General features: G+C 40.1%; 1 protein-coding gene across 2 annotated transcripts; it reads left to right on the forward strand.

Moving 5' to 3' along the window:
• Positions 1-38,156: 38,156 nt before the first annotated feature.
• CD36 (CD36 molecule) lies at positions 38,157-104,979 on the forward strand. Of its 2 annotated transcripts, none has more exons than XM_012928773.2 (15): positions 38,157-38,298; positions 76,992-77,072; positions 77,537-77,742; positions 86,153-86,313; positions 90,533-90,680; positions 91,396-91,575; positions 92,661-92,752; positions 94,337-94,383; positions 96,331-96,400; positions 98,308-98,495; positions 99,267-99,385; positions 100,703-100,776; positions 101,279-101,333; positions 101,755-101,919; positions 104,640-104,979. In XM_012928773.2, exons 3-14 carry the CDS (start codon positions 77,623-77,625, stop codon positions 101,917-101,919), a joined length of 1,419 nt encoding a protein of 472 aa, XP_012784227.2. In that variant the 5' UTR covers positions 38,157-38,298; positions 76,992-77,072; positions 77,537-77,622; the 3' UTR covers positions 104,640-104,979. The 2 variants fall into 2 exon arrangements, with proteins under 2 accessions (XP_012784227.2, XP_004591495.2); XM_004591438.3 differs by lacking the exon at positions 38,157-38,298 and adding an exon at positions 68,269-68,426.
• The last annotated feature ends 16,917 nt before the right edge of the window (positions 104,980-121,896 follow it).

Here is a 121,896-nt window from a genome sequence, read left to right on the forward strand (position 1 = left end):
TAAGCCCTGGGCTTCATTTTTCCTGGTAAAGGCTGAGACAATGCGTATGCAGTCAGGAGGGCCCCAAGGTTTTTACATACTGTATTAAGTGGTACTCATCATCCCCTGCCTTCCATTGCCTTTCTATTAAACTCATAGCCACCAGTGCCATGGCAGGCATGGTTTCCACTTTTTCCTCACTTTTGAGAAAATCTGAAATGTGCCCCACCTGTAACATTGCCTCTCACATTAAATATTTCAAAGAACCCTAACTACAAGCCAGGAGATTACTAAGAAATCCAAATGGTACAGTTGACTAGAGGATGCCAGTGGGAAATCTAGTCTCAATAGCTCATTTTAGAGTTGGCTTCCTAGCACTATTTTCTGGTACTAACTTTAAAACTAGGTTTCCTGGAAAGAATCTGAAGCAGGGTTTGCATGAAGAGAAAGAAGGGGGAGTACCCTCGGTGGTCAGACCTGAGGAACAGGCAAGGTTGTAAGACGGTGTCAGTGTAAAACAGGCCTGGGTAACCCTATAGGGAGTCTACAACTGGAGTGAGCTTCAGAGCCATAGCAGAGAACAAAAATTTAGCCTCCAGAATTATCCAGGTCATTGTTGACTGCCCTTAGGAGAAGGTCATAACCTTGGCCACTGAAGCTCCTTAAAGTGAAGAACAATTCCTGGAGAGGGACTCGGATGCTGGTGTGGATGGGATAACAGAATGTCTATTCCTTAACCTTTGTGAGTGACGTCAGAAAGGCAAGGAAATGAGCAACACAGGAAAATATAGTTGCAAAGGATATAAACTGCTGAGTGTGCCAGAACTGCAAAGACACAGTAGAGCGAAGATGGTGTGTGTATGTGGGGAGAGTAGCGCAATGGAAAAGTTGGTGCATGTGGGAGTGGATCATCTGATTGCTAAAGGCCTTTTATAGTAGATTAGGACATTGACTTTTACTCCTAAGAAATTGGAAAATAGCAGAGTATTGAGCAGTGTCACCACCGGGAACATCATAGGAGCTAGAGCACTCTGGGCACCATGCTAAAAATACGCAGAAGATGCTAAAAATACGCAGAAGAGTTTGGGGCAAGAAGGAGTGGAGCTCATTCAGGAGATTGTTCTCAATAATCCAAGTGAAGACAGCATGGTTTTAGAGAAAATATCAAACGTGCTAACAAATGATGTGAGGCAGTGTCCGTTTCTTACAGACAGAACTGACAAGATTTGCTGAAGGATCTGGCCTGGGATCCAAGAGAAGGAGGAGTTAAAGAACCACCTGAAAAGGAGTATTTCCTTTAAAAGAGATAGAAGGGGGCTGAGCGTCAGCAAGGTGGCAGGGAAGGGGCTGGTCAACACTCACCTATCCCTCCCCTCACCCCGGAAATGTTCGCCTGTAACAAAAAATGCCTTCAGGAATACTAAGGAACCCAGAGTAGAGATTGCAGCACACGAGAGTAGCAGAGAAATGAGATATTGAGGAAAGTAAAAAGTAAAATAGAACCCTTCTGTTAGCACCAGGTAGCACAGTATGGCCACACTACAAACTTCTGCACAGTGGAAGGAGAGACGGGAGTGAGCATCAGTCATTGCCTTGGACTCTAGTGTAATCCAGGAGCAAGAAGATCCCCTAGGGAGAGACTTTGACTTTAACCAAAAGCTGAATCACGAGCAGTCATGCCCTGGATGAGTCTAGCATGTGACTAATGCGTGATATGGTGTCACTGGATGTTGATGACCCTTAAAACTACAGCAGTGGATAAGTGCATCAAGAGAATGCAGAGCCACAGAAAAGAGGGGGCCCAAGAATTGTGTCCAACACCACACCGAGGAATCTGAAAAGATTGTTTTCCAACATCCCTAAGAATCAAAAACTGGTTAGCTATGTTGTTCTCCTGGAAACCAACGAACTTTTTTAAGCAGAGGGAGTGATTCCTTCTGCCAAATGCTGCTGGTTGGCCAAAAGAGAAATACATTGAGAATTAATCATTCTAACTTGTATTTTACAGCTGGGATATCATGTACAACACGCATGCACTTTGCTATTCATCAAGCTAACACATTGTTCATTAGATAGAGTTCCTTTCACTTACAAACAAACGACTTTATAATTCCCTGGGAGGTTGTGCTCAAATACGGCCCACTTGGATTCTTTGAGTTCTTCACAAAAATGCAAAAACCTTCAATCACCCTCTCCCATCTCCTCTGGGAGTCACTGTCAAAAGCAGTGAGTGAGTTGGGGAAGTTGTGGCTTTTTTTTTTTTTTTTTTTTTTGCGGATATATAGAGAGAAAGAGAGACAGAGAAAGATCTTTTATCCACTGGTTTACTCCCCAGGTGTCCACAATGGTTAGAGCAGAGCCAATCCGAAGCCAGGAATTTCTTCCAGATTTCCCACACAGGTACAAGGTCCCAAAGCTTTGGGTCATTCTCCATTGCTTCCCCAGGCTGTAAGCAGAGAGCAGGATAGGAAGAGCAGCAGCCAGGGCATGAATTGGTACCTATGTGGATGTTAGTGCTTGGAGCTGGAGGATTGGCCAATTGAGCCATCATGAATTCCCCTCACTCTTTGGCCTTTAAGCCATTGCTTGGCTTTTCTGGGTCTCCAGCATGTGGACAATAGATCCTGGAAGTTCTCAGTTATCCGATGCCTTATCAAACATCTTTTTTTATGGATTTATTGTAACTTAGCTAAATGATGTTGATGTGTATATGTAGTTTATCACTTCTACTAAATGATAAACTGCAGACTTTGAAACAGGGGAATCTGAATTATCAACTTAGATCAGTAATTTCTGTGACTCAGTGAAGAGACACATTACACTACATCTTGTCTCTGAAATCTAAGTTTCACCAAGATGATAACAATGGTTAGATCCTAAGGATCCTCCCTTATCACAGAGGTTGATAAAGGATGCAGTCTTTCCCCTTATGGGAACATGACATTCCTCCTTCCCAGAGGATGAGCCCTTACCAGGCAACCAACCATGCCTGCTGAGGTTTTGATTTTGGACTTTCCATACCCCAGGGAGGTTAGAATATCAAGTTGTGGTTTATAAACTATTCTGACTCAGGCATTTTGTTATAGTAGCACAAATGAGCTAATATACACACAGAGCTGTTTGTGCTTTACCCAAGGTGGAAAGAACATCATGCTGAGAGACCCAGGTGAAGTTCTATTCTCCTGGCTTTGGCCAGTTGCGGCCATTCAGGGAGTAAACCAGCAGATGGAATACCCCTCCATGTCTCTTCCTCTCTGTATAACCCTAAGTTTCAAATAAACCAATAAACCTTAGAATTTTTTAAAAAGTAAAAAAATTTATTTTTAAAAATAAAATAATTCTATCTGTACTTTGGCAGCACAGATAGAGAAACAGAAACCCAGAAGATCAGCATGTCCCCTAGTCACACTAACATGCACATGCCGAACTGTTCGAAATGTTTCTACCATAGTCAATGACCTCAGTAATTTCTTCTGAATGCTAACCCGAATGTCCTGGCCCTCCTGGGCCCTCCTGTCTTGGGGAGGTTAGGAGAAGCTCAAGGACACATTGGAAAAGGACAGGAGCTTACAACCCAATGCCAGAGAGGGCAAGAGGCAGACGGAAACGGAGGAGGCTGCAAGAAGTCCCACTCCTCCAACCTGGTCAACATCCCACATCCTTTAGCAATGTGCTTAGATGGTTGTGCAGATGATGAAGCAAAGCTAGGACTGAACCTGAAGATGCACTCAAGCTACAGGCCACAGTGCAGAATGAAGCAGGGAACTACCTGTGAAAGAACATTCCAGAATGGTTTCAGGCAGATTTAAGCACAACCACTGCCCCTGAAGAAGACGTGTCAGGTTGTCAGTGTCTGTGGTGAGAGAGCCATAGTTTACTAGGTGTAAAAGGGATGAAAACGTGTCAGGGGATTTGGGGTCAAGTAGCACATTGCAGTAGAAAGTTGAAGATATTAAAAAGGAGATAGAAGAGCAAGGAAAGAAAATCTGAGGCTTGGGAGAGCGATGTGAAATCAAGAAGTGATGGGAAAACTCAAAGGAGAAATTGGTTGTTAAAGTGAAGGGAAAAAGCAGGAAAATAAAAAAACTCTTTTAAAAGTTGTTGGGCAGCTTACAAGGCAGAAGACTCAAGGCACCAGGTGAGAAAACATTTTAAATGGCTGATAGAATGTAATGGTTAATGCGCGGACTGTGTCGCAATACATTAAAAAAAAACCTAAATATGTACATTTAAATTTTGGATTTCAAAATATTTCTCTCCATAATGCTTTAAACACAACAACCAATCTTTTAAGTTATTAAAATGATAGGAGAGGTCTCTTGATGTTGTGTAACATTCAAATATTTTATGGTTTAAAGTCATGGATAAGATACAAAACAGGTTGAGTACATGTGTTCAGAAATACGTAGATGGCTTCTAGGAAGAATTTGCATATGCCTATTTATTGGCACACATTGCCATAGTGAAAGCCAGTCTGATGTGGATATTGGGCTCATCAGGCAGAGGGTGGTCTTCCATAATACACAGGGCCCTGTGTGACTCAGCGCTTACCAAATTGCCATCCTTGCTTGCTGTCAGTATACTGTACTGTTGGATTGGTCGTTCCCTCCGTCTTGAATTCCCTTACTACTTTAAGCACTTCCAATTCGGGCAGCACTTTAGAGTTAAAATGATATTCAAAAAGAAAAACTAGTCTATGACTCTACAATGGACCAAATATTCTCCCTTGTTATCCCTTTTAATTTTGGGCCGATCTTGCTAGTAATATTGGCCAGTTAGAGAAACTGCATGATCTCATTTTTAACTTTTGAAATTCAAGATTCACAATAACAATAGAAGACACTGTTATTTTCCATGGTGGTCTTGTATCTTGACATGCCCTTATTCAAAATTGGTTTAAAGAATGAATTACTGTTGTGTTGAGATTAATATTATTTCTATGCTTAAGGTTTTTTTTTCGAATTTATTTTATTTTATTTGAAAAGCAGAGTGACAGACAGACTATCCCCCTGCTAATCTACTCCCCATTTGGCTACCATGGCTATGTCTGGGCTAGGGCAAAGCCAAGAGCTTGTTGTGCCATAAGAATTTCCCAGATGGATGGTAGAGATCCAAGTATCTGAAAAATCTTTAGCCTTTCCCAGTCACTTGGGAGGAAACCTGACAGGAAGAAGAACAAATTAGTCTCAAACTAGTACACAGACATGGGATGCTAGAGTTGCCAGAGTCATATTAATAGCCTTTGTGGAGGATTTGTTCACTTATTTGAAAATTAGAGTTACAGAAAGCTTGAAGGGAAACAGACAGACAGGCAGGCAGGCACACCCATACCCCCCACCACACACACACACACACACACACACAGAAAGAAATCTATCCATCCACCGATTCACCCTCAGATGGTCACAAGAGTAGGGTTGGGCAGCCCCAAATCAGGAGGCAGTATTCTCTGTGTCTCCCATTTTAGTGGTAGGGACCTAAACACTCAAGCCATCTTCTACTACTTTCCACAGGTCATTATCAGCGAATTGCTTCAGAAGTAGAGCAACCAGGACAAAAACCAGCATCCAGATGGGATATTGGCGTCACAGGTGGTGGTTTTACCCAGCGTGCCACAACACTAGGCCTGCAGACAATTGCTTTATCCCTTGTATCAAGAAGCCGATCTTCATGTTTTGATTCAAAATTATTATATATCACTTTATTTGAAAGAAATCACATAGTGAGAGCGAGAAAGAGAATGATTTAAAAAAGAGAGAGATAGAGATCCCTTATTGTAGTTCACTCCTTACATGGGCTACAATAGCCAGCACTTTTTGGGCCAGGCTGAAGCCAGGAGCCTGATCCACCCAGGTCTTCCCCACAGTGCTAGGAGCCTAAGTACTTATGCCATCATTGACTATCTCCCAGGATGCACATTAGCTAGAAGCAGAACACAGGAGTGTGTTCAGAACTTGAATACAGACATTCCAACATGTGATACTGGCATCCCAAAAAGTATGTTGAGCACTGCACCCAGAAATGAGCATTCTTTTAGCTAACTTGATATAATCAAAGTATTGTTTTGAGTGTATAATTCTCAAGTATGACAAGATTTGTTTTTAAAACTTTTAATCTCTTCAAACAAAAAAAATTGTTGAATGATCTATCAACCAAATTAGAAGTCATACTGCACCGACAAATAATGCCTAGCTCCCAGGGATGTGAAACAATAGTGATTTTGTTCTTAGCTCCACCATGGGCTCTTTGTTGTGCCTGAAAAATAAGTGTTGATAACTAATCCCAAATATGAAGGATTTGGGGGGCAGGGCCTTGAGAGGCTTTGAGATGCCAAGGACAGAATCCTTTCTTATATAAAAGGCCAAGGAGAGAGTTGTTTTCCCTACTTTCTACCAAGGGAGGATACCGTGAGAAGACCCTGACCATGAGGAAGTGACCTCACTTTGGCCTTGGATTCCCCAGCATTCAAAAATGTCAGAACACATACACACACACGAATGTCATCATTTCCAACAGTTTCTGACCCACTGATATACATTTAGGTGTACCTTGGTGAACAAAAACTACTTTGATAATTAAACGTTTGACAACATTTAGATATCTAGGCAACTGTTATTAATTAATCACATATCCCAATGGAAGTGAACAATTTGTGTTTTGCGTTAGGAGGCTATTTCCTGTTAAACAGCTACTAGTTCCTTCTTTTAGCTTCCAGGAATATTCCAGAATCATCACATGCAAAAGGGTGTTTTGTATTTAGGTTCCTGAATTAGGAAAATGGAAAACTTTCTCCTAGCAGCCTCAATGAATGTTTGCAAATGTTTTTCATTTTATTTATTCCTTTGTATTTTTGATTAGCCCTAATGAAATTCTAATAATTTATTGAGTTATGGTTTTCTATGAAATACTTAATTTATTCACCGTCAATAAAAATTGAAGTCCATACAACGTAATGAGCCCATATAAATGCTTGAAAGAAACATTCTGTTCTCTTTTTTTCCTCACCTTTGTGATTTGAAAAGAAAAAGCCCAATGAGAACACAATGTGGTCAGGTCAAGATGTTTCTCTGAGAACAGAAATTTTCTCGTTTTTGTCCATCTTTCCTTAAGAGGCTCACAAGAGTCATCCTAACAGAGATGGGACTGACAAGTGAGCCGTATTTACCTTCAATTTCTTACCAATTCAATATTTCCTGTGCATTACAAAAAAGGAAAACAGTGCCACATGGAAGTGTGGAATTCTATGGTTGCGTGATACTGAAAATTTATGTCTAAGTTGATTCCAAAAGCTGTTGTGCCAGGCATTATAAACCTGGATTATTTTCTAGAATAAATCAACCCAGGCTTCCCTATTTTAAGTCTAGTTAAGGTCCTTTAAAAAGACCCTTCATAGGATTAAAGATTTATTTGTTTATATTTGAAAGTAAGATTTACAAAGAGAAGAGGCAGAGAGAAAGATCTTCCGTCCATTGATTCACTCCCCACGTGGCCACAACAGCTGGAAGCTGAGCCGATCCAAAAACTGGAGCCAGGAGCTAATTTCCATGTCTCCCACGTGGGTGCAGGATCTCAAGGCTCTGACTCATTCTCTACCACTTCCCCATTCCGCAAGCAGGGAGCTGAATGGTGTGTGCAAGGCAAGGAATCTATCCACTAGGCTACCTCACCAGACCCCCCTTCATGGAATTAACAGAAGCTGTACAAAGAGTTCACCTTCATTTTGGTATCTGGAACAAGAGCTGATCATATGGAGAAGTGAAGTGAAATGTGTGTGAGTCACACTAAAGTACTGAAGACTTGGATTCATGCAGGCCTACTATGTGTGATAAAGTTCCCACATTGAACAACAAAGGACCAGGCTATAAATGCTTTGTCATATCGGTTGTTACTTTGAATACATACAAGCTTTCAGTAATTAGATGGAAACAAATGCAACTATTGATATTTGAACTTTTTTTTTTTTGTCCTATGAAAACAACAGCTTCATGAATTAATGTGAATATCACTGCCAGGCAGCCGCCATTTACCATGTTGAGTAAGGGGAGAGCGTTGCACGTTAGATTGCCTGGATTTCAAGCACCTACCCTGAATCAGGGACTACAGCTTCTCACAGCTACAGGCTCCGGTCAGCCGCAAGGAAGGCGCAGCTCACCCAGGTCCAGTCACCAGTGTGGGAGGCCTAGGTAGAGTCCTTGGTTCCTGGGCTCAGCCCTGCTCCAGTCCCAGCATCTGGCAGGACAGTAATGGAAAACAAGTCTATCTCTCTACTATCTATCTATCTATCTACCTATCTATGTATCTATCTATTTATCTTTCTATCTCTTTCACTCTTCCTTTTCCTCTGCCTCCCAATGAAATCAGCAGACATAATTTTTTTAAAATACCAATACAGCTTTAATCGTGAATCATTCTAATACAGAAGCATGAGCTCTGATAATGGTGGGAAGATTATCTTTCCTGATTAGACTGGAAGGTTCGACATAAATCTCCTTCTGGGAGCTTGGGAAAATGCAGGTTTCTGAATCTCTAACAACCACGATCATGACCTCGTCAAACAGACAAAATGCTGAGCTGCTCAGCCTGGTATTGGAGCTTGACAGGATGAGGTCAGGGCTTTCCTGTGCGGTACCAGCGCTGGTCAGCAGCCTTCTGATTCCTCCATGCCTGATCATGTCTCACATCCTTAAATTTCTTTTGCTTTTGCTCTTACGGCTAGCTGAACTTCTACACCACTCTCTGCTCATATATTCATCTAATTTTATGTTTATTACCCATTTCTCCCCACTGGTTGGTAAAATTGCCTTTGACGGGATCAAGTTCTGGTACGTTTTCCTAGAGAATGGAATATGATTAAGAGAACTGTGATATCCATAATTAAATGACACAGGTACACTTTGTCAAGAACGGGATAGAAATCATCTTTATATGTATTTCTAACCTTTATTTACCCATTTCTTACTCTACTGTTAAGATTTCCTTATTGTTGGGCCCAGCGGCGTGGCCTAGCGGCTAAGGTCCTCACCTTGAAAGCCCCGGGATCCCATATGGGCGCCGGTTCTAATCCCGGCAGCTCCACTTCCCATCCAGCTCCCTGCTTGTGGCCTGGGAAAGCAGTTGAGGATGGCCCAAAGCTTTGGGACACTGCACCCGCGTGGGAGACCCGGAAAGAAGTTCCTGGATCCCAGCTTCAGATGGGTGCAGCACCGACCGTTGCGACCACTTGGGGAGTGAATCATTGGATGGAAGATCTTCTTCTCTGTCTCTCTTTCTCTCTGTATATCTGACTTTGTAACAAAATAAAATAAATCTTTAAAAAAAATGTCCTTATTGTCATTGCAAACGCAGATTTACACAGAGAGCGAGAAACAGAGACAAAGATCTTGGATTTGCTGGTTCACCCCAATTGGCTACAATGGCTAGAGCTGAGCCCAGACAAAGCCAGGAACCTCCTCTCCATCTTTGCCATTGGGTGCAGGGACTTGGCGCATCCTCCACTACTTTCCTAGGCCAAAGGCAGGGTGCTTGACAGGAACTGGAGCAACCACAAAATAAAGCAGCTCCTAAATGAGATGCTGGAGGAAGAGTTAGCCATTGAGTCATCACGTCAGCCCCCTTTACCAATTTCTTTATTACAGATACTTTTCTTAGTTCTCCTTAATCCTCTCTCAGTGTTGGTACTCAATGTGACAATTATCTTGTGGAGGAGTTCCAGAACCTTCAACCTACAATTTAAGACATCTACTTAATGTCACAAAAGAAAATAAATGAACTTGAACATACACATTTTTTTTTTCACATCCCCAGGGACTTTCCCTATTCACATTTAATTTTAGATGGTTTCAATTCCAGCTATTGGGCGTGTTGGGAGCTGCTGGGTCACACTGTGGCTCAAGTTTATAGCAGAAGGCAGGGAGCTCATAAGGGAACAAGATCTGGTTTTCCTGTTGCACATTTTAACCTTTCCCTTTACAAATTAATCAGTATGGGAGGAAGTAAACACTTTTTGTCTTGACCATGCTACAATGGGAGTGTTATCCTTTCTGATTTTCCCAGTGATAACCAGTTGCCAGAGAGCTGCTGCAGGCTGTAACATTGAAACCGATGATGAACGCCTCAGACCCACTTGGCAAGTGTTTTTCTCCAACACAGGACAACTTATTCCAGGATAGAGTAAGTGGGTCAAATGCTACTCTAACACAGTTCACAGCACCCAGCATTCAACTCTGGAGTCGAATCACTGGCGTCAAGGAACTATTTCACATTTCACCTATATTTCAACACAGAAGGGGAGACACTGTACGAGGGAACATTTATGGGGCTTATTGGAGTTATCAGAAACTAGGATTTGTACATTGGAAAATCTTCTGAAGGATTAGGAAGATGCAAATTTAGAAAGCCAAAAAAAAAAAAAAAATTACAAAAAGGGCACTGTGTTTCAAATAGTTTCTTCTATTTCCCAGCAGGAATAGAAGAGAAATACTTTGGAAAAAATCCTTGGATCTGATGGATTTGAACACTTTTTAAAGGACAACATATTTTATCATGTTTGCATGGACATTTTATAGTTCACAACATGACTAAAATGTGTGGGAATGAGACAGGTGTCTTGTGATTTGCTGAATCCCCAAATCCTGTCTCAATTTTTGTTTGTAACTTTAAGGATGGTTAGGAATCCCTGCGATGACTCTCAGAAAATGAACATAGTCTCTTTTGAAGCTCTCTGTGAATTTATATGGAAGACATGAAACACGAATGTTTGCCTTTTTAAAATTCAGTGCTCAGATCGGAATCACACATGGCCGTGCTAAGCAGCAAGTTCCTCTCTTAGCAGAATGGGTAGTGGAGTGCTTTCTCTTACTTACTGGAACATGATAAGAACTTGGGAAAGACAGGCACCAGGCCCTGAGTTTTAGACAAGAAGCCACCAATCGGGGAGAAATTGCAGCGAGAGTCTTGTTTAAGCATCAGGTTTTTGTTTTGTTTTAGATAGGATAGGCTTACCCTATTACCTGAGTCAAAAGAACCCTCTGTCTCTTTAATAGGCAATTGGAGAAGAAGTCATTACTGACAGAGGAATCAAGAGGAAAAGTCACTGTGTTCCTTCCTGTCTTTCAATCAGGGACACACACAGAGCAGCTGCTTCTCTTCCTGCTCTCACCACACTGACCCTCATCCCACTGGGTCAGGGATTAACTTCCCAAACTGATTTCCCTCAACAAGGACACATCATTAACAATTTCTCCAACAGAGACCAAGGGCCCATGAACACTGGGGCTACTGTTACTGCTTCGCTGTAAACTAGGAAAAGTTCAATGCTGAAGTGTGTTAAGAACTCTCCCAGGAGCTATAACTAATACGCAGAATGCATGAGGAATGTGGAAATCAATGCAATTTTGTTTTCTGGGTTGCAGTGGAACTCTGGTCCACCCTTTCCTGAATAAAACAGTGAGGTCACACTGACCTAGCTGAAGTTTTCAAAGGAATCTGAGGCCATGAGACCGAAAGCCGTAGTTTAAGGAAAATGATAATTACCTTAGATCTCTCTCAATGTGAATAAGCTTATTAGAACCATGATTATGTTGGAGTTAGTTGGAATTAGATGTCATTTAGCTTTTATTTTTTTTTATTTTTTAAAGATTTATTCATTTTATTACAGCCAGATATACACAGAGGAGGAGAGACAGAGAGGAAGATCTTCTGTCCGATGATTCACTCCCCAAGTGAGCCGCAACGGGCCGGTGCGCGCCGATCCGAAGCTGGGAAACTGGAACCTGGAACCTCTTCCGGGTCTCCCACGCAGGTGCAGTGTCCCAATGCATTGGGCCGTCCTTGACTGCTTTCCCAGGCCACAAGCAGGGAGCTGGATGGGAAGTGGAGCTGCCGGGATTAGAACCGGCGTCCATATGGGATCCCGGGGCGTTCAAGGCGAGGACTTTAGCCGCTAGGCCACGCCGCCGGGCCCGTCATTTAGCTTTTAAATCTCACCTATGCCACGAACTCTCTATGAAAATAATCCTTAATTTGAAAATCAACCTGTAAAAATATTAATGTCATCTGTTTTAAAAATTATGATGTCGTTGAAGGTGTTCTTTAGTAAATTCTAAACGAATCTCAGTTTTCACTGATAAACAATATTTGACATCTGAATTAGGATGCATTGGTTGGAATTTCTTGTAATTCCAAAACAAATGTAACCCAAGTGTTATTCAAAAACCATACAAGGATATTGTGGTCATCAGAATTAGCAGTTATTGCCAAATATGACTTTATGTTACTTTGTAATGAGAGTTTTCATGAAAATATTCAGTAGAGAAGTTCACGTTTAATGAAGTGAGATAGACATTTGTACTAAGTCCCTGAGAATTGACAGCTATTGTACTGGTAGAATGAAAGAAGAACGAACATGTGATCTTTGGCCACCTGAACCCCAGTGGACTGCTCATATTTATAATACAGAGCCATGCTAAACCGTAGACACCTTGAGCCATAGGGCCTCACATCGTAATTGGTCAGATTTTAACCATCAAGTGCACTAATAAATGAAGAAACAGAATAAGTAGAATACCATCCATTAGGAGGGAAAATTCCTGGAATCACTAATGAGTTTGATGTGGAGAATCTTCTTTGTCTATCAATTGACCATATTTGATTTCCAAGAAAATTGGGCAAATTTAGGAGTCATGCATTGTTTCATAATAAACTATGCAGCATCTCTTTTGACCTAAGGGACTTTGGCTGATTCCAATCTACTTCCCAGAAGAACTAATAAGTGTGTAACGTACGTAAGATCGCTGGTGAAAAATAGCTTACATTGTATCAAGTTTGGAGAAAGTGTGATGTGTCTACAGTTGAGAAAGAATAAAATAGCAAGTAAAAAAAGGGAAATGTGTTGTTAAAATACAGCAGGCATGCTTAATGCCAAGGTATGTAGATTAGATCTTTATTACAAGGGTGTAATTAAAGCTTGGCATTGGATCTAATTCTAATTGAGGGAGTATTTATTTTCTTTTTTTTCTTTCTTAAGATTTATATATTTTTATTGGAAAGTCAGATATACAGAGAGGAGAGACAGAAAGAAAGGTCTTGCAATTGCTGGCTCACTCCCCAAGGGCCAACAATGGCCTGAGCTTAGCTGAGCTGAGCTGAAGCCAGGAACCTAGAGTCTCTTCCAGGTCTCTCATATGGATACAAGGTTCCAAGGCTTCAGGCTGTCCTTGACTGCTTTCCCAGGCCACAAGTAAGGAGCTGGCTGGGAAGTGGAGCAGCTCAGACACAAAATGACACTCTTATAGGAACTTGTTGCTTCAAAATGGAGGTTTAACCAATTGAGTCTTGCTCCAGGCCCCAGAAATTTCAATTCTAATCACAGGAATGGTCCCCCTGGGAGAAAACTCCTTCCTCTGGCTACCCAAGAGCTCTCCTGAAGTTTCTTTATTCATGAAAACTCAGTGTGTTCATGGATGTGTGTGTGTGTGTGTGTGTGCATATGTGTGTGTTTGTATTATAAATAAAGGAAATGACTGGCTCTGTTTTTGTAACTCTTGTCATTCCGGAAATCCCATGCATTTTAGGAGCATTGTATCAGGAATGGGACAAAGACCAAACACTTTTTATTGCTGTCTAATAAAGCAGCGTAATGTTTAACTTGGCTATCCCAGAATGTTAGTGCTTATACTCAACTGATTCAACTGGTATCATACCATGTCGTCTCTCCTTATAGAACCTGAAATTATCATAATTTTATTATGACAGAAAGAGAGAAAGCAATTTAACATTCTTCTGAACCATGGTCAAAAATGTTTAATTCAATGCTACCCTTCCCATGTAAAGATATTTTTTAACTGTCTTTATTTATGGGGATTCAAAAGACTAGATTTGCCTAATAACAATAGCAAGTGACGGATGATGTGTTGCTGTGCCCAAAACACAACCACACTGAACTGCAATTGAAAGTACTATAGCCTTTATAAGGAAAGGTCATGATTTTTTAGTACTTGTTCTGATATATATTGGAGTGGTTTTTTTTTCTGAATTCTGTGTTTAAAAATTGAATTTCAGATAGATAAAGATACAAATGTTACTCAGGGTTTGAGCTCTACTGACTGCCTGTGACTGTAAAGATATGGCTAGTTAAGCCTGGCCTTTTCATTCTATGGATACTTTTAAATATCATAAGTGGTAGTATGAGAATGGTTTGAAATTTGAATGTATGAGTCTATTCATATGTGGATAATGGTATATAGAAGAGGTTTACATATAAAGATTTAAGATTTAGGGCCCAGCGCAATGGCCTAGTAGATAAAGTCCTCTCCTTGCACGCTCCAAGATTCCATATGGGCGCTGGTTCTAATCCTGGCAGCTCTACTTCCCATTCAGCTCCCTGCTTGTGGCCTGGGAAAGCAGTTGAGGACGGCCCAATCCCCTGCTGCCTCCTTGGACACGATGAAGGAAGCTGGCTTAGAAGAAGAAGGACTGGGCCTGGATGAAGGCTCAGTGTCTAAATCCTCATCTTGGTCCAGTGCTTGAGCCACTGCCATACTTCAGGGGAGAGTTGGCTCATGATCTGGGCCTCTGACTTCGGGCTGGCTGGTTAAAGACATTTGGGGAGTGAATTTTAAAATGGAAAATCTCTTTGTGTACCACTCAACCTTTTAAATGCATAGATCATTATTTTTAAAATAATGATTTTATGATTCTACAGTATATATTATTGTTATACTTAACATACAGTATGTATAGAAATAAACATATACATACAATATATATTTGTACTTTTTATTGTATATATGTATGCATATGTGATCCTAGAGTATATTATTGAAGACTTTGCTTGGCTCAGTATCATTCGATATGTTCAAATATTTTCTAGTTGTAAAAATAAGGTAGCAGGATATAAAGATTAAAAACTAGACAGCCTGCAGCTTCCAAGAGGAAAGGTACAGTGTGTCCCATTTTGGAGTACTCCATAGTCCTACTTCACTGAAAAGAAAAACTTTGAAATATTTAAGATTGTAATTTTTAGTGTAGTTTTACAATGATATGTTCAGTTAACATAATATGACAGCCACCAGTGTAAATATGGAACTAAACTGTTGGATTTATATTTGGGTTTCAACATTTATAAGCTTGGTCACCTTGAACTTAACCTTCCATGTCTTCTTTGACTCTTCAGGGCAGCAGGGATGAAGGCAACGACTTTACACATTCTAATATATTGGAATCGTTTTGAATGTTGTTTGTAATGTGGCATAAAGACAGGTGTCTAAAATGACAGCCATTTCACTCTTTTCTGAGTCATCAATGTGGAAAAGTTTCCATCCGTGCCTGCCTACAACTGTGAAAGTATCTCTGTATGTTTCACACCCTGGTATCCCTGTTTCTACTTTTCTAGTTTTCTATCACTTTGCTTTTTAAGAAATATGTTGCCATCACCCATGAACTGATAGTACACCGTTTGTTCCTTGTGTTGGGATCATAGATCTATTATGTTTTTGCTTCCATCAGATTAGAATTTTACAGATGAAGTAAATGCCACATTGAAACACTTATTAGTGGGCCCAGTGCAGTGGCCTAGAGGCTTAATTCTTTGCCTCACATGCGTCAGAATCCCATATAGACATCGATTCTAATCCCAGTGGCTCCACTTCCTATCCAGCTCCCTGCTTGTGGCCTGGGAAAGCAGCTGAGGACAGCCAAAAGACTTGGACCCTGCACCGGCATGGGAGACCCAGAGAAGCTCCAGGCTCCTGGCTTCGGGTCAGTGCAACTCTGGCTGTTGTGGCCACCTGGGGAGTGAATCATCCATAATGATCTTCCTCTCTGTCTTTCTTCCTCTGTCTATATATCTGACTTTGCGATAAAAATAAATAAATCTTTTAAAGAAAATACTAACTAGCATATACAGTTTACAAACCAGAACTATTTTCTTAATACAATAAGATAGAAGAAGGAGGAGAATCACTTCTGTGTGAATAGGGAAAGTGAAAGAAACTTATGCAAAAATTACTTGACATACAAAGATTGCTTATCTTCCTATATATAAAATAAAGGGGATAAACAAGCTGTCTTCTCTGATCCTTGCAACTGGAGCATTCTGCTGGCTTCACTTTCCCTGCCAATCTCTCTACCTTCCTTCCACTGCACTGGCCTTATTGGTTTCACTAAGGCACACTCTACACTCGCTTCTCTTCATCTCCTTGTTTATCTTCATGTCTGGACACTAGATTTAAAAGAGAGCATAACTTCTCACACCGGTACCCTAGTCCTCTTAATGCTCCTTCATGCCTCTGCGTTATTGTACCTTGAAATAGTTGCCCAAGATACACCGATGAAGATCACCACTCTTACCAAGGTCTAGAAATCCTTTCTAATCTGTTCCAGTCCTCTCCTCAAGCTTCCATCAGTCCCCACACTCCTGACTTCTTCACCGTACAGTCATGTTTACCATGTCTCTAATGTGCTATGCGAATCCCTTTGTATTTGTGGCATCCTTGTCCAGAATGGCCTCTGGTATTTACTGTTTGTTTTCATTCACAAGTCATAGCTCACCACTCCATCCCCAAGGCAGGTCATAGGAGCAAAGAATTTCTCTTTCTCAAGGTGGGCCATAGTAGCAGTAACTTCAAAATTTCAGACATCCCTTATCTGATTGTAAAAAATAAAAATCCTCAAGCCAGAAAGGGTCCAGCCCCATCGCCCAGAGGAAAGAATGTTGAAGAATCTGAACAAACAGGACTTGCTGGACATTCCCTAGCTCTCTTTACTCCATCTATCCAATCACATTGTGAGACCAGCATCTATACTTCAATCATGCCTTGGCGATGCAGTACCTATAAAAGCCCTAACAGACCAGCGTCAGAGAGATTCCAGACAGCTGAACATGTGGAGAGCTTGGGAAGATGGTGCCTGCAGAGGGTATGAAAGCTTTGGACCCCATCTCCTTCTCTGTGTATCGCTACCTTTGTGTCCTTTAAAATCCTTCCTTAAAAACATGCAGACAGAAGTGCTGTGTTTGCCTGGGTTCTGTGAGCAAAGGAATAGAATTGGAGAAGCCCTGGGAAATCTGACGTATAGCCGCTTGGTTAGGAGCACAGAGGAGATAACTCCGGGGCCTGAGATTGGCACCTGAAGGTGGGAAAGGGTTGGAAAGGTGGTGTTGGGGACTGAGCCCCAACCTGGGAAATCGTATGCCACCTAGAGAAATGGTGGCAATGTTTTTGATTGAGGAGACACTCAGCAGGTGTCTGCTGTCAGATGGCTCACTGGCTTTGATGGCTTTGATCGCTTGCTCGCTGTTGTCAGAAGTGATGTGTGTAGTAACAGCACAGCAAGAAAAGTTGATTTTCCCATAATATTCCCAGTCTCCTATTCTTTCAATTAGCCCATTGGAGCAAGATGACTTATTTCTTAAGTATGAAGGCAGATGATCTACTTTAGATTAAGACATAATGTCAAGAAAATTCTAAAAATAAAAACCATGTTTAGTGCTTTATAGAATTTTTGGTTCATGTTTACAGCTATAACAAATCTGCTTTTTTTGATAAATAAATCATAAAAACGATGATCAGTCAACCTGACCCTATTATTTACCACATGGACAAGCTCTTTGTTTCAATTATGTTTACATTTTGAAAAAAAATCACTCATTTATTTGAATGTCAGAGTGGGCGAGAGAGAGATATCTTGTATCTCCTGGTTTACTCCCCAGATATCCACAGATGTCAGGGCTTAGCTAGCCCAAAGCGTGGAACAAAGCGTTTCCCCCAAGATCTCCCATGTGGGGACTGGGGTTCAAGATCTTTGCAAATCTTCCGCTGCCTTCCAGGGAGCTGGGCTACGATAATAGTCAAGACGGGAATGAGTTTAAGCTGCCATGCCACAATCCTAACCACTGCAATTATTACATTTCTCTGAATACCATTTCTGCTACTCAGTTAGGGGACTGGTTTTTTCAGAACTACTATTTTCATTTTCGAACTACTCTATATTCTTCAAATTCTATTTTTATCTGTTTTTATCAAATTCTGTTCTCTCCATTTAATTTTTCTACGGCACACTTTCAGATAGTATCTTATCAGAATGAATATAATGAATAGTGTACATGGAGGTGCTCCTTCAAAGCCATTTATTTTTTCTCAGTGATACGTCAATATCACGTTAAAGCTTTTATAATTGCAAATCATTGATGATAAATATTCAGTTTGGGCTTCCTCTGGAGCTTATTAGTAGCAGAAATCAGAGCAATAGGTCAATTAATGTGATTAAGGAGATGTGCTTTTCATGAAAATGGAAGATAATAACAATATGCTGTATTCTTCAAAAAATAGGTGATATGTTCTTACTACAAAATACTAACAATATGAAGTGATATACACAGTTGTTACCTAGGGAGTGAATCAGCAGATCCAAATTCTCTCTCTCCTTCTCACTGCATATCTGCCTGTCCAATAAACAAATGAATAAACAAAAAACCACTAAATCCACTGTGGGTATTTATAGCTGTAGGTGTTAACTGCTTGGTGCCCAATTTGTGACAGCCACTAAGCTATGCTACAGCCAACGACAAGGCCACAGGATGTCAGCAGGGAAAGTGTTCTGGTTTCCACTGAGCAGTAGGAAGACTCAGACCCAGAGAACCTGCCCATGTGACTTGCTTCCAGTTTTTGGAGATGTTCTTGGTCAAACAGCCTCCAAATGAAACACCGTTCTTGGTGAGAGGATAGATGAACTGGGAGGGTGTTGTGTTCAGTGAAGCAAGTTAGGCTCAGAAAGACAGCTCATGATTTGGGTTGCGTGCAGAATGTAAAAATGTCGCAGACTTGAGAAGAGTCAATGCTAATTGCCAAGGTGCTGAGCAAACCACTGGTTAAAGACTATGGGTTAGTGATTCGCTGGGGAGATGGATTATAGGACATGGTGACTATAGGTAATGATAATGTTTTGCATCCTTGAAAATTGCTGTAAGAGTAGAATTTCATAATCTTCAACTGAGTAAATTGGTAAATTTGTGAACTGATGGATGTGTTTATCAGCTTGAGCTAATCCGTTGAGAATGTATACAGATATCAGAACATCACAATGTACCCTCTATATTCATCACATAGTCAAAACAAACACCTCACCACATGCAAATATGTGTTAATAAAATGCTGGTCTGACATTTTTCTTTTGAATAAGGTAATTACCATTTAAGCTTTAGAAGTATGGTTCTAGTGCTTGGCACAATAATCTAGTGGCTAAATCCTCATCTTGAATGCGCTGGGATCCCATATGAGCGCAGGTTCTAGTCCTGGCTGCCCCGCTTCCCATCCAGCCCCCTGCTTGTGGCCTGGGAAAGCAGCAGAGGATGGCCCTAACTCTTGGGACCCTGTACCTATGTGGGAGACCTGAAAGAGGCTCCGGGATCCTGGCTACTGGCTTCAGATCGGCTCAGCTACAGCCTTTGTGGCCACCTGGGGAGTAAACCAGTTTTCTTTCTCTCTGCTTCTACTTCTCTCTATAGATCTGCCTTCCCAATTAGAAATTAAATCATTTTTAAGTGTGAGCACTATTTTGTTATTTCCCATCCTGTACCCATTTCTTCTTGACTTCATTGTAAATATAGTCCCATTTTTCTCAGTCCTTTCTTCCAATTTCCAAGTACATTTTGCAGTTGGCCTTTGATGTGGTATATATTTCTTGGTCAGTTCAAATAGACACCATTGGATTAACATGATAATCTCCACCCTGAGCATGCTGGCCAAGGTGCCAGGAGAGCAGGAGGGGTGCCAGCACATTGCATAAGAGTTTCAGCTGTGTAATCAGACACTGTGGTAAGAGACGGCCAAAGATGGAGGAGGGGGAGGAAACCACAGGACGGCTACCACATTGCGTGACAAGCACAATGGGCTGCCTGGTTCTGCTCCTGTTTGCTGATAGTAAGAGCTTTAAATAAAGCTCCTTATGCAATCATGTGAGAGGCTATTAGGCCACTTGAACCAAGAACATGGGCCAGAAGCAGACATGCTTCTGAGTGTATGGTTTTAGGATAGGCCCAGGAGGAACCAGAATACTGTTTGTCCTTCATGTGTCCCCAACAAAAATTTCAATGCAGATTTTATACCAGTTGATTAAGGGAGAACTGGGGAGTCTTAGAATGTCATTCCATACTGTTTCTGAAATGTTACTTGTTTTAGAAAGTGGAAAGGTTCTGCCCTTCAAGTTGGATTTTTCCAATTTTGGGCAATATCATCTTCCGTTTGCCTTAGACACCATTTTTGATCCCTTTTGCATAGTTGACAAAATCCTGAGTGATGAGTGCACTTTGAGTTTATAGACACTATGTGATGGATGTCATAAGGGTTTCTTGGGAAAGGCAGTTCCCTTGGGAAGAAGCCTGAAGATGAGGACTTCTAAATAATCTTATTATTTGAGCTCTAATGTTAGAAATTTTCACAGTACAGATTTTGTGAGCAGAATCTGTATTATAAAATGAAGCCTACTGAGATTGGACCATACGCAGGTTATCTGGCTGCTGAAGATAGTAGGTCTTTTACTTAGAGCTAGATTTCTCCAGGAAGGGAATCCCTTTTCATCTCCAGGATCTCCCAGGTTGGAAGCAGTTGTGCTTAAATCTTACTGCTCATCCTTTCAACCAAGTTCTCTTAGACTGTAGGCTTTTTCCAGGATGTGCCTTGCGTATGTGTTTTGGGAAGAGAAGATACAAGGAGAAATAAACCAGGCAACGTCTATGATGATAACGATTTAAAATGTAGTTTTCCGATTTTGACTGCAAACCAAGGTCATTTTGCTCCGTAGTTTTTACTTTAGTGGATAATGATGATTGTCATTCATATCCAAGTGAGTGTTACTGACAGTAACTTCCCTATGAATTCATTGGAACAAGCATCTTACGAATGGGGGTTCATGAAGTTTTCATGATTGGAGACAATACTTAGTTTAGCTGCCAAGGACATTTAATGCATAATTCATGTAGAAATCACTGGCATTTATATGGAATTTCTTATGGCCCTATTTTTTTTTTTTTTTGCTGTAAGCCATTTGATCATTATTTCCATTTTATAACATGCATGGGAGCAACACCAAGCAGAAGTGAGCATACTAGCATTGTTTTCTGTGGAGATGAATATTTCATTCATACTTACAGAAAAAAAGTTTTGAAAACCATGCTGAAAAATTGCTGACAGTGTCTATAAACTACCTGTAAAGATTTTGAAATGTTCATGAAAAGGAAAACTTTCAGAATCAAAAAAAAAAAAAAAAAAACCCAAACAGAAAACATCAATTCTGTTGAGAAAATCAAAATCAAAGGTATAAGCAGCACCAAGATATTTGATGTAACAAAAAGGAAGTTGGCTTTGACAATATGACTTGATTTAATATCTTAGACTGCAGTTGTATAAATACATTCTCATATTTTATTAGTATTTGCTTTTCATTCCCTCTTGAAGGAAGCAGTGTTGGAGAAACATACGTGGCATGTTGCTTGTCCAGCAGTTACATGAAGAACTTAAAGTTTGTGAATTTATGAAATTATCCACTGAAAGTTAGTTGATTGCATCAGTTCCATGAAATCAAAGACATACGCTGAGATACATCACATAATGCAATAATGTAAATATCTTCTCCTTTCTACAAGTTTATTTTTATTAGAAAGAACAGATTTACACAAAGGAGGAGAGACAGAGTGAAAGATCCTCCATCTGCTAGTTCTATCCCCAAATATGCATAACAGCCTGAGCTGAGCTGAGCTGATCCAAAGCCAGGAGCCAGGAAAATCCTCCAGGTCTCCCATTTGGTTGCAGGGTCCCAAGACTTTCGGCTATCCTCGAATGCTTTCCCAGTCCACAAAAAAAAGGGAGTTGGACGGGAATTAGAACAGCCAGGATGTGAACTGGTGCCCATATGGGATGTTAACATGTACAAGTTGAAGATTTAGCCATTGAACCATCGTGTTGAACCCTACTTCTAGATTTTTTTAAATTGATTTGAAGTATGGAGTGAGGGATGGAAGATAGACACAAATCTCCTTGCTTCTGCTATACCCTCTCTAAAGGCTTCTTTTTGGAGGACTCATTTCTTTCCAAAGGGTACCTACACATGCTCTAAATGTTGTTCAATGACTTGCAACGAGTGAGATACAGAGAATATATTTTCCAGGATTTGCTTAAGTCCTCTATGTTCATTGCCACACCAGTTGCTTACTTAAAGTTTGTTCCTGTGAAGGAAGAAGTGAGATTCTTGGTGTGATGGAAAGGAGTCAGGGATGAGGCAGTCCGGTCTTGAAAACTGATTCTCCACTGTGGGGAAATGAAGTTGGGTCTGGATATAGACTGGGGAGAGCGGAGAGTCACAAGCTTCACTCACCCATTATCGTTCCTCTTTGACATTCACTTTTTTTTTAAAGGTAAGATTGGCTTGCAGCGATGAAATAGTCAGTTTTTATGACTTTAATACTCCCAGAGAAACTTTTTGAAAATGAAAACATTCATCTTGGCTTGTAGTTTGGGGGTCCACAGTTTAGGATGAGTTATCCACATGACATTATTACAAATGATGGATGCTGATAGTGGTGAAAATGCATGTTTGAGGAATGATTAGGCAAGGAGGTGGGAAACAGAGGGAGAGATGGAGGAAGAGAGAGAGAAGAGAAAGAGCGAAGGAAAGAAGGAGAGAGGGAGAGAAGAGGAGGAAAAGAGGGAGAGAGAGAGAGAGGAACTTGACCAAACTTGGCTTAAATATCCCAGCTGTTTGGAAGAATGTCCTTCTGATGTATGCTCTTGGTGGTCTTGTAAAGACTTCTCCACCCTAATCTCTCAGCCACTCACACTGCTCCATGCAGTGTTAAAATTTGGGGATTAACAAATCTGCTTGAGTCTAGGGAGCTAAATCCTGCTCAAGCTGTAACAAGTGGATAAAGGAAACTAGATCTGTCTTGGGTCCGGTGCTGACAAAGCTGAGCCATTCTAAGTGGATGGCATTCATCCTTACAGCTTTACCATCTTCTCTCGTAAACCTTGATGATAAAAGTTGCATCTCATCCTTCTCTCTTTTTAAATGTTTCTTTGTTTGAAAGATAGACAGGGAATTGTAGGGAGAGAGAGAAAAAGAGAGTTTCCATCTGCTGGCTCACTCCTCAGCTGTTCACAAAAATCAATGCTGTCCCAGGCCAAAGTCAGGAGCCAGGGATTCCATTCTAGTCTCCCACTGAGGTTCTGTAGACCAGACAATTTGTCCTTGTTCTGCTGCCTCCCCAGAGGCATAAGCAGGAAACCGAATCAGAAGTAGAATAGCCGACCTGAGCCTAGTTCACAATCAGTGACTTAACTTGCTCTGCCACATTCCTGCCCGCCCCAACACACCTGTTTCTGACACTGGAAAACCTGTTTTCATAGATTTTCTCATCTAAATGCTCTATCCGGTCTATTTCATGCAAAGTCTCCAACTTGACAGGCCCTGTGGTGAGTAACGGTCAAACATAACTCACATTGATTTGCTGCCGTACTTGGGATAAAGCTACTGTTTTTGGACATTAACAATGGACTCAACATTCTCCAAGTCTTAATCAAGAAAGGTAGAGTTGAGCCTTCAGACTCAGTCTATTATATTGTTTTCTTAAGTCCATAGACGGTGTAGCAGCAAAAATAGCATATGCCAGCCTAATAAATACAATCGATTCCTTCTGGGTTGAAACAATATTTCAAGAAACGAAGTTTCAAGAAAGAAAATTTAGACCTTTTTTTTCCTTTTATTTATTTACATGAGAGATAGAAAGGGGGATCAGAATATGTATGTATTATATACGTATATTTAAATAGAAATACATGCATGTTACAGGAGTATGTATTTACATATGTTAATTAAATATTAGATATGCATATACGGAGACAATGATAGAGAGACTAAGAGTTCAAATTGACTGGTTCATCCCTAAATGCCTGAATGGACCAGAGCTAGAGCAGAATTCAGTTTTCTTATATGGGTAGCAGTAACCCAATTACTTAAAACATCCCTGGTGCTTCCCAGGCTCTGATTTTTGCAGGAGACTGGCTTCAGGTGCTAGAACCTGAAGCAACATCAGTTATTCTGAAGTGAGACACAGGCCAAATGCTTCCTTCAAATAAAGCTTCCTTAGTGCTTCTGAGTCTTGCAAATCTCATTTAAACCCTAATTCAGCCTCCAGCTTCCACTACTGAAGACTCTACTCACTTAGCATGTGCCATCCATGTTTCCATAACTATTCCGTAAGATATTTTCAGTGGGACTAAACATCTAAAATGACTTGGAGTCCAAAGAGCAAAATGCTGATCAAAATGGAGCTAAGGGGATGATTGTACCATTATCTTCACAATTGAAAATATCCATAATACAAAGTCAACAGATGATGAAAACCATGAAAAAAAAATCTTCAGACACTGTCTTTGCGAACTAGGTAACTGTGACATTGATTTTTAAATTTACAGGAAGACTGAACAAACCTAATTGCCTATTTTTATCCATTACAAACACAGGGAAATTCCACCTTAAGAATTTTGCGTGCCACTATGCCTTTACGTGAGAGACCATCAGTTTCCCAAGGATTCTAAGCTTCCTGAGTTAGACAACATCAAGTAAAGATTAGGGGTTGGACCTTGAAACTTTACTATGCAATGCACCCAGTTCCATATTATGGCCATTGTTAACTTAAACTTCAAATTCCACATGCCTGTAGTATTTTAGTACATCACTTATCCCAGGGACCAGATGTTTCCTTTAGAGCAGATTGTGACTTTTTATTTGCTTCCTTTTTTTTCTCTTATAATGCGTATTTACCAATATCTCCGGTGCAGTTGCATGAGAGATGTTAGAGATTGCTTGAGCTGGGGTAGAGTAGTGTTCTTGGAATAAGGAAGGAGGTGTGAGTAAAAAAAAAAAGATATACAAGGAAATAAGGAAACAAACACAATGGATAGCTATATCAGATGAGGCTGAGAAGAAAAACAAATAACCCCTTGTATCTTCATTGTGTCTTTAGTGTAGAACAGAATGTTTTATGCAAGAAATGTTCCATTTACATGCATTAGAGTTTACTTGAATATTCAACCAACTTTAATAATTCTCTTTGAGAATATGGCCTTATCCATGGTTTATTATTTTCCTTGTAAAATCATTTTTTTCTGCCATGTATCATTTATGGAAAAAAAAAAAGCAAAACCATTATGTTATTTGTTGTGTTTCTTTTGAAGTAAGACTCATTGCATTTGAGTGAATAGAGCCTATATACTAAACAGAGACATTTAGAATCACATAATACTCTAAGGAGTTCAGGACCTGTTAACTTATTATGCCTCTACATTTTAGAATCAACTAAAATAAAAAATAAAAAAAGAAAGATGAAAAAGTCTGTGATCATGCAATGCCTAAGTGGAACAGTCTGTACCCAGCCCAAATTTTTTAAGTCCAAGATAGTTACTTTCAAATGTTCCCCCTACATGGGGGGCAGTGTTGTGACAATAGAACATGGAGCTGTTGAAGACATACTTTCTTTTCGTTCTTCAAAACATATATGATAGCTTGTTACTTAACTCCATGATGCTATAATTTTTTTTAAAATTTTATTCCTGTCATTGATTTTGCTTTGTGGCTTCTCATGCAAAAGAATGTGCAGTAACTGTGTAATAGAGACCATCATATCGAGATCTCAAGGTACTGTGCAATATGCATCTCTGCTTCCAAATCAAAGATGGACTTCCAATGAGACTGTTAGATGTATCTCTTTTTTATTCATTGATTACATTGTATCATGTGATACAGTTTCAAAGCTACTGGGATTCTCCCCACCCCTCCCCGCACCCTCCCCCCATGTGTTAAATGTTTCTTGACAATAGAATGCTGGACTGTCTGCCATTGTCTTTACCGGCAATGTCAGGACACACTTAAATAACAGCATCATGGACTTAGTACTGCTCATAAAGGACTATACTGTTGTAATAATATGGGGGAAATCAGTTTGGGGAAGGAAAGTTGAGGAGGGGGTAAGGGAAATCCCAGAGCCTATGGAATTGCATGATAAAATTAAAAATAAAATAGAAGCAAAAATAAAAACAATAGTAAAACAAAGAAGATGTGATAAACCATTTTTAATTTAAAAAATAATTTTAATACATCGATTTTTAAAAATAATTTTTATTATTTATTTGAATATCAGAGTTACAAAGAGAGGTAGAAATACCTGGGGCCGAGCCAGCTTGAGGTCGGAAGCTTGACTCAGGTGTTGCACACGGATGGTAGGGGCCTAGCATCTTCCACTGCTTTGCCCAGATCATTAGCATTGAGTGGGACTTGAAGTGGAGCAACTGGGATTTGAACCTGTGTCTATGTGGAAAACTAGGCAGTGTGTTCACCTACTGTGCAACAATACCAGCCTCTAATTGTATTATTGTTAAAAAATGATTTATTCATTTGAATGATGAAGCTATAGAGTAGGATACACACACACACACACACAGAGAGAGAGAGAGAGAGAGAGAGAGAGAGAGAGAATATCTTCCATCTGCTGGTTTAATTCCCAGATGGTTGTAGCAGCCAGGAAAAGGCCAGGTCTAACCCAAGAGCCGGAAAGTCCTTGCAGGTCTCCCATGTGAGTAGCAAATGCCCACACACTTGGCTCATCTTTTACTCTCTTCCCACGTGATTAGCAGCAACCTGAATCAGAAACAGAGCAGCCAGAGCTTGCAGCAGCACTCCACCTGCGGGGTTAGCAATCGCAGCAGCAGCCTAACCTGCCAATGCCCAACACTAGATCGTATAAATGCATTCTTGAGATACTTACACACACTGAAATAATTCTTGGGAAAAGCATGTTCGAATAGGCTGCAAGTGAACTCAAGAAGCCCAAGTAGATATTTTCTCTGTAAGTCCCAAGCAATTGAACATAACGCTCGTCATTTGGGTACTATCTGATTGATCAGTGAAGGAAGATTGATTTTTCTAAGATCCCAGCCAGCTGGCAAAACTGCCCTTGCAAGTATTCCAAGTGCTAATCTCAGAGCCCTAAGAAAGAGCGGATAAACTGAGGGCAAGAGTCCAGCCCGAGGACTTGGGAACACCTTGTGCATTGAGCAGGCTTGAAGTTCTACACGGAGGAATGTTCTGAATGCATTGAGAAAGAGTCGGGAACATGATGAACAAGACAGATTACAGGTGAGCCAGCAGGTGAGACCGGCTCATGGTGGTCGATGTCACTTGAGTTCTGCGTGAAGGCGTAAGTCAAGGAATTAACAAAATCAACACGACTTGGAAAGGTCCTCTCTCCATTCTACTGGATATTCTTCAAGAATCACCTCTGTTCAGTGCGGGCCTCCTACACTGCACACACACGCGCACACACACACAGCATTTGAACGAGAGAAGAAAGGAGAGCGAGGGCATGCGTGTGTGTTCTTCCATCACTGAAAAATGCATGGAGGATCCCCTACATAGGATACTGTCACTGTTGGCAGCTATAGAAATATTTCGAAAACTGTTGAAGAAAATTTTATCTTCAAGTTCCACCATGATGATGTGCCTGAGAATTAAAGGTTGCCTAACAAGAGGATGTGACGCTGCAGGGTTGACACCATCCTAGTGTGATGGTCAGGTGTCCTGAGGAATGATTGGTCCTACACGAATACCTGATCAGGAACCATGATGCTAGCCTTTCGTGTACTGGCTTTCGTAAAACCTGGCTGCATATGGCGAACTGATCGAGAACAAACCTATAGGTGTTCCTTAAAATTTTCCCTTTACACCTGTGCATTTTTTAATAACGTAAGACTAAGACAGCATCCGTAATGACCTCACATTGTCTCTGAGTGCAGGTGCATTTAGCTTCTGAGATTATGCAATGGTGACCCCTTATGTGAAGGTATTTTGCAGATTCTGAGTGGATTAGGTGGAGTTTTTTTTTAAATTTATTTATCTTTATTGGAAAGTCAGACATACAGAGAGGAGGAGAGTCAGGAAGATCTTTCACCCGATGATTCACTCCCAAGTGGCTACAATGGCGAGAACTGAGCTGATCCAAGGCCAGGAGCTAGGAGCCTGTTCTGGGTATCCCCCGTGGGTGCAGGGTTCCAAGGTTTGGGCCATTCTCAACTGCTTTCCTAGGCCACAAACAGGGAGTGCTAGGACATGGGATGCTGGTATGTGCAAGGTGAGGGCTTTAGCCGCTAGGCTACTGCGACATGCCCTAGATGGATGGTTTCATCAAGGTGGTAAAGTTTTCATGTCTCTGAGATTCCTCAAGTAGGAAGGCCTTCTAGTTAGGATCTCAAAGGCAGACAGGCTCCGGCAGGCCAAGCCTGGCTAACAGTCAGCCAGCAGGAGGGACCTTTGTCCCACAAAGGCAAGGGACTCTTGCAGCCTACAATCACATGAGCTAAAACGATCCCAGCCTCACATGAAATTTCATCTCCTCCCCAGCTCTGATTTCTGCCCTGTGAGATTTGGAAGAGACATCAGCTGCTGCATGTCTACATTTCTGACTCAAAGAATTGTGAATTAATAAGGAGGTGTTGCTTCAAGCCACTGAGTTTGTACTAACAGTGCAGCATGGAAAACAAACATAGTCGGGTCTGCTCTTAGTAACCATTGGTTACTATCCTTGTCACTTTCTGTAGCAAGACAAATCTGCTGGCTGCTTATCTGCTGGATACGTTAGATTTTTCATTCACTACAAATTTTGTTTTAAAAAATGAAGGTATTACATAAAATTCTAAGCAGTTTCTAGCCCATAAAAACTTCCGACATGCTTTCAGTGTGCCAAATACCTGTCTACAGACTGTGAACAAGCTAGATAAAGTTTTCCTGGACCTCAAGGAGCTTGCATTATTATAGGAAAGGTGTACATGAAAGAGCTAAATAATAGGAAATAGTTAAGTGGAAAAATCAGCAGGTATGACAAAAGTAACTGGAAAGAGATCATGAAGAGTCCCTGAGATGTGGCTCCTAAAAACTGCTAATGTCTGAACCGACACAGAGACCCTGAAGGAAGAGGAGAGAGGGTTCTTAGTAGGATGACGCACTGGTACAGATCTGGAAGAAGAATGCGCTGGTTACATTCCAAAGGAGGCTGTGTCATTTGGCAGGGTCCATGGGATGGAGCGCATGGGCCCTGATAAAGATGGAAAGCTAGACAGAGGTCAAGCTAGGTGAAGTCTGGTTGAGTTGATTTCTGAAGATGATCTGTACTTCTAACCAGATCACAGCACGCTGAAGACAAGTTCCGTGTTTAATATTTATCTGCTGCATTTTTTGAGGAAGCTTAAGCTCTGTTAGATGGGGTGCATGAAGAAACTTGATGTCCCAAGAAAGACTATCAAGTTTGCTGTGAGCTTTGTAGCATGAGTTAGTTCCCTTGTCATCTTGCCTGGTAGCAGACAGCAAACTTGGGCTTGTGGGGACTGTCCTCAGCTACGCAATGGCGCAAATCCATTTCATTTCTTCATGACCATGTCTTTATAATGTGCCCTATTGGTTTCACATCGTTTGTTATTGTAAATACTTTTTTGAAATATGCACGCTAAAAAGGGTTAAGAGTGCCACATTTGCCAACCTGGAATCTTTCTAAAAATATGATTTGTATAAAAGCAATCTATCAAACACTTATACTTTAGACTTCACGTTACAGTTCCTGAATTAAATGAGTAAACCCTCACTTTTGCCAATGAGGTAATTAATAAGCCTGAGTAAGTAAGACTTGTATTGACAGTTAAAATAAGATGAAACAAACACCAATACAGAAAAAGCTTTTGCTGGGGAGTTGAAGACAGCATCTCATGCAGAACATACCTTCAGTGAATCCTGAAATAAGACCTGGGTGCACAGCTGGGAACAGTAATGCTTGCCATGCAGCACACCCGCTAAAGACTGCCATTCATTTTGTGTATGTGTTAATACCTGTGAACAGGCTGTACTCTATGTATGGCAAACTAAAAATACAGAGCACTCATAGAAAATGTGCCTATCTTATAGTGGTTTTCTTGCTGTGTCAAGTGGCTTGAAAAAGTGACCTTTGTATTTACACAAAGCTATAGGCAGTGGTAGCACTAATAATAATTTTAAACACAGAAACCCAGAAACACTCAGTAATTCAGATTCAGTTAGTTTAGAATAGATACTTGGCATGCTGTGTTTCAAAAATTTTCAAGTATGTACACCTAACTAAGAAATCAGAATTTGGGGTGTAACCAATGCAGGACTGGCACAGCCTCTATTGAGGAAACATTAGAAGAAGCAGAGAGAGAGAGAGAGAGAGAGAGAGAGAGAGAGAGAGAGAGAGAGAGGACTGTTTCACTGAAGAGCAGAGGATATAGGAATACAGCTTATAGTTGAGGACCTTCGAGATTGAAGTGAAAAGTTAAAATCTGCAGTGGGGGCAATGAGAATTTTAAATACATAAATTGTAACAATGATTGCAATAATTGTAAGAATCTGACCAACTCTGGGACAGCAAATCCGTGTACGAGGGAACTTACTATGCTTCCATGGTAGAAGTGAATAATGAGCAATGATTTAGGAGGAAGCAATGAAAATGGGACACAGCAAACCAAGGAAAAAATACATTGTAATCTCTATGACCAAAACCTGCCCCTGGGGATGGAGGCCTAGGCCTGGCAGTGAGCAGCATTGTGACAGACAGTTCCTTAACTGATCCGAACATCCATTTCAATCTGTAAAGTGACGAAGGTTAGTATTATCTCAAGGCAATCACAGTCACTTTTATATAGAAAAGCTTTTCAAATGCCAACTAATTTTACTAGATAATACAAAGTTTAAAAGTCAAAACTGTATTTTAGAATGAACTTGGAAGAAGAGCCAACTTTAGCCCATGGAGAGGTCACCAAGGAAGAAGAGCTACAGGAAGACAGAGTGAAGCCCAGTTCAGACATGGACAGAAGCCTGTCACTGGAATGCATGCGAAGCAAGGTGAACATTAGATGCAGTTGTAATGTTGCCACTTGGCGTACCTATACAAGAGAGCCGGAGTCCTAGCTTGGCTTCTAATCCAACTTCCTGCTAGTGCGGAGGGACTTCCTGCACGGTGGGAGGCACCAGATGACGGCTCAGGTCGCCAAGTCCCTGACAACCACATGGGATAAGATTGAATTCCAGGCTTAAAAAAAAAGTCAAAAGGAAAATCAGTCTCACTCACCCTCCCATCTTTCAAATGCAAACTTTTTTTTTAAAGTAGAATGCAGACAGGTTAAATGGAACTCAGAAAGTGGAGAGCTTAACTATAGAAAGGATAGACAAAGTCTCTGATGTCTTACAAGAAAGAAATACCCAAGCACAGAGAGAGTATAGGTGAAATGTGACCTAAAGGCTGGGCTTAATTAGAACACAGCATGCAGGCTTGTTTGTGACTCTTAGAGAAAAGAGGGTGGAGCTCACTGGATGCTACTTTGTACAGTTGCTTACGTAAGCGTCGTTTGATTATTGTTGGCAATTACCTGATAACATGAACTCAAAGTTTCCTACAGCGTGGAAGTCATAATTAGGACAAAGCAAAGCTCTGTGTCTGATTTAAAAACCAGTGGGACATTTGCTTGGCTTCTTCTGTAATTGGCCACCAGCCTGTTGTTTTGCTGTGCTGGAAGAGGGACTTTATGTCCTGTGGATATTATTTGCTCTTGGTCCAGGGGGACCCACGTTTCTGTTAGATTGCAAACTCTATTCGCACAGCCAGATGTGTGTGCAAAACTCTTGCACAATTTCTCCAAGGCATGCTTGACATTTTGCCCTTGATACTGTTGTGTGTTTGTTTGTTTAGGTTTCCTTTGTTTCCTTTCTCTGTTAGAATGGAGAGTCTTCAAGGTTCCAGTTCCAAAGTGGTCCCTTATGTGGTAGCTTTTGCTGTCACAGACCTGTTAAAGCTGTTGCTGATGGCCAAATTAACCAGATGTGCTCTCATCCGTTGGTATCCCACAGGGAATGTGTTTCAGGACTTTGTACAGATACCACAATCCACAAGGTGTTCAAGACTCTACTGGTGTAATATTTGCATATGACTAAAGTGCGTACTCCTGTAGGTATTAAACATCTCTAAATTACTTAGAAGAATGCAGAATCCATATAAATAACCATTGCATCATGTTAGATTGTGTACAGAATAACAAGAAAATAAAGTCTTGTGTAGTCACCGTTGACACTAATGATTTAAGCATACACTTTCCATTGTGTTGGTGGAATTTGTGGAGGTTGAGTCAGGGATGCTAGAACTTACTCTGTTGTTGTCAATATAATTTCTTCAAGTATTCACATTGTATTTAGTTGCACTTGCTCAATCATCCATTTATTCACTTTCGATTCAGGAAATATTATTTAGCACCTGCTATGTACCAATTACTTAGGTAATATGTTATTTTCAAACGAGAATATTCACAATGGGGTTAAAGAATGAGTCTCAGAATGGGTTCAATTTAAACATTTCACTAATGAATCTCATTCTTTCTTCACCACCATCCTTCCCCCATAGCAGGCCTATTGAATTTACATGCTGAGTTTTTTTTTTTTTAATGGACAAGCCTGAACTTTTAATAAGGCTAGCATGATGATTAAACAAATAATTAGTTCAGGAAGCTGAATTCTTCCCTCTCCTTGGCCAATCAGTGGTTAAATAGGAAGAAATGAGAAAAAGGGGGTATTTATGATGGGAAAATAATGCCTGTTTGCTTCTCTGTGTTCTATTTTCTATTTTTATTTTTAATGATTTTATTTTTCCTTAGCCTCAGGGATTTCCCCTTTCACCCCCCCACCCCACCCCTCATGACTATTTCTTTAATCCACACTTTCCTCTCCATTTCCCTGCATCCATTTCAGGCCAAATTACCACTACAATCAGCAAAATATGTCCCCCATTGTTCTTCCTTTTTCTGGTACATTAACCACACCACTGGTGCGGCTTCTAGTGTAATTTAGACCCAATCATGTGTTTCTCAAGATGATAATACTTCAACGGCTTCTCATTGTTCCCAAGAAAAGGCCTTAATAATACCCATGGTGTACACCCATCCCTAACCCTCCTGCGCGTTCATCACTCCTCTCTATTCTTTGTTATTCAACCACATGAGTCTCCCACACTTTAGCTTCTAGCTCATTATATTGTCCGGCTTTCTTCCTATCCATGACAAGCTCCTTTGCACTCTCTTATCTTTGAATACTTTCCTAATACTTGTCAGTAAAGCCTACTCATTTTACGTATAAACCCATTTAGTTCAACTACATGTATACACACACTTCCTGATCTGCATATTCAAAGAAAATATACACAAAAATTTATATACATATGTAACACAGATCCATATTTGTTAATGCACCTGTCAACCTATCCATAAGTCTATGCGTACACATAGATGTGTATGTTTTAAAATCCGTGCATAATTTTTTCTAATACACACTTTTCCATGAACTTTTTTGCATGTTGCTCATATTCAGGGGTTTCAAGATGCCCTCCCAACAACACAAATTGCCTCTTAATTCCATTTTGCATGAACTTTTTCAAGTCCTCTGACTGTCCAGCTTTGCTTATTCCCATGTAACAATCTATGCCTCCTTTTGCTAAACAATACAAATCTGGGACCATAGACTTTGGCTGTTAATTAATACATTTTCCCCTCACAAGAGTAGCACAATGCATACACATAAACAGAATCTTAATATATCTTCCTGCTGAATGAATACATGATTAAACGACTGCACATTTATTCAACGGAAAAAATGTGTTCTCTGGCTGCAGCATGTGGTGAAAATTGTTGATAAGACTTTTACTATCAAAGGAACAAAAGAACATGGACACTGAAAGGGAAAAAAAATAAAGATACGAAATTCAGCAATAATTTTATCGTTCAAAGACTTAAGAACCCCGTTTCATCAAATGCCTTTAAACTCTCTCCAGTCCTCATTATTTTTGACTAGCATGCATATATTAAGCATACGCCCGCTACAGTCGTGATTTTTCAAACATACAAGTTGCTATTTTATAATGCCAAACAAAACCGTGTGCATTGATCACAGACAACACGATGTTTTGAAGCACACCTAAGCATTGTGGAATGAGTGTGTAGTTTGTTAACACAATCGTGACCTCCTCTGGTTTTCATCTGTGTTGGTTAGAACACTCCACGTCCGCTCTCACTGTTGTTCAAGAAAGCAACAGATATGAAACTCAGGTTCTTTCAGGTGATTTTATGTATAGGAGGTCAACAAGTTCCATATATGTCATAGATACAGATATAACAGTATAATATTTCAATACTACTCTCCCTCCTGCCCATGCTCACATTCTGATTCTCCCTTCTTCTAAAAAATTTTTTTTTGCAATGACACAATTTCATATTATTTTATGATGCCTAGGGAAATAAGCCAATCCTCAAAAGACAAATAGTATGTGTTTTTCCCTGATTTGTGGTAGCTAATATACAAAATATTTTTTAAAAATCCTGTAAAATATATGAGTGAAACTGTCACTTGGCGGTTACAGTCTTCTGACAATCCATGTCTATACTCTTGAGGAACACTGATTCTTCTACATGTTACTTACTAAAATCTGTATTGAGTGCAGAGTCAAGGTCATGATTATAGAATAAAGCAAAGTCAGTTTTGAGAGACCATGCCATAAATGCTACATTTGAAGGGGATGTGTTGGTGTAAGTATGTTTCACATAGGATCCATTTGAGGGCAGACGGTTGTTCAGGTTTGAATCACTAGACTAAACGCCTGCCGCGGTATCATTAATGCTACATGAAGAACACTGGAAGATGTTGTTACAAGAAGGAAACATGATGGCAGGAAAGGATCAGCGAGGTATCAAAAAAAGCAGACTTAGGGAGAGAAGGGCAGTAGATAACACATGACTGGCACTGCTACTGTGCCCAGGGCGGTTTGCACACATACTGATGAATTACTTGATTACTTGATTACTTGATCTTGAGAAAAGAGTTCCTTGCAGAAATGAGAAATCCCTAGGTAGTGTCTTGCGAGGGACATCCTGTCAACAGCTGGAAGCAGCTGTTACTAGCAACAGGAGTGTTCCATCAACTTTCATGCCCTGAATTGATGCGGTCCTTTGCCTACATGTTCTTGAGAAGCTTAAGTTCACACACAACTCAAAGGAAGCCAGTTGGGTAAAAAAAAAAGGCTCTACATTTCATTCAAATGTTCGTTTTTGAGAATGGTTGGTGCAGAAATTTCCTGCTGCGTCCCTGGATAGAGTGGCTAGCGGTCTTGTCGCAGGTTGTGCCCAGGGTCATTGTCTTTGTTCACTCAGTACCCCTCAACTGCTTGAACTACCACCCCTCCTACTCCCCCGTTAGCACCCTCAAAAGCTGAAGCCTAACTGAGTGTGAATGACAGGATGGCAGGACATACCTCATCCATGGAAAGCAAAGCCAGGAGTTACCGCTATTTTTTAACAAAGCACAATTCATATTCAGCCATGATAGTGCTTAGAGCTTGAAAGGCAGTCTGTGATAGAAAATACTAGAACAGTTTAAAAGGCCTATGGAACAACAAAAAAAATCAATGTAAAGTTAATTGTAAAGTAAAAAATGACATTCATGCAGCTTTTTTCATTACATGCATTTTCCATGAACTTTTTGAAGACCCTTCATCTACATGGATTTGATACACTTTTTCACTCCCAAGTAAATATATCTTTTCATTTCAATTTTCAAACCATTTGTCCCTCTTTGTTCTGTCTGATTTCAATGAATTTTTTAAAGGGTTCAGCTATCTGAAAGAGTTGCACAAAGAGAGAGAGAAAAGAGAGAGAGAGAGAGAGAGAGAGAGAGAGAGAGAGAGAGAGAGAGAAAGATTTCTATTGTTAATTCATTCCAAATAGCTGTAATGGCCAGGACTGGGGATTGGCTGAAGGCTGAATCCAGGAGCTCAAATCTTGTCCAGGTCTACCATACAGGTGGCTGGGGACCAGATACTTAGGCAGTCTTCATACACTTTCCCAGGCGCATCAACAGGAAGTCAGATCAGTAGCAGAAACACTGGAGCACTACTCGTGTTCCCACATGGCATTCTGGCATTGTAAACTCTTTTATCACAAGCCAGGCCCTGAACTTGTACAATTTGGGTTTTTTTTTTCACTTCTTTGGTAAAAAAAATAATTTGTTTAACAAGTTCCTAGCTCAATTCAAAGTAATATTACACAGAGATAAAGTGCTTTGCTTTCTACAAAGAAGACTGTCACATTTTATGATCCTTGTTTCCCTGGCATTAGCCTGCTGTCCGGACCTGTGGACTTTTCTCCATCTGGTTATCCCTGCCCCATATCACATATCAGTCTGACTGCCAGAGAGGTGGACATCATGTCTGGCCCTCCAGGCTCTGATTGAGCAAATTCTGCTTACCCCATGGGGCAAGGAGAACCTGGCAGTTGCAAAGTGAAGAGATGAGAAGTATCCCTGGCTGGTGTTGTAGCTTTTGGACCCCTCATCCTTTCTCTGTGCTGAGGACATCATACTTCTGGGAATTTTCTGGCATCTTCTTTCTCTTCTTTCCCTAACGTGACTCAAACATAAAATTAAATTAGCATGAAAACCCTTGGAATTCCTCATAGGCAGGATTAGAGAATACATATACATATAGTGTGAAGGAAATTCATTGTCCAGCTCTTACTATGTTGTAGAAGAAAACTTGCTGATGAGTCAGAATTATGTGGGTTAGGTTCTCAAATGAACCATTGTACCGATGGGCCTATTGTCAACACTTTGAGGTTCAGTTTTCTTTTTGCTGAAATTAGCCCTGAACATACTCACTTGATTTGGAATGCTGTTTTGGAATTGGGAAGTAAGAATGCTATCCTGAAATATCCAGTAAAGTGACAGGATATGAGCAGTGCTTTAAATGAAGGACTTGGCATAAAAATATTATGCAAGTATGGGTTTGGGTAACTAGAGAAAACATCCATTTATTCTTTTCTTGGATGTTGGGTGCTACTGGTTACAGAACGATTGTGTTTGAAATGTGGCTCACTTCTAGCAGGTGTTTGGCATGGTGGGTGTGATGCCCTTTGACACACCTGTAGCTGTATCAGAGTGTCTGGGTTTTGAGAGCTAGCCATACTCTTTCATTCCAGCTCCCCAACGATGGGGACCCTGGGAGGCAGCAGGCAACAACTCAGCTAGTTGGGTCCGTGTTACCCACTTGGGAGATCTGGAATGAGTTCCTGGCTCTGGCCTTATCCAGCATAGCTGTGGAGGTAGCGATAATTTGGGGAGTGAACCAGTGAGTCAGAGGCTTCCTCCTCTTTGCTTCTCCTTCCCTCTGAAATGCCTGGGCCTCTCACATATATATTTTTTTAATATGGGAACTTCAAATTCTACTCTTTCTTTAATGCTATTTTTATATAAGAAATGATCGTTGAAAATTATTTAATACAACATACTATCAGACCACTATGACTTCTATCTCATTTCTCTGTTAACTTTGAGATTTAAAATTTCTTCATGTATGAATCTCAGAAAGTTATTCATGGTTAGTTTGTCATCATGTATTCAGAGTTATAATTTGGTAAAACTTCAATCATACTATGCGTTCAGGCTAAGGTAGAGCCTTATTCATGTGTATACCAGTAAGACTAAGTAAAACTTACACTAAATCCACTACAGTATTAACCGTTCTAAGTGATTAAAGACCAATCATAATTATAAGCAAAGTGTCTTGGCAATGTCCAGTAGTTTCTGGCTCACTAAATGAGGCAAACTAAGCATGAGCAAATTGTTGCTGATAACCTATCACGGTGAAATTATGAAGAAATACACATTCATCCTTAAGAGGCTCACCTGCTTGTGGACAGAGTCATAACAGGTAATATTTTGCTGTTTGAAAATCAAGAATGAACACTTACCTTCACATGTCCCCATCAGAGAAAGAGGTGTCCATGACAAGCAGCAACCTGATTACTAATGATTTTGAATTTCTCTTTCAAGCACCAACCACTACCTCGGGTTTTAGCAGGAAAAGGATTAAAGGTTTCATTTTCCTCTACTGAAGCCCAAAATGAGTGAGAATGTTCAAGTTCAGTTTCACTCCATTGGGTTCAGGTGCCAGCATCTATATTTATCTTGTGTTAGGCCTGCGTCCCATGTGCTGGAAGCCTCAGCACGTCCATGGCTGTCAGGCTAACCTTGAACACAGCGAAGTGCCGGAGACCCGTGCCTGCTCTCTGAATTCTCAGCCACTGTGCTGTGGAAGGCATGTGTTTGCTCTCTGTGTCTCCTGCTACAAGAGGCGGTGTCACGTCGCTCTTCAGATCCTCCATCTGGGCAGGAGAAAGTCTCTGAATGTTGGTGAGCAGAGTTCTCTTTGTTTAGGAGTTTGATTGTAAATGTCTTTATTTTTGAGTGATCTACCACTAGCTGGTATAATAACTGCATTCAGTCTGGTTGTCAAAGATATTAATACTCTTTTAACATGATGGGTAAAGAAATGTGACCTTTAATCCTGAAATATTGCATTTCCTTACAACTGTACATTCATCATGTGAATTTCTCATTTGCACATTACTTGCCTTTTACTTACAGAGTGTTGGAAAGTTTTAACTTCTCATGATTTCTAAAGTAGAAGTATAGTTGGAGTGTTTATTGTTTAAATTCCTTACACTGGGCTGGTATGTGCTACTTTCAGTTCTTATTTCAATTTCTACTCTTTTTAGAATGCTAATCGTTTAAAAATAATACTCAAGATCTGTGACTAATTAAATATTTCTGTTCCAAGTTGAAACAAAAACTTTTTAAAAATCAGACCAGAAGTGAGATGACCTTTGCTCATGTGGTACCTTGCTTTTGATTTTTTTTGTTGTTTTGTCCTTTTTGGAAAATTTGTGAGGAAACTAAAGCAAAAAAAAAAAAAAAAAAAAAAAAAAAATCTCTTAACAACTTAACTGCTAGAGGGAAAACTCTCATTCTGGGAAAATCTTTCCAGAATAGAAAACCTTCTGATCATTACTGATCATAGGAATTTTATTAATGGTAGACACCAATATCTTATTGACTAGAGGGGCAGTTTGTTTATGTAGCAAATTTTTGTTTCATTGTGAATTTCACATATGACTGTAAATGACCAAAGTACCATGAAGTAGTGGCTTACATAGAAAGACAACTTAAAAATGTACTTATTTAGAAACAAAACCAAATGCTGATAAATCAAATGGCAGTCATTTCTGTTTGTCCCCATATCATTCTATTTTACAAAGCCTGGGAATGAAGGGTTGATCTCTTGAAGGCAGGCCACTTTGTTTGATTCTTTGGACAATGGTTGCTTGGCGATGCGTTAAGTTCCTGGGAAAGCATCTGATGGGTGCTTGCAGGAAGTGTAAAGCTGTTCCTTCCCATGAGGGAAAACAACACTCAGGTGAAATGTGGGTCAGATGAAGAACTGGAGACTGCCCACTTGTTCTCAGATAAATATGACTCCGTAAGAAAAGTGGATTTGTGGGGCAGTGTTTAAAACTCCTGTAATCTGGGGGCGAGGCAAGGAGAACTATTTTCAAAGGATGCCCTACGCACACACACTTATTATTTGGAATCAGATCCCTTTGCGGAGGACAATGACAATTTTGTAATTCATGATTCAGAGAGTTTCAGAAGGAAAGCGAACACCTGAGCGTGACAGAGTGTTCACCTGCTGAACTCCGAAAAATCTGCAGGAAAAATTAATTACTTCCTTAGTTAAAGAAATAAAATGCTACAAGGTGATGTAGTGGCTTGACTGTGTGAAAAAGTAGAGCCAGACAATTCAGTGGAAGAGAATGTTTCTTTTAGGTCCATAATTACAAAACAAAAGTGGGGACAATATGAGCAGAACTGATTTTGCTCCTGGCACAAATGTGTGTTAAGACAACTACTAGAAGTGTATTCTAGTCCAAGTAATTATATACTAACTAAAAAAAAAAAAAGGAAATTCTGTGGGAGAAAAAAAAAATTCAGGGAATGTTGAAACTGAGAAGACATGCTATGAGATGAATAAGAAGACAATTTCTTTTAAAAACAAATTGTATGTGTGAGAAAATCGAAGCATGTGTCACAACTTGATGGCAACGATCAGGAGTGGTCCATAATGAGGAATAGGAATGGTGCTGTTTCTGAATTTAACGCCCTGAATTCTACATGACATCCAACCCAAAGAGATTGAATCACAATGAACAGCTCATCAGGAAAGTAGAAAAACTGAAAATGGAATGACTGTACGGGGCCAAGAGAAAGAGTGCACTTGAGTACATAATTTGTTTGACTTTTGTTTGCCCTTGCACAAGTACAGAAACTGGCTAAGACACCCGAAACTCCTTTGACAAAATGATATTTAGTATGCTGTTGGTTCCACAATAAGCTTTCTAGCCAACTCTTTATAAAGAAGGCAACGATGAACTCTGTCTTGTATGTTCTGACAAATCAAGCCACGTGGAGAATCGGTCATACTTTCACGTGGTTGCTTGTAGTAGCCTCTAAACCAGAGAGGATGTTTTGCAATTCCACCAGGGACCTTTGTCACACAAACATGAAGGGAGGAAATGACAGAAGATTGGCAAGTGCTACAGAGGGGACACAGGAAACAACTTGGCAACATTCACCAAGGACAGCACCATGTGTTCAAATGGAAGAGTCTGTTTGCCCTTCACTGTTCGTAATGTTTCAAAGCAGAATAACACGTTTTCTATATGTATACATATATTGTGAATGCTGTCTCCTAATTAAGGTTGTTTCTTATTAAGTCTATCAAATACAATCTTATAATTTAATTTTTAATGTTTAGGAAATCACAAAAGATATCAGTGACCAGATCATATTTTTAACAGGTGCTTTAATCAGAACACTTAGGTCATTTCAAGTTCATTTTGTTTCACTCTGGAATGTCATCCTTACTCTATTTGTAAGGTACCAAAAACTTTTCTAAAGTGTATGTATATATATATGGTCGTTTTCCATTTTGTTCATATGAAACAAAATCTTCAGAAGTTGATAAAACAGAAGCACTTTACTTCGTATATGATGAGGCACAGGTTACATTTTGCGGACACTCTCTTTAGGACCTTAAACTGCAGAACGAGGCTGAGTCCTCCACGTGCTGGAAAGACCTGGGCCAAAGAGAGGCTAGTGATATTTACAGAAGGAACAAAAAGAAGACCCCAGGCACAGTCATTCCCCAGCCTGCTGTAAAGTCTACATCCTTGTGTTCTCAGATCTATGATTAGCACTCTCCCTCCCTCTCTCTCTCTCTTTCTCTCTCTCAAACTCTGTTTTTCAAATAAAAGAAATGAATCTTTAAAAAAGAAATGCTAGGTCACCTCTGCTCAGTGTTGAAATGTGGGATCCCAGCTGCTCTGCTTTTGGACCAGGTACCTACGAATGCACCTGGGAAGCTGGTGGAACGTGGACTGAGTGCTTGGGCCCTGCTCCCAAGGGGCAGACCAGGTGTAGCCCAGGCTTCTGACTTTAGGCATGCTCTGCCCTGGGTGTTTGCCAGAGTAGTCATTTAGAGAGTGAAACAGTGTATTGATAAGCATTCAAGAAATAGTTCTGTTCATTTATTAAGAAATCGTCATGTTCGAAATATTTAAACCCAAATGTTCACCTTCCATTGGGAATCGTGACACAAATCTTAATCGTTGAGATACTTGGATGCAGTTTAATATTTCATGTATATTTGAACTATTTGCATCACTGGACATGTCTTCCGTCTCATGTTTCATACTCATTTCAAAAATATCCAGTGGGAATGACATTACGGCACACGGCTTGCAGAGCCAGCATCCTGCATTGTGGTGCCGCGTAAAGTTGCCAGCTGTTCCACTTCTGACTCAGCTACCTGCTAATGCTTTGGGGGAAGCAATGGATGATATGTCAATCGTTTGTACCTCTGCTACTCATGTGGGAGCCGCGGATGGAGATTCGGCACAAGACTTTGGCTAAGCCTAGACGTTACTGCTGTGAGTATTTCTGGAGAGAGCCAGTGATGAAATCTTTCTCTCTGTTATTCTATCTTTCCCTGTCCCATTCACATTGTTTTCGAATGAGTAGAACTTGACCAAAATATCAACAGTCACATATGACAGGTATTTAAGCACAAAATAATTCAAGTGTCAGTAGTACGTTGTGATTTTAATTTTGTCTGTAAAATCCCCAGGAAGATAACTTTGTGGAATGGCCGTAACACACACTCTTGTCAGCAAATGAGTTTGTTGTTATTGTTGTTCAGTTGGTAGCTCTTTTTCTCCTGTCTTAGCTTTTGCAGTCTGCAAACAGAGCTGCTCATAAAACCAACGATCCTACTTAATAGACAAATGCTCTGTAATTTCCCTGATGCCGAGCGTGCGTGCAGACTCCCAGCGGGGGAGAGTTTGTCGAGGAATTGGTCCACAAAGCTCTGCAGCTCACCCCACAGCATGTGCAGAGGTCCTCCTGGACTCCAAGCCTCTGTAAATATCAGGCATGCCTGCTCCTTTGGTCAGCGTCTTAGGAGAACTCATGGCATCTACTGAGTTGTGGATGGAGCCCTAGAGAAACTCTCAGATCCATCAGTTTCTCTTTATAACAGAACTCTCCATAGGAAACCACAACTTGCATAGTCACTGTCCCTTGCCAGCACAGTCATACCCCCAGATTCCTCCCCGTCTTGTTCTCTGCATCCTTCAAATCTTGTAGCAAACCTCTTCAAAGTTCTCTTTCCCCCAATTTTCCAAACTTTTGTCTATGGCACACTCATACTGCAGTCTTATCATATAACAATACAACAAAAGCATATGTTTTGCCTGATGATGTTAGGAAAGACAGGATAAAACAAAGGGAAAGGCAAATCAGCCCAACAGCAAGCAAACTGGCTACAATCATCGCTATTATCTACTCTACCCCATTACTATTCCTGCGGAGTATTTATGAGAGATGCCGTTTTGTTCTCTCCAATCCCCCATGCAGAACTTTGTACATAGTAACAGCAAACACGTTTCTGAAGCTGAAATCCTGCGGAATCAATAAAAAGCAACTGAAACCATCTGAACGGCCTTTTGTAAGAAAGAAAAGGCTTAATGATTATGTACCATGGCAAAGCCACCGCTATGAGACTTGGCTCTTTCTAAAGCTCCAGGTTTGAAGGTCTATTTTCAGCTTCCCTGTCCGTGTACGCGTCTTTTTCAACCAGCACAGGCTGCAAATGTGATAAATGGAATGGTTCATCACACACTCTTGAGCCAAGATCCTCTGAGCTTCGCAAAGAGGGGACCAAGGTTCAGATAAGTTAAGCAAGCTGGGATAGCTTTGCTTACACTGGAATCACTACTTCCAGTTCCCATTTTTGCTCCTTTTCTGGGACCTATCTGCCAGCAGACCTGCTTTGTTTTCAGGGCTTCATCTGTATAATTAAGTGACCTAAGTCAGTACTGTGTGTCCTGAATTGCTTTCCCGAACGCCAGACCTGCAATTCTGTATCATGGGCAAGTCCTTGATGGGCATACCACACCTTGGGTTGTAGGGTGTTTTTTTTTTTTTTTTGTACCTACTACTTATTGAATTATTTTTTGTTTTTAGATTTGCTTTTATGTGAAAGGCACATTTACAGAGAGAGAGAGAGATTTTCCATATGCAGATTCACACAACAATAGCTGTAGCAGCTGGAACTGAGTCAGTCCAAACCCAGGAGCATCTCCAAGGACTCCCATATGACTGCAGGAGCCATCCTCCTCTGCTTTCCCAGGCCATAAGCAGAGAGTTGCACTATAAGTGGAGCATCTGGGACTACAACTTGTATCCGTATGGGATGCTGGTGTTACAGTGGAAGCCCGCTGGACCGCAGTGCCGTCCCCACTTGCTGAATTTTTTTATGTGGTGCAGGTTAACCCTGTGGTTATAAACCAACTGAAAAGATGTCATTACTAAAAAGAAAACTGAGAAAGGAAGGAGGAGGGAAGGTAGAAGCAAGGGAGGGAAGAGTTGCCTGGATAGAATCGCTAGTTCTTTTTGTAAAATTTTAAGTTGTTCCCATCATGTAGTTCCTTATAAATGTGTATTTGGGCGGAAGGGTGTTTGGATGGCCTATACCCTTTCCTACTCACTTTACTTGGGCCAACCTGTTGTTATAAAATGTATTTAATTTATTTGAAAAAGCAGAGGGGATCCAATCTGGGATGCCAACACTGTAGGCAGCGGCTTAAGCTATGGTGCCGCTGTGCTGCCCACAACCTGGGCTTGTATGCTTAAGTGAGACATCGCTTTCTTCAACTACCCTTAAAGCTATTCTAGCACCCAGTGTTCACTCACAATACCTGAGCACAGACATCACCACCTGCAATATTTGCCTATTATGAATCAGCCGTCCGTGTTCTGCTGCAGCCTTCTGGGGAGAGGGATTGGGGTTTTTTGTTTGTTTGTTTGTTTGTTTAGAGGATTCTCACATTTTATCCAATGAAGAGTTCAGATGCAGAATACTTGCAGGATTTATTTTGATATTCACAAAGGCTGTAGATGAATCAAACATTTGCCAATATCACTAGGGAAATGGAAGCAAACACAAATAACAAAGCTAACGGTTCCAACTGTGATAGCAAGATGATTTCGAACGTAATCTGTATTTTTTCAACACGAAAGAATTTGATGGGGTGGGGATAACAACAAAAAAAAAGCCTGCTTCTGAGTGTGACTGTCTCCTTGGTGTTAAGCTGCCAGTGAAGAGAGCCGGATCCAAATTTGGTTCAGGTTTCAGGCATGACTGCCTAGCAGGTGCATGCTATGTAGGCAAAGGGTTGAGGGCAACATTAGATGAGCAAAGGACATGTACTCTGAAGACTGCACCAGGTTTATGCTCTTACCTAGTTCTAAATCTTTCCTCTGTGAGTAAAACAAAAACTGATAAGAGTGAGGACTGGGATTTAGAGAGTGCCTCGCATTATCCTGAAACACGCAGTTTAGATTTAACAGCCGGCTAAGTCAGCCTAAGTTTAACACACCTGCTCTCCCAAATTAGTAGGAGCCGGAAGCAGCAGAAATGCAGAACTCGGTACATACAACGCTTGCCTTGAAGAAACTCATGATCATTGTAATCATCACCATTTTTACTGATCTACGTTTGTACTCTGCACTTTGTGCTTCACTGCCTGACATTTTAATCCCTTCTCAATACAGAGCGCCTTAATCTCTTGTGTGTCAATTTCAACAATTCACCTATAATCTTGACAGCCATTTACTGGAAAGATCCTTAGTTTCCAAATCATATTGTGCTATTTGGATGCCTGCTTTGCAGAGACAAGATGGATATACCTTCAGTGTAGCAGATGAGACTTCTGAAAGAAATTCCAATGATACTGACTTATCTTGTTCCTCTCTCTCTCTCTCTCTCTCTCTTTCTCTGTCTCTGTCTCTCTCTTACTCTGTTCAACAGAGTTCACTCTATCTGCTGGCTCCCTCTTCCAATGTTTGCAACAGTCAGGATTAGGATGGAGCCACAGCCAGGAGCTAAAAACTCAATCATCTAGGATCTGCCACTTTAGATTCTAGGGACCCAACTGAATTATCACATGTTGCTTCCCAAGGTGTACCTAAGTAGGAAGTTGTAGTTAAGGACCAGTACTGGAATCGGGACCCAGGCACTCAGATGTGGAAACTTAACTTCTCGGCTAAACACCCAGTCCTTTCTTCTTTTGAATGAGAATTATAATAAAGCTCTTAGATGCGTCTTGGCCTGGTTCATGTCAGCTCATCTTTCCATATTATTACAGGAATATAGTCCTTCAGCAACAATTGATACAAAAATCTTCTCACTATTTCTTGGTAAGTCTCTGTTTTAATGACGTACATAGGCAGGGTCACGGGTTCTCTTTATCTTGGATTTTTTTAAAAAATATATTTATTTTATTTTTATTGGAAAGGCAGATTTACAGAGAGAAGGAGAGACAGAGAAAAAGATCTTCCATCCACTGATTCACTCCCCATATGGCCACAATAGCCAGAAATGAGCTGATCCGAAGCCAAGAGCCAAGAGTCTCCTTAGGGTCTCCCACATGGGTACAGGGTGCCAAAGTTTTGGGTCATCCTCCACTGCTTTCCCAGGACACAAGAAGAGAGCTGGATCAGAAGTAGAACAGGCAGGACACGAACTGGCATCCTCATGGCATCCTGACACGTGCAAGTTGAGGATTTAACCACTAAACCATCTCATCAGGCCCTTCATCTTAGATCTTTCGACTCTTGTGATACAATTGAATTTTAGACAGCCCATGGGCACCAAGATGATTGATGAATGTTTCGCAGTAGGTGGAATTATATAATCATGCTCTATCTTACATGACGTGACTTCCTCATGAGCCTTTTTTTTTTTTTTTTTAACTGAGTGTAGTTGCTCTTAAACTATGCACATAGAGTTAGCAGGTTCTCATCCTTATTGGCCTGTGGCCTGATCATGACAGCCTGTCTCTTGACCTTTGCTCTCTGGTTTTTATTCTGTACATCTTTTTCTCTCCATCACCGCAGCAGGACACTGAAATACTGCCACGTCCTGTACTGTCTTAGAAACTAAGCCAGGAGCATAGCCCCAACACCGGGGATAACAACCAGTGTCCTGAAGGGTATGAGAAATGGCAAATTAGGACACTGAGTATCTGCTGAACATCTTTGGTGTTCTTGCTACCTGCTCTGCAACTTGCTGGTTGCATTTCAACCAAAGCCACTATACATGAACTGCGTATATCTTCAGTGACGTGGAAAGTAAAGTGATATACCGAGAAGACAACTTTCCAAGCAAATTGTTAAGAGACTAAAGAAGACATCAAAAAAAAGCTGCTATAATGAAGGTAGAAATCATAATAGAAAAAAGTAAAAGATTGCCGAATAGCTATTAATCACAGCTCAATTCAAATATAATTTAATTTTAAAATATACTTAATTATCTAGTGAATATTTGCTACTGGAAAAAAGAGGACAAGTTAAGAAGTGATATGACTGCTCTTTTTTTCCCCCAACCTTCTCATTCACCAAATTCTAGAAGAAAAAAAAAGGTTTGAACTGTTTCTAGGCACCATACTATTTTTTGATTTGATTAAAAAATTCTTTCAAGATTAGTCTTTAATTTCTTATGTAGAAAAGAGGGAACTAGCTATTAGATTACCACATGCAGCACCATTCCGCGTGCAACCACCACCTCCACAAATAATACTTTTCTTTTACCAGCTCAAGTATTGCAGTTCATTTTTAACACTTTGGATTGTTTTCATAATTACTATAATTTTTCTTTATAGCGGAGCCAAGAAGTACATAATGACGACTTTCTTTCTGGTACACTTCTTCTTTTTCTTTCTTTTTTTTTTTCCTAGCTATAAGAATCACCTCTTTAAACTCCCACATCTCGGACTGAACACTGCTTCCTCCCACCGCCACTCAAGCCTATTGCGTAATGCCCACCCAGAGACTTCCTGTCCGTTTCTTCCTAGAAATTCTCTTTGTCTCTCAGTTGACACATGGGTTATTTCCTCAAGCTCCTGTCTTCCGATTTCCCCTTTGGAAGAATTTATGTCCTTGAGTGTTGCATCTATTAAAATAGTCTTGAAAACTTGAATGCAGCATCACAGTTGGAAATCACTTTTCTTCTGATTGTTAGAGAAATTGCTCATTCCACTTCAAATTCTCTGTATTATTATATTAATGTGCAATTTCCTTCTAGTAGGCATGTGGGCTTTGTCTCAACTCCAGCCACTAGAGGTTTTACTGACTTTGTTTAGTTTTGACACTCTAATGTTCTGAAGACAGACAGGTGGCCAGGTCATTACATGTGAACTTTTAACCCATTATGCAACAGATGGATGGTTGGTTTGCTTTGCAATCTCGGGTCCTTCAATTTTTGAAAACACTGTAATTTTATCCCAGGGTTTCATTCTATTCGTGTTTTTGTTTTGCTTCACACACACACACACACACACACACACACACACACACACACACTTCATTATCCCCATGCCATCCTGACAATTCCAGCTCTTGTGGTATTGTATATCCATGGCCATTGCTGCAATTTCCCAGAATGACACTTGATCATTCTTATTTACTATGGTTTCATGGGATTCTGGCTCACTATTTCCATGTCTTCTTAGTTGTCGGAAGTCACAAACCACAGAAATTTTTATAGTCCCCTCTCTCATATTAACCTTGATTTGTTTTTTAATAATGGCCTACGTGTCACGTTTTTCTTGAAATGACTGACAGCTGCTCAGGCATATTGAAGTTTTTACTTACTCGAGAGGCGAAGAGAGAGATTTTCCATCTGGTGGTTCACTCCCTAAATGACTGCAATGGCCATGGATGGGCAGGGCGAACCGAGGACCCAGGAATTCCTACTAGTTCTCCCACCCAGGTGCAGGGATCCAAGTACACGAGCCATCTTCTACTACTTTCCCAGATGAATCATCAGAGAGCTGGATCAGAAGAAAAATGTGCAGGACTTGAACCACTGCCCATAGGGATGGCAGCACAGCAGATGGTGAACTAGCTTGCACATAGTGCTGACTTGAGACTATTTTAATGTCTAGCATGGTAGGTCCTACTTCAGCTTACATGTGGAAATTTTGTTTTAAAAAATTAGATTGTTCTGAAAATGACAAAATATCAGGACACAAGGTGGATGTTTTCACAAATGACAGAGGGTGCCAGCCAACACAGGAGCCCTTGTTGCTGGCCTTCCAGAAATCTCCTGGCGAGAGGAACACAGGGCCATCTTTGCTTGCCAGAAGCATTGCAAAGGAGGAAGGGGAATAGAAAATTCCAGATAATGTCTAGGTAGAATCCATGACTACATGTAAATACTTCCTCGTTTTCTTCATTCTCAGAAGTGGCTCAGATATTCAAAGATTTATGCACGAATTTTAACTGAAGCTCATTCATGTTCAGGGTCAAGGCAGCCCAGTTTCTGTCCCAGGAACTCTAGGAGCCACCTACCTACCACAAGAGAACAAAAGTCCACTTCTTGCCTAATTCAGTTGAACAGCAAAGACGTTGGAGAGGCTGTAGAAAAACCACCTCGCAGAGGCCAAAGTGGGTCACCTGTTAGGCAGCATGCTGGCCTGTGGCTGACACCTGACATGGCTAGAATTGGAGACCTTGGATGTGTAGTCCTAGCTTTCTGTGGCACCAGGCAAATGGATTTCCAAAGGCGGGATCTGGGTTGCTGGAAGTTATTTCAATATATCCTGACATGGCTTGTATAGCAAGATTCTGGCTTTGCCTGGAACCCAACTCGGGCTGTTTCGGGTATTTGTGGAATGGTGGTCGTATGACTCTTACTATATATATCCTTTCTATTTCTTTAAAAGAAAATAAAAATGAATAAGAATTTTCTAAATGTCAAATAAAGTGATATACCTTGAAAATTACCTTTATAAACTTTACTTAAGGGACTGGTTCAATGGCTCAACTGCCTAGTCCTCCACCTGTAAGTACCACTTGGTGATGGATTGTTTTTTGGCTGCTTCATTTGCAGTCCAGCTCCATGCTTGTGGTGTGGGAAAGCAGCAGAGAATGGCTCAAAGCCTTGTGCCTCTGTACTTGCGTCGGAGACCCTGGGGTGCTGTATTGTGGCTAGCCTCCATCCCAGGTTGCAGAGGCATTTGGGAGGCGGGGTGTGGCTTTCTGTTTTTCACCCCAACTTCGTCCAGATAGACGAAGGAAAAAAAAAACATGAAAATTTCATCCACTTTCCTGTAGCCATTAACCCTTATCACTCTAATCAACTATTATCAAAAATAAATACAATTCATAAAAAATTATCAAAAATTACTCTAAAATTTAAATTGCTTAATGTTACCTTACTTTTAAATTACCTTATCAAATATCATGACAAAATCTGAGGGAACTGATATGAAATAGGTAACAGATAACAAGGAAATAAAAATAAAATAATGAGGGCCCAGAATGGTAGCCTAGCAGCAAAAGTCTTCACCTTCAATGCCAGGATCCCTTATGGGCGATGGTTCTAATCCCTATAGCCTGCTTCCCATACAGCTCCCTGCTTGTGTCCTGGGAAACAGTCAAGGTCGGTGCAAAGCCTTGGGACCCTGCACCCACTTGAGAGACCCAGAAGAAGTTCCTGGCTCCTGGCTTCAACTTGGCGCAAATCCAGTCATTGTAGGCACATGGACAGTGAATCATCGGATGGAAGATCTTCCTCTCTGTCTCTCCTCCTCTCTGTTTATCTGACTTTACAATAAAAATAATCTTAAAATAAAATAAAAGAAAATAAAAGAAAAGAAAGAGCAAGCAATATTCCAGTAAATACTCATCAAGATGACATAAACCACATCCTTTTAGCTCCCTGAATCTCTGTAAACTCGTATGTTAAGTAACTAGGACAAGATGAAGCCAACCAGTGTTAATATTTTATTGTGTAATCCTTGAAGGTCATGAGCATCCCAGGAGCAGGTGACATGTTAACCACAATTACTTCTTCCTGAACAAACGTGCACTTCCTATGGATTTTCTGCCAATGGATTTTCACATGGAATTTTCTTCTGTGCAGGAACCTTATTTCTATCGTATGAGCTCTTTGAGATAAAGTTTTGAGAAGCTAACAAGGACAATTTATACATGCCATTAACTTGATATATGCAGTTAGTAGCAATAAATGACAGTCCACTAGCTATGTGTATTTTTATTTTTCTTAAAGATTTATTTTCTCTTTATTGGAAAGGCAGATCCACAGAGAGAAGGAGAGAGAGAGAGGTTCTCCACCCACTGGTTCACTCCACCAGCGGCTACAACAGCCGGAGTCCACCGAATCTTAAGCTAGGAGCTAGGAGCTTCTTCCAGGTCTCCCACGCACGTGCAGGTTCCCAAGGCTCTGAGCCATCCTCCACTGCCCTCCCAGGCCAGAAGCAGGGACTTGGATGGGAAGTGGAGTAGCTGGGACACAAACCAGTGTCAACATAGGATCCTGGCGCATGCAAGGCGAGGACTCCAGCCACTAGGCTACCGGGCTGGACTGAATATGTGTATTCTTTTCAATGTGATCACTGCGGAAATGAGCTGCCTTTAAGTCACAGACAACTAAGAATGTTCTAAAATCAACAGCCAGTTGCATGGCCATTTCTGAAACTATGCTTTAGACAAGAGAAGCTGGTAGAACATTTTATCATCTTGAGTCGTGGTAGAGAGTCAGTAATATTTGTGGTATTAGTAGTGTAGTATTAGTCAGTAATATTTTAATTAACATGATGGATTTTTACTAGTGAAAGTCTCTTGTTTTTGTTGATTATGCCAAACTGCATTTCTGAGAAGATAAAGAAGCCCAACATGTGGATTTCTACCAAGTGCTAGAAAACCAGCTTTAGGAAGAATGTTCTCAAGCAGCGTAACTGGTTACTGGAGGAAAATAAATAGCAAGTGTACTCACATCAACATTATAGTTTATATAAAAGAATTCTAAGTCCACCGAGGAAATACTCACAGCAGGTGTAATACTTTCTTCCTCTTGGTGGCAGAATTCTAAGCTTATCATGCCCACATGATAAATACCCATTATATACAAGAGAAGTACAGGAAGGTGCATACCCAATAAATCATTTAAGTTTATCAATATATATGATTTTTTTTAATTCCCAAATCATTGGTCTCATGTAGCCTACGATGTGGTAGAATTTAAAAAAAATTTTTTTTATTTTGTTCCAATTTACTGGACTGTCTTTATTGCACATGCAATACCCATCGATAGCTGCTGTATGATTTCTGTACTCTCGCAGAGGAACATCACAGCCGTTATAAACCTGCCTGATGTTGTGTTCATCTCCAGCTTTGCGCTAGCCAGCATGTTTGCCAACGCTTTATTTCTTATCCCAAAGATCTGGGCACAGGTTGTGGCGTGGCTCCTGGGAGGATGGGAATGTGTTAAGACCCAGGACAGAAGAGACTGGGGAATTGCAGTGAGAAAGGCAATAGGGAGGGAGCTGTTTCTGTGTTCTTTAAAACGTCACAGAGTAATTTTTTTTTTCTTTAAAGAACCAGGGTAAAGAACAGCTTCATTTCACGCTGGAAGGGTTGGCAAACACTACTATGATTTAGAAACCCTGCTGGCACCCTGGGTGCATTCATCAAAATTCTTCAGCTATTCTTGTCTCTGTGGAGGTGGGCTAATCTGACCCAGCACTTGGGGCAATCACCCAGAGTCATCCGTGTTAATTCTGGGGTCTCCCAACCAACATTGGAAAGTGTATCTTCCCTTATGGACTTCGTACTCTTCCATCGGACTTCTAACTGGTAATTTCCCTCACCCCATGATTTCTGTGAATTTACCTAAAGATTGCAGCATTAAAGCTGCTGCCTGCAGTACAAACTCTGTAAGCTTGATTTATTTTTGCTTTGATCTTTTCTAATTAAAAGCATATCTGCATTATTTCTTCTCTCACAAAGTAGAACAACTGGTATATTTGTGAAGCATTGGGCATCGCAGTCCCAAGCAGGAGTTGGTCTGATGAAATTTGCTAAGATCTTCTCGGTCATGGCTATGTTGCTAAATGATGTGAGGCCATTCCAAAAAGTTTTGAAATGACCCAAACTCATGCGCTTATACTAATGCAGTGAGAGAAGAATATAATAATAGAGAAACCTACTAAAAGTACCGATTTATATTTAGTTATCTTTTTATCTTGAAGGATACATCTCTTCCAGGAAGATAGTTGGAGTCTACATGCTCACTTCCTAGTGAGAGTGGTGACTCTCAAGGATATTATAACACAAGTTTTGGACTTTCTTTTTAACAGTATGAGGCAGAATGACTGTCTTCCTGATCTGGCAGGAGGAATTATCTTCCCCGGCTCGCTGTGCTCAACAGTAGCACCTGGAGTTTCCAGGTCTTTCCTGCTGGCATTCCTGGCAGGACACTGATTAACAGGGCACTGCAGACACTTGAATGAGTGGCAACTTTTCAACTTTATTTTGCTCCTGGGTTACAGCAATCATCATTGTATTGCATTCGTGTGGGTTGTTGAATCTTTCATACTATTAAAAGCCAACGGAATACATGATTTAGTGAGCACTAAAAAGTGAACCACGGAACACAGTTTTCAAATTGTAAATCATTGCTGAGACTTTTTTTTTTTTTGGTGGGGAGGGGTGGCAAGAATTAGCTACATAAAATGATAATAATAGAAATGATCATGATAGCAGAAAAGCAAGAGTTCGGGAAAATATTAAAAATAATAGGCATAATTGTTTTACTGGTGTCATGTAATCATTAATAACAATGACATTTTATTGGACCTGAAGGCTGGTACATAGTTCTGTGGGAACTAAGTTACTTATGCCTTAATATTACATATTGTGATTATATTCAACAGTAGAAAACCGGGCCTGTTGAGAGTGCAGAAGACCTAGCCGGCTGTTGCAGGGAGATGGAGGCACGGAGTATTTAAGAGAGGGACTGGATAACCTAAAATCCTAACATGTGCTCCCATGAATTGACCTCAGAACTAAGCCAATCTGCCACGTGTGTAATTAATATGAATAGTCAAATGTTCTAGGCAAATTGTGATGAAATATGCTAACATAGTATCTCAATTGCTGCTCTATATTTGCTAACATTCTCTAAATGTAGAGTCCTTGGAAACAAGAATATGGAAGTGACAGACTGTGGGGTAATGGCACTAAATAGACTAATATTTCTATCAAAAAGCAAGGGATTTATGAAGGTTGGCATTGCAGAAATGAGTTTGCTTCTAGAAAGCCGGATTATGTGTGGCATCTTGTTCATTGTTTCCAATATATTTGTTTAGTACATACATAAGGTACTGATAGTGCTTTATAGCTGGCCTCATTTACATGGAACTGTAATCATTGCACAATCTCACTGACTCGGTATTTTTAATCAACTAATCAAGAGGCTGGTGAACGGAGGACTCTGCTCTAGCGCCTTACCAAAGGAACCCCCAAGGATCATGGTACCACGGCTTTCTCATGTCCTCTTCGAGTTTCTGAAAGATCAGTGGACTCCTAGGTATCCGCAGCCTGTGGAGTCAGGGTTGCCTAGGAACTCAGTGGCTCTGGGCTTGCCATGGCAACCCAATCTCGGTGACTGCAAAACGAACAGAGCTGGCATCATGCCTCCTCTTCATAGCACAAGTGAGACTATGAAGATAAGCCCTCGTTTCATGCCAGGATTATATGACCCACAGAGTCAAGCAAAGGAAGGCCTCAGATTCGCCAAACCATTGGAATAAGAAGTTACAATTCATGATAGTCTGTAATCACATAAAAATAAGCCTAAGAGTCTGCTTGTCTTCTGATTTTAATTATGCAATGTATCATAAATGTGTCTGCTGTTGCTACCTCATTGCCAAAGTGTTACATATATATAATATATGTATGCACCTCAGTATTAATATATTGAAATTAATATCATATATATTATATATATAATTAAAATATGACACAGCAAAACAAAGCGTATTCTCTACTGGCTATTAAAAGGCTCTGTGATATGGTTTTTGTTAGTAGTTGTGCCTAACAACTTAAAAATCTATCTAAATATATAATATATATACAGTATATTTCCATTACATTATTTAAGTTAATGACTCCTAATTTTCAGCTCAGGTAAATAGGAGCGATTATCACAATACTTGCTTTCTTTTTTTAAAAAAAACCTTATGCTTTAAATAACTTGCCAATCATCTCAGACATAAGTACATCAGAAAACAAATTTGTTTGGAAAACACACGCTTGCAATCACCAAAAAGACATTCAAGAACCGGTTGTCATCATCAGATGGGGTAGCTGCTTGCTACACACATTTATGAGGATTCGGGCTTTTTGGATTTGAGGCAGGCTGTCCGTGTTCTGGCAGCTTCTACTGTTGCATACATTTGCTCTCTTCTGCTGTCCCTCGTTGTATGGAAAAGCTGTTTTCATCTTAACCTCTCTGTTGCTTCCAACTCTGTGTTGATCACAGTCCATAGCGGGCAGAGAACCCCGGGCCTCTTGAGACAGGCCAATTCTGTGTCCCGTTCCCCGGAGATTTGGCATTTGCGCGTTTTGTTTTGCTATTAAGAGCTCAACATATTAAAGGCTCTCTGGAGAGTGAGAGAAGCTGTCTGACTCAGGGTTTCAGGAGGCAGTTACACTTGGTGGCAATCCCATTTTTTTTAAAAAATCTATAATGCATTCTTTGTTTGCTTGTAAGTCTGCAAATGGTCTTTCATTTTCATCCGTTCAGATCAGCAGTGCCCTTGGCAAAGGACAACGTGTCTCTTCCCAAGGATGAAGTAGTGACAAAGACAAAATAGAGGCCAGGTTGTTTTTTTTTTTTTTTCTTCAAATTAACTGTGCTAATTGGAACGCAAACTCTTGTTCCCAGGATTCCCAGGAGTCTTTGTTTAAAGCCCCAAAGCCTAGACCACATTAGCCCCTTCTCTTTCTCGGGACATTTCTGGTTAGATTAATGATCCAGTTTTTTAAGCAAAATAAATGAGCAGTGGTGATCAAGCAACAATCCAGATAAATCAAATTCTAGCAAAGAATGTGTATGGCAACCTTTATATGAGGCAAAAGGTTGATTTGTAAAACATTGAATAGTTCAGTATAAATATTAGGAGACATAGAACAGACTTTTCATTTGGTCAACGCACAATAAACCACACAACTGTTAGTGATCCACTTCTCTTGTTTAGTAATACTTTTAATACAATTGAATTACCTAAGTAAAACTTCAGAAAACTTCCTTCTATTTAGCATGTCAGTTCCTGGCAAAGGAATATGATTTAAAATCAGTGACTCCTAATTTTCAGCTCAGGTAAATAGGAGGGATTATTACATTATTTGTTTTTAAAAAATCTTACGTTTTAAATAAGTGGCCAATCAGACACCAGTACATCAGAAAATAAATTTGTTTGGAAAACACATGTTTGCAATCACCAAAATGAGTTCTAATGTGGAATGATCAGTTCTTTTGGTAAGCACAGCTGGCAGGGGAAATGACAAAGACAGAGGGAGAGAGGAGAATCGTCCATCTGCCAGCTCCCTCCATCTATGCCTTGAACAGCCACGTCAGGTCTGAGCCACACCAAAACCAGGAGCCAGGAGCTCCTTCCCAGCTTCTCACAGGAACGAGAGGTGTCCAAGTACCTGAGTCATCTTTTGTTGCTTTGCTAGGAACATTAACAGGGAACTGGATTAGAAGTAAAGCAGCCAGGAACCAAACTGGCACCCCTACAAGATGCCCATGTTTCCGGCAGCGGATTAATGCACTACATCACAGCAGTAGTCCCTCCTTTTAATCTATATCATGATATCTCTGGAATAACAGATTCAGCATCAAGTTCATGGGCATGTGAACATCTGGTGTGAGCTAGACAATATTTGTAACTCAGACTGCATGGTGATACTGCCAATCTGATTCCCGTGGAATATAGCAGAGAGTATTTTGGGACTTTTCCTTTGCAACACATGAATGAGCTAATCAATCACCTGGAAGCATTTAAAACAACACTGTTGACGGGACACTAAAATGTTCTGAAGATCTAGAGAAGAATAAAATATGACCACAGGGTATTTTGTATGTGATTTGTAATGTTAACAATCTATATTGGTTGCCTAAGGTATAGAGATCATACAGCTAATTATGTTCCTTTTTTTCTAAAGAAAATCACTGATTAAATCACATTCATTACCACAATACATGACATACAGACGCTCAGGTTATTTGAGTGATGCCAACTCTGTCTCATGTAACAGAAAGCTTTCATGGTGCAATTGCATCAAAATGCAGGGCCTGGATAAATTTCTCTAATCTTTCTTTTATTTGTATATTGAGGTTGACTCAGACTGGCCTTCCTCTGAGGTTATGTAACGGCCAAAGAGCTTCTTTAGTTGCTGATTGGGATGGAATAGAGATGATAGAAGAGTCAATTCCATTGATATTGAATGAGTAATCATTCATGGCCTTGGGAGTCCCAAGGGATGATGTATTGCAATGCTCCCTACTTAATGAGATAAAAGAAAATGTCAAATAGGATTGTGGCATTTTAGAGGTAATATCACGTTAACAACAGCACATTAAAAAAATGAGACAATTCTGGGATCTGTCCTTGGGAATTCAATGTTTTTGTTTTTTTGTTTTTTGTTTTTTTTAAAAAATTTATTCATTTTATTACAGCCAGATATACACAGAGGAGGAGAGACAGAGAGGAAGATCTTCCGTCCGATGATTCGCTCCCCAAGTGAGCCGCAACGGCCAGTGCGCTCCGAACCGAAGCTGGGAACCAGGAACCTCTTCCGGGTCTCCCACGCGGGTGCAGGGTCCCAATGCATTGGGCCGTCCTCAACTGCTTTCCCAGGCCACAAGCAGGGAGCTGGATGGGAAGTGGAGCAGCCAGGATTAGAACCGGCGTCCATATGGGATCCCGGGGCTTTTCAAGGCGAGGACTTTAGCCGCTAGGCCATCTCTCAAAGCCTCGCATTGTCTGCTACATGAGCACTCTTCACTATATACTAACTTACCCTGAGGAGCTGAGCAGAGCATCATGTCTTAAAGGAATGTATACTTACTTCTTTTTGAGGAATTGTCTTTTTTTCATTGCATTCAAAGTATAGATTTTATGAGAAGGTAGCAAGAGAGAGAGAATGATGCATCCCTCATAATCCTGGTGAGTTGGTATATTTCTACAGTTCCATAATGGCTAGGACTGGACCAGCCCGAACTGGCAGCTGGGAACTGGCTAGAACTGGATCAGCCCGAGCTGGGAACTGGGAACCAGCTGGGTCTGGACCAGCCCGAGCTGGGAGCTGGGAACCGGCTGGGTCTGGACCAGCCCGAGCTGGGAGCTAGGAACTGGCTAGAACTGGACCAGCCCGAGCTGGGAGCTGGGAACTGGCTAGAACTGGACCAGCCCGAGCTGGGAGCTGGGAACTGGCTAGAACTGGACCAGCCCAAGCTGGGAGCTGGGAACGCAGTGCTCGCTCAGTGTCTCTCAACCAGCCTAACCACCTGAGCCTTCACTCACTGGCTCCCTCTGGGAAATTCTCAAGTCTATTGAATTAGCCCCAACAGATTAGGATTCAGTCAGTGGAGAGTGATGAATTTAATCAGTGTTATTCATTACGCTTCATCTTTTGGAGTTGGAGCAAATCCCTGAAACACATCTGAACCCCAAACCCCATATTAAATTTTTCTTGAAAGATATTGCCTATTGTTAGTTTTCATTTCATCCACTTAGGATGGGATTAAGATTGCCTGCATTACAGGAAGAAAAGCAATTTTAATAATTTTGAAGAATTTAGTTTCACTAGTAGATAGTAGGATGGTCAATATGAACTTCAGAGTGTCAGCCTATATTTTCATTTGACTGATGTATTTTTTATATTATTTTTGAAGATGTACTATTTTTGTTGAGCTCCTGCTGATAGCTGTGGTCCTTAATGCACCTGTTGAAGGGTGGACATTGGTTGCATCAGTTAAGATACTGCCCTGGGATGTGTGTATGTCAAATCGGAGCGCTTCCGTTGAGTCCTGGGCAGTTTTCTGATTCCAGCTTCTTGCTGGTGTCAGCCACAAGGGCCCTGCCACCCATACTCAACACTTGAATAGAGTTTCTACTTGCTGCCCGTGACCTGGCCCAACTACACTTGCTGAAGGCATTTGGGAAATGGACCAGAAATTTTTACACGCGTTGGGGAACTGAAGCCATTAACTCTTATACGCAGCTAATTTCCTGCAGCCAAATCCTCATTTTGGGATAAGTTTGCCTCAATAAGCCAAAAATACCAGATGAAGCGAGGTACCTAGGAGGTCCTTTGTTCCAATAGGGTAGGGACAGAAGCGAAAGGAGAGACAGAGAGAGAGAGAGAGACGAAGGAAGGGGAACGGTTCCTGCCATGGTGGCTGGAGGATGCTGCAAACGAAGGGAAACCAGGCAAGGAGATAAGGGGAAGGGGCAGCAAGAAGAGGGAAGAGGAAGGAGGAGGAAGCGCATGGGAGGATGGCCTTGAGGGAGTAGTGGATAGGACTGTCAGAGCCACAGGGGATTGGGAGATGGGGTGGGGGCAGGACGTGAGGGATTGGTGGGGAGGGCAGTCCGATAAGGGGCCATGAGGGTATAGCGGATAGGTGTGTAGCCCAATAGGCACAGAAGGTGCAAGCCATGAGGAAGGAAAGGCAGAGATCTGAAACAGTAGAGTCCAAAATGGCAGGAGCCTTCATGGCGGATGGTCCAGTCATTCCCCATAGAAGCAAATCTGTTTCTCTCTCTTTCTCTCCTTTTCCCTCTCTTTCCCTCCCCTCTTCCTCTCTCTACCACCTTTAAAGAAGTACACAAATAAAAGGGAAAAAAATCTGTCAAGTACACAAATTAATATTATCTATAAAAGGAATACGGGAACAAACTGACGCTTGGTTTCTTCCACTTTGGGGATAATTTTCACATGCAGAAGTGCTTTAAGCTAATGTAATTACAGATCTACACACGTAGAACCAGGTCTTATTTTGAAAGAAAAGATGAAATAACGAGATGTTAACTACTCACAATAGCCAAGAACAGATCAGAAAAAACAAAGAAAAACTCAAGAGAGGCTTGTGAAAGACAGAAGCATACACTGAAAGCTGATAAACAGTTTCTTGAGATGCACATCGTAGCACGAGACATCATGAATGGACTTTTGTTTCGGAATATCATGCAATAGTATGTTTCCCAGGTGTTTACCCATCCTACTGGGTTATCCAGTTTTCCCTGAAGAGTTGTTGAAAAATGAGAGGAAAAAACAGGCCTAGCAATGAGTTTGGATGAAGTCCACAATGTATTTTTAGTCTCCGAATAGATGTAGGATTGAGCTCCAAGTCTAACAAACGCAGTTGAGCAGGGTAAAGGATAGCTCACGCTGAACGCTAGAGCGATGTGTTGTTGGCAACAGGAATGCAGAAAGCACACTGCGCAGAGAACATCAACATCTCCCCTCACATTTGCACAGGCGATGTGGAGTAGAACAGTTTGCTGTGAAATGCAACTGGGAGATCTCAGGTTCAACAGCCAAGCTACTGTACATCGTGGGTCTCGGAAGCAAGACGTTGAGGTTCATTTGAAGGTGACATTCTACAGCAATGCAGATTCCATGACCTGCCATTGTTTGCTGAAAGTAAACGGAAACCCCAAACAAACAGACAAACAAGCAAATGAAAAAGTTACCTGAAAGACTTTGAAGGAGAACAGGCTTTAGACACACACTGGGAGTCTTTGCTTTCACTGATCAGAGAACAATGAACTTAATAGATAGTAGGAGAATATTACCAGGACACCGAAACCTATTTAGTACAGTCAGAGGGTAAAAGACTTCTTTCCATGGGTTCCATGCAAGTGAACACTTTAAGAATAGTCACCTGTCATTCTCCAGAATGTGAAGCCAGATGTAACAGTGCCACTAACCTGTGAGGGTTAACATGAATTTTACCAAGCATGCGAGACTTCTCTACCTATCAAAACTGCTCACCCCCAAGGGAAGGTTTTATTTTACTCCTGACAGGTTTGCCATTTCTTTCACACATCTCAAAGTCGTGTGCTGGTGAAAGGTTTTCAGTATTTTAGAAGTATTCTGAATTTGTAAAGTTATCATTCTTATACATTATGCAATGGTGGTTGGTAAATTATTACGTTTTATTCTGTCTAGAGTCCAGGGATTTATAGGATCCACTTATGAAATATCCGATTTAAATGATTAATACGTTTTCAGAAAGAAAATGTGTTTCTGGGCATTAGTATATGTATGTGTGTGTGCCTAAATGATGCATAAAACCACACACGTTTCTGCAAAGTATTCTGGGACACTTTGTTAAAATGCAAAAATTAACTTAGTGTAAGACGGTTCCAATCTTAATCTTACAGATTCTTGTGTGTGTCAAAAATAGGCCTGAATGGATTTGCAAGATCCATTTGAAAACGAATTCTCCAAACCAAACCTCCTCACTGCTCAAAACTCAGGGGACCTGGTCTTCTCCAGAAGCCAAGCCTCTCCTTAAACCCACTGAGAATCAATTCAGGGGAGAATGTTGGCTTCACTGTGAGAGGTGATGGCACAATGGAGCTTCTTTGAAACAATGAGCCAGAGCTGCTGTGTCACTCGAATGCCAAGTGTGTGATGCCTGTTTCAGCCGGGTGATGATTCTCTATTCATTAGGGAAGAAAAAAAAGGCATCAAAGATGCATTATTTCCTGTGTGACATTGTTCGTAAAACATTATATAACACTTCTTAGAACATTGAAAATTAAGTGTGTGCCCGTGTTCCTGTACAATGTATGTTGTTATGTACATGGCTCTGTCCATGTGCTTAGCTTGTTCACACAGCTAATGCCCAATTCCTGGCTGGCTGTGTGCTCACAGGGTCACGGCTGAGCATACAGTCCAGATAGCACTACTAGCAAGATTGTAAAAGACAGGCTTATCAATGTGACTAGTGTATATATAGTTTTTATTTTTATTTTTTTTCTAAATGTGCTCAGATTTTAATTTTTATCATGACAAAGTGAAATTAGTCGATTTGCATATTATCGATTTCATATTATATACGTGTAAATACATACATTTAGACTTTATATCTGATACATATCTAATAAGTTCAGTGTTCATCTACTTTCATTGTTTGAGCAGATTTTTAAAAAAATTTTACATTAATTGAGAATTTTAGCAGACTTTTTTTTGTCCAAGCCAAGAACCTTTATATAACTAAATCAATTGTCTGACCTTTTCAAAAAAACTTTTATTAACTTCATTTTTTGAAGATTTCACTTTAAGAACTCTCTTGCCAATCCAAACATATCATAATTCTCAGCATGAAAATTTATTGTATCCTTAATTGCCATTTTCTATTTTGCTGCCTTGTGAAACTTCAAATTGATTCACTGAGTTATCTTTCTGTTTGTTTTTTTTTTTTTTTAATTTGGAACTTTACAACTAAATGCTATCAATGATTGACCTTTCTTTCCAGCTATTTTACCACATCATGCTCTGGTCACTGCTTATTCTTTCACTTAAGTATTTTTTTGCTTTTTTCCCTTAATACCATCCCATCTATGGTCTGAGCTTAACTAACCAAACTGCTCCGATCCTAATGTTTGCTTGTATTTCTTAGCAACACTTAGGGGTTGACTTTCTCCCCCCGTCCTGTCCCCACTCCTGGGAGAGCTGAGTCATCTTTAGGAAGTGTGTAAGGAAGTGTTAGAACCGTCACCTTGTTACATACTGATCTGCCCCTCGCAGACACAGAGGGGCCGTCTCCTTATTCAGTCTCTTACCGTTAGCTGCTACAGTGGCTTCTGACAAACACCCGGGTAAGGCTGTTTTACAAGTTTAAGGCTCTGGCTTTCTTCACCCTGTCTCTGACTCATCAGGAGTTGAGGATGAAGTATAAATCTCACTCTGCTCTTCCACACTGTACCTCTCATATTGTCTCTCCTGTGACGTTTAGAAGTGTGCGTAGTCATTTCCATGTTGGTCTCTCTACATTTCACTGGCATTACATTACCTGTGGTCTATCTTCCATAATTTAATGTCTTAAAAAGTTACATACATCTGTGCTTATTTTTATTCTTGTGAGTGAAGTTCTTCCTCACTATAGAAGCAAACAATATATCAATAATCATAGTAAATGAATACTTCAGGGGTTACAAATTTTTTTGTGTGTTCATATATTGTGTAACCACACCTGCATGCATATTAAGGTTTGTCAAATAGTTCATGGACAATGGAATTAAGAGAAGATTATTTCTGGAGCAAAACAATGTGAAATCCACATATTATGTTTTTATAGGCCTTTAGAAACTCCACATATTGGCATGTAACATGCATAAATCTCCACTGTGACTTATTCCCTACAAATTTGGCCTTAGTTATGATTTTAGATAATGTGGAGGTCATTAGAACAAAATTTGTTTTCAGTTTGAAAAGAATTCTATTAATTGCCACCAACACAAGTTTCCCTGCCCATTACTGATTGTGTTCAGGTTTTATTTACCTCTCAATGTAATATCTGAAGACATTAAAAGCATTTAACCTGCAAAAACACTGTGAAAAGAATGCACCAGCCTTGACATTGATCAAGAACATTTTTACCATTTATCTGAAAGAGCATAGGTTCTTGAGCGAGTCTAGTGTTGGCATATGCTACCTTTAAGTCCTCAGCTAGTTATCTCAAGAGCCTGGTAAGGAGTTGTGATTAGTCAACGAAGGAAAATTAGCCACACGCTCACCTCACCATCCAGCAGACTCCCAGCTCCCTGTGTGTGAATTCTTTCACTGTATCATCATCTTCATCAGTTTTTAATCTTTACCCATTAAATCTAGCACAATTTCTGTTACACTAAAATGTTTTCCATGGGCTGAGTTGTAAACAAGACAAAAAAAAGACACTTAGAATATGTGAGATATTATCTACAATCATAAGATACCAATATTGGTATCCACACACAGCTTTGCCATTGGCAGTGTAAATCCAGCATCCGATTTCCTCTTGAGATGGCAGCTGTAGGTTGTTCCTTATGGTTATCCATTTGGACAAAACAAGACATTAGAAACACAAGTACTACATCTCGTTCATTTTACAAACCCTAATGCGAATAATTCTGTGATGGGAAATTGGGCAATGTGCTCTGTCTTCCAGAACTTTTGTAATGCGTCATCATTGGCTTCTCAAATATGTTGCAATGTTTGTAATTCTTCCTCTTTTGCTTCACAAATGCTAAAGGGCACAACCCAGCTTACTTCCTAAAACTGCAATAAAGGATACATAAAAGCCATAAAAATGCTAGAAAAACAAGATAAAATTCTTCACATGGATATGGTGGAGAATGGCTTCCAAGAAAAGACATACTTTTTAAAACAAAGCGAATGGAAATTAATGAAATAGGCATCAAAAATCTCTCTAGTTAAAACAGACAGTAAAATATAGAAAGCTTTGACACTATTAAGATAGTGAAATATGCAAGACAGGAGACTTCTTTCTTAATTAAAAAAAAAGAGGGGCACAAATAACCTATAAAAAGGGTGAAAATTGGGCATCACTTTTTTTTTTTTAGATTTCTTTACATGGAAGAGCCACAAGGAGGGAGGGAAAGAGGGAGACAGAGAGGAAGAAGAGTCTTCCATTACCTGAGTCAGTTAGATTTAATAATATAGTAATGCTTTATTGATCAACAAACTTAGTAAAAACGTATAGAATCAATCAATGTGGTGATGGAGAGACAGACTTCTCCCGTATTGTTGTGCACATTAGGAACAATTAATTTGTCAAAAATGCCCTTTACAAACAAAAAAATATAGAAAAACAGTAAAGAACTAACCCCACTTTTACTGATAGCCCTGCTCAAGTACATAAAATCCCATTTGCAAGATGTATTATGTATTTTTTAAGAGTAAAGAACTAGAAATGGAAATGTCTAATGAATAGGGTAAATAGACGTTGAATAGATGGACTATTCGTGTAAACTCGTTTGCAATAGTGGGAAAAGAGTTCACCCTGTTTGTGCTATGGCAAGACTTCCAAGGCATATGATAAGAGAAGTAAGTGGCAGAAAATATTATGAGTCGGTCTAGGTGTGACCACATGTACAAAGAAGGTGAGCTTAAAATCACAGGGAAGCATATATATTGTGTATGATAAAACAGTGGTCAGTTGTGGGGAATAGAATTGGAAGTTGAAAATGCCTTCTCCTTTTATTCCTTCCTATAACTTTTACTATTTCTTACTGATATTTAATACATTTTTTACAACCTATGTTTACTAGCTCATGATAATCAACAATTACTTTTCAAACAAAAAAAATATTATATTGCTCTATACTCAATCCTCTTTGTGAATGCTCAATTACAATATTAAGAGAAAGAGTGGTTTCCATGGTAGTTGAGAGACATAAAGTAGTGAACAATAAACCATCCATTTAGGAAATAATGAATTCCAATTTTATACTTGGGCCCATTCAGCTTCTGAACATATAATTTAAATCCCAGTCAAACCACATAGATCAATGCTAGACACAGCACTGGGAAGCCTCTGCTTCCCATTCATTTTCATTCATTTTAAAATGTTATCATTCTTGTCACTGTTGTGTGTATGTCCATTCATCTGCCCCTTCTAAACCTTGGGCATTCAGCAGTGAGGTTACCCAGACACAGCACAGAGTTCTAACAGAGACAAGACAACACAGGTCAACTGTAGAGTATGTCCAACAGCAAGAGTTGATCTGCAGGGAGAAAACAGAGAAGGACCTAGGCAAAGGAAGCTAGCAGGAAGGGATCCACAGCGCTAGAGGACAGTGTGTACACCCCAGGGCTTCCAGGAGTGGCAGGATCCTGCTCTTACCACTGTTTGTTCTCCCCATTGATTTTGAAAAGTGGATATACTATTCAGTTTGATTGTGGCAACCGTGTGACAAGATATATATATATATATATATATATATATATATATATATATATTCATACAGACAACACATTTCATGTATTTCATTGGTGCTATTCTAAGGTAACCATAATTCCCTTCCTCTTTATTTTTCTCCCACTCAAACTCTTCCTTCAATTTTTTTTTTTTTGGCAAAAACGTATTTTCTATCTATTCAATAATCACAGGCTTAATTCACCACTAACCACAATATTCCACAAGTATAAAGAAATACCACAGTTGTGTAGAAGTATAAGCAAAGGCTAAAACTATGCAAACCACAAGGTACTTGTTTAATTTTTACACATTTTTTTTTAAATTCTACATGAACTATCACATAAGTGAATAATTGCTTCAATCCTAACCCCCACTCACAGAACAGGTGCTGGAACACCAGGATTTGATTATGTCCTGAAATTTCTAGTGCATATGCTGCCTCAAGTACATTGCAAATTTTATTCTGTCATTCTAACATATGTATGTAGCATTGTCATGGACACACATAAATCAATGTTTTCCCTCCTCTAAAACATGTTTCTTCAACACAAGATGCATGCTTTAAAATGAAACCACAATGTTGTTGGTTCTGAAACAATTACAAGAGTGGGAGGTGCGTACTTTCTTAAAGTCCAGGGTTTCAGGTTGGACTTGGCAGTGCAGTTCCAGGGTCTGGTGCAGTCAGCTTCCTATAGATAGGCTATCCACGAATGTCAGCTTGCTTGACTGGATGGCTCATGGCAATTTGTGACATTTTCCTCTGCAGTGCCTGGGATGGCATGACGTAACTGGTTCAATGTGGAGTCAATTAAGACCAATGTCAATGTGGCCCTCTATTTTGTGTCTATTTTGAAGTACCATCTACTAATAGTATTTGCATTTTAATATGATTTACCTGTCCTTTCAATACTTGTAAAATATGAACTTCAGAGGTCTTATCTGAGAACCTATTGTATTTGCAATATTGTTCTGTGTATATACACAAAAGAGAATTAACATTAGAAAGAGAATAGTTATGTCAAAGTGCTTTAAATACCAAATAGGTATCTATTAAGACAGATATCTTTCAGCAAAATAAGTATTAAATTATTCTTTATACTCTACTGCCTTTTACACCATACAACTAACCTTGAAAGAGTTCTAGTTATAGGGCAATTGCCTTTTTTTAAGTTTCCTGAAATTTCTAGAAATTAGTCATTCAAATCAAAATAATACAATATCTATCATATAAAATAAAATAATAAATGTCATATATAATAAACATATCATGTACAATATAAAATAGTAAACACAATCAAAATAATAAACATAATAGGTTTCCCTAAATGATTTCTATTCCATCTTGGATATGTCATCTTAAATTGGGGGAAAAAAAACTCATTCTAATATACCTGAAGTATTTTTATGATCTATTATTTTATAAGTAAATATTTCTATGATGATACCTTCAGAAACACCAGCAGTGCTGGTGCTGCAAAACGCTGGGCCACTTCCATCGTGTGAGTCGCCTGCTGAGTCAGCATACACAATGGTCAGCCAGTGCCCGCAGGGGACAGCACAGTGCCCTGTGACAAACACTGGCTTCCCTGTAACTTCACCAGCTAAATACACGTCTGTCTATTTTGGGCATGCTTCATGTCAAGGTTGGCTTGAGGCATTTATGTAGCTACCCTGTCAGATCCTTGTCAATGTAACCTCCTGAAGATTTGCCGGTAAGATTCTGAGAAGTTCTTTCTAAGAACACAGCTCTGATGTCAAGAGGTTTCTATCTTCAACGACCAAGTCCTTCCTGATTAGTTCTAAAAATGAGTTTGACCATGAGTGAGTGCTATACATTTTTATATCAGGAGATCATTCTCAATAGTATTTGCATTTAAGTATTAATCCATAGTTCCCCTTTTGACTTAAGGACCATTTATTGTTACTAGGACAACTTTCCTATGCTCATGAAACTAGCTTAAAACTAACAACGAGATGAACAGGTAAAAACATTCAATTCAAGGAGAACAATAGGTTGCTTCCTTTTCTCTCTCTCTCTTTTAAATTGTTTGTCATCTTTGATTGACGGAGTACCCGATTATTTTCTAAATCCTTGGTCTCTGAGCTCCTCAGGTCCGTGCCCTGTAGCAAGGAACATTTTCTTTTTTTTTTTTTTTTTTTTTTTTTTTTTTAAGATTTTATTATTATTGGAAAGCCGGATATACAGAGAGGAGGAGAGACAGACAGGAAGATCTTCCATCCGATGTTTCACTCCCCAAGTGAGCCGCAACGGGCCGGTGCGCGCCGATCCGAAGCCGGGAACCAGGAACCTCTTCCGGGTCTCCCACGCGGGTGCAGGGTCCCAAAGCTTTGGGCCGTCCTCGACTGCTTTCCCAGGCCACAAGCAGGGAGCTGGATGGGAAGTGGAGCTGCCGGGATTAGAACCGGCGCCCATATGGGATCCCGGGGCTTTCAAGGCGAGGACTTTAGCCGCTAGGCCACGCCGCCGGGCCCGGAACATTTTCTTTATACATCACAAGGCGAGTTTTGCAAGCCCAGTTGTGATGGAGAAGTGAAAACAGATTTTCTTTCCAATCTCAGTTTCTGCACACCAGTCTCAGTTCAACATCTGGAATACTGATTCTACAGGAAAAAAGAGATATATATGAGAGATGGCTTTGACAGCCAGCTTCCTTTGTTTCTCTGGCCTCTGGCTTGAATGGGAAAATATCCAAGAAAAACAAGAAGTACTCTGAGTAGCTCTCCTTACAGGTGATGGGTCTTCCCTTGACCATAAAAATAGAATCTTACGAGCCACACCAGTAGCAAAGCATGATGGGTGTGGCTTTCTTTCCTTCTTTCTTTACTTTTGTTTTTTTAATTCCTCTGGCAGCAAGCCACCTAGTGGGATCTGACGTAGGATTTTTTTTAAGGCATATTTAAACTCTCACACACTTATGTAATGAGAATTTCAGTGTGAGATTTTTCTGCAGGATACCATTTAGTCTGTTAGGAACTGTCTATTCAAATGCTGCAGCTTTCGATTGAAAAATAACTTTTGGCTCTTTTAAAGGTAAGTCATGTGGCTTTTGTTTAAATAAATTAAGTTAAAGATAAAGAGGTTGTGTCACTCTGAACTAACGGGAGATGATACTACTATGGAAATACTCCCAAGAAATTTTATGGATAAGAACAACAGAAAACAATAGTTCTTGTTTTAAAATCACTAGGCTTTATTTAAAGTTTAGATTTGTCATGTTTTCCAGCATGTCAGATGTTTTACATCTTATGTTAAAAACCTATTTAAACTATGTTAAAAAGCATTTTGCTATTTGATCTTTTATCTGCATTCATTTATTAGTGCTTAAAATGATTTGTCATCAGTTTGGATTGTTGTAAATACCTTTGTCTTATTTTAGACTATTCATACATTATGCTTAGTTTAAAATATGAAGGTCATCATAATAATTATAATTATAATGGAATTTGTTATCATTAATGTCTGACACTCAGATCAACATGCTCTGTATTATGTAATTGTTAAAACTACTTTTTACGTTACTGAGCCCAGTTGCTTTAATGTTCAATCTGAATTTCACAGCTTGTTGAAATTGAATTTGTCTAGGGTACAATTCAGTGCCTATTTCAGATATGTGATGATAAAGCATTTTTCTTTAATCCATAAAGTAACTGTTAATATAAATTTATATAAACCTTAAACATTAACATGATATTAATTAGCGTAAATTAGCTTAAAATGTACTAGTAGGTTAAACTAAAATGCTTATGGCAAGCCAGTGAATTGTTTTATTACATGACAGGATTTAAATAAAGGATAGCTCACTTTGGAAGAATTAAGAGGCTCATTTATATAAGTAAATACGCGAATAACTGTAAATGGCATAAATTTCATATAGTAAATCTCAAAGGGGTTCCGGAATGAAGTAATATATTGAAAGAATTTTGTGATTTGTGGTCCTTTCTTACATCAGTTATGTCAACGATGTCTTTCAAAGTAGAATATTGTCTTAAGTATTGCTTTAAAGTAAATCAAAAGGAAATATTGAAAATGGGTGGCATACAGAAATTTCTTTTAACCTGCTAAAATTTCTTTTAACCTGCAAACACAGAACCACCAGCTAAGGGCATAGCCTAGACAGACGGCTGTGTTAACAAGTGGAGAAGTCCTTGTACTGAGAGGACTGAGAACTTCAGAACTCAGTCTCTGATTCACCTTCCTTACTTTTTATGAAAGTTTTGCCCATATTCACTTGAGTATATTTGCTGTATATGCTTGTGCGTGTTGTCTTTCATTGTCTAAAAGGACTAATTGTATCATTGTTTAGATGAATCACAAGATGTTTTAGTTCACTAACTGAAAATTCTGCTGAAACTTTTGAGTGACATTGTTTCAAGTTTTTAGTTGCATTTCCATTTGCATGGTATTTTCATTTCATATACACATGTGTGTATGCACGTATATGCATGTCATTAAATTTTACTATAAAGGGTCTTGAAATAATTATGACTATTTTTATAATATGTTTGTGTTTAGTATAATATTTCACTGCTGTTGTTATTATTTAAGATAACATTTCATACCATCTCCAAGTAGCACTCTCCATGAGAATTTCGAACATTACCCCATTTGATTTTATGTAGTACTTTCAATTTTATGTGATCTATGAAAACAATAGAGAAAACCTGAAACAAACTAATTCTAAGATCAAAACTCAATTTACATTTGCTGACATGAAGTGCAAAACATCAACCACTGCAAACTCAGGAGTTTTTCAGTTTATGGTAGAATTGCATTGGTGAAAAAAAAAAAATGACATTTTTCATATAGCATTGAAGAGGGAGAATTTTTCCAGACAATCCTGTTTAAATTAGTCTGAGCCTAAAAAAGTTATTTGGAACTCATGTTAATTGTTGATTCAAAAGCCTCTAAGACTCGATTTAGAAAGACTCGATTTTTAGAAGTAACGTAAGTATGATATATAAAATTCAAGATATTTATATTATAATTGTATGATTACAAAATTATTTTTAAGTGAGATATTTGAGAAAAACATTTTACCGAATCACATTGTGCTATGTTACAAGTGTCTGTTCAGTTTTTCTATTGTTTGTTTTTACCTTCAGATGTTGTATAGTATAGACAGGCACATCCAAGGAAGTAAGTAGATTGTGGTTAACTTCTATAGCACTGGATGTTGCTGATCTTAGAGTTCTCTTATTTAAGCATTCTGTGCAGAACCATTGGTTTCATAGAGTAACTTAGAGCCCAAATGTGGAATACCTGAAAGTGTGAAAAGGTGCCATTCTGGCTTACTCCAATTAGTTTTTCTCTGCCTTTGGGGATTGGGATTCAAGTTTGAGAGTTACATATTTGAAAAAGACTTTGTGAAGATGGATCAAAAGACCTTCTGTCTCCAATGATGAAACATAACTGGATTAAAATGATTAGTATGCACCTATTTCTACTATCTTGGATTGGGTCTGTATTTCATTCATTTCTAGGGAACCATGGCATGGTTGATACAGAGTAACAGCGTGGAAAAAAAATGTTGCTCATTTTGCAAGCTAATTTAGCAGTTCTTTTTCAATCTATTGTTAAGTAAACCATCCTCAGACACTCCACAAACTGGATTTTATGGGCACGTGTTGTATTTATTTGGTGCGGAAGAATCTGTGTATTATAAAAATGACAGCGTTAAGTGGGTGGTCTAATTTTATATCCTGAATAAACAAAAAGTAGAGAGAAGTGCTATGGAAATAATAGGAAACTTTGGACATGTAACAATCAGTAAGAAAACATCAATCATGTGGGCCCTGAGACTTATTTATGGCACAAAAAACCCTGGACATCTGAAACTATTTCCAATTTCATGACTCCTATCCTGAAAATGTTACCACTGGGCTACGCCTTTTCTGGATGGAGTTTCCCAGGGAACACAGCTTTATTCACGCCTGGGAATAATTATAACTTCTCCAAGGATTTGGTCTGATGTTTTGACCTTTTACCAGAGGCTTCTTATAACTTAACCTACTCTAAGCTTTGCAAAAAGCTCAGTTCGTTAAGTTCCCAAAATAGTGGAAAGAGATTTTGCTTGTAGTATCATTATAGAAACACTCCATTAAATTGACAGCAAGGAAAAAAAAATCCAAGAATTTCTTTCTCTGTTCTCTCAAAGACAGCCCCAAGGATGAGAATCTGACTGTGAGTTCTGAACAGGACTGGAATTTATCATCTATCAACCAGGACCACTTTATACTCTTGAGAATCAGGAAAGCTGTGTGATGAGTGGCGTCTTAAAATCTGCCCCCTTCTCCCTCTTCCTTATTTAAATCCCAAGAATTGCCTCTCATGATCTGCTCTCCATATTTTAAAGTTTTAAATAAGAAGTAAATTGTGACATCAAAACTTTCTGTTTCTTGTAAACGTCAGAAGACGATAAAACATAAAATAAAATTTAATCCAAAATTAGCAAGTGAACTTCTTGATCGATTTCATGTGTAAGAAGGCATGCTACTAAGAAAATTGAGACTCTAATGCTCAAACTGTACAGTCTATAAATAGCTAAATTTGATGACAGTGTGGAGAGAAACTATACCTTTTCCTCTGATAATAAGTGAGTGGAAGAAGCTGTTCAATGCTCTGTGTAACCTGACCTTACCTCTCCGTACTCACTGGCTTTCTCACCTGTGTTGTGTCCTCCTTAACCTCAGAAGAAGGAAACTCATCATCATGCAGTATGCAGCATAAGGATGAAGTATGATTACATTGGTAATATCCCGTTACTCCTGGGTGCCAACGCACTGCATGAGAGTGAATGACCCTCAAGAATGTCAAATATTTTCCTGTGCTTAGGGGAAAATCAGAAAGGTACACCAAAGTAGAGAAAGCTGATCAGTTGAAAATGAAAGAGTAGACAAGTTCAATCAATGTGTCTCTCCAGAGTGAGACTACGGATGCAATCATGAACTAAAGGTTAATACTTTCACCTTTCTTTATGTATCATTCAGTCTACCCTTACCTAAATAAGCTTTTTAGCCATATGATTCAAGAGAGTAGATCACGTCATACTATTGTTTTCTAATGAATTTGACAAAAAGTAGTGGGTGAGTGCACAATCTTACTTCCTTTTTATGTTTAAAGTAGGCAGAATACAGGCAGTACCCTGACCTGGCCATTGTGCAATAAGTCTGGGCTCAGAGCACACATCTCTGGTACTGTGTGTCTAAAGTGGTCTGTATGCTATGCTAACTCCTCCAGCAGGCACTGCCAAAACTCCTTTCTTCCCTGTACCACATGGGCATGCATGGGGACCGCTGAATTAAAAAAAAAAAACTGATTATAGAATAGATCAGATAGAGTCTCAGCAAGGTTGTGGCAAAATCTGGAAAGGGACAAAATCAGGCACTTTCTAGCTGTTTACAGCAAGGCAACTATATATTTCCAAATATTTATACCTGCAAGAGTAACAGAAACGGAGAGGGACAGATAAGGAGGAAGAGAGAAAGGGGGGGAGGAGAGAGAGAGAATCTTACATCTATTGGCTGACTTGCCAGAGAGCTGCAACAACCAGAACTGGGGATGAGGTTAAAACCAGGAGCCGGAAGCTTCATGCAGATCTTCAACTGATTTTTTCCCCCAAGCAATAAGTAGGAAATTGGATGGAGAGTAGAATAGCTGTGACAATTGCAAGCAGCAGCTTTACCCACTGGGTCACAACTCCAGCCCTCATGGTTTTGATGTTTAGATCATTTTCTGGACTATCTCATAGAATGAAAGTAACACTCAAGTAAGACAATGTTTTTTTTAACAAAGTTTGCTTTGGGTATAAAATTGCTTTTCAAAAAGAGATGACTTCATCCTTGAATAATATATTTTTGAAAATAGATTCGCATTCTCATCACAAAACAAATTTGGCAGAGGATTTGTTGCCTCCTCATGCTATTTTATTCTTTCCCTGAGGGGCAGGGATTTTGAGGAAGGACAGCCAGCCAGCCAGCCAGCCAGCCAGCCAGCCAGCCGTGGAGAGGTCATATCTGTTGCCTCCCTTTCCAAATGTCCACACTGGCCTACTAGCCTGGGTTGTAAGCCAGGGCACAGAACTCAGTCCACGTTCTCCACAAAGGTGGCAGATAACCACACTGTTGAAGTGTCACCTGCCATGTCCCGAAGTGTGCAGTGGAGCTAAGACTTGAACCCAAACCATCAGCATGGGACACGATATCTTAACTGCCATGTCATATGCCCACACAGGCCTCTCCTTCACTTCTCTTCTTTTCTATGGGCTTGCAAAAGCCATAGATTCCTGTAAGTTCTCCTAGAGCATGCTAACAGAGAAAAAGGAGAGGGCCACGCAAGAGTAGGGTGACCATACTGGAAGTGAGGGCACTGGGGTCCCTATTACTGCTGCGATATTGTTCCCATGCTTAATGATCTTCCAAACAGACATGATACGGTGACTCAGCTGTCCAACTTAGAATTGCTGGTCTCATCTTCACAGACCACTGTAAATATGGGGACTTTGAGGTACAAACAGATTAAGTGAATTATGCGCTGCCGTTTGGCAAGAGAATGGCAAATTGATCTTTGGCCTTCTAACCTGTGCACTCAATTTGGACAGCTGTATTTATCTTGCTTACTTAAGAATAGCTTGCATTTATGATTGTTGATTTTAAGCACACAGAACATCACACCAGAGTAAGAATTTTCTATTTAGCAATTACTAAAAGATTATGTTTCAAGAAAAGTAGTTGAAGGGGCTGATATGGTTCAACAGATTACGCTGTTTGCTTACAACATCGGAGTGCCATTCTTAATCACGTTTGCTCCACTTTCCATCCAGTCCCTTGCTAATATTCCTAAGAAGCCACAAGGTGATGGCTTAAGGACTTGTACCCCTACCACTCATGTGGTAGACTGGGACAGAGTTCTTGGTTTCTGGCTTTGTCTAGTCCTAGCCACTGCAGCCACTAGGAAAGAAAACCTACAAGAAGATTTCTCTCTCTCTCCTTCTGTCATCTTGTCTTTAAAATAAATAAATCTAAGAAAAAAGCTTAATGACTTTGTAATTATACTTGCAAAGGAAATACTCTATTTCATAATATTCTGTCTTTATCATCAACTTTAAACAAGTTATGCTCTTGCATAACGGCCATACCTGACAGTCACAGGAGGGGACACAGAAAGAAGGGAAGTTATTCTTTCTCTTCTTCTCCACATGATTAATAAAAAAAAAAATCATTCCCACTTATTCAGAGGGGCAGAAAAGTGCACAACAAAGATTAAGCACATATTTATGCTTATGTAGTTTCCTTTTACATTGAGAAAATAACATGGGACAATGTTAACAAGTTTAGTTTCTATGCCTTCAGGGTCACTGAGTTTGTGGAATTCCATGACAAACAATGAGAGAATCCTAAATAAGAGGAAAGGGTTGGGAAATCCTGAAGGATAGAGGGAGTAAATAGGGCCCCGGCGTGATGGCTCAAAGGCTGAAGCCTCACCTTGGAAGCACCCCGACATCATTTGTGTACCAGTTTGTGTCCCCGCTGCTCTACTTCCCATCCAGCTCCCTGCTTGTGGCCTGGGAAAGCAACAGAGGATGGCCCAAAGATTTAGGACTCTGCTTCCATGTGGTAGACCTGGACAAATCTGTTTTGGAATTAGCTCGGCTTTGGCCAGTGGGACCATTTCAAAAATGAATCAGCAGATGGAGAAGCTTTCTCCTTTTTCTCTCCTCCTCTCCACAAATCTGATCTGCCTTTCCAATAAAAATACATAAATCGCTTTTTAAATAGATCTACCAAGCACTTATCTGGAAACAGTGATTTCTGCCATTACGTTCTTAGCTGATTTCATACTTCTGAGAAACTGAATGGTTTCTCAAGTGGGAATAAACATCGCTAAAATAGAGAGAGTGAAACTTCTGTTGTTAAAAAAAAAAGCTACGGGTGGCAGAAGAGTCAGGAGGGAGGAGGTAGCTGAGACCACTGGTAAATATACTTTTTATTGCAATCTCTGGGAGCAGAGGTGATTGTTATGAGCAGCAGGCAAGCAACCATTAGGAATTCCTGCATTCTTCCCAAATGTTAGCTCTGCTCTCAGTTCTAGCTTGCTGGAAACACATACTGTGGGAGGGACCAGTGTTATATCTCAAGAGCTTGGCTTTCAGTTTTGTGGCAAAGAGGCTGCCTGCCACACCCACATCCCACACGTCTATCAACTTGAGACCCCGTCTTCTCCCTCTGGGCCAGCTCTCTGAACATGGGCCTGGGAAAGCAGAAAACGATAGCCCAAGTGTCTGGGAGACCTAGAAGAAGCTCCTGGCTTTGATGCTCTTCAGCTGTAGACAATGTGGCCATTTGGGAAGCAAACCAGGAGATCAAAATTCTTCTTTCCGTTGTGTCTCCCTTTGTCTGTATCTTTGCCACCCAGATAAATAAATGATTTGAAAAACCATCATCATTCTTGAAAGGATGCTACTGGAAGCTGGTGAATAATAATTCTGAAAAAGTACTTGGGCTCTGACCACCTGCCTGAAATGCCTGATGGAGTTCCAGTCCCCTGGGTTTGTTGTGGCCTAACCTCTTCTGTCACCCGCATTTTGAGAGAGAACCAGGGACAGGAAAATCCATGTCTGTTTTCCCAAGCTTATCCTTCTTTTCTATTTTTTTTCAATAAACTGAAAAGAAAGAAATTGTAAAACTTTTTAGCAGCCTTATTCCATGTGAACATCAGACACAGACTTTGTCGGATGGCATCTATGTTTTCTTTGGCCATTAAATAAGTAATAGGAGTAAGAAGAGAAAGTCAATCATATGGTTCACTCCCCAGATGTCTGTAATAGCTGGGACTGAGCCAGGCTGTAGTTAGAACCTAGTAGCTCAAGCCAAGTTTCCCCTGTTAATGCCAGAGATCCAGTTACCCAAGCCATGTTCGTGACATCCCAGGGTCTCTAAGAGCAGGACACTGCAGTCAGAAGCCAGAGTTGAATCTTCTGATATGGAATATGGGTGACTTAACCACGGGGTTACATTTACACCTGGAGAATATTTCTTCATAAGTTCCAAAGCACTTTCTGTGTGTCCGTGACCAGTCAATAACAAAATCCCATCGCAACCAAAATAATTCTACTGAAGTGCCTTCAAGAATTGGAGTTTTATTGTAAGCAGCATCCATGCTTTATTCTTGTCTTTAAGCAATAATCATATAAAGGTAAAGATACCGTAACTGACATGATTTAGATGAAGTACAACGTAGAGCCAACCAGTTGCGTTTCAGAGAAATGGCATGAATTAACTGCAAGTGAGGAAAAAGTGTCTCAGTTGAATATGTAAAAAGCTTCTAGCCTGGTGAGAAAGCCACCCTGGTCATTACCTTCTGCCTTCCACATGGAGTTCAAATATTCTACACCAACCAGCTATTCCAAAGAAATATTAACAACACATTTTTAAAAAATTTTTTATTTCCTTTGCATCAGTATTCTGAATACTGTTTGTAAGGCAAACAGTTCAAACATGAACTCAACATCCATGGAAAGGAGATCTTCTTTTAACAGTGTATTCAAGCAATCATATTCTCTATTTACCCATACCTTTGTTTGTTTGTTTGTTTTAACAGCTGACAAATGATTAATAGAATTGATTCCTTCGGAGACTCCTCGGATTGTTTCCTGTAAGATCCCATTCATTTGTGAATAAGGTATAGTTGAAAAAAAATTGGTTTTTAAAAAGACAAGAATGCCTTACCCCTCCTCCTTGCTTGACTGTAAGAGAAGATGTCCATTCACCCAGAGTCCGTCTGCAGGAGAACAACAGAGAGGGTGGGGGGGATTGTGTTTATGTGGAGCAGTCAGATAGAGGGCGAGGATGCAACCGATTGCTCCCAGCTGAGAGATTAGAGGTGCATGGTTCACCTCCGATAAGGTTGCGGTATGTTCATCATTTCTGAGAAGAAAATTCAGAATAGGATTTCGAAGAAAAGTGGTCTATGACATTATTTCTGCCACTCCAGCTACTTAGGGGCAAGAATGAGAAGAAACACCCAGAAAGTCAGTTTGTAGGACAAAACATTAGTGCGTTGGTAACTGGCAAAATTATCTTTGTACTTTGATCTTTTCGTACTGATATTTATGCTTCTGTTTTATGGTCTCTTTCTAATGACAGAACAAGATCTGGTTAAAAAAAAATACCTGAATCATACCTGGGAGTTGGACAGAGGAAGCAGCTGCTTCACCCCGCACATCAGAAACATGGGCTGCGATCGGAACTGTGGGCTGATTGCTGGGGCCGTGGTCGGTGCAGTGCTGGCCATCCTTGGAGGTGTCCTCATGCCAGTGGGAGACATGCTGATTGAGAAGACCATTAAGAAGGTAAGAGTAAAACCTAACAGTATTTCTCATCATCATTCTATTTCTGTCTTGTTTGGGCTATGGGTACCTACCTGTTCCATAATCCATAGTAGCTAGTAATGTTATGTCTTTCACACAAACCTGATTATAGATGACACAGAAGAGACCTTGTACAAAATGCTGCAAATGTAAGGTATAGGTAATATGAATACATTGCTATGTTACACACATCCAAGTTTGAACAAAGACTATCTATAGATTTGAAGATTTGTAGATACAACTACTTTTAATTATGTCCAAAAAGTTTATTGAGATGTTTTGGATGTATAAGCAAATGAGTTTTTTGTTTGTTTGTTTGTTTGTTTGTGGTAAAGGGAAATAAATAGCTACACTTTGATTAAAACCAGGAAAAGTGAAACAATTATATGTATTGAACACTGTGTTTCATTTTGATTCGTGAACTTTTGGTAAACTGATCAATTAGTTGCTTTGCTTAGTAAACTGTTGCACTTTATGGCAAGCATGATATCTGTAAAACTCATACTATTTGGTTATCTCACAGATCTTCTCTGTCTGCAAAAATTTAGATTTGACTCTTAGAAAACACTTGCAAGAATTTCTAGTATAAGCTGTGCCAGTACGTCTCAAAAAATTGACTGCAGTTTTAATACAAATTAAAATGACTTGATAGATGATCTAGAATGCATGACCCAGTGAAATTAAACCTATTCAGCAGAATGTCAGATTGAAAGAAGCTAGACTGGGGGAAGCATACTCACTGAAATCCTGAAACAGGGTGGCACATTCAACAGCAGGGTTGAAAATGTTAAGCTGCTCTAAGAAGATGAAATAGTTCACAAACTCTTGTGAACTTCAAAATTTGCCTCGTACCCACAGGCATGGATGTCCAGTTTTCAAAACACAACACTGACCAAATAAAACCTAACCAAGCCAGCTTCAGCTCTGAGCTTGGTTTGGGTTTCTAGAACCTGTTAACCTAGCACACAACAGACATCGGTAAGAATTAAAACACATAATCGGATAGACTGACAAATTCATATTGATTTTTTTGTTAGTGTCCAATTTTGTCTCTCTCTTTCGTTCACCCATGTTCCACATCCTGGTTTTGTGAAGAGCATGAACAAAACCACCATGTTATTTCTTGGAATTGATGGAGTGATGTGAAGAATTTATTTCAAATCTGGTCATTCATGACAAGATGTTACTGCTTTTTGATTTTTCTTTTTTAGCTGAAAAGGTTGCAGGTTGTATGGTTAAAAGAAATCTTCTCATTGTGTGGTTATAGTTACTGTCTTTTTTTTTTTAAAGATTTATTCATTTTATTACAGCCAGATATACACAGAGGAGGAGAGAGAGAGAGGAAGATCTTCCGTCCGATGATTCACTCCCCAAGTGAGCCGCAACGGGCCGATGCGCGCCGATCCGAAGCCAGGAACCTGGAACCTCTTCCGGGTCTCCCACGCGGGTGCGGTGTCCCAATGCATTGGGCCGTCCTCAACTGTTTTCCCAGGCCACAGGCAGGGAGCTGGATGGGAAGTGGAGCAGCCGGGATTAGAACCGGCGCCCATATGGTATCCCGGGGCTTTCAAGGCGAGGACTTTAGCCGCTAGGCCACGCCGCCGGGCCCTATAGTTACTGTCTTAACGTGAAATACGTGAGGACTTCTAAAAGTCAACAGGAAATGGAATTTTTTAACAGTTTATTGAAGGCCCTCAAATGTTTCAATCCATGAATAGTTTTGTCTTATATTTTTCTAGCACCCTTTTGGCTCTGTGCAATTACCCATTCCACTCAGTCATGTGAGGAACACAGAAAGGGCAAGACCAGTGTCTGAGTTAACACAGGTTATAATGTCCCCTAAACAGAAGGGTCAAAATCATCTCCCAATGTACAGCCTTTCAAGCTATTTTTTCTGATAAATCATGGATCAGAAATAGTTGGATAGTGATTATTTTATCCTTTATGAAACAACAAGTGTATCCCCAATTCCATATCGGTTGGCAAATGAATTCCAGCATGTAATTTGTCAATTGCTTCATATTTATCCCTAAACTAATAATAGTCATGAAAAAAAATATGAGACCTCAGATATCAAATGGTGCTTTCTTATATAATGGCCAAAAGAAAATAAAATAAATGTTTATCTAAACAGTGTAAATTGTAACTGGGAGAAAGTGTGTCATCCATATAGACACTTGTGACAAGAGTTGAAAAACACCCTTGTGATACAGAAAAGGAAATACTATTTAGAAGGACAAGTATCTTGGTACATTCAAGAAGTTTCAGGAAGAGGGTAGAACTTCAGTTGCATTTTGACAAAGTCTGACATTTTCCAAGTTAAAAAGACAAAAGTATAGAGGGAATGTAGCAGAGAGAGAATTTGCAAAATATATGTAATTTGAAAGTAGAGATATAGATGTAGTGTTGCTTACTATGCTTGTACAATAGAAAGGTCTAAAAGTGTAACGCCTCAAACCAGGAAAACAAACGGAAACTATGTAGGGCAGGACTACTTGGAAGAATTTAAGATTCCTGGACCTGATGCATTAATAGTGGCTAAAGTCCTCACCTTGCACATACCAGAATCCTATATGGGCGCCGGTTCTAATCCGACAGCCCTGCTTCCCATCTGCTCCCTGCTTGTGGCCTGGGAAAGTAGTCGAGGATGGCCCAAAGCCTTGGGGCCCTGTACCTGCATGGGAGACCCGGAAGAGGCTCCTGACTCCGATCAGTTCAGTTCCAACCATTGTGGCCACCTGGGGAGTGAATCATTGGATGGAAGATCTTCCTCTCTCGTCTCTCCTCCTCTCTGTATATCTGACTCTACAATAAAAATAAATAAATCTTTAAGAAAAAAGAATTTAAGATTCACTTTCAGAAGTACCTTTGCATAATCTGTCCATTACGTAACAGGAGCACTGCAGTCTGGAACGGTGTGGTGCACAGAAACATCAATAGATAATAGGAGATTGGGGGAAAATGTGCTGGATTAGGATACAGGAAGTAAAAATTGTGAAGCGTCCATGAGTTCCAAACAGAAACAACATAAACGTAAGGATTTGATATGAATATCGGTCTGCGTGTCAAAGGTCAAAGCTCAAGCCAATATGATCATTGCTCCGGAGACAACAGATAAAAGAGTAGATTTCTTTTCCATTGAGATTGAATGAAGAGAGAAAAGAACCGAATCGTTCCTGCAGAATCCAGAGACAGGAAGACAGCAGCAGAAAGGGAAGTCATTTTAGATGAAGTAATGGAAACAAGAGGGTGTGATTTCTTAAGATGTCACGTGGAGGCCAGAACTCAAAGGAAGAAGAAAGAAATCCTCCTAAGAAGGGGTTTCTGGTTGTTGGTTGACATGTACCGCATGCCCAAGATAAAGACTCAGAATTTGCAGTGGCCAAGGTCAGGAGTTCAGCAAAGCCAAGCTTGATTTTGCTCTCAGGTTTCCGTAGAACAATGGACCTTATCCATTTTGTCGTATGAAGATGCTGAGACTTTTTTCCTTATTTATCTAAGACAGTTTCCTTGTTATTCAGGTTGCAAAGCTATTGCTACAGTGAAAGTGGCAGATGCTTATCTTTGGTAAAGATAGATCTGTGAATTGGGCACAGATCTAGAGATTCAAGTGTCTTACTCCCACTCCCGATAGACTTTGGGCCGTGCTGCTAGTTTACAAACAACTAAGAATTGCAATACTTCGAACTCTTATTTATTTATTTATTATTGAATCTCAGTGAATTTTACTTGTTGATATGAATTGAGTGATAGCAGATTGTGAAAGTGTGAGTTTGAGGAAGAAAAGAACTAAAATGCTCCATTGAGAAGATAAGAAAATCAACTTAGGTTGTTTTCTTATTGATAAAACAACTCTCATACGTTACAATTCTAAACCATGACACCCTAAATGGATCAGTTGCATTAGTCTAAAATGGGATAGAAAGTTTACTCCTAATATATTTGTTTTTTTGTTCTTTGTCAACAAGGGATGTTTCAGAGATTACACGCTTTTTATAGATTTTAACTGGAATCTCCATTGCCGGTAGTTTTGACCCATTGGTTTGTCTGCATCCAGCAGGTTCACACAACCTTCCTAGCTGGGTAATGGTCAAAAGGCCAAGTTGCTATCAACGTAAAAACCGCCAAAGCACTTTGGAAAAAGTTCAAAGTCTTGCACTATTTGTAAAAGATAAATTATCATTTGACAGTGTTAATATCACTAGATAAAATGCTTAGTGAACATGCTATATCATAGGGAATATTACAGTAATGCTGATTTCTCTGTGCTGTTGACTACATAATAATAGCAAAAGGAAATCAGAACTTCTTGGTTTAACCTACGAAAGGACAAATATTCAATATTTATTTATATCATCATTCCATTTTACTATCATTTCTTTCTCCATTCTTGAAAAGAAAGATCCTTTAGTAATTCACAAAATTGTTATCAGATAGATTGAAATAATAACAAGTTTTTTTTAAATGAAATGACTATTTTGAAAGAATATCCCATATTTTGATAATGTCAACTAACTTATTTTTATGTTAGTTTTGTAATAGATGATTTTGGCTTTTCCAGATGTGGTAAATAATTTGAACATGAAGGCCATAAAGAAATACCTCAAGTATTAGTTAATAAAGATGATAAAAATGTGTCTTATATTGAAACGTATAAATTCAGAACCAGACATGATCTAAAATAACAGTATATAAATGTATTATAAAATATGTTGATTTGTAAAAAAATTAACATGCTACTTAAAAATAATATTTCAAGAAATAACTGGTCTGTATATATAGTTTTCTTCCTCAAACGGGATGTAATATCAGTGAATTACATTTCATGCTACAAACAAAATCATTCCTCATGAGTTCTTACATGCGTTCTAAAAGGCTCATTTATAGGTTTTCAAACACTTTAGAGCTTGTCACAGCAGAACATTGCATGAGATTTTACTCTGGGATTTATTTGATCTTAATCTGGGCCTGATGCCGTCTCCTGACACTTCACACACTCGCCCCCCCATCAGGTTCACTCCCTTTATTTTAATATATGCATGTCCGCATCCTATCATCAGATGGACACACGGTGAGTCGATTTCTGAGGGACAGGGAGAAAGACAGACACAGATCTTGTACTTGCTGGCACGCTCTCCAAAGCCCGCAGCAACCTGAGAGCCGGAGAGTCAGAACAGCTTTCCCTGGGGAGGTGGTACAGACCCCGTGGTTCAAGCCATCCCTGTTGACATGAACAGCAAGCTGGAACCGGAAGTGAAACTGAGCGCTCCTATGTGGTACAGGAGTGGCTTCACTCACATCTTACTGTTTAGATGCTTGCCCCAGCATGTGTCTTTTTGTTTTATTTTGTTTTCTAATTTTGGAGGAAATTATTCTGTATAGGATCAGCTGAAAGCAAATTGCGGTAGTGCGTGTGTAGGATAATGGCTATTTTTAAAATAGTGTTAGCTCTTTAAGGAAGTGTTTATGTTAGAGGGAATACTTGTAAAATGGTTAAATCACAGAAATAGAACCGTCTGAAGAAATTATATTAGCTCCTGGCACATGACTGGTTTAGGCAATAGTGATTGTGAAATAAGAAGTTAAAGTGTGTGGATAGTAAATGATATTAGGATAAGCCTTCTAGTTAGTGGACAGCATTTGAATAATATGATATGCTAACATGCTTATAATGCTCACTCTCCTTCATTCTCTTCATAACCTATGCACCTATATATTCAACTCAACTACAAAAATACTAATAGTCAGTGTGGGGTTTTTTTGCCCATTTCCCCCCCTGTGGTTCAAGCTAATATGTTCATCTTCATTCTCTATAGAAAGAAACAGATAAAGACACATAACCTGCCCAAATAAATGATTACTAAAGTGATCAGATGGGGGACCAAACTCATGGCATGCAATTCTCCTATGCAGTTCAAGAGAAGTCACCACTTGATGTTGCTAGCAAGCCTGTGTGATCCAAGAATATAATAGATCCAGTTCTGAGCTACAAGATTCTGGGAAATTAAAGAATGTCTTTCACACATGTACGCCACCCCCCCCAACTCTACTCATAAGAAAATGTCAAGAACGTTTGGATGGTTGCACTACGGTTCCACTCATGTAGATTAGTATGATTTCATGCCTTCAAGATAAGCTTGAGTGTGGGACTTAAAGATCTGGTGTCTGTCCCTGGACAGGCTCTTGGCCTATTGGTTCAGATGCTCATTGGATGCCTCAGTCATACTTCAGAGTGTCTGGGTTGGAGTGTCCACCCTGTTCACGGACTCTGGGAGGTAGTGGTGTTGGTCCAAGTGTTCGAGTCCCTGGTACCCGCAGGGAAGATGGAGATCATGCACTTAGTCCCAGCTTCCTCCTGACTCAGGCTGGCTGTGTGCAGCATTGGGGGAGTGATCCAAAGATGGTAGTTCTCAAACAACAAAAAAGATAGATAGATGGTAGTTCTTTCTCTCCTTCTTTCCAGATAACATTGTGTTCTTTTTAAAAATGTATGTATTTGCTTTGAAAGATCAACTAAAAGCAAAATTATGTGTAGCATTGACGAAAGAAGGGTCTAAAATACCTACCATGTCTTGCAAATTCTACAGGAATTTGAATATTTCCTTACATTTGTAACAAATATAACATGTGCCTGGAGCAGAGGCAAGTGATAAAACAGATCTCACTTTGAGATTGTTTTAGTATGATAATAACTAATAAAAATTTTTTAAAAATTTCTTGAACTTGGCAAATTAATAGTTTCCAGCACCCAAACTGTCATCAAACACATTTACCTTTAGAAGAATCGTTGCAATACTTTATACAGTTCTGCCTTCATTTTGAGCTTGTTTCATGAAGTAAATTTATTTTTGCAGAACAAATAGAAGGTTTTTCAAGGACACATTTTCGTAAAAAGCAACAGAGATTCAAACATCGCTTGAGCAGTCCAATGTACACCCTGTTCAATGGATTGCAACATCGCAGGGTTTTGTAATTGCATTTTAACTGAATGCTTGATTGTTCTCTAAGGACTTCTCTTACTCTCAGCATTAAGCAAGAAAATATGCTGAAGATGTTAAACTTTCTTTGACTTCTACCAAGCAAGTTCAGAGGGTGACAGGGCAGGCAAGTGCGACTCCAGCACCAGGTTAAAGGGCAAACAAGGGTTTAGGGTGAGAGTCGAGAGAATGTTCTGAATCCAGTGTACTTTGCCTAGCTCACCCTTGGGCCAGTCTCCTGGGCCCTGGGAGCCTCCTTGTGCCTTACTGAAAAAGTAGGACCATGCTTGATGTCTTTTCTTGATTCCTTCTGTGAAGGAATGCTTCCAGGAGACTAAAACAAGTAGGTCAGATTGTTCCTGTATTCCAAAATCCCCTTGGTCTCGTTTCTGAGAAATAGTTCTTTTCCTTTTCCTGTAGCACACACTAAGATGAGTTGGCGCTCTCCTACCTGGGCCTGCTTCCCAAGGCACTTAATTGGAAATAACTGCTGGCTGCAAAATCACCTTTGTTTGCACCTGTTACTATAGCGTCAGAGGAGTCAGCACCTAAGACAATCACCACAAGAGCTTCTGTGGAAAATTCCTCCATTTGCAGATAGTGAAACTGAACCTTAAGCGAGTGCGTTGACCTCCCAGTTGCTCCCAAAGCTCCTGAAACAAGCAATTAGATTTCTAATAGAGGGTTTATAACTGGCATCATTGGTACATTTTCTGTTGTCTGTGTTTTCTGAACAAGTTACACCGTGTGTCTTAATAGATTACACGCTGCCCTGTGCTGTCCTCTCATTGAAAAAGCCAAGCATGTTGATTTAGGCTCTTGCACGAATGGGTTGCTGCAAATACAGGAAGAGTTAGGGAGGTGCTGTTGAGCAGGATTCTGGAGGAAGGAGTCAGATCTGTACTTTTTTCATGCAGAAGTGTTAAGCTGGTAGTTTCTGAAGTATCCAAGACCGGGAAAAAAAATCATAGTATCAAAGGATTTCTTTCCTTGTGTTTATATTTTGCCATTAGATCAGTTGACTTAGTGGCAGTAGCAAAGTGAATGCCCAACTTGTTGAAAACTTTCTGGAACAATTTGAATACAATTTCAAGTTGTTTCAGACTGTTTGACTTAGCCACCCACCAAGGTCACTCTAAATGTGCCAATGGTTTGCTGTAACATCAATCCTGGCTACAGGATTACACACACATGGGCTATACAAGGCATACGTAAAAGGGGTTGCTATGCTAAAATGCCATAAGCATGTCCAGTGCCCATGTGTGCCAAGGTTTCAGGGCTTCTCGTGAGCAAGACCCTCGAAGTTGGCTCTTTCAGCGTGGCTGGCAACAGGTGGTCCATACACACGCTCTGAGAGGGGCCTGCGTTTACTACAAAGAAATAACTCTAGTTTTTTTTTTTTTTCTTTTTCGTAGGAAGTTGTCCTTGAGAATGGCACAATTGCTTTTCAGAATTGGATTAAAACAGGTACGGAAGTTTACAGACAGTTTTGGATCTATGATGTGCAAAATCCGGACGAAGTAGAGACAACCAGCAGCAACATTAAGGTTAAGCAAAGAGGTCCTTACACGTACAGGTGAGTGGCTCTCCGCCGACGAGTGGAGCTCAGGAGGCTGCACCTGACCCATGTCACTGCATGGGAAATGTACTGCTTACATTCTTGTCACCTAATGCACCTTGAAATATCTTTACCTACCCATGCACCATCATAGACAATTTTTAGACAGTGGGAAAATGAATAACTGATGTATCTGTTAAGACAGTATGCGGAAAAGAACTACACATTCTGCTAGGCACTGATTGGCATCAAATAACTGCCTTACATGGAAGAAGTAACATGTGCATTGTGTTTATGGAATATATGCAAAACGTGAAATATGCACGCTGAGCAGCAAATACGCTGTCAGGATTTCATATCTCCATGATCTGTTGAGTTGTATCTCACTGGTGCACCAAGTGTGGCTCCTGGACACACAGGTTCTCATTGCCAGGGGACTTGTGGATATTCCAAGCAGATCACTGGAATCAGAGACTCTTGAGGTCAAGTCCAGAAATGTATGTGTAAATCCTCTGGATGATCCGACTTCCGGGTCTTGAGAACCACGACTCTGAATTGATTACCCCTAGTCAGAAAACTCGTCAAGTATTGGTATGCAAGCTTCTTTCTGCCCACACTTTTACCTACCAGTTTTATTTTCATATTTTCTCGCGCGCAGGAGCTAAATAGGCTATTCCTTTGCCCAGTATTCCCTAAAGTGTAGTACACTTCCCAACAGAATCTTACATTAGAATTTTGGAACTAGAGGAAATGGTACGCCAGAATCCCTCATTTGGGAAATGAAACAAGTGATGGTTTTCACGGTCACACAGACTCAGGGACTGGTAATGCCTGCATTTTTTTTAAATGGACTTTATGCTGCTTAAATTGTAAGAATGTGGGGAGATTTGCTGCTTTTTAAAGACTGTGATGTATTTGAAAGGCAGTGCTAAAGGGAAAGAAGGAGAATTCAAGGGAGACAGGTGGAGCAAGGGAGAGATGTTCCACCTGCTGGTTTGCTTACTCTGTCATGGCAGTGGCCAGGACTGGGCCAGGACTGGGCCAGGACTGGGCCGGCCAAAGGCTGGAACGTGGAGATTCATTCAAGGCTTCCGTCTGGGAAGCAGAGACCTAAGATCCTGGACCACGTTGGGATGGTTTTCTCAGGCCAAGAGCAGGAAGCTGGATCTGAAGTAGAATAGACAAAATACCAACTCGTGCCCATCGGCAATGCTGACATTTAGACAACAGCTTCACATGCAACGTCACAACCGCTGGGCGCATGCTGCTTTTTAAAAATACTCTCTTGGAGCTGGCAAAAGGGCCTGGTAGGCAAGCCTCAGCCTGTAGGGCCAACATCCCATAAGGGTATCAATTTGAGTCCCAGCTACTCTGTTTCCATTCTGGTTCTCTGCTAATGTGCCTGGGAAAACAAAGCAAAAAGCCCAAGTCCTTGGGCCCCTGTGCTCACAGAGAGAGGGCCTCATGTGTATGTTGTTGTCAGAGCCTTATCCCTCCTCTCCAGGGGCTGAACAGGGGATGGGTTGGGTATACATGACTCGCTTAGAGAAGTGACAGAGAGTACTAGTTGCAAAGGAGTGGAGTTGGATACAAAATAAGACAGGGAATAACTCCTCAGCGTAACAGATCCAAGTGAGTCTTGGTTCATATTGAGGTTACCCCATCTGGTGTGACCAACATGGATTCTTTGCTATTTGCCCGATGCCATATATCATGGAAGAATAAAAAAAAATGGGGACAAAACAAAATGTAATGATCTTAACACCCTCTATGTGTGGAGCTAGGTGTATTTCTCGTCAATTCTGAATCCAGTTGGACTCCAACGTGTAGGGGCTGTTTCTCTCCCAATAGAGCCAAGAGCTTATGAAGCAATGGTTGCTAGAGTGAGTCGAATAGAGTTTGGATCTACAAAACATAAGCTTCAAGGAAAAGCTGGATCAAGATCTAAAATATGTCAGTATCCACCCTCCCTATGAGGCCTCTATATACTATCCATTGTAAATCAATCATGGTTAACATTGCCTTTGCAGGAACAGAAACAAAATCAATCTTGAATAAAATCTTGTCATAGACCTTATAAGCCAACATTTTCCCAGAATTGCAATGTTTGTGAATAAATTTAAAAGGGGGCAATGTTCTCTATGAGAGAGATGTGGAGACGGAAATTTTTGTGTATATAGAATCGTATCATGAATAATAATTATTTTTTTATGTTTTTTTGTTTGTTTGTTTGGTTTTTTTATTATTTAACTTCAGTAATTACATTGAATTATTTTTAAAAGTATATTCTAAAGGCTAGAATCCATTTTAAGGATTTTCTCTAACGGAGTGCCATCTGCTGGTGAACATTTGTAAGTACAACCTAGGTGAGCTCCAGAGTCGGCCCCAATTTTCACTATCGTTTTCGTTTAAATGTACACTCATAAAATTAAAGTAGCTTAACTTACATGACAGTACTCTACCTTTAAGATAATATTACTTGAGAAACAAGATGTAGCTATTGAGGTCACCGTGACTACAGTACAGTGGGAAAAATAAATGTTAACATTTTGATAAAGCTCTACTAGAAATAAAATATCCATTAGGCTGTCATTTTCTAATGCAGCGTCTCTTTTTTTAAAGGTTTATTTATTTTCTATTGCAAAGTCAGATTTACAAATAGGAGGAGAGATAGAGAAAAAGACCTTCCATCCACTGGTTCACTCCCAAAGTCAGATTTACAAAGAGGAGGAGAAACAGAGAAAAAGACCTTCCATCCAGTGGTTCACTCCCCAAGTAGCCGCAATGGCCAGAAGTGAGCTGATCTGAAACCAGGAGTCAGGAGCGTCTTCCAGGTCTCCCATGTGGGTGCACTGTTCCAAGGCTTTGGGCCATCCTCAACTTCTTTCCCAGACCACAAGCAGGGAGCTGGCTGGGAAGTAAAGCAGCCAGGACACGGACTGGTACCCATAGGGGATGTTGGTGAATGGAGGTGGAAAATTAGCCACTGAGCCAACCCAACAAGCCCCCAAATGCTAGTGATCTCTTTGGGAACTTATTGTTCAACCAAAGATATTTTTCTTTGGATTTCAGTTGCTGATTTCTGCCTTAACCTTAGTTATGTACCCACGTTACACTGACTTCACATAGATGATAGTCCAATAAACAAATCATTTCATCTTCATTAATAATTTATAGTTATGACACTTTCCTCCCCCATCCCTCCCAAACATCTCCTTTCACTGCAATCCACAAAAGCTGGTGCTACTGGGCCTGGCATGGGAGCTTAGTGGCCAAAGTCCTCACTGTTCAGCCTCTGGGTAGCCATAAAGGCAATGGTTCTAATCCCAGCTACTCCAATTCCCAGCCAGCTCCCTGCTTGTGGCCTGGGAAAGAAGTTGAAGATGGCTCAATGCCTGGGACCCATGCATCCACGTGGGGGACCCAGAAGAAGCTCCTGGCTCCTGGCTTCAGATCAGTTCAATTCTGGCCATTGTGGTCACTTAGGGAGTGAACCAGTGGATGGAAGATCTTTCTCCCTCTGCTTTTCCCTGTAAATCTGTCTTTCCGATAGATAGATAGATAGATAGATAGATAGATAGATAGATAAATCTTTACCAAAAAAATTATAAATACAGGTGTTACTTTGTAGCCCACATATATTAAAACCTGGAGCTCAGAACAAGTAAGTATTCAGTTTAGTGTGTAGGGAAGGAGTTGGTCTGGGACCCTTACGAAAGAAAACTATATTCTATTCATTAACTCAAGTTCTCATGAAAGTGTTGAAAACCACAGATAAGCTGGTCTTGGGGAAGATCTAATCTAAGAAAATGTGCTAAGCGCTCTCTCCCATCTTTCTTACCCTCGAAATTCTTTGAATGCAAGAGTTCTTATTTCATTCCCTCTGTACACCAGCAATTCAAAACTATTTGCATTTCCAAAAATATATCGTGACGTTTCTGCGATATATTTTCTGTAACCGAACTTCTACTTGATATTTAAATCAGTTTTTCAGAATGACTAAGGAAATGTGTACCACCACCCCAAGCCTGAATTGATTCTCTTGTAGGTTTTCCCTTTCAGTGTTTCAGATGTCTTCCAGGTAGCCTGTGAAGGGCTTAGAACTGGCTAGGTTATCATTCTTACTCCATCGCTTAGCATAGTTGCTGGCATTTTCCATGTGCTCAAATATTTGTTGAGTAAATGAGTTACCACCCAGGGGAGAGTTCTCTGATTTTGGCTTTGCTTCTTTTTTCAGAGTTCGTTATCTAGCCAAAGAAAATGTGGTCCAGAATGCTACAGACCACACAGTCTCCTTCATGCAGCCCAACGAAGCTGTCTTTGAACCTTCGATGTCCGTTGGGAAAGAGAGCGACACGTTCACGGTTCTCAACTTGGCTGTTGCCGTAAGTTGGCAAATAACACGTTTTGTTAGAAATATACAAACTACTGTGATGAATCACATTGCTAGAATTACCAAGATTTTATTTATCACTTACACTTTCTTTTAATTTTTATCTGAAAGGGATTGAAAGAGAGAGAGAGGTGGAGATCTCAGCTTTTTTTTGGTCACTTCCCAAATAACGACAACAGCTGGGGTTAGGCCAAGTGAAGCTAAGACCCCAGGTTTCAGTCTGGGTCGACCCTGGGCATAACCACATCCCAGCCATCATTACTGCCACCTAGCACATTCAAAGCCACTGCTCTAACCCGACACATCAATACGGGCCAGTAGGCCTCCTGTGTGGCGTCAGAACCACGTCACCAAACACCCACTTCTATTGATCATTTGCATAAAACAAGTACTCATATTATTTTCAATATAGTTAGGATCATTTGTAAAAATAGCCAAATAATAATTAGCTTTGAATTTGAAGATGGTTTAAAATGTGTTGCCAAAGCAATGTGGTGCTGAACCTGGCAATGAAACACAAAAAATGTAAGAAGGAAGGGATTCGACAAAGATTCCTAGTCTTGGCAGGATTTGGCAGTAAATGTTAAATGTTTTTAAAAGTTTGCATTCATTGAATTCTAGTAACTAATCCTTTTACGTGTTAAGATCTGTGGTTATTTTGTTATCTTAAACATTGATTTTTGTTGTTGCTTGTTTTTATTTTGTAGACCGTACCTCATCTTTTTACAACATCGTTCATTCAAGGGATGCTCAATATGGTTATCAAAAGATCAAATTCTAGTATGTTCCAAACCAGAACTGTAAAAGAATTACTATGGGGCTATTTAGATCCATTCCTAGAACTAGTTCAATACAATATTGATAAAACAGTGGGCGTGTTTTATCCGGTAAGTACCAAATACGTAATCTTTAAGGTGTTTAAGCACACAATGTGATAAGCCATCATTCTGTAACTTGGATAAATTGTTGTTTATCTAGTCCTCATTACATATATATTCAGTTTCCTAGTGAAAATTCTTAGATTGTATTCTAATGTAATTAAGGTTCCCCCCTTTTAAGAAGGTATATATTCTCTGTACAGATTGTTGAAAACTGAATTTTGATTTCCTTTCTCACATCATCAGTATCCATGCTGTATTTCCATTTGCCCAGTGTACTCATTCTGTCATTTCTCCTTCTCCAGGCCTCTTCAAAATTCTTTTAAAAACGAATTCAAAATGTTAACCTATGTTTGTATAGTCAGAAGGCCTCATCCTGACAGGGTTGCTGATTTATAACTTCCAGTGGTATCAAATGCTGTTAAATGGCAATTGGGTGATTACGGTAAAATGTGAACCTGATGACATTCTTATAATTGAATTACAAATAGGACATGCTGGCTACTCTACTCACAAATTCATTTGGTTGCATATGTCCTTGTTGATTGTATTCTCAAACTTTTTGTTGTTTTCCTTAAGATAGTGGCTAGGATTGCACGGTTCCATATCCAATATGGAATATATGATGCATTTAAAGAAGCATATGAAACCAGATATTTCATTACAATTTTACCCCAACTACTCATACCTATTGACCTTAGCTAATCCTGGTTTTAATCTTAGTAACTGCTTAGTAAAGATTGTAGCATGCAGGGACCCTGGAAACCTGCTACTGCTCTCACAGGTCTGATTCAATTTCCTCAACATAAAAGAGTAGCAATGAACTGCATTAACACGGAGTGCTGGAGTGTGAGTTATGCCAATTTGTAATATTTAGATTCTTCGTTTCATTCCAGCACTTGTTTCCTGACATCTTTTGTATTAGTAATCTTATTTGAAAAGCAAATAATTAAAAACATTGCCTATATCTAGAGTCCTATAAAATTATCCTGCAAAACCAGCGTTTAAGGACTATGAAAAGGAATCCCATATGTTATAACCTGGAGAATGCGGCTTGTTCTAGAAATAACGTTCTCTTTGATCTATCGTTTCAGTACAACGGTACTGCAGATGGAGAGTATAGAGTTTTCAATGGAAAAGATAATATCAGCAAAGTTGCCATAATTGACACTTACAAAGGGAAAAGGTGAGTGTCCCCATGAAGTACAGGGTGTGTGTGTGTGTGTGTGTGTGTGTGTGTGTGTGTGTGTGTGTCTTGTTAGGGCACGGATGGCAAGAGCAGTGGTTTCTTCACAACTGCAAAGAACAGTCACCAACCTGTGGAATAGACAAGACTACATCAGTCTGAATGGTCCTGCCTGGCAATTATCAACCCTTGGCTCGTGCCCATGGCACATTCGCACCTGTGCATACTTGGTAAAAATTCAGTCTTCCATCCTTAGATTTTGTTGACCTGTCAACAGATTCTCCCATAGAAAGCCATCCAGAGGGGCTGCCTTCATTTCTACTACATAGCCGACATTACAATGTACCCATAGAGTTAGGCAACTACCTAGAAAATCAAACCAAATCAACAACTCAGTGGATAGTTTCGTAAGTGCAGAAGTAAATGATTATTTTTTATGCTTTTCAAATGAACCATATCAAAAAAGTGTGCACTGTAGCAGTATAGTCTGAATGTCTTTAAAGAGCTTAGTGAATCTCTAGATTTTCCTGATTTTTGGCCCTGCTTACAATCTTCTGACAATTTTCCACATTGCCACCTCATTTCTCTTCAACTTTATCAGTGCAGAAATGGAATTAGTATTTCAAGTATAGTTCTAAAATACACGTAATAAGTGGGAAAACACATGACCTTTGCCATAGCCAAAGAACAAACAGCTCCATGAGGCCACTGTGAGTTCATCCAGAAAATTAGTATTTTATCAGAGAACTGATACTCACAAAGACCCTAGAGATGTATAGGATGAAAACCTGTGCATGGGTGTCGACAATTTTTGAACAACATCGTCACTTTTTCTCTATTTCTATTTTATAATAAACTAAGATGAGCTTAGTCCCAACAAATAACAAAGCAATCAAACCCTAAAGAGATATTTCTTTGACGTGTCGTAACCACAGTTCTTAAGTGATTATTGCTCCAACAATGGCACACAACAGTGAAATATTTACGAGCGTGCTTTTTCTTCTACAGTGTTCAAAGTTATGTTTATAGAAAAGTGTGATCATACAACAGCAGTCACGTGGTCTACCTGGACACCAGTCCGTGCAAATGTTAGAAGGAGAAAAGTCAATATTTTGTTATATATAACACAATCCCAGAGGTCACAATAACCCCCCTTTTCTTCCTCCTCACTACACTTTTTGCCTCCTGTTGAGCTAGTTCCTACTGAGCTTAACGCATTTCTCCTGTTCAGAATTCTTCCACGTAATTAGTTTCTCCTGCTGGGAAAAAAAATTCATCTAAGTTAATAAGTGTTTCTCAATTTTCTTTAGAAAATCTTTTCTTCCAATTATTTCTAGTGAATTCACAATTTGGAAATTTCTGTTTTATGATGAGCCACTTGAGAGCAGCAGACACATAACACACTGTAATAAGAGGAGTAGTTTGAACACATGCGTCAAATAAGTTAGAACATTTCTTGAATTTAGTAGTTGACACATCTCAGCTTCATTAACCTCAGATTGGTGTAGAATCATAATGAAGATGTAAAATGAGAAAGGTGCTCTTTGAGAATATTTATTCATTTTCTTTGTTTTTCTGCCCAAGGAACCTCTCCTATTGGCCAAGTTATTGTGACATGATTAACGGTACAGGTAAGACTATTTGTTTTGTGGTAATAATCATAAAATATCCACTGCACCCGCTTGCACAAATACACACACTTGATTCTTAGCATATGTTTTATTCATTTTTATAGCACTGCAGTATAATTCATGGCCCTTGTTTTTATACAGGCTCAATAAATGCCTATTGAATATAATGAGATTTATAAAGATTAACCATTGAGAAATACACCTTACAGCATTACTTGGAAAGCACTTCATTGTGAAAACTTAAAAAAATAAAACAAACAAACAAATAAAAAACAAAGAACCTTCTGTTCTGCCACCAGAAGAAAATATGTGGTTTAAACAACAAAAATCCTTAGAAACAATTTATAAATCCTATGCCAATAGCAATATAGAATTGAAATGAAAAAAAAAATAAGGTAACGATAAAAAGCGAACAGCTCCTTCAAAGTGACCTTGGAAGCCGAGGCATAATCACTGAATTTGCAAGCTAGAACCAGCTATTTGATAAACAATAACCAGAATAAGACACAACTTTAAAAAAAAAAAAAACAAGCAAAAAGTGGAGTATCTACTAGCCATGAGAAAAAAAATTCATGGCTAAAATATGAGTGTTTCGAATTAAAATTGAGATAAACAAAGAAAGAACTATAAACTTAGAGTTTGGTCTACTGGCTTATGATTTGATATTGCAGATAAGCAAAATGTACATGTAGCTATGAACTTAACAAGATTATTTTAAAAAGAGAGAGAGAGAATGCAATAAACAAAAATCTGGAAGCAGAGCTGGATCAGGTCAAAAAAAGTATTCAAGAACTGAAAAGAAATGAGACAGAATCCAATTCCATGGGGACTGTTAGTATTAGAGTTCCTTGAGAAGAAGAGTGTGAGTTGGACCAAAGTTGGTGCAGGAATGCCCAATAGGGAAATAAATAATAAGATGAACAATGTTGAATAAAAAGGCAGCAGATGGCATGCTTCCCTTGGAAGTACAATTGAACTTTGAATACTACTTGTCACCGCTGTCTTGTAAAGGGCTAAGTACAACAAAAGTGGGTGGATGTTCTTCACAGGGTTTTTATCCATGAAATATGTGGAGAAATTCCCATTCAATTGAAGTACCCTAATATTACTAAGTCTAATAACACGAATAACACTTATTTATACTTGGACTTCAGGTAGACACGTATTCTATGCTGCTCTGGGATCATTAAGACTATTTTATAGATTTAAGGAATCAAAAGATTTAAGGAATCTCCGAAAACTAGGTAGAAAAGGACTTAGCAAGATAAATCAGAGGATTTGGTCAGGACAGAAGAGAAATGCCAAGTACCTCTGGCATGCAGTTAAAATTATTGAAAGGGACAGGACGTGTGACTGTCTCGGTGTGTCTTGAACCTGGCACTAGGGAAGAGAAATTAACGGAGGCGATCTGGATGGTAACAATGCATCCTTTACTTTCTTCAATAACCATGAAAAGACACAAAATGAAAAGATTAAAATGCATGTAGAATCTTCCTTCCAAAAATTAAGTCCTACTCGTATTCATCTTGTGGCCATTGCCTGCAGTAATTGTTTGGTATCATGATGATGTTACCTTTATTGAAAGAATTTAAAAAGAATATTTTAATTTATACCAATGAATTGAATAATACGGTTTTGTGTTAAATGTTCTAGTCACCTATGACTATAGTAGGCATTTGAAGTATGGTAAGCGGGAATGTAGTATACTGGATTTTGAGACTATGAAGATCTTCAGTCATTCCGTTCTGATACCTTTTGAATATACTGGTCCAATAAAATATAGCCATTCCATTTTTTTCTATTTTTCTCTGTGATTGCTAGGTACCATAACAAATTGTATAGATGGTTTGCATAATGTTTCTATTGACCAACCTGCAATGAAATGTCAAGATTTTTCTAGATACGCATTCCAATCAATCATTTATAACTGGCTTGATTTCTAAACAGATGCAGCCTCATTCCCACCTTTTGTTGAGAAGTCTCGAGTCCTGCAGTTTTTCTCCTCTGACATTTGCAGGTAAGAGAAAGACACCAATGTGTTTTTATGAGCCAAACATTTTCCTCCCAAGAGACAAAAGGCAGATCAACAAGCTCATATTTAGGGTAATTTTCTTGATTTTCTAAGAACAAATACAACGATGTTATTAACTTTGCACAACATCCTAGTATATCCTAAAATTGTTTATAATGTAGATCATTTCCTTTGTGATGTGTACCTAAGACCTATATTTTCTCCTTTTTTAAACAACTAATATATTCAATAAGAAGTCTTATTTTATATTTTTGTTTACTAAAGAAAAAAGGCAAAGAGAGAAACAGAAAGTGAGAGCAAGTTCTTTGTAACTGCTTCATGCCCCAAGTGCCTGCGGTAGCCCGGTCTGGGGCAGGTGGAACCAGGAATGAGAAACTCAATCATGGTCCCTCAAAGAGGGTCAAACATCTGATTATTTGGGTGATCACATGTGGGACATGTGAATGAGTCAGGATCTAGAATCAGAACAGAGCTGGCACTTGAACCCAGATGTGCCAAATGGTGTCTTTTTAAAACTTTTTTTTTAAATTACAAAGGCATATTTACAGAGAGAGAAAGATCTTCTATCTGCTGGTTCAGTCCCCCAAATGGCCACAATAGCTGGAGCTGAACCCATCTGAAGCCAGGAGTCAGGAGCCCTCTTGGGGTCTTCAACATGGGTGCAGGAGTCCAAGGCCTTGGGCCATCCTCCGTTGCTCTTCCAGGTCACAAGCACAGAGCTGGATCAGAAATGAGGCAGTGGGCATACAGGTGCTTATGTTGGAGGATTAGCCAATTGAGCCGTTACAATGGCCACCCGCCCCCCATGGTGGCTTAACCACAGGGCCAGATACCCACTCAGCAAGCCTTTTTAAAATGTTCAGAGAAGGCACTACAGGTGTCACAGAACTATTTTAATTAATATGCTCTACTGCTGTCAGAGCGTCTTTTCAAATTGGTTGGAGCTCAGCAGATATTACGCACACTTGGAGCCCATACCATAACACTTGAACCAAGTTCTTATTCCTAAAAACATTGTGGTTCTGGGCAAACACTTAAACATCTTTTTCTTCTTTAGAAAATTGAGGGGAGCAGAGTTCCTTTCTACAGGATCAGCTTGAGATTGGACATAAAATGTGTGTTCCTATCAGCACATCGCCTGGGTCATGATGGACCCTTAGCAAATGGTGGAGCTGTATGGCGTGTGTGTGTGTGTGTGTGTGTGTGTGTGTGTGTGTGTGTGTCTGTCATCTAGCCACCTGTCTAAAGTGGCATCCTTACATCCCAGCAGGCTAGTGGCCTTTCTGTCTAAAGTTCCTAAAGGTTTATTTAACTTTGGCATAAACCAAGTATCAACATCTAATCCTTTGGGGGAATTATGATAATTTCTTTGGTCTAAATATTTATGCTCATTCACTATCCAAAGTTGCCCTTAAAACCATTCCCCAAAATAACAATAGTTGACACATACATATCAAGTTTTGCCATGTATTAGAATCTCAGAAGATACTCCAGTTTAAATATGGTCTTATGGTCTTTTTACTTGTTGGCTGTTATGATTAATGGCAAATTAAGCCTTTTGTTAATATGGAGTGGATTAAAATCATGACTCTGCAAATACTGTTGAAGAGTGGGAGGGATGGGGGAGAAAGCAAGGGGAAGGGACATGAATTTCTTAAACTGTACATATGGAATTCATAAAATCTATTATAAATCTATTGATAAAAATTAAAAGTTTATTTGAAAAATAAAGTAAAAAACCAAAAATAATTCCTAAGAACCTATCGGCGAACTAGAGAATCCTACCAAGAACATGCAGCTTTCTAAGTAAAAATAAAACCCCCAAATCAGAATAAATATGTCTTCGGAATGTAGCGAGCCCTGGGAGTGAAACTTCTGTTTTGCCTGTTTAGGTCCATCTATGCTGTCTTTGAGTCTGAAATCAATCTGAAAGGAATCCCTGTGTATAGATTCGTTCTCCCCGCCAAGGCCTTCGCTTCTCCGGTCCAAAATCCCGACAACCATTGCTTCTGCACAGAAACAGTTGTCTCGCACAACTGTACCTCCTATGGTGTGCTGGACATCAGCAAATGCAAAGAAGGTGGGTGCATGTCCTTAGCGTCACGGTTCATGGTGGGATGTGCCATATTCTACCAGAACTCCTTCCTATCCCTAAATGGGAGATCCTGGTAACAGCTTGTGAGTGAGTGGAATTTGGGGTAATCATTTTGTGTTTTATTTGGCGTTTCTTATCCGGTATGAGTGTTGCAAAGCTGTTATGACTGTGTAAAACCCACACATTTGCTATCTTGTGCAGTTTTGTGGTTCAGGGTTAACCGAAAATACTTCCCAGTATCTTGTGTTTCCTCTACACTATTGCTTTATCTTTTTATTCCCCCTAAAAAAATTATGAAGAGTAATTATATTTTCATTGTGCCTCTAAAACAAAATGGACAAACACCAAATTTTTGGTCTGTCTGATTTGGCTCATGCAACCATGGCAGACTCGACATAACTAGAAAAAAAGCAACAGCTCTGTTTCCAATACTCATTATTGCCTGATTTTTGACTAAATACAATTGAGCCTTTTTGTTCAGCAGCTAAACTGTACCTGTTGAGAAAGAGCAGCAAAGGAATGAATAACAGATACTACCTGAATGCTTCATGGAATGATACAAAATTTCTATTTTTGTAGAATCATTCCTTGAGGTTATATTCCTCCCCTTGTTGAATCTCCAATCAGTGCTCAAAAAAACACTTTTCTATTTAAAAAGCTTTCTTTTCAAGGGACTATATGTGGCTTTGGGTGAAAAGAGGAAAATGATTTGTTCTCAATTAACTTTTTTAAAAATTATTTACCACTCGTTTCCAGGAAGACCCGCATACATTTCGCTCCCTCATTTCCTACATGCGAGCCCTGATGTTTCAGAACCCATCGAAGGTTTGCATCCAAACGAAGAAGAACATAGGACATACTTGGATGTTGAGCCTGTAAGAAAATATGCTATTGATCTAATTTGCTTTAATCATGCACATTAAAAATAAAATTGAAGGCACACATTTGACCCAGAAGTGGAGACACTAGATGGGATGTTGACAAACTTTGATGGGGTACACAGGTTTAATTTCCAACTCAGGTTCCTAGTTCCAGCCTGTTACTGATGTAGAGTCCAGGAGGCAGTGGGGATGGTTCAAGGAGGTGGGTTCCTCCGAGCTGTAAAAGAGATCTGCACTGGTTTTTAGTTCTTAGCTTCAGCCCCTGCTCTTCTGACCACATAACAAATGAGTTACCTAAGGGGAATGAATCAGCAAATGGAAAGTGTCTTTGCAAGAAGTTGAATAAATTGAAATCATTAAATTGAAAAAAAAAAAAGTCTTGTTAGTTGTACTTGCTGATTACATTTTTAGTAAATTGCTAAAACTTAGTGACATTGGCATTGTAATTTTAGCATATATCTTATAAAGCTTTTTAACAAGCCCTACCAAAAAAAAAATGCCAGTGATAGCAACGGTTATAACTGGCCTAAAACACTTTTGTGTTAATTAAGACTTTATGAACATAGTTGTATGTAAATTCTGGGCAAGGTCTATTATAAATTACTGTCAAGAAAAATCTCTAAAAATTGTTTCAACGTGGCAATTTAAATCATTAAAATATTTCAGTATCATTTTTCAAAATTGAGCATAAATTAAAATTATAGAATGTCTCTTAACAGATGATGCTTGCACGTTCTGTCTGACGGTAAAGTTACTCCTTTGTATTTGAGTTCTGCATCTGAATTCAACCAAGGGCAGATTAAAAAGTGTCAAATATTATCTCTGCTGAACATGAACAGATTTAATACAGTATGACATTTATTTACATAATATTTACATGGCATTATCTATTGTAAGTAATCTAGTTATGTTCTAAATATACGGGGGGGGGTGTGAATCTTATAGGTGGATACGAAATAACTTACACAGCAACAGATACCATGTATCTATGGGGATTCTAAAACCAACCTTGAGGGATGACAGTATAATTGACTTTGGGTGAGCTGAGAATTAACTATGTGAGCTGTTACATTCCGTTACTATGTGAGCTGTTACATTTCCTCTAAACCATTTAGATAAAATCACAGAGATGCCTGACAGCTTAGGTTAGACAAAGTACACACCTAGGTGTGCATTCGATACACTGTTTGCAAGCTTCCAATACTGCTGTTACCATGAGTTTTCCTCAAGAACTCTTGTGCCGTTACAACAACAAAATTCAGATATTAAATGTAAGCGATTAGTCCTTTTAATGTGTTCTCTCTGTTTTAGATAACTGGATTCACTTTACAATTTGCCAAACGCCTGCAGGTCAACATGTTAGTCAAGCCAGCAAGCAGGATTGAGTAAGTCTGCTCACCAGGGTTGTCTTACGTCCTATAAAGCCTGTTGCTCAAGGATGTGAGCTAGTCCATGAAAGTCAGCCAGCGGGAAGAATATCAAATGTCAACTTCTCTGGGCTTTAGGTCATTGCACAGTGATCATTTAGTGTTTATGATAACCAGCACTTGTGTTGCTGGAAATGTTTTTAATTGGAGAATGTGACGGTTGCTCTCATCTTATTAGATACCTGATTATTCCTTTGATGAGTTTTAGAATGCGTAGTTTATTTTCTTTAGTAGAGTGTGTTAAAAGGAATAAGGTGTCCTTGGAAAAAGTAAAAAAAAAAATGTGTTAAGTCGGAAAACCCATCGTATTGAAAATTAAATGACACGTTACAGATATCAAAATCAAACAGCTTAATCAATATGCAGGAACAGCTTATTCTTCCGTGTGCAGAGTATAAATGGCTAAAATGTCAGATATGAAAATATTTATTTTCTTAATCTCCTTTGTGCATTATTGCAGCGCATTGAAGAATCTGAAGAGGAACTATATTGTGCCTATACTTTGGCTTAATGAGGTTAGTATTTTAATTTATGCATCATGCATAACAATAAACTTCTGTGTGCAAAACTTTTCATGTTTCCAAGTTGCCTGTACACAAAGTATGTTTACAATTAAATGTGTACCGCTGCCTGGGAGGCCCAGCTCACACATAGCTGATTCTAACTGGGAGAATGCTATCACAAAAGTATGACTTATGTGTCTAAGGTTTCCTTCTAGGGAGATCAAGTGCTTTAAGTTCCATCTCCCGCTTAATTCTCTATCTTGGTGTCTGCTGTCTTTCACATACAAAAGGAATCGCATCCACGTGTTGCGTAGATACCAAGGACAAACATCCGTGCAGGTGTTGGCAGGCAGCAATGACGCAAAAATGAAGCGGCCAAGTATTTCGCTGCAGTCATCCACTCACACAATCGTGTTCATTCATTTGATTGCAGACCGGCACCATCGGCGATGAGAAAGCAAAACTGTTCAAAAAACAAGTGACTGGAAAAATCAACCTCCTTGGTCTGGTTGAGACCATCTTACTGAGCGTCGGTGTGGTGATGTTTGTGGCTTTCATGATTTCGTACTGCGCCTGCAGAACAAAGAAAGCAAGATAGGTGAGTATTTGGCAAAGCTCACGGACTGCAGAAGTGACCGTGTTTTTCATCCAGGATTGATTACACATTAGCATCACAAGCCGTTCTGTGCATTGCTCCTGCGTGCGTGTTTTTGAAGGCAGCCCTCAGTTTCTGAGCTGCACACGGTTAACTCAGATGTCAGGTAAATCGGATAAGCAGATCCCAAGTAGCCACACGATCACTGAAATCTCATCGTTAATTCCAGGAGGAATAAGAACAATTTTAATTATGCTTATTAAAAAAAGGAGCACATTATTGCTTCTGCCCAACCGTCTAAGTTGTTCATCTCTCACTGCTTTGCAGCTAAATATTTTTAAAAATTTCAAATGTATTAACAATGAAGAAAGCTTATGTAAAGTTCAAAAACAGAGTCGAATTGGGAGGTTAACATTGGTAAGAGATAAGTAAGATAAATCAGAAAACTACAAAGTCAGTAAGAATAGAGGTCAAAATAAAATACAGGAGGACCGCAGATGTGGCATAGCGTGTTAATCCGCTGCCTGATACTGTACATCTGGCAGCTCCCACTTCCTGCTAATAAGCCTGGGAAAGCAGTAAAAGAAGATACTCATGTTTGAACCCCTGCACCAGTAGGTGAGACCTGGGTGAAGCTCCTAGCCATATAGGATGTGAAACATTGTTTGGAATATCTCCTCCCCCTACTCCCCTGTCCCTGTCACTCCGCCTTTCAAATAAATAAATCTTTAAAAAGCTAAACACAGAACAATATAAAAACACACTATTTGGGAAAAATATTGAGCTGAAATTCTAAAACCTGAGCGTATATATTTTTTTAAAAAATCTTTTTTTTTCTATGTAGACATATTGTGTCTACATTGTCTAAATCCACGGTTTGCACATCTATGGTTTATCTCAGGTTTTCCCTACCAAAACACCTCCAAAAGTTGCAATGTGGACTATGCTTCCTATGAAAAATCACAATGTTGGCGGCTGGCACAGTGGTATAGGAGGTCAATCCTCTGCCTGTAGTGTGGGGGTCCTGTATGGGTGACAATTTGAATCCCTGATGCTCCATTTCTGATCCCGCTGCCTGCCTGTGGCCTGGGAAAGCAGAAGGGAATGGCCTAAGAACCCAGGCCCCTAAACCAACATGAGAAATCCAGAAGAAACTCCTGGCTCCCAGCTCTGGATGGGTCCACCTCTGACCACTGTGGCCATTTGGGGGAGTAAACTAGTGAATGGAAGATTCCCCAACCCCTATAACGGTATCTTTCAAATAAAAAAACAAAAATCTGTTCAAAAATTGCAACTTCACAATTTCAAAACAATTCTCTTTGCTTCCCTTCCATTTCAAATTTCGGAATAGTTCTAAATTTACAGAAGAGAGACATTCTAGCAGTATCGATAGTTCACATATAGCCCACATCCAGCTTCTCCTGTTATTCATGTCTCATGTTAGCGTGATATATTTGTTACTCAGACTACTGACCTTAGAAAGTCTTGCCTAGAATCAATGAAGCTGCCACTGAAGTTAATGGCAACCATGAAATTGCTACTCTACATTTTACATGAATTATCGCATGTAACCTCAAAATCTCATGAGTTTTTAATAGTCTAGATTTATCAGCACCTTCCCAATCTTCTGGAGATATTTTGGAAAATTACAAGCTCGAATCTGTGTAAAATTGTCTATTACCAAAGTGTGAGTCACTCAAAGCTATCACCTCCTTAAAATCCAGTCGTATCTTGGAGCCAGTATTTCTTTTCTTGTAACGTATAGAGCTTGTGTCTGGGAAGGTAACTGAATCTTTTATTCTGGTCATTTCTATCTACAATCTATTTGGGTAGGATGTACTCAAAATTCTAACCTATTGTTTATATCTTAAGTCAATAAATATCTCAACAACTTTAATATCTCTCATCAGTCCAATAACAAACAGGATACAAGGAAATACTCATTTAATAGCTCATCTACTGAAAAGCCAAAAAATAAATAAACCTTCTTTGAGGCAGACAGCATACTTTTCATAATTTTCCCATAAACATCTTGCATTAAAATTACATAGTAATTCCACCACTGCTCAATGATACATGAATGTTAGATTCCGTAAGTCTCTGTGTGACTAAATTATGATAAAGAATTAAAAGTCGCCTTAGCTTTTTGACAAGACATTGTACATCAACTGTTGAAAAGTGGACGTCTTGATGAAACTATTTCTTCATCATGAGTGGAAGGTCTTCTTGAATAAATTACTTCATTGATTGACTAGATCTAGGAGATACAGAGGAAATGTAGACTTAAAAAGCCTCATTCTTGTTAACATTCTAACGCTTAGGTCTTTGTGAACATTTTTGGACCTTTGAAAAAGGCAAGGAGATGGATGCATAAGGGATCATGGCATAGGATGACAGATATCAAGTATGGTTTTAGTAAGTCACTCAGATTCAAAGCTAAGGTCTTGTGACACTTGTAGCGCATCTACCTCTAGGGGAAAACGCTCCCTACGGTCAGGGAGACACTTGCCCACCACGGATTTTGTTGGCTGCCATTCTGTGTCTGGTTATATTGTTGTGTGCTGCTCTTGAAGGCGCTGGTGTGTCTTCTTTGTATGGCCTCCTTGGTGAAGTCCTTCAAGGAATGTCATTGTTCAGCATGAAAGTATGATATCTACAGATAGGGAAATTGAGGGATGTTTTCATATTCCACTTAGAGTACACTTATTTCTTCTACTTCACAGAAAACAAGTGAGCTCAGCTTGATGATCCACTGAAGTCAAGCTCTTTGGTTATGGACCTACAGAATGAAGATTCAATCTGCTCTAATTCTGCAGTACTCGCCTTATCTTTTAGTTGAAGAAATGGTGGCACTCGTATTTTTTTTTTTTTGTACCAAACAGTGGTACAATTCCGAAGAATTATTAAGATGTCACTGAAATCCACGCTTTGAACAAGAGCTAGTGCATTTAGAACTCATTGCTCATGCAATTGAGTTGATTTTCGTCTCTGCAGCCCTCACTCCGGCGTGTCATCTGCGATGATTGGTTCTGATTCCACAGTCAGGTCACTGGTGGCAAACTCACCAACAATGTTCATTCTAAGCATAACTTGAGCTCTGAACCCCCCGTCTTCCGCCTCAAGTGTAAAGCACCGTCGTTCTGGGAGCCGTCCTTCTTGTGTTGTAGCACACCAACTGCAGGCCTGTGAGTGCCTTGAACCACAGATATTTTGAGAGACATTTGAAGATGAAAGATAGCTGGCTGGCTTGTGGGCCACTGTAGACAGTACTTTTCTTTCTTTGTGGAGTCATCCATACAGCAGTGAGCAACATTACCGCTTTCTTTCTAACAATGGCTTCTATGTTTTGGGTCACCGATTATGCAAATGGATGTCATCTCTAGCACACTTTATAACATCTAATACTTTAAGGACTTGGCCGTATTCCATGCTCTGCGTCTCTTCTGGAAGTCAGATCTGGGCCTCTGTGCTCAGTTGTAACTTACACCTAGCAAACTCAGTAAGCTGTGTATTCAGATATAGAAATGATATCGGAATTACTGTGCAGATAATTAAAGATAGTAGCATTTGTGTTCATAGTTATTTGTTGTGATATTTCACGCTTTTATATCATTTCAGAAAGACTTGTTTTCAACCAATAAAAGATGTTTTTCCCTAAATAACTTCATCTAGTTGTGTCACAGATTGCTTAATTTTCTGTCTAAAATATTCTATCTGAAGCCATGTTTTATTTATGAAATAATATCTCTGAATTAAAATATACATATATATATCGGCTTGCCCCTAGTTTATTCTTTTCAAGCTAATGGGAGAAAGAGCTGCTGGAAGGTTTTCCATTTGCCCTTGAAACCATGTATTGTCAGAAATTCTGCAGATCTTCATATTGTAGAGTTAAAATACCTCAAAACAATGCTCACTAAATGGAACACTGCTCTTGGGATATGAAAATGTACGCTCTATGGAAAGCATCAGAGTTCCCTTGAAATCTTTGCAAAACACTGCAAACTGTGTCGTCCTCTTGGAGAGTTGCTCAATATAAACACAATAAATCTCCCGAAAACACGATTAGCCTTTTAGTCCAGTGTTTGTAAACTTGGGCATGAGGCGCATTTCATTTTCATTATTTATTTGGAGAAGTGGCTTGCAGAATTCCAACTTGGGACATACCAACACGGAGAAGAGAGTATTACTGCTTCTCAGTCGGATTGGCTTTGTGACTGGGGGATCATGGAATCTTCACGCAGTTCAAAAGCATCAGGGATGGAGGCGGGCTACAAGATTAAGGGAGAAACATCAGAACCATAGCTTCTGCATCAAGATCTAAGCTTTCCAGGGTATTTAAAAGGTTAAGGTAGAAAAAGGAAGATACAGAATAGTAGTGGACTTTCTGTCCCTCACTGTTGCAAGTATCTGAGTTCTATTCGGTACAAGCATTTGGGGACTGAACATACGCATCAACCCACCTTATCTTATCAAAAATAAAATGTAAGGGAGACTAGATCTTGGCAATTAAGAAACAGCAGTTTAAAGTAATGACTTACGTAAAGATGTAATAGAGTCACAACGTTTTGTGGCTTACCACATTTTACGAAGCATACCTCCAGACATGAAAAAGATCAGGGACATGTTGGTGTTCAAGTCGGGGGGACTGACATGGTGTGGCAGGTGGAGTTGCTGCCTGCATGCCAGCATCCCACATGGGCATCAGTTTATGTCTTGGCTGTAGGCTGATTGGGCCATATGGAGACTGAATCCCTGGACAGAAGAATTCTCTCTCTCTCTCTCTCTCTCTCTCTCTCTCTCTCTCTCTCTCTCCCTCTCTTTCCTCCTCTTCCTCTTCTTCCTCCTCTCTATGTGTCTCTCCCATCTCCCCCGTAACTTAAATTTTCAAATCAATAAATACGTCTTTAAAATTTGAGGAAAACCAGGTTATTGCCAGCTTGGGGTCCCTGCATTTCTTTATTGTACCCAGACCCTGATGTCTAGCTTCGTGCTGATGCTCCCTGTGGGGGGCATCAAGTGTCGGGTTGTGGGGTTCCTAACACCCACCTTGGACACATACACTCCATTCCCAACTGCCAGCTTCAAGCCCAGACATGTGGGGCATTTAAAATATCAACTGGTAGATGCGAAATTTTCTTCTACCTCTCAAATTCACAAGCAGTTTGAAAAGAAATGAATCTAGTCACACCAAGATTCCAGATTTCCATGACATGTGAGTCCCTTCTGAGATAAGAAAATAATGCGTGCAGAAAAAAAAATACGTAGAGAATAAAAGGAAAATAAAGATTTCGATTCTGTTTCAAATACGGGGACTGGTGTTGACCATACATGTCATTTACCAAATGCCCACTAGATGGCAGACAAGACTCAATGTTAAATCTAAAAGATTCGCTGACGCGGCCAAAAAAAAAAAAAAAAAAAAAAAAGGATTCTGAGTTTCATACATTTATTAAACTTATTCACAGAACTCCACACCGTGACCCCTCCAACGGTTTCCCAAGTTCTGCCTGGCTTCTGCGTCTGGTGCACAGACTTCCGTGGACAGCTCCACGCTTCTGCTGCAGGCTTGTTGCCCTGCACCGAGATGGGAAAGCCCAATGAAGCTGCCGGCTTTGGTCTGATCCCTGTGTGTCATAGGAACACTGTTCCCTCTCAGGAGGACCGTCCCTTAAGTCCCAGAAGAGAAATAACACTAACTTTTTTCAGAGTCACGTTGCAAGGGTTGCTGCAAGTTCCGTCTTTGTAACAGAAGTCAGACTGTCCCATTCACACTTCGCTCTGCCCTGGAGTGTTTCTTACTTGCAGTATTTGTGTCTTCAACTCCAGGATCTTGGACTCAACACCACATCCCCGTGAGGATATTATAGAACACATTCTTAATGTTTGCTTGAATCCCCAAATGAAGGGGCTGCCTTTGTGGCATAGCAGGTCAAGCTATCGCCTATAATGTTAGCACGCCATAGAGGCGCTGGCTTCTGTCCTGGCTGCTCCCTGTTAATGGCCTGGGGAAAAGCATCAGAAGATGGCCCACGTGGTTGGCACCTGCCACCCTCAGGGGACACCCAGATGAAGCTCCCAACTTCAGCTTGGCTCAGATCTGACTATTGTGGTCCTCTAGGGGCTGCTAGCTCCCTCTGGTGGAAGGAAGCTGTAACTTCCAGTTTCTAGCTGTCTGTGTCCTCTCACCAAATGGAGTTGCCATAATAAAGCCCTATAGATAGTTTGACCTCTAGCTGGTTCACAGACGTCTTCTCACTGTGCCCTTCTACCGGAAAAGAGTAGAGTCCAACATGTCGTTTCATTAAAGACGGTGATTTCGTTGAATGAAGCCGGCACACTTATGATATCGCTGAACCCCAGCTACCTCCCAAACATACTATCTATAAACACCATCACACTGTGATTGTAATGTGTGATTTTCAGGGCGACACGTTCAGTCCAGAAACACAGACTCTGATCTGAAACCTTGTTCGAATCCAGCGAACTTAGGTCCTGTGAGGCCACGGGCATCGTGGGAGTGAACAAGCAGATGGGTATCACCTGCCTGTCATCTCTCTGCCTGTTCAGAATAAATGTATAAAGAAAATTTTAAAACACAGACGTTTAAAAGCTGTGTAAACATGATATCCTCGAACACCATTCTTGTGGAAAGGCGGGGCTGTGGGATCACTGGGGATGCAAAAAGTTAAAAGAACAAGTAAAATGACGTCCGACCCACCCTCCAGTTGCAGCCTCGACCTCCCAGGCTGTAATTGTGTATGAGAAACTGAGAGAGAGAGAGAGAGAGAGAGAGAGAGAGAGCACATTACGCCAGGGATGTGCCTGTTACCTAAGCTGACCTGTGAGTACGCATGCTCTTCAAGCAGGCACAGACCTACAGGGGAGGTTCATTAGAGGGACCAGGCCTGACACTGATGCAATGATTGAACAATGATTCCGCGGAGACACAGAGGGAGATAAGCACCGCAAACATATAACAGCAGCAACATTCCCAATGTGCCGATTAATCAAAGCCTAGAGATTGAGTATCTGCTGTGTGTCTGGAAATATTCAATCTGTTACGAGTGAAATGAGAGAAGTTAGAGGAAGCAATTTTCCAGTCCGAAGGATAAGATATCCACACGCAAGAAACTTAATAACAGTGCAGATAAATGAATGATCGCAGCCTATCAAGGTCTCATACAACCCAGAAGGAAATAATCTATATAAATACTTTCTAATGTTCCATTTTTTTGTTTGTTTGTTTTTTCCAACAGCAGGACCCAGAAGCAGGGAAGGGGAAAGTGGAAGGATTTAAATCAGAGTATATAAATCGCAACACTAGCATACTACAAGACAGGATTAGCTTGTACTCAGGATATTTGCATAACACATAGATGTTTGCTCCTATTGTTATACACACAAGCACAAGGGGAAAACTCTGGGGGATGATGGGTATGTTAGCTTGCTTCACTATAAAAATCATTTCATCATATACACATATCGCATTATTGCCTTAAATAAATACGCCATACTCCTCAAAACTGTTTTAAATTTGTGACATCTAAGATTTCTTGATACGCACTATATTAAGCTAAAAGTGTAAGGTAGTTTTTCTATGTATATATTTCATTAATATCAGTCATTGAAAACATTAACCTGTCCCAAAGTAGGAACCCTCTTAAATGTTTCTCATAAAGAAAGCAGTAGCATTATCCTACAGGATTTAGTAACTTACTTACTGATTTTCTTCTTTCAACTATATATTAGAAATAATTTATGGATTTTTTTTTCCTGGTGATTCAAGTTTCCAACACTTAAAAAATTCTCCATGCGAACTATACAAAAATGCTACATCAAATTTGATTTAGTCTAGCAGGTAAAACCTGAGAGTTTCAGATTGTTATAACATTCCTAATTCCCTTTGCACATAGTTATTTATTTTTCTGCCCTTGGACTTTCAAATTTCATGCAAAATGTGGACTATTTTTAGCCATAGACAAAAAGCAAATATAAAAACAGAGGCAAGAAAAAAAATACATAGGAATTTAATAGCTTGAATAGAAACATTTCAAGCTAATTATCTTTCCCTGTTCTGTTCTTTCTCTTTATTCTCTGTACCAGTATGTGTCTCTGTTATTTACATCAGAGAGAGATGAACTTTGGAAGTTTCAGGCCAGTGGGTATACAAGTACGTAAACAGGAAACTGTAGCCCATCATTACCTCTAGAAGTGTGGCAGATCTGATGTCCAGGGAAGATAATTAGGAAACTGGAAAAACCAGTGAGAATCAGAAAAAAAAAAATAATGTAGTTACTCAGAAAATCAAACAAGAGTAAATTGGAAGCAGAATCAACATCAGGAAGGAAGACAGAGCAAGTGGGGGAACTAAGGCAGGTTTCAGGTACTGACAGAGTGATGTGTGTTAGGGACTGGTGAGATTGGAGGTGAGGAGGTGCCCGCAGGTGAACGGAGGTGAACGGAGGTGAAGAAGGATGGCTTGCTGGGCAGGTGAGGGAGGGCTGGGCTAACCTAGGGCAATGTGGAGATTCATGGGAGAATGGCACCACCAGGTAATACGCAGAATTACTGAAGCATGATGTTGCAAGTTTGACAAAAGCTATCAATGACCTGAACTAAGGAGGTGAAATTTTCCATTAAAAAAAAAAAAATGGTATACAAGAAGCATGGAGGACAGTGAGTTGTCAGGGTGGATGAACGGAGGGGGGGAGTGTCTGTGGAAGGCAAAGCCACACTGGCATGATAATGGGGTCTGCTGTGTTAACTTCTCAAGGAAGCCCATCATATGTAGCAACCCTGTCTTGTGGCTGCTTTGTTTTACTTGCATGGAAGAAACTGTCTACGGTGGCATTTAAATCAGATACTGAGAGAATTCACTTTATCCAAATGACCAACCTGCATGCAGATCAGAGAATTTTGATATCCCAAGAAAATCGACAAGGGTTCTAATTTAACACTGATTCACAGCTGTCTCATTTCTTCAAACACCAATTAACTTTTGAATCTTCCCGTGGGAATTTGCAATAATCTAATGTACAGTAACGCTTTTTCTAATGTCCTTCTCCCTACCCCATAGCTTTGATAAACATCAAAACATTTGATGGCAGGCATATAATCTCAAGCCAGAATGGCTAGGTTTAGACCTACGTCCTCATACCACCTATGAGATATTGGGTAAATTACTTCCCATTTTAATCTTCCAGTTTCCTCATATGCAAATGCATGTTTGAGTAGATAGAATCTTACATATTGAGTTTTTAGAGGATTAAATAAGTGAACATTTTAAAGAATTTACAATGGCATGGATTATATAAAATTATACCTGCAATTACACACATATGAAAGAGTATATAATAGGACCAGATGGAATTTATCCCTCGGATGCACATTTGTTACAAATGATTTAGTGAAATCTACCATATAATTGCGTCAATGAATATAAAAAAAATGTTGCCCAATTTCAACCTTCTTTTCTATTTTAAATGATTCATTTCTTTTTATTGAAAAGGCAGATTTACAAGAGGAGAGACAGAGAGAAAGATCTTGTATCCACCGGGTCACTCTCCAAATAGCCGCAATGGCTGAAGTTGGGCTGAACCGAAGCCAGGAGCTGGGAATGTCTTGCAGTATGTAGCATGCCAGTGCCTTGGGCCATAAGCAGGGCGCTGGATGGAAAGTGTTGAGCTGTTGTGCCAGACCCTGCGTTGCTTTGTTCAAAGAAATGGAGGGGAAAATTGCTAAAATTCTTATGAAATCATGAAAGAGTCCAACTCCTTAATGTTATCCTGAGGAAGAGAAACAAAATGAGAGACATTACACTTCCTGATTTCAGAGCATATCAATACCTTCTGCACAGGCAAGAAACAAACGAGAAAAGATAAGGTAATCAAGTTTGCCAGAAGTATTTGCAAACCTTATGGAATCTTTCGGGAAAATGCATATTTTAATCTTCTTTTAAGATTTATTTATTTTCATTGGAAAGTCAGATATACAGAGAGGAGGAGAGACAGAGAGGAAGATCTTCCACCCAATGATTCACTCCCCAAGTGAGCGCAACGGGCCGGTGCTGGAAGGCAGGAGCCAGGAGTTCTTCAGAGTCTCCCACATGGGTACAGGGTCCCAAGGCTTTGGGCCGTCCTCGACTGCCTTCCCAGGCCACAAGCAGGGAGCTGGATGGGAAGTGGAGCTGCTGGGATTAGAACCGGCGCCCATTTGGGATCCTGGCACGTTCAAGGCGAGGACTTTAGCCGCTAGGCCACGCTGCCGGGCCCGGGAAAAGGCCTTTCAAAATAAGGAAAACCATTTGCCAACAATGGGCAGGAACCTGGAGGGTGGCAATCTAATGAACACCCAGAATCAGAAAGGAAAATTAAAAAGTTTAAACAAAACCCTCACTGTTCTCACTTCTTGGTGAAACCTTAAAAACAATGTTGAATACAAGAAGCAGAGAGTAGCAGGAATTCTATGCGGCAAAAAGAAACAAAGACATTTACCAAATGGTGCAAAATCACAGTTGCATAGGATGAATGCGTCTAGCAACTGGAAGCATACGTCACTTGATTATACTTAATACTATCATATGCACCAGAAGTTTGCCAAGAGTAGACTTCAGGCACGCTCCCAATAACAGAGAGAGAAACACAAGAGGGAATGGATGTGTTAACTTGCTTGACCAAAGTGCTCATTATACCACGTACATGTTTATCAAAGCATCAAATAATACGCTTTCATGAATATACGCTTTTAAGCTTAGAGCTATTTGATAAAGTGAATCACGCCGGAATGCCCACTGGCTCAACATCTCGCTCAACTTCTGCTTGATCGAGGATAAACTCCTCTAGGTTCAGGTATCTTTCCGCATCGCCAGCTTCCATGTTGTCTGTCATCTCTGCACACAGTTAATTTCCCAGTGAGCCTTTACGGAGTTTAATTTACTCCGGCAGAACCAAAGCCTGCATAACACTGGAAAATCAGAACCAGGAGTGTCTCTAACTTCATGGCAAAGAAGAAGGTATCGCAAGCATACAACTGTCACAACAGTGCCACATCTCAACAGTAGTCATTTCGGGTCAGGGCAATGACTTGCAGGCAAATAGTAAACATTTGAAAACACTGAACTGTGACAAACACTACAGTCACGCTGTAACTTTATATTTATTATTGCTGAACAGATCTGTTTTATGACTGAATTCTCACGGGGACCTCAGGCTCCATCTCTTCTGTGCCTAATTGAGTCAGTTTGGATCCTCCTCATCATTCAGGCATCCTCTGGCTCCGCTCACACAAGATCCCTGGTGGTATATTCTGCACACACCTCATTGTCAGGCTCACCCAGCCTGAGTCTTTCTTCCCCTGACTCACACAGGAGCCTGCCAACATCTTCATTATCTTTATGAGCCAATACTCCCCAGGGGTCTTGCATCTGGCTTAAGGCCTTCGAGAATGAGAAGGCTGGCTTGGAATTCCTGGATACCTCTTATTGACAACAAGGATTAACATTCGGGTTGAACTTGACAAGCGCTCAGTTTCCCCGATCTGCGGTGTAGAGTGGACCCAAGTGTGTGTCCAACATGGCTGCTGACCGGACGTTGAGTCCCCAAGCCACCTCCTGCACACGGCCAACATTTGGAATTCATACTTCGTAGCCCTCATGTGTGTGGCTCTAACCTCACTTCCATTTTCTCGTTTATCTGTTGCTCAGGAATGGTAATACTGCTAAATGGGCGTCATAAACCTGATCTTGTCAGAGGATTAGGAAGTGAGGTAAAAGTCTGTCGAGGCCATAAAGAAGCTCTCTAACTTGGCAAGGCCTGTTTTTCTTCAGACATGGTTGAATCTTAAAATTGCCAGGAGCAACGTCCTCCTCCAACACATGATTTTGGATTTGGGAATGCTATCCCTTAAGAATGTTAATGGTATTTCCTCTAAGGGGGAAGAAAATGAAAAGGGGTGGTAAGATACAAGAATGTGTGAGCCAAGCTGCATGGAGTATACACCATGAACCAGGTGCTGCCTTGCAGGAAGCTGCTAACATCGGTAAACAACACTGCCATGTGCTGACTCCAGACAGAAGGAACGCGGATTTCAGCAGTTCTTATGGGATGGGGGTTTGCATGTCACAGTGCATGGTTAGAAATATTCCTCTTAGGGTTTCCCCATTGACAGGCTCAAATAAGACATGCATATGTATGAGCTATCAAGTTGCTGATCATTTTGATTTGCAACTAGCTCCAAGATTGGGGAAGGCCATCTCCTGCGTTGTTCTTGGGTGCTCTTGTGGATTCAGTACAGCAGAGAAACAGAGGGGCTGAGTGACTGGATTAGGTCATGGGTCTATCAGCTCAACATGCTAACATTTAATTTCACCTGGCAAGTTTGTTTTTTTATCACAACTGAAAACCGAGCAAAGCGAATCACCTCCTGGGCCCTACCTAACATTACAGCGAATTAGCCTTGCACTTACCAGTGCGCAAAGAAAGGAAATTTGATGAAGAAGACAGGCCTAAGCTGATGCAATTTCCTTTAAGAAATAACATTGAAAAACTGGCATTGTTCACCTACGGATCAGGTTTTTTCTGTATTTCCAGAATCAATTCATAGTTCAAGGAAGTTAAAAGCATCAAATGAGCTCACTGTGATCATCTCATTCCAGTAACAGCAGAAAATGGTTTATTTTTTGCAGAGAGAGAGAAAGAGGGAAAAAAAAATACTGTCATTCTTTTATGGTAAGCAAGGGTGAGGGCAGGAAGGCCAGAGAAGAATCTGGTGGTCTGGTTTCCAGTACTGTGTTGTGTTCTAAAACAGAGTATCAGGTTCTGATACCTGAATGTGAAAAGGTTTTAAATTCACACAAATAGGAATATCACATTAGCCTCAAGGGTGTCACAATCATTCTAAAAAGATGATGGTGAGAGTGTTTGCTTATCTCACACTTGAAGGACTGTTTTTGTTTTAGCACATGTGGGTGTCACATGCGGTGTGGGTACTCACATTTGGTGGGCTTCACATGTGGTGGGCAGCAATGTTATTGAACAGAAGGGACCTTGGAATAGCACCCATCTCTACAGACTGGCAAGGATTCCAACAGCACCTTCAAGGCCAGCAAGCAAGCAGTCAAAATCACTTCCAAGTTTAGAGGGCTTACTGTCAAAGACCCAGGCACCAGAAGCTGGCAACCAGAGCTGTGCCCGAGAGCAGCTTTCTCCTTGTGCGACGAATTTGTCCATTTTTCATTAGGATGATAAAACATCTAAAGTTGAGCACTAATGAAGCCAGGAGGCATATTTAGCTCACAGTTCTGAGAGTTTGAGATCGGGTGGCTCCACTGGCTCAGCTTCTGGTGCTGATCAAACGGCAGATAGCATCAAAATGCACGCGTGATCATGGAACCAAGAGAGGGGAACTGAAATCCCACCCTCCCTTTCAATGGCTCACCTTCAACTGACCTACAGACATTTCAACGGGCCCCACTTCAGGTCACCCCCTCCAATTTTTCCACACCATAAACCAAGCCTCCAACACATGAGCCTGTATGGGATGCACTCAAACCACCTCCAAATTACATCACGTTGGATAAATCATTCCATCTTAACAAGAAAAGCAGCTTTATTTTTATTGTGATGAGCTCTATTTTGTTTCAGGTAAATTGCCAATCATGTCCTCCTCCATTTCTTTTCTTTTTTTTTTTTTTCTGGTTCATGAGAACTCTGACACAGCTCTGTCTGTAACAGTGTCTGTTGTGTTGAAATCCTGCTGAATTAAGTCTACCGTCTAAGAAGGTGAGCGCTTGCTATTGTCTTGTATTACAAATCAGTCATCGTGACAGCAGGCCGTACATCACGTCGGCACAGAGCTGCCTGTGACTCACAAAACGAGTGGGTGGCTTGGTGTTAAAGGGATAAAATGAAGTACAGATCCCATGACGGCTGATTCAAGGTGCTGCTGTCTGATTTCCAACTTTAAAGTTTACTTGGTATCACGATAAGATTATCTGCAGTTCAAGAATAGAAAATAGTGGTTTATCTTTGGAAGGGGGGGCTGTTATTGTTAAGATTTATCCATTTTTATTAAAAGGGAAGAGTTACAGAAATAGATGCAGGGGTTAAGGAAGGGAGAGGAAGAGAGAGAGAGAGAGAGAGAGAGAGAGAGAGAGAGAGAGAGAGAGAGAGAAACAGATATTCCATGTGGTGGTTCACGCTCTAAGTAGCTGGTGCTGGGCTTGTTCAAAGCCAGGGGGCCAGAACTCCCTGCAGGTATTCATCTTAGGACTCAAGCCATCCTTGGCTACTTTCCCAAGCACATAAGCAGGGAGCTGAATCAGAAACAGAGCAGCCAAGCAGAGACTTATTTGACTATGCCCCAATGCTATCCCAGAAAATTGTTTTACAAAAATGCAAAGGGACTTTAGAAGACAGTTTCTGTTATGGCAGTTGTCATCCCGACTGTGGCCATGGAGGCATCAGAGTGCTATTTTAGGAAATAATAATCTGATTCTGGAAAGGCATTGGGATGCACGGGTTACCCTGCCTGCTGAATCTCAGCTACTCTGCCTCCGATTCAATTCTCTCCCAATCACGTGGCAAAGGCAGCTGAAAGTGGCTCAAGTCCTTGGACCCAGACCACCCCTTCACCCGTTGTTACTCTGCCTTTCAGATAAATACATTTTAGAAATAGAAATGCCCTCCTTCCGTTGATCATGGGCCCAGTGCCAACAGGATAATTGATTGAGTACCCCAAGTGCCATCTCCTGCCACCATCTATCTGCCTTCCTCTCTAAAGCCAAGGGTCCCTGGGTAACGGGCTGTTCCTACCCACACATTCTCAGCATCTACATTCTCCCCTCTACTTTTCCCTTCCTCTCTCTGTCACCTCTCTCTTATGACCTCCTCAAAGAGTGCATGTACCAGAAAACGAAATCCTGAAGCCAACATTTCCAAGGCAATTCAATTTCTAATCAAGCTGTGTGCATCTCCCCGTGGGCAAGGAAAGCGCATGACCTGGGAGGAGTGTAAAATGAATTTTCTGTAATCTGTTTTGTCATATCTGGAATCACTCTCCAAGAGCCTACTCCCAATAGTTCTGTAGTTATGTCAAACAAACTGTGTCATCCGATTTGCCGTGGGTTGACCTCTTACAGTCCCGTGACATGTTAGTCAGCAGCAATGATTGTGCAACGCTCTCCAATCCGCTCCTTGGCTGCATCGCAGGCATTCCATGACTGTGAGCCACTGCACCTTGTGCCAATGTGCCAGGTGCCCCTTTCACACTGGCCACTGGATTGTCCCGTCATCTCTACCAGCAGGCCTTCTGGGACTCAGTCTGCATGGCAGATTTCTCCAGCTGTGTCTTACTGTGTAGCTATCACAGGTCACCCGTTTTTCCTTAAGGTGCGGCCTCCATAATGCTTAATAAGATTACAATACACTCTTGTAACTCTAACATGGAATCTCTACTAATTGTCTTTCGTGACTGCCACACATATTCTAGGCATATAGGATTGAAGACGAGCTTAATACCTTTTTTAAATTCCAGCGGACCTTTTACTTTTGTATGCCGTACCGTGATAGTAAAGGGTGTTTGTGTTCACTCGTGTGTGTGTGTGTGTGTGTGTGTGTGTGTGTGTGTGTAGTGGAAGCAAAGAATAAATGGAAAAAGACAGTATACTTTGCTTGTGGAAGTAGAATTAATCCATGGAATTGTCGGATATCCTAAAACCCTAAAAAAACCCAAGTATTTACATTGAACCTGGCATTGTGGCATAGTGAGTTAAGACACTGGCACCTCACTTCTTGGTGCCAGTTTGAGGTCTGGCTACCCCTTTTTTGATTGAGCTCCCTACTACTGATCTGATGCATTTGGACCTTTGACACACATCTGGCAACCCTGGATGAAGTTCCAGCGCTCTGGCGTCATTTAGGCCAGCCCCAGCTACTGTGGCCATTTGGAAAGCAAGGAAGTACATGAAGACCTGTCTTGGTCTGTCTATCTGTCTCTCTCTGTTGTTCAACTAAGTAAATCATTTTTGAAAAAATAAATACTTGCATTAACACATCTTGCCAGCAAGTGGTATAGCCAACCTCTGCCCTTTCAGGATACACAGGTAGGTTTATGTGTCAGAGATATCCATTCAGGCTCTTCCTAAACTAGCTGTAAGCAACCATTTTACATGCTGGACAGTTGTCTTCAAACCACGGATTTTAAAAATTACAGATAGAAAGCTGGCAGCTTTAAGTCGGATAACATACCATCATCCGAGGTAATACCTAAGACTGAAAATAGCACGCTATCTTTGTGTCTGCATTAACTCCTAACAATAAAGCTAAATATATCACCCCAAATCCCAGAATATTGGAGTGGCATATATTTCTCAGATAGATGTTATAGAGAATAATTGCTCTCAACTGAAGTTTAAGTTAAAAAAAAATGCAACTCCCAGGGCTAGAATTAGGAGAAACTTTTACAAAGAAAGATGACAAAATGTTAGAAGAGCAAAGGAGGTTTCATTGCATCGTTAGTAAGAGACACAGGGCACCTGGCACTGCTCAGCCTGGGCGATGGAGAGAGCCTCCTGCTTTAAGGGGAGATCAAATCCCTGAGATTTCCTTCCTTCACTCTTTCTGATCCCACTTTTCTTTAACATCAAGAAAAGGAAAGTTTGACCCCAAGATCCCCAAAAGTTCCTTTTTAACAGAAAATCTGAAAAATCCCATGAAAGGTCACACTGAAAGCCAGGTGCCAGCTGGACACCTCAAACACTTGTTTACATTCCAAACACATTCCACAGCCTATGAAAAGGCCTTTGAGTGCATACCTTAAAAAAAAAAAAAGACACCTTAAATAGGAGCTGCTGCTTAGATCCTGTGAAAGTATTTCTTTCTTCCCTTGTGGGAGACCTCTGTCTGAAAAAGCCATCTGGGAAATGTTCACGCTGAGTTTTCACGTACAGTGAAAATGCTGCTGTAGCTAACTGCCTAGAAAGACACAAATCTACTCTGATCACTTACTGGCATCTAAGCCCTACATCACTGTCAGCTACAAGGGGACGTATGTGCTGGGATGGGTCCCATTCAATTAGCGTCTCTCCATTGAACTCCAGAGTGAGTCAGTGCCTAAGCCAATTCTTCATAAATACACCAGATTTTAGCAGCTGGAAGGAAGGTGATCCAAACAAAATTCTACGATCTACATTACATGTTGTTGTGGGGTGGAGACCTAAGCGGTGACCTAAGCGGTGACCATCCTCTGGCTGTGGAGGATGAACTTTTAGCCTGACAAATGACAGCTCAGCAAGCAACAGCTGCCCCGTTGTATGACCAAGGCAACTCCAAAAACTCGAATAAATGAACTGTGTTTACAGTGGCATTAACACTTCAAAAATGACTATTTCTTTTAGCGGCAGAAAGCAAGTCCAGAATCCAGCCCCTCTTTAAGAGACAAAGCACACTTTAGCAGAGCAACTAGGACTAATATTTTTCCTGCTGCTGTCCACATGGTTGCTTGCTTCTATCATGAGTTTAATCTGAATATTTTCTAAAGGAAAAAAAAAAAGATTTTGTCTTAGCTAGTTCATGGTTTTTCTGACACATTCAACTAGAACTGAAATAACATGATGGTGTTCCTGTGTGGGCCTCCCCTTTAGCTTGGCAGGTTGTGCTCCAGTTGTGCGGAGCTAGGCACTTGCAGGTGGTTGTTCATTGGCCCCGGATTGAGTTACACCAACGACACTATGTGGTCCATCTCTGGATGACTGAGTGAAGTCTCCAGGGGTCATGACAATATGCACATTAAAATAGGCCGTGTAAATATAGCTGAAGGCAATTTTCATAAAAGCTGCTCTACCCCCATGAAAGCTGTCTCAAATTCAGTTAGACAAAGTGTTTCAACGCAAACGATGTATTACCCTAAAAGCCATGCGGACCATGCTATGTATTATGGATAAAATAACCACACAAAAAAATTAAAAACGAATCCATTAATGTCTGCACGCAGGCATCTGAATCAACATCAACATATTTGGTTCTCTACATAGTCTCCTCTTTAAAATAACATATGGAAAAATAATGATGCTTATTCAATAAGCAAAAATCACTGCATTATTTTTTTAAGAATCTTTGGTTCACCTAAACCTCTCTGAGATGTAGGTGAAAGCTAGATATGGATGACGAGTAAAATAAGCCCCAAAATGGGAGATGAAATCTCTGTTTCTTCCTACTTTTAATAGGGTATTAATCTCTGGAATCAACTATTTTTTAAATTCTCCGTTTGATTTGAAATAGAATAACATTCCCCACATACTCACAATAGCTAGGACAGGGCATCCAGAATTCAGTCTGCATTTCCTCTATGGTTGACAAGGACTCAAGTGTTAAAGCCATCCTCTGTTGCCTCCTCGCAGACACATCAGTGTGAAACTACATCTGGAGAAGACTGGGTGGAACTCCAATCAGACACTCTGCTATGGGACACAGGCAACCCAAGAGATGACTTAACCTCTGTGCCAAACACCTGTCCCATTGCTTATTAATATTTCTTATTCACTTCTTGTGGATGAACTGATTGAATGAATTTTGCTTTCTCCAACCCTGCTGTATTCCTACTAAAAAAAAAAAAAATCTAACCCTCCAGCTTGACTAAAGGAAGCCAAGAATGAAGATGAGGGAGAAACCTTTATACTCAGGGAGAAGGGTGTTTCATTTTGATTGGTTCTAAGGACTAGGATCGTTATTGTTTTCTGAGCAATTGAAGATGGTACCTGCCCTCTCATCAATTCGCCACTCTGGGACTTGCACACATTGCCATAAGGTCCTTGGGCAGTGAACGTGTCTGGTATTTCTTAACGTGCTAAGCTCACAGCCCAGAATCACAGGTGCTCCATGTGTCACCCAGCATCCCCGTCTGGTACTTGTTTAAGCTCTATCTTTAACAGGCAGAGTGTTCGGGACAGACAAGAGACATCACTAACTTTTCAAACACCTGGAGTCAGGAACCAGAAACTTCATGCCACGTGGGTGGCAGGGATTTGAATACTTGAGCTGTCATCTGAGGTCTTCCAGGGATCTGTGTCTGAACCGGAAGGGCCAGGACTTAATCCTAAGCAATGCCCTATGCAACATGATTATCCCACACGGCAGCTCAATTTCCTGAGCCATGATACCTACCCCCTTTCTAATTTTTGTATAAAACGCAAATACGTCTGAAACTGCAACAGAAGATCCAGGGTCATTTTTTGTTAATCAAAGTATAATCATCCCCAGAGTGTTATATTTGAGTTCATGGTCTTGCTAACATAGCTCTTAGAAAGCATAGCATATTCTGGTATCGTAACTGTATGTCATATTGATTCTGCGCCATGTGAAAACTATGAAGGGTGGAATGTGTCTTGCAGGAGAGTAAGGGAATTACCACTCCATGGAATGACTTCAGTTTGTTAGAATGGAAAACAAATATCCAAGGGCCTAGTTTCTGATTGTAAGTTTAGCCAGTATGATGTTGTAAGCTGTGACTTTTGAGTCAAAGGCTAGTTGTAAAATATCTAGTCTGCTGCCAAACAGTTACTGGCTCTTTCGTTGGTCTCAGGAACGTGGATTGTGAGACTCTAACATTTTACTAAGAATAAAAGAACTTGAGCAATCCTCTTGTGGCCTATGCGAAAACCACAACTCTTGTGTCAGTTGAATGTTACTGTTCGGTAGTTTCATCTTGAATAGCAGTGATAGACAAGTTCCTCTTTGCTGGCCCCACTGTCGTATGTCATCCTGGATTCCACCCACAGTGCACTGCATGAGCCACCCTGGACGGCTTTCACCCTGATCAAGGTTAGTGGCCGGCCAGCCAGAATGGACAGGGTCACTGCAAATATACAAATGACTTCCAAATAGGGGTGCTGACAGACGCTGTTAATGAGCGCTGCCCTGTCAGATTTCTTGATGAGCTTTGACAAGATCTTTCTTCCAGAAGGCCAAGACTAATCTAATTTTT

The sequence above is a fragment of the Ochotona princeps genome, chromosome 32 (assembly GCF_030435755.1).
Source record: "Ochotona princeps isolate mOchPri1 chromosome 32, mOchPri1.hap1, whole genome shotgun sequence".
Lineage (NCBI taxonomy): Eukaryota > Metazoa > Chordata > Mammalia > Lagomorpha > Ochotonidae > Ochotona > Ochotona princeps.

Bases quoted from the DNA above. Each gene is read 5' to 3' on its own strand.
- CD36 (XM_012928773.2), top strand. From the start codon at position 77,623: ATGGGCTGCGATCGGAACTGTGGGCTGATTGCTGGGGCCGTGGTCGGT. The intron at 86,314-90,532 runs GTGAGTGGCTCT...TTCTTTTTTCAG, and splicing joins AGAGGTCCTTACACGTACAG to AGTTCGTTATCTAGCCAAAG. The intron at 96,401-98,307 runs GTAAGAGAAAGA...TTGCCTGTTTAG, and splicing joins TTCTCCTCTGACATTTGCAG to GTCCATCTATGCTGTCTTTG.